Consider the following 144,179-nt stretch of genomic DNA (forward strand, 5'->3'; position numbering starts at 1 on the left):
AGGCCTCTTGGGAGTTCATAGTATCTGTGGCCCCAAATTACCCACAGGGGTTGGTCAGATACAGGCCAGCCCTATGAATCAGGCTCACGGCTGAGGTCAAGCCCCAAAGAGCCTTAGCTGCCTAAGGAGAAGGCAGACATATGCTGCAAGGCTGAAACTAGGCCTGTACATGAACGATGGACATAGCTCTTTACATTATGTTGCTTTATTAATTTCTATATGGCATGGATGCTTATTGTGGTAAACCCTTGCCAGAGTGGCAAGGCCATGCCAGCTCACGTTGGTCTCAAATTGTTCTGTTCTTCTTCCCATGTCAAACCTTTTTTCTTCCACCTAGGCAGCCACCTAGGGGACTAGGCACCTACCCCAATAGCATCACAAGAACACCCAAAGGGAAAGGGGTGGGGCATATGGGAAGCAGAGCCCCACAAAATATACCCAAGCACTGAGACCTACGCCCATCTCAATGTATCCCACCGCAGTCAGATACCACCTCCTGATAGCCTTCTCATTAACAAGTTGTGGCAGGAAGGATATACATAAGGAAATGAAACACCCACTGAGAGTGTGGCACCCAGGCCCCACCCAGTGTGATGCTTTGGCCTGGGTTCCACTACACAGTACATTTCCATTTTAATCATGCATAAATAATTAAAAATGAATATTTGTACATACAGCTATACAAAAAGGATCACTCCTTGATTGAAGCCATGCAAGACAACATTTTAAAAAATGTCTTGTGTTGAGAAATTAGCTTTAATGCAACATAGTCTCCAAATGTCCTGTATTTGAAAAATCCTACCTGTATTCGCTAGTGCAAGACTCGAAGAAAGTTATGGCTAAGCTAGAGGCTTAAAAAAATAGAAATATTTTTTTGGAAAGAAATTGAATCATTTGTTATCTACAGAAAATGACTATCACATATTGGAAGTTACCAGAAAAAAAAATATGTATTAACAATAAAATTAACTGTATCAATTTATTTTTTTTTAATTTCAAGAGGAAAGTATATCCATTGGGTAGCACAAATAATTTGCAATGCATAAGTTGAAAGTGTGGTATGCAGTTGTCTCAAGTATATTACCCCCAAAAAATATCCCTGCCTCTCACATATTTCCTGGACCACCATGACAACATCACTTCAACACTACTATTACAATACAGAGACACAATTCATTAATGAAAATTAACTTATGTTACTATTATCTTGCTTACACCTTAATTTTACAATGAACTGAGCAATCTTGGGAGGGCCAGAATGCTTTCAATGCCCACAGACTTCAATAGGAATGGAAGGTGTTCAGCACCTTAGGGTTAAGAACAGACATTCAAAAAAACCTAAGCCTGAATTGATTTAATCTTTGCAGGTTAGTCTAGCCTGGGTAGGCTGAACTGGTTTGAAACCAGACAGACATTGTCTCTGGACTGAGGAAATTCAGACATGTGCCTGCAGTGGCTCAGGCTAAAATCCGGGGGGCACTAGAGCAGCCCTCCCTTCTCCTGCAGGGAGCTGAGCTGAGGGGGGCATAGCCAGGCCCCAGCAGGACACTCATTAGGGAGGTCAGCCTGTACGGTCCCAGGCTTTTCCCTGCTGGATGCTCAAAGGGTGGGACTGTTGCCAGCCCCCAGCCACAGGCTAGCACTCTGAGGCAAAGGGGTGTGGTACAGTGCAAGCATCTGTTGATGATACGGAGCTTTTCAATCTCCCTCCCTGCTTCGTCATATTGTCTGCAGCAAACTGACAGGCAAGCAAGCTAGCTGGGGTCAGATAGTGGTAACAGTCTTCATTGCTCAATTAGCAAAACAATGACCTCTCTCCATTATTTCAAACTTCTTAAACAGCTTAGGGGCTGACCTGCTGATTAGCTCCAAACAGCCCCAAGCAGTCACACACACACACACACACACACACACACACACACACACACACACACACACACACACCCCTCACAGCATTAGCTAGCATATCACATGCCTAGGGTCCATGAGGCTGTTATCTGTGCTGTGGGAGACGGGAGGGAGGGGGGATTTCCTGCTTGAGCAGTAAGCGGGAGGATAGGGCAGGGGGAAGCCAGGCAGAGCCTGCTGTGTCTGCATTCTCTATTGGAGCCTTCTACAGCATTAACTAACATACCACATGCTGACTATGGTCCATGCTGTGGTAGAGAGGAGGAGGGAATACCTGTTTAAGCAGTGAGTGGGGAGGGAGTGGGAGGAGGGGGGGCACAGGGAAGCCAGCAGACCCTGCTGTGCCTGCAAGTCTCTGCCAGAGCTCTGGTCAGGGAGCAAAGAGGAGGGGTCAGCTTTGCTGTGGAGCAGAGAGCTCTTCTCAGCCCAGAGAGGATGCTGGGGGACTCCAATTTAACTTAAACCAGCAAGGGGTCTGGGACAGACATTGCATAAACTGGTTTGACCCAAATTAGTTAAGTCTGATACTACATTAAACATTTATCTCAAACCAGTTTCAGCCATTTTCAAACTGGTATATCTGCACTGAATATCTGCTCTGTTACAGGTTTAAACAAGTTTCTGATCACTTAAACCAGTTTATGTATAATGACTGTCCCTAGCCTAGAAGGGCTCTATACATAATGCATTACTGGTTCCATGCAGCACAGTAGTGGAATTTCATTCTGTGTTTACAGATACATCCAGGCAGGATAGAGAACCATATAGCATTGTATTTTGGAATAAAGGAATATTTGTCAAAATAAACTGACATAAATTAGTTCTTCTCTTTCCACTTGTGTCATAAGTGGAAAGGTTTACTTTCTCAATAGACTTTCATATCCATGTCCTTGCTATTTCTTAGAAGTGACTGATATTATGTACGTTCTATCCCATTTAAGAAGCAGAAATAAAAGTTTGTACTTAGAAAAGAAATAGGGGCAGTTGCATGGCCCACCTAATTAATCTTTGTCATTTGACAGTTCATGAAAAGACACTGCACAAAAACCTTCCCCCCTTGCTTCCCCACCAGAAAGAACTGACCTTAAATATCTATTACAAAGGAAGTTCAGGGCTAGAGTGTTAGAAGACAGACACAGTCTCTCTTAGGACCAAAGCCCTAGAACAGGTTTTGTATCAGACCCAATAAAAGTAGTGGGAAGGAATAAATAGAAGAAAGAGGTGGCTGATTACTAAAGGGGTGATATTGCTTTGAACTGGCTCTACTCAGGGTTATACCAGTCTGGCTCAATCCTAATATAATTTATAATACAGTATGTCACCATCAGCAGGTGAAACTCTCCCTCCAACCCTGACATATATTAGTAATATTGTTCCTCCTCAACTGGTGAGATCCGAGTTGAAATTTGACCTCTGCAATGCAGCTCACAAAAATCTTAGAAAAGGTGTCTCTCATTCCAATGTGAAATGAAAAAAAATTCTGAAACAGTGAAAGCTGTTACAAAATACAACAGTCACTCTCTGGCCATCTCTATTTAAAACTCTTTTTAGTGCTTCTAGTCTGAGATAACTCTGCTCATCTTGGCTTCCTTTCTAATAGGAAAACAGAATTATTTCACTGATTTAACAAAACATTTCTATCCAATTTCCTTTTGAACAGCAATTTTTCCTGGACTGATCTGCTGTGAAATCATGTAGGGTTCTGCTGCAGCCATATCACCTCAAGCTAAGATTTGTATGTGCATCTAAGAAGAGTTAAATCTGGGTCAGTACTTAGATGGCAGACTGCTTGTGGAAACACCTGACACAATAATAAGTGGAAATAGTAATTCAGTGGACAATAGCCTTGCCTCCGAGTCGGTATTGATCCAACACCCTAGTTTACTATAACAGAATGCTGAACTGCAGGAGATGTTGTCTTTGATAAAACAGCAAACATAAGTATTGAATACTTATGGGATTAAAAATCCAGGGGCATTAAATGCAAGAATAGAGACACTTCATAATGTGTGGTTATCATAATCTTTTATCTCAGTTTTCACATATCATTTGAAAAGATGGTTCCACCACCATCACTATTACCATCCCAGGGCACTGATTCAATACTGACCAAGAGGGACTATTGTCTTGATGACCTTGTTGTAAATCACCAATGTTAGGTTTTCTTTGGAAGTCTTTGCCTCAGGTACTAATGTTTTGGTTTAAACAACAAGCCACTTCTGCAGGATAATATTTAAAGACTGTATACATTCTTCAAGAAGTCTTTGAAACTAGACTTCTTTTTTGCCAGAACATTGTAGTAAACACCAGATTTCCATAGAGCTGTAAATATATACTTGTGTTTTTGTATTACAGTAACACTTCCAATTTAAACACTGTTGTAAAAATAAAATGTGAACAACATCAAGAATACAGCCAAAATTTCAAGCATATGACTAGTATAATTTTTCCAATGGAGCAAGGTTTTTGTTATACTGCCAACTACTCCGTTATTCTGTATACTGCAATTCACTCTGTTGCAAAGGTCCAGATTTCATTGCACAATCCAAGTGTCATTTAACTGTCTACCCAGGAGCAAATTTCACCAAGAAGATCTATAGGGCTCCTGCTACATGTTACATATATTGCACAATTGACTGATTAATCACACAATAAATTTAGCGTGGCCACATGTGCAAAGTAATTATCACATGATAAAAATGACTATCCAGCTATGGAGAAAGCCAACCAGCTATAAAGTTAGTGCTAGAAAATGTGTAACAACTTTATAGCTCTAATTTGCACATCCAGCAGGGCCCTAACAAAACTTCCCTTGGAAAATGAAGGAGTTAAATTTGCACAGCCTTATATCTACATGCACTGGGGACTAATATTCAGTTTCAAGGATAGGATTTTCTAAATAGCCTGAGTTAGGAGCAGGAGTCAATGGACTATGATAACTATAATACTATAATAACACAGTAGTTGGTTGATGTTAGATATCTTATGCCTTGACCCATAGGGTAATAAAAGGTACTGTACCTCTTAACCAGTGCAACATCATTTAATCCATTGCCAATAAATAGCCATACTGAGAGAAATATTAATATTTTTGCTAGTATGAAAGAATGTCTATACTGCATGCCTTGGTTCCATCTACATTTGCACTACCAAATACTACATGTTTATAATAAGCAAAGCCTTATGTTTTTCCATATAATGAATTGAAAGGTAAATTTATTCAGTAGAATGCCTAGTTTACATTTCCAAAAAAAAAAAAATCAAAATAAACCCTTCATGAAGATTTGGCTTACGTACTTCTCATTTGTCCATCTATAATGAGCTGATCCAGAAGGCCCTGGCCCCCTTCAGGAAGAGGGCTTTCACCTGAACGTATAACACTGTCCACATGTTCATCATCTTAGCTCATTTACCCCCCGCAAAAATTAAATTTGGTGCCTATGAACCACAAAATGGCGCCTATCTATGGCAGCAGGGTTGTTCTGGTCCAGTCATCACACAAAACATGACAAGTAACACTATAAAGCTAAACATATTTCCCCTAAAAGTTCTGGAGCAGAGCACTGCAATATGTAGTGAAGTGGTGTCCAAATTGCTATAAATATTCTCATGTGGAGGAATACATGGATGAATAGGATTCATATAGAAGTGATATACATGTCAAAGTGTGTGCCTGATACTGTCACAGTTTGTGTTAACTCACACAACTTTATCCAATTTCCATACTCATTTTCAGCCCCCGTATTCTGTTCCCAGTCATTTGAGTGACAGAGTGGGTGTCTGCTTCTCACTTTTAGAATATTAGCATATAACATGGAAATCATACTTTTGAAGGAAACTTATGCCCAGGCATATACCTCTTCCACCCAATGAATCAGTGCAGGGAAGTTGCAGTGAAATCAGCCTTCATAACCTCTGAATACTAGGTCTAGCCTATAGGTAGAAAAGAACACACACACACACACACACACACACACACACACACACACACACAGAGTTCGTCTGCAAATTCAGGTTTTCAGAGGTGATGAATGCCTAAAATTCCAGCTCCAATAAATGAGTTGCAGGTGCTCAGCAGCTCTGAAAATCAAATTAACAGCATGCCCATTCAGATAGAGATCAGAAGCATTTTATTGCTACTTCTTATTTATTAAAATTGAATTAACTACTCAGGCCAGAATATTGAGACCATAAAATGAAAACTATCCATTCACAGTAACTCTTTGGGATGATTTTTCTTTCTCCCTGCATCACATTGCATCACCTAAGCAGCTTAGGACAGCAGTGTTTTATACAGGGCTGGGAGCAATGTGAAAAGAAGCAGTCCGGCTGCAAGTTCAAACAAAGTATGATTCTGGCAGAGCCATAACTCCAACATTAGCTACATCATGCAGTTGTCATCCCTTGACAAAGGGTGCTCTTGAACTCAACAGATATATGGGACCTGTGCTGAATTTGTGCATATTCCTAATTACCCTCATCATCGCCCCTTCTCTCATCAAGCTGGGGTAACAACCTCCAACAGTCTTGAAAGAACAAGGATCACAGATGGTGTGTCTGATTGTGATGTCCACCTCCGCCATTAGACTTCTGACCTATGGAACCAAGTGAGAGATTATGACTTGATTAAATGCAGCATTCTTTATCCAGTTCCAGTCATCTCTGTCCTAACAAGACTGCTCCAGAAACTAACATTCTCTTTACCACACAAAAGCAAGTACATATTTTTGGAAAATATATTTCCAGCTTTTACCTATCTCCGGTAGTAAGTAATACATTTCATTACCAGTGAGATGTGAGGCTCCACTATCCATTGATTAGCCTTAAATATAGAACCTGAAGAGAAGCTATTAAATAAAACCTACTGCTCTTGGTAATATTTTGCCATAACTGAGCTCAGTGATAAACAGGATTCAAGAATTGAAGATTAAAATATAGCTCCAAGGAAATGATTAATCAATTTCTTAATCCTCTGAATGAAAGATAATATATTTCCTATTGTGTGAGGGATCCTATGCATTTTAGGTATTGTTAGTTTTCAGAGCAATTAATTTATTATTCTATTTATCACTCATTGATTGCTAAGCAAAGTCATTATAAAATGTAGAGAAGCATCAGCAGCTAAATCGTATTCCTCTCAGTCTACCTGAAGATAAAGTTTTCCTCTATAGTGTAATATTTTAACAAAAGTAATGTGCAACTCAGACATATCTATTTTTCTAAAATCTATTTGATTTTAGTAGATTGTAATGCCTGCATTTTACATGTCTGTATGCTTTCTGTTGATTTTGTACAATATCCCTAGTATCTTCAGTACACTGAACTAACAAAAAGCATATTTTCCTTCATTTAAAATTGGACTCAATTATTTTCTACACTAATCTTAACAGTGAAGCATTTAAATGTCACCTAATTCAGATAAGTGCTGGAGAAAGCATTTGAAAACAGCAACACTGTGTAACAGACTGTGGGCACATCTACATGTGTGCTTTAATGCATAGTAACCTATTTTACTGCACATTAAAGCATCATGTAAAAAACAGTGCTGTTACACTAATGCTCAGTAAAATAGGCTACAGTGCATTAAACATCACTTAAAAACCATGTGCATTCATTACTGCACATTAAGGCAGCCTAAGTCGCATTTGTTTAGTGCCTTATATTGGAGGTACTAAATTTAATGTAAGTCACCCTAAAGCATGTGTAGACATGCCCACTGGGCATATATACACATGCATTTACTCCAGCCTAGATTTACTTCCAGCCTAGGGTTTTTGCGTAGGAAGCAGATTTGCTCCCAGTCCCCTGCAGCCTGGCAATGCATGCCTGTGGCCACTGGAGGGAGCTCCAGGCTCTTCCTGGGTGCTAGCTCAGACACTGGCAGGGAACACTGGGCCAGGGCCTGTCTCCTGGCCCAGTAGGCTGCCCACTGCTGGGCCAAGGCAGAGCTCCTGGCCCTGGCTCTCCAATCAGGGGCACAGGGCTTGGAAAGAGCTGCAGGGGAGGGGCAGGTCTCAGCCCCCTGCCCCTATCTGCTGGTGGGGCAGCTAGCAGCTACCTCACTGCTAGATGCCCCCCCAATGGATCAGGCCAGGGGACTGGGACCTTTTCCACCCCTGCAGCTTTATAAGCCCTGTGCCTCAGTCACCCAAGTGGGGCACAGGGCTGGGATCTGTCCCTGACCATGACAGTTCCTGGCCAGCCCCAGGCTGTGTGGGGAAGTCTGCATCTGCAGCCTGGAGCTGGATGGGGGCTACCTAAACAGGACAGTCCCAGCCACCTCCAGGCTGCACGTGCTTCTCTGCACAGCTTGGAACTGGCTGAGAACTGTCCAGGTCAGGGACAGGTCCCATTCAGCTCCAGGTTGGACGAGGAACTGTGCCCATAAAGGGAGCGCCTAGCCCCTGCTCCACAACTGCAATTGTGATCATGGAGTGGGGGATGGGGAGCTTGGTCCCTGCCCAGCTCTGTGAGCAGGGAGCTGGGGGGGAAGTCAGGGGGACAAGCTCCCAAGCCTGTCCCCAACCCCGCCCAGCTCCTCACTCACAGACCTGGGCAGGGAACAAGCTCCCCAGCCTGCTCCCTGGCTGTAGCTCCATGCTGGTGGAACTGGGCAGAGAACAAACTCCCAACCTGTCCCCCCCCACAGCTCCATGCTGATGGAGCTGGGTAGGGAACAAGCTCCCTAGCCTGTTCCCCCCCCCCCACCCCGTTCTGCAAGTCCACGCTTGCAGAACTGGGTCAGAAACAAGCTCCCCAGCCCCCACCTTCAGGGAGCTCCCAGCCTGAGTCCCGTGACTCTGAGGCTCAGTCTGAGAGATCTCCCAGCCTCCATTCCACAATCTGGGAGCGGGGGGGCTTGGAGCTCCCTGCTGCCATAGTCCCTACCTGGGCTCTTGTGGCAGAGCCTGCCCCAGCAGCAGGCAGCTCCCAGGGGCAGGAAGCTATCTGTTGACCCCACATGGATGGCTGACCGGGAGCAGATTTGGATCCCAGCCAGACAACTACATGAGTGCTACAGCGACATTACTAATACCAAGTAAATTAGCGACTTAATTACTAATGCCAAGTAAATACAGCGACATTACTAATTCCAAGTAAATTCTCAGCCAAACAGGCTGACCTGCTCCACCAGGCTTTAAACTAAGCCTGCCTGGGGATGGGGGGACTACCGCCACTGCTGGCCTGCTGAGCAACCCTTGGAAAGCCAGCAGGTCAAGGCACTTAAGGGAGGCCACCCGTGCCCCAGCCCTGGAACAAACTGTGAGCAAGGCAAGGACCCCTAAAGGGACACTTGTCTGCCTGCACACAAATGCCAGCAGCTTAGGGAATAAACAAGAGGAACTTGTCCTCCTGCTAAACACACATAAGTACAACATCATAGGAACAATGGAGACCTGGTGGGACTCCAACCATGACTGGGCCACAGATATAGACAGCTATACCCTGTACAGGAGAGATCGAGTGGACAAAAGGTGCAGGGGTGTAGCTTTCTATGTCAAGGAAAGCTACGCATCCTTGAACGCCGACACTGGTACCCAGGGTGGACGACTGGAGACCCTCCAAGTTGAAATCCGTGGGGAACATGGCGCAGGGGACATAATGCTGGGAGTCTACTACAGACCTCTGACCCAGGATCAAGAGCTTGACCAGGAGTTCGACAAGGAATTGACTGAATCTGCATGCTCCTGGTACATGGTTGTCATGGAACTCTTCAACTACCCAGACAACTCGTGGGGAGAGCGCTCAGCCAAATCCAAATGATCGCAAAACTTTCTCTCGTGCGTGACAACCAATGCCCAGGAAAAAGCCAACTTGCTAAATAAGTACTTTGCATCGATTTTTCACCAGTCCCAAGGGGCGCCCCTGCCCATCATAGGACAGAAACTCCTCAGTGAGGGTGATTCCTTACCCTCCATCAATGCTGACCTTGTGAAGGAACACCTTGAGAGGCTGGACACCTTCAAGTCAGCTGGCCCTGACAGCTTACACCCCGGGTACCCAAGGAGCTGGCAAGCATCATAGCTCAGCCCCGGCATAGATCTTCGAGAACTCCTGGTGCTCTGGTGAAGTGCCCGAAGACTGGAAGAAGGCCAATGTGGTGCTTATCTTCAAGAAAGGGAGGAAAGTGGATCCGGCAAACTACAGGCCCATCAGCCTGACCTCTATCCTGGGGAAGGTTTTAGAAAAGATTATCAGAGGCCATTCTTAACAGACTAGCCGATGGCAGCATCCTGCAGGATAGCCAGCATGGGTTTGTTGCAGGTAGGTCTTGCTTGACCAATCTTATTTCCTTTTATGACCAGGTGACCTATCACCTGGACAAGGGAGAAGAGATTGATGTCATATATTTTGATTTTAAAAAAGACTTCGGTCTGGTATCCCATGATCACCTCTTAGCAAAACTGGCCAACTGTGGCCTCGGCTTCACCACGATCTGCTGGCTGGGGAATTGGCTCCGTGGTCAGACCCAGAGTGTGGTTGATGGAAGTCAATCATCATGGTGCCCTGTGACCAGTGGGATCCCTCAAGGCTCTGTCCTTGGGCCAACACTATTCAACATCTTCATTAATGATGTGGACATTGGTATCAGAAGTGGATTGGCCAAGTTCGCCGACAACACCATACTTTGGGGTAAAGCGTCCACACCTGAGGACAGGAGGGAGATCCAAGCTGACCTTGACAGGCTCAGGAAATGGGCGGACGAGAACCTGATGGTGTTTAACACCGAAAAATGCAAGGTTCTCCACCTCAGGAAGAAAAACCCACAACATGCTTATAGGTTCGGCAGTGCTACACTGGCTAGCACTCCAGACAAAAAGGACTTAAGGGTCATGATCGACCATAAGATGAACATGAGCCATCAATGTGATGCTGTGGCTAGTAAAGTGAGCAAAATGCTGGCTTGCATTCATAGATGCTTCTCAAGCAAATCCCAGGACATCATTCTCCCATTGTACTCGGCCTTGGTGAGGCCACAGCTGGAGTACTGTGTCCAGTTTTGGGCTCCATAATTCAAAAAGGATGTGAAGAAGGTTGAGAGAGTCCAGAGGACAGCCACATACATGATCAGAGGTCAGGAAAACAGACCTTACGATGAGAGACTGAGAGCTATGGGACTCTTCAGCCTGGAAAAGCGCAGGCTCAGGGTGATCTGATGGCTGCCTGTAAGTTTATCGGGGTGCTCACCAGGATCTGGGGAAAAGTCTATTCACCAGAGCGCCCCAGGGGATGACAAGGTGCTGCTAGTCACAAACTCCTTCAGGACCGTTTCAGGCTGGACATAAGGAAGAACTTCTTTACTGTCCGAGCCCCCAAGGTCTGGAATAGACTTCTGCTGGAGGTGGTTCAAGCACCTACTTTGAACACCTTCAAGAGAAATATGGATGTTTATCTTGCTGGAATCCTATGACCCCTGCTGACCTCCTGCTCCTGGGGCAGGGGGCTGGACTCGACGATCTTCCGAGTTCCCCTCCAGCCCTAACGTCTATGAAATCTATGACTTGCAAAATTTACTCAGGATTAGGAGATTTACTGTGAAGTAAGCATGTGCATGTGTAGACCCACGTGCTTACTTCACAGTAAACTATGCTAATTCACCATTAAGTGTCTCATGTAGACGCACCCAGTGTAAGCTAAATATAATGCACTGTAATATAGATGTGCAACAGCAGGGGAAGCAGCCCTGCTAACTAAATGTGAACTGCAAAACTGTGCTAACTGCATATAAGGACGACTCCCAGAGACCCTGGGGGCTGGGAGACAAAAGACAAAGGAAGCAGGAAGCAGCAGCAGAACACAGATGCAGTGCCAGAGGGAAACACATGGCCAGAGACTGGAGTGACAGAGCCATGACTGTTGGACTGTAGCAGCAGGATATGGACGTGAGGACAGCAATTGAACACTCTCAGGACTAGAGGCTTTGGGACACCTGTGGAGGTGTCGGAGTATACAAGGTTCTTTGAGTGTCTGTACTTTGATACTAACGCGTGTTATTAGTTATCTGTTCTTGAGTGAATATACCACCGTGTTGCTGCTTTTTACATGTTATTCAGCTTCTAAGTGTATGCACTTTAATGTTAATATTTATCTACTTGCACTTGCTTATTTTTCCCTAACCCATTGGGCTTGTGACCCTAATCCCCAGCATTTTCTCTAAATTGGGAACCTTCCATTTGGCTTCCTATGCCCGTTCCCTTAGGTTGCAGGGTTTATTACAGCTGATACATTTTGCCTCATGTTTAAATTTTCTCAGATCTGTGTAGCTGAAAGAACTAGGGTTATTCATTTTGGAAAAGAGCAGACTAAGGAAGGAAATTTGGTAATGGTCTTCAAATACCTCAAGAGCAATCATAGAGAGGAATGGAGACAGACTTTTCTCTGTGGCTCTAAGGGACAGAATTAAGTATGAAGGCCTCAAGCTTCAACAGGGCATATTTAGTCTGGAGATTAAAAGGAACTTTATAACTACAAGAGTGGTTAAGCACTGGGAAAAGGCTACCTAGAGAAGTAGTAGAATTGCCATCCTTGGAAAGAAACACTTGGCTGGGATGGTTTCATCAGGGATGATCCTGCCCTGAGTAGGGAGCTACACTAGGTGACCTCATGAGGTTCATTCATGACTTCCTTTCCTATAACTCTATGTTAACTCATTATTAAAAATTATCCAGCACAGGTCCAATTCTGCCATCCTAACCTCATGCTGAATGGTAACATATCCCAATACCCATCCCTAAAGGAATTTACAGATTAAATTATGCAATACAACTCACGGTGTAGGAACATTTCTGAATAGTTTCAGCAAATAACTCTTGTTCTGAACAAAAAGTGCACATGCAGTTGCACTGAATGCTCGATATTTAAAAATCAAATTATGATTATTATCATTGGCAGCCATTAGTACAAGAAGAGAACCTAAAAATCCCAGCAATGTCAGGACCCATGGTGTCCTGTACCATAACTTGGCAGTCTTTGGCCAACCAGTTTACTGCATGATTTTTATGCAAAATATAGGTACCTCTGATGTTTCTCTTCCATCTTTAGGTACCTGAACCTCTTAGAAAAATAAATATTTGACTTTCCTTAAATTGAAGTTCTCTTTCTTTGTTTGTTCCTCCTTGTTTACTGGATTAAACAGAGGAGAGAGGGAATAAAACCACTGGTTCTCAACCTTTTTAGACTTGAAGCACCCCCAGATAGACTCAAGACACCCCGTGGAAAATACCAGTTCTTAGATGTCACTCGTTTTTTGCCTACAGAAAAATGTTAGAGCATTTTTTTTTCTGTTGCAGAGAACTCAGAATGACCACAATTAAGGATTTCTGTTTGAAATCTCCGAGTTTAATTTTGTGAATCATGTTTGTAAACTTAACAGTGCTAACAGTGTGGCAACCCCTGAAAGGATCTCAAGGCACCCTGGTTGAGAATCACTGGTCTAAAACTTTAATAGCTAGATGATGTGCTGACAATTAGATCCATGTATTACACTGTTACACTCTCCCAAGCACATGTACTAGAAAAGGAAACCTGGGCTTCTCGGCTATCACCCTGCACAAGTAGCAGATCACTACCCAACCCCTTTCCCTACTTAACAACTCAGATATTATGTTAAATTAATGCCAACTGTACTGGTTGGCATATCAGTGCACAACTCACCTTTTTATCAATTCCCAGCTCTCTTTGCAGCAAGGGAGAGAGATTACTAGACACAGAATCTCCCTCCTACTTAACCCCTGGAAGGGATATGGAGAATACCAAGAAGGGTTACAGCAGGGATGGGCAATTATTTCGGGTAGAGGGCCGCTTATGAAGTTTTGGCAAGTCATCAAGGGCCACATGACAGGCAGCTAGGGGCAGATAAATATAAATTTTCTAAAATTTAGGGACCCTGCAGGCTGGATAGAATGGCCTGGCGGGCTACATCCAGCCTGTGGGCCGTATTTTGCCCACCTCTGCTTTAGAGGGATCTGCCCATGTGGGTATAGAGGCAAGCACTGAACAGCAAAGAGTTCTCTCTCTGGTCAAAATGAATGATTTCAGCTAATCACTGAACTCAAAGGAAACTGAATAAAGTAACTGTTAAGGATGACATCTCAAAATGCTCCTGCATTTAGAACATTCCCTAGATATTTCCTGCTCTGGCTTATGCAGTTATACTATTAGAATTGAAAGTCTGCACCTTGAGTCAGGCACAGAGCTCCCATTAGAAGTCATCAAAACCTGTGCGCTCACATCTGAAACCAGAATCTGGTCCTCGGTTCTTAAATTTATGTGTGTACTTAAAACAATCCACAGCTCATTGAGCAGAGTTTAAAACCCTTTTAGCTGGCAAGGAACAAAAAGGTGCAATATTAGTAGGTTCTTCCTGGAAAGGAAAATTAGCTCATACCCAAATACCCAATGATGAATTTTTATCTGCAGAAAAAAAGGAGTGCCAAAAACTTTTGTTTGGAAGGAAAACAGATGCCTGAAGAGAATAATATAAGGTATAAGCTTCTGCAGCTGCGTATGATGCATTAAAGATAGTTTGTAACCAGTTAACCCTCACTATCATTTATAGGTTTCACTGCAGGTATATTTGCACCCTGACAAAAGACGATAAATGACTCCTTGTGAAATTCTAGAGAATTCTCAAGACTAACGACATACACAGAAATTAAGTAAACACATTTTATCCTGTCTTTTGCACTAATAAGCTGTAGAAAGTGTTACCTTGGAAATCACAGTAAATGGCAGTGCATTTACTGATGCCTAAATATCAGGACCCAGTATTCCACTGCAAACGCATATAGATGTACAACAAGGGCAATTTGTCATTATGCAATAAAACTATTGAGTAAGCTGCCTACAAGCAGTATTGAAAATCAGCATAAAAAAACCTTGTTTATTTGATTGTATGCATCGACTTAACTGGTTATAAAAGACAAATGTGTGTTCCTTCAAATAAGAGGACAAAATGGCTGTCATGAATCTTTTAAATATTTCCTATATTAGTTAATAACAATGAAGTTAACAGCCATAACTTCTGTGTTGTATATGTGACATAAAGTAATATCCTGAATTCATTAACACATTGAGACCAACAAATGGATTTTTACAGCTCTTTAAGTACTAAAGCACAGGACATAGCCAAAGCAAAGATCTCCAGTTGACTCAGACTCATGGCTCAACTACACACTCACCTTGCCAGATATCCAAAAAACTCTACCTGGAGTGTGTGGGTTAGAGATAGACTACTGTAATCTAATAGACTGGAAGTGAAATAGAAGAATAGAAGTCTCATTTGCTGCCATTGTATAATTGACACTTCTAAGTGAATCAGTCCTCAAGCTCTGCTCTGCACAATACTAATGACTTGACCTATTGGCTTTGCAGACGGGGCGGGGTAGGAAGAAATCACACCTGACTTATTTGGAGTTCAGAAGTGGAGCCTTAACTACGTAGCCAGGTACCCAGGGCAGCTGTGAGATGTGAGGGTAGTAGTGACTTCTGGCTGTCACCGCGCCACCATTGTAATCATACAGCTGTGGCAGCATTTTTTTCTCTGCCCTCCTCCCTCCTCCTCAAGTCAGTACCCAGGACAACGTCTCCATTCTTACTTCCCTCATTATGCTATTGTACAGAAGAATTTACAAGCCCAAGTTAAGACTCAAGAACCACTGAAGTATATATAATCAGCAATCCCTCGCAGTTGAGGATGATTATCTTCCATGATTGCTTTGTCTATGGGTCTGAAGTTGCTCAATGAGGCCAAACCTGGATTGACAGACTCTGCTGCAACTTGGGCACATGTTTCCATGTGAGGTGGGTAGCTTTGGATTCTTGCTTCGAACTAAGCATTGCAAAAAGACACGAAAAGAGTGAAAGGGTTCCTGTCTGAAACAGCACACAATTTAAATGGCCAAATGAGAAAGGACTATTAAACCCACTTTTCAGAGCACAAAATAAAATTAAAGAGAGATTAAGGGATGTGCTCAAGGCATCAAATAGTCCAGTGCCTTAATCAATTATGGGCCTTTCTCTCTTCTTACTTACAACATAATTGAACAAAATCTTCATTGACGGCTCGAATTAATATTTTGTTTTAAGACAAGAACTGCAATCAAAACTAGATCTGGTTGAAACATTTCAGTTAAATGGATTTTCATCAAAATATGCTGTCTAATCAAAACCAAAATTCTGTGTATAGAAACAGCTGAAGTTCAGAACTCATTTGTTGCTTCTGATACAGAGAGGCCAGAATTAAAAATCTGACCCCCATTTCAATGGAAAATAGATTGTTTTGACATAATTTAGTTTTAACAATATTTAAAAAAAAGTTTTGTTTTATTCCAATATGAACCAAAAATATTTTTTTGGAAGCTGAGATGCTTTTGTGCAAAGCTGTCCTAGAGTTATCTCTACTAAGAATCCCAATATAGAGGTTTAGATGTAAGCACTGAAATCAGTGGTCTGATTTCCCAAAGTACTGAGCTCCCAACAGTTTCTCATCAGTTTTTTCAAGAGCTACTTGTTTCTCATCACTTTGGAGAACGAAGCCACTTATCTAGGTGTCAAAACATGAATTTAGGAGTCTAACTTTAGGCCTTGTTTTTTTAGATTCTGATTTCAGGGTTGTTGTTGTTTTTTTAAATGACAACAACAACAACAACAACTTAAAACCTAGCTTTAGGTATGTTCATTCAGAATGATTCTTGGCTATTTTTATTGCACCATAAATAATGGTGCTTTTAAAATGAAAGCAACTTTCCATTGAACTCAGATTCTTTAAGTGTTTATAACACTTTTTTAAATGACTTCTAGGTCACCTAAGTTATCAGTGCGCTATTGAATATATTGTCCCAGGCCTGGTGTCAAGATTTTCCAATCTAAGGCAACCACATAATATTACAATATCTTTTATTTTTGTATATAAGTAGAGGCAGCTGGGAAATAGTAATGTAACAAAGAAGGACACGAACACAGTGACTTGGGAAAGCACTTTTTCACAATTCATTGTTAATGAGGTGTCTTGTTTTTTTTAATTTGTGCATAACAACATTTATTATATGGGCCCAATGTAAAAACCAAAAACAAATGTGAAACTGGTGTGGCCTAGACTTTACATTATTTCCCAAGGGCAAGAATTTTTTCTGGTGATATTTTTACAGGACCCACTGCATAGTTGGGATAAAGTTAGACAAGCTTTCAAATGCAAAGGCCTAAAGAAGAATGCTTTGCATTTGGAAAGCTTGTCTAACTTTCTTCCACCTATACAGTTGGTTCAATAAAAAGTTATCACCCACAAAAATACTCATCTTTCACATAATTCTTGGACCATCATCGCTGCAACATCACTTCCACCCAAAATTTCAGGAATTTTGTTTTTTTGAGCTTTTGAACTTATCTCAATGTAAGATAGCTTATGTTGTTTTAGCCACCAATTTAAATAGATGTATGCAGAGTATTAGTTAATTACCAGTTCTGAGCAATGAAATCATCATAAGAGAGTATACTAGTCTAAATTCAAACAAAACATCAGTAATAATTCCCAATTGAGTTGGCTGAAAAATAAAGAATGATTACTGCCTTAAAAATTGCCGTGCTAATTTATAAAATCCTCCAAATATATTTCTCTGCCCTTGTCCATCTCTGCTCTCCTCTCTTTTATACTTCTTAAGGTAAAGCCAGATGGTAAAAGCCTCCTTTGCAGCTCACTGTACTAACACTAGAGCGTTCTTGTGCCTAAAGTACCATTCTGAGTCAGTCCTCTGTTGGAGGTCCACACTGGAACACTGAATTATATTTCTAAGTTGATATATCAAAATAAACACATATGGTAACCTCTTTGCCACATGCTTTGATTTTATTATGTTGTGTGATGAAAACTGAGGTAATCTTGCATGCACTGCAGGTATTCATGACACAAAGCACAAGCAAATAGTCTGATACAATGGTGCTTGCCAGGAAACAGGACCTTTTCAAATTGATGCCGTTGATGGAATTTAATTATAAGCCATATAATGCCAGTACTACAGTAAAAATAGGGTTCAAAGAGTTGTTGATATTGCTCTTTTCAGGATTTTCAGTGCCCTTTATACCCCTCTGGCTCTTACCTCTCATAAAAATGTTGGAACAGACCTGAGAATCCCATCCCCCAGTGTGGACACATATAACACTCAGACCACTTCAAGTGTAATTTAAACCAGAAATGTCCAGACATACAAGCCAGTTTAGAATGGTTTCAACTTCTTGGAAAATAATTCCTGGATAATCAGGTGTGATTTTGAACCAGTTATCCATTAAATGATTTATTGTTATGTGCAGACATCAAGCTTTCCATGATTAGCGTCTGGTCAATCCTAGGGGTGTAGGTTGTAGCCATGTTGGTCTAAGGACATAGGCAGACAAGGTTCCTTGGGTGAATCTGATATCTTTTATTAGACCAACCCTAATAGTTGGAGAATAGTTATTAATTTCATAGACATTAGGGCTGGAAGGGACCTTGGAAGATCATCAAGTCCAGCCCCCTGCCCAAAGGGCAGGAAGTCAGCTGGGGTCATAGGATCCCAGCAAGATAAGCATCCAGTTTCATCTTGAAGGTGTTCAATGAAGGCACTTGAACCACCTCCGGTGGCAGGCTGTTCCAGACCTTGGGGACTCGGACAGTAAAGAAATTCTTCCTTATGTCCAGCCTGAAACGATCTTGTAGTAGTTTGTGACCATTCGACCTCGTCATCCCTTGGGGCACTCTGGTGAACAAACGTTCCCCCAGATACTGGTGGTCACCCCTGATAAACTTGTAGGTGGCCATCAGATCACCCCTGAGCTTGCGCTTTTCCAGGCTAAAGAGCCCCATGGCTCTCAGCCTGTCATCGTAGGGTCTGCTTCCCTGACCTCTGATCATGCGCGTGGCTCTTCTCTGGACTCTCTCAAGCTTTTCCACATCCTTTTTGAATTGTGGAGCCCAAAACTGAACGCAGTACTCCAGCTGCGGCCTCACTAAGGCCGAGTACAGGGGGAGAATGACGTCCCGGGATTTGCTTGAGAAGCATCTATGGATGCAAGCCAGCGTTTTGGTCGCTTTACTAGCCGCAGCATGGCATTGCAGGCTCATGTTCATCTTGTGGTCAATGATGACCCCCAAGTCTCTTTCTTCCTTAGTGCTAGCCAACATAGCACTGCCGAGCCTATAAGGATGCTGCAGGTTTTTTTTCCCAAGGTGGAGAACCTTGCATTTATCGGCGTTGAACACCATCAGATTCTCATCCGCCCACTTGCTGAGCCTGTCCAGGTCAGCCTGGATCATCCGCCTGTCTTCTGGTGTGGATGCTATGCCCCAAAGTTTGGTGTCATCTGCGAACTTGGCCAGTCCGCTTCTGACTCCAGTGTCCACATCATTAATGAAGATGTTGAACAGTATGGGTCCAAGGACAGAGCCCTGGGGGACCCCACTGGTCACCAGACACCACGATAAGTGACTTCCATCAATTACTACCCTCTGGGTCCGACCCCGGAGCCAATTTTCCAGCCAGTGGATCGTGGAGGACCCAAGGCGACAATTGGCCAGTTTCTCCAAGAGATGATCATGGGACACCAGATCGAAGGCTTTTTTGAAGTCAAGATATATGACATCAATCTCATCTCCCTTGTCCAGGTGATAGGTCACCTGGTCGTAGAAGGAAATGAGATTGGTCAAGCAAGACCTACCCACAACAAACCCGTGCTGGCTATCCCTTAAGATGTTGGCGTCGGCCAGTCCATTAAGGATGGCCTCTTTAATAAACTTTTCTAAGACCTTCCCCGGGATAGAAGTCAGGCTGATGGGCCTATAGTTAGCCGGATCCACTTTCCTCCCTTTCTTGAAGATAGGCACCACATTGGCCTTCTTCCAGTCTTCGGGCACTACACCAGAGCGCCTAGAGTTTTCAAAGATCCGCGCTAGAGGCTGGGTTATAATGCTCGCCAGCTCCTTGAGTACCCTGGGGTGAAGATTGTCAGGGCCAGCTGACTTGAAGGTATCCAGCTTCTCAAGATGTTCCTTCACGAAATCAGCATTAATGGAGGGCAGGGGATCACCCTCACCCAGACTTCCCGGCCCTGTAGTGGGCATGGGCGTCCCATGGGGCTGATGAAAGACTGACGCAAAGTACCTATTTAATAGGTTGGCTTTTTCCTGGGCGTCAGTTGTCAGTTGCCCCATCTGGTTCAACAGGGGTCCAACGTTGCCCCTGCTTTTCCTCTGGCTCCCCACGTATCTGAAAAAGGACTTTTTATTGTCCTTGATGCTCAAAGCTAGCTGGAGTTCAGTTGCAGCCTTGGCTTTCCCGGTCAGCTCCCTACAGGACCAGACCAGTGCAGAATAATCCTCCTTGGAGGTGACTCCCATCCTCCATCCTTTGTAGGCCTTTCTTTTTAGCCTCAGGAGGTCTGCTAGGTCCCTGGAGAGCCAGGGGGGCTGCTGTGCCCTCTTGCTGCCTTTCCTCCGAGATGGAATAGACTTAGTTTGTGCATTGAGGATCACTCCCTTGAGGAGCAACCACTCTTCTTGAACTCCCCTCTCCCTGTGGTCACAGTCCATTAAGCAAGCTTTCAGGTTCAAAAACCCTTTGTCAGTTAGTCCTAGGCACCCCAGACTGCACTGCTCCTCAGCTCCCCCTTTCCACTCCTCCACACCCAATCTCCATAAAACAACTGGCATCTGTTCAGGAAGGCCTCCTCTGCTTCTAGACATGGAACAATTAACAATTAGGCCCCAAGCCCAGCCCTGTAGTACTATGTGAGTTGCACACTTATGCTATGGGCTGGGCTGGGCCCATGCTCCATGCCCCAGCCCACCGTGCACAGAACCTGGTGGTGTGGAGCAAAGGTAAGGCAGGGAAGAAGGGGGGGCAGGCAAAGGAGCAGATGCTGGGTGCAGGGGAAGAGCCTTCGGGGAGGGGGGGGAACGGGGGAGATGACAGGCTGTAGAGGTGGTAGGGGGTAGGAGGCAGGCAACACCTGCAGCTATGGCCCTGACCACAGGTAGGAGCTGGAACCTGAGCTGCCAGCAGCTGCCTGTCCTCCAGTGTCCTTGTAGTCAAGTCTAAGATGAGAGGCTTTCCCCCCCCGCCCCAGTGTTAAACGGAGAGCAGACCTCATTTTAGACTCAAGTAAATACAGTACTCACTTGTATCCACAATGGCAGTTCAATGTAATTGCAATGCCTAAAAGGTGACCATCATACACAGAGAACTCTTACATACCAACAGCTCTTAACCTGGTCCCAGCCAGTGATACTTGTGGAGTGGTTTGATTGTTATATGCATCTGCACACCCCCTCCCCACACTTGTCCTTCTCTGCTCTTTTCCTTGTTATTTCTGACCTTCACAGAATATCATTCCTATGGGCAAGACTCTTCTGCCTTACATAGTTCGCAGTTTGGAAATGGCTGCTTGCATCCATTTTACTATATCTGTATATTTTCAAATAATTTCTCTCCCTGTGTGCACTACTTCATTTCTCACTCCTGTTATTATTTATCTCTTTGGAGTGGTCTGATTTAATCATGTGAAGTGTTTTGAATACAACTGTATGAAAGGCACAATTTTAATATTGTACAAAGTTCATTGCATTGGTTTAAAATTCTATACAGCTGATGTATAGCCGAGTTCTGATTGCCTTTTCCTCTAGATCAATACGGCTTCAACCTGGATACTTGACACATGGAAGATATCGAATTTTAGCCAATTTTTAAAATAAAATATTCATATTTTCCCAAGGAGGAAGCAACTGTGACTCCCTGAAACCTGAAATCCTGCTCCTGCCTGTGTTTCAAGGTAATTTGCATCATCACAGATCCTCATAGGAGGCGAAAGGCTTCATATCAGCTATGAACTGACTGTCCACAGGAGTTTTCCATCTATTGACTCTTCTGTGAAATCCTATGAAATATGAACTTTCATTTCTACCCAGGAGAACTTTTACAATCTTTTCTCTACTGCCTGATGAAGGGTGCTTGTGCCTGAAAGCTTGCAATTAAATAATTTTTTTTTGCAAAAATCTTGTTAGTCTAATAAAAGATATCATACCTACTATGAGCTGCGACTGCATTTTCCTCTACCAATACAGCTACAACCTGGATACCTATACAGCTGATGATTACTTTTCTCCAAAATACAAAATGTATGAGAACTTCACCCAAAAAACAAAAAACGAAAATAAAGTAAATCTCACTAAAATTTAAGGAATCCAACAAGTTAACACGCACAGTTTCTTTTAAGGGGGCGAAACTTCCTTCCTCCTATTATAGTTATGAAATTTGACCTTTTCATCTAAATAGGTTTAGATTTTTCCTCACCCCTTTGTCAACCACTTTACAATAGTGGAGTTATTAGAATGAGGATGACTCGCACACAAGTGCTGAATCATGATCAAACTGAAGGCATACTTACCTACTCAAATGACATCACAATCTTGCTTAGTCATCTAAGCTTTTTCTAAGCCTTGTGATTCATTCAGTTCACATAGCACACATCCCTTTCTCCACTATGAAACATACTTCCTTCAGTTCCTCTTATTTTCCTCCACAGTTTTTAGGCTAAAACATAACAGTTCTAAATACATAATAAGCTATATAAAATCTAGGCACTTAAAGCAAAATGTTCAGAAGTATCCACTGGAGATGGAGACCCACAGTTTGAGTGACCAGTTTGTACCACTGCATTTGTCCAATTTTCAAAGGTGCTGAATCTCTGCAGTGTTGGCACTGAATTTATGACCCAGATACCTTGTTCTGGGCAGACTCAAAACCCTCAGACTGACCATTCGATAATAGGAAAATGTTATTGCTACACAGTGATAGCAGATTAGAATAATGCAAACAATGCTATATCTACCAGTCCTAGAGCTATCATCAGAGGGGAGGTACATCTGGCCAGTATGTGAGCTTCACTCCGAGGTTCTCTCTTGAATGTCAGATGTCAGCAGCCTGGAAGTTGGAATCTAAGCCCCCTCCCCACTCCATTGGGTGGATGAGATGGCCTGGTGGTGTGCCATCTGTCAATGGTGGCCTTGGGCTCCCCTCTCGGTGACCCTTTGCTGCTCTGAAATCCTTTTATATCCTTTTTTCTCCTTCTTATGACTTTTCACCTTTGGGTATCACTGATTGGTCTCTCTGTAATCATCATACTGTCCACATTCTGTCCTGTCAGCATACCCCTTTGTTTCATAAACCCAACACATCCTAATTTGGTTCTTTCTGGCCCTTCTCCTAAGTTGGTCTGTACGCCAAAACTGGAAATCTCAGGGCTTGCTGCCTGCCTTTGTCAGAAACAGTGGGCCTTGAAGGCACAAACAGGCTTTTTAGAAATCAATTAACTCTTGCCATTGCCCCAGTTCATTTTTCTAATACATATCTATTTTACCTACAAGTGAATTCCCAAAAGCAAACCTCTAAAAACCATTTTCTAGCCATCATGCAGCTCCCATCAACTTCTGGAATTTCAAGTGTTAACACCTCCAAAAGCCAGGCCCCAATATGTGTCATACTTAAAACGATAAGCAGTCAGCACCCAAGTTAAGTGGCTGCTTTTGAAAAATGTAGAATACTAGGGCTCAGTGCAATGATTTAATCTGCCATTAGAGAAAGATCAGGTGCTTAAATCAAAGTCAGACAAAGGGTGCTTAGCACATTTGAGAGAGGATCAGGTACTTCTGCAGGGTAAAAGAAGCAAAACCATAGAATAATATATTTCTGATTTCTCATTTATATGAAGTTTGTTACATTGTCCTACAGAGCAGCAGTAGATAAACCCTTTGCTAAACTAATTTTGCTTTATCAAATTATTTATATAAGGAAAAAGCTAAGCTTGGCCAGAAAACAACTTAGGTAATTAAGAATAGATGCATTTCTTTCCATGGGAATTTGCAACTCCATTTTGTCTAATTAGTCTTGTCTTTTTACCTATCATTCTGAGAACTTACTTAAAGTGAATGGAATAAAGAGATTATCTTATTGACAGAGGAAAAAAGAGAGAGAGAGAGAGATCCAGTAAGTAAACTACCACCAGACAATACTGACAGAAGGTAATTTTCACTATACTATTACTTACTCCTTTGCTTTCAGGCATATTTTACTGTGTTTCTTCACTGTCCATTTCTTAAGTGCCTGCTCTTAATAGGTTTTACACAGTAGCATAGTGATTAAAAAGTCTGGCAGGCTGCAGGCAATAGATGGATGTTAAATGTATGTGAAATTCACCACCTATTCAAAGATAGTTGGGGCCAGAACTTCAAGCCCTCTGAAGTTAGGTACAGACATTGAAAAAGCTCAAGGCAGAATTAATCTAAGTGAGGTGGTTTTCTGTGAGTGGTGTAGTTTAGTTCAGTAGTGAACAAAACAGATTTGCCCTTTGGTACAGGATGCAAATCTGAGATCAAATTCTGCCATTTTTAAATCAGTCTGTGTGCACCAAACTTCTGTTCTGTTATGGGTATAGACTGGTTTTGCGTGCAAAACTTCTGTTCTTTTATGGGTCTAGACCAGTTTCCAATCACTTCCACTAGTAAAAGTATAATGTCTGTACCTGCCTCTGGTGTCAAGGTATGATACCATATGAAAGACTAAGTATCTCTCTCACACACAAAGAATTTTCTTCTTCATGCATTTGTGAGGTTGAGGCAAATTCTGGTTACTGAAAACATTCAGAACAATTTTGCACTGGAGGATTGCCTGCTCTGACTGCTGACAAGTAACAAAGTCAAGGTGTTAACCAGACATGGTCATGTCTTTGGGCACACACAGAAGTGACAATTTTCACCTGATCTGGCCCCAGAAAGCAGTCTACACCTGTGACCAAACAGAAGTGCATGGATGTGGACTGCTTTAAAAAGGCCCAATCCCACAAAAATCTGAATTGTCATTGTGTGAGGGTTCAGATGAACATGCTCCAAAACAGAGTGCCTTCTGCAACTCATGTCTGCAGAGCTCCCGGCCCATTGCTGTTTTCAGAATGAGAGTGGAGAAAGGGAGTGGAGGGAGTTTGGTCTGGGTTTTTTTCATCTGGCACCGGAGGGTGCGGCAGGTGGGAAGGCTGCAATCCACCCACATGGCAAGCAGCTGGAATCCCCAATTCCCAGACATAGCAGCGAACTTCTGTTGGGTCCAGAGTATTGTTGCAACTCATAGTGCTTCCTGCAAAGCGCGATGAGTTGCAATGGGGAGCTGATCTTCTGTCTGTGTCCTTTGTCCAGCTAAAAGAGGCAGAAAGCAAGCAAAAATCAGTCATATTTTCCAGGAAATTAATCCAAAAGAAATCTGAAGTCTTTCTAGTGGTTTCAGTGGACTACAGATTAACCCTCAGTATTAAAACAATACGTTTATCAAACCTTTTTAGTAAAATAAGAGTTTTAATAAAGTTATAGGACTCAGTTTTGAGAATTGTGCAATTTTATTTCTATAACCAAGGATTTGCAGGATTGAGCTTTTAGTTACATCTTTGTTAGCATGGGAGCCAAGTTTATGAAAGAGGTGAAAACAAAGCAACCTTACAGTCAAAAATCCGTTAGACAGACTAATGCTTGGAGTCCACTCTTTTGCACCAATATATTCAAACATGATGGTGAAGAAAGGCAAATTGAGCTTGTCTGATATTTTTTCAGTTAAAAGTATAAGATTTTAACAAATTGGCACTTTCAGATTTAAAAAAAAAATGTATTACCTAGATATAACCAACAAGTTTCATTTACAGTTCTAACTCATTTTATACGGGTTTCGTAGGAAAATAATTTAAGAGACATAATACATTTCCAAATACCATTGCAGCAAACACTGCCTTATGCTGGGATTTTCAAGGTTCTTCTCCTTTACACAGATGTCTCTAATGTTTCAAAGCCTACAAATTTCTCCCTATTTTAAAACTGAACAATGGGAACTTGAGAAAAAGGGTAAAAATTGGGAACAGGCCCAAAGTAAGTGTCTGTAACATAGTTTATAAGGTTCTTCTTTAATGACATTAAAGAATTCACACTAAGGGAGCACTAGACATTAAAACAAAGACCTAATTATAAGACTTAGAAGAGGACTTGCTTTGTTTGTGCAGTTCACTGACCTTGGCACAACATAAACTAAACACTTACTGAATACCAGGTGTGTCCCTTGAATTCATTTTCTAATTCCTGGAAAGAGCCCAAACTTGCCATTCCATCTAAAGTCCCTGAACCAAGATCAACACTTTAATGCAAGGAGAAAACTAAATTAGAAATGACCCGCACAACTTATATAGCATACAGTTTTCTCCTAATGAGAAAGACTTAATGGGTGCGTTCCCATGAGCAGGAATGTGCATTTCCCTGGGGACAAAGTGTGCCACTGCTACTTGTCCCTAGGGAAAGCCTGTACCATGCACACTATGGCACATTGTCCCAGGTGGGGTAGGGGAGGCTGGGGCCAGCAACTGTGCTAGCCCCCTCAGCTTTACCTGCAGTCCTGGGGGCTTTTGGGAACTGCAGCCACAGCCCTTCTGCAGCAGGAAGCCTGGCCGGTAGCCAGAGCATGGCTTCAGCTGTCCAGGCTCCAGATTTTGGCTGCACGCACTGCTGCCATGTGCACCACAGTGCTTTTTTTAGGCATGAGATCCCAAGGTTCTGAAGAATCCAGAGATCCCAGGGTCAAAAAAACCCCGCACACTGCAAAGTAGCAGCATGGGGAACACCTACATGCAGAGCATGTGCAGCATGTGGCAACAAACAGGTCTGCAGCACCATATAACGCATGTTCATGTTTGTCTGGACGCACCCAATTACAGTCCCTTCTGCTTATATCAAAAAGAAAACATATTCTTGTCAGACTCCAGTCTCATACCTCTGCATCAGACACAATTTTAGTCTGTTTTCATGTCAATCATTAACCAAGTCTTGCAGACTCCCATTAAGGTCAATTAGTCTTGAAAAAGGATTGCAGGAGTTGGCCCATTATTAGCAGTAATGAATATTTGGCTGCATTTTGTTTTACTAATGCTGCTAAATACTATTGCGAGTATATCATCTACTACTACTACTACTTGATAATATGGGGATGCCTAGGCAGGCAGGTAGTGGGACACCATCAGGTTACTATTATATGTGCAAGAGAGAGATAGAGTTCACAGAACAAAGAAGTCTAATATTTTAACATTATATTAAATCTAAGCCTATTATATTTCAAATCTAGATTGCCATTTTTAAATTCAGAGCCCATATCCTAAAAATTCTGATGTGTTCTCTTAAGGGTCTATCTCTAAGCACAAGACAAACCAATTTTTGCAGCCCTCCAAAGAAAATCGTCAGAGGTGCAATTACAATTTTTCCCCCAAATCAGAGCATGCATAAGAAAGCAAAGATGTAGAGCTGAGTGTGTAATTGGCAATGACTAATTAGAGCCATCAAGCCTCTCTTTGCACTGGCAGAGCAGACTTTGATTTCCATTCATTTATGTCTCATCAGAATATATTTAATGAGTATTTTAATGGTTTTTGCCATGGAATTTTATATTTTACTTTGTGGCTTATTTGTGATTGGTCAAGTCAGTCTCTTTTTTCAGCTTCTCTGAATGGATGAATATGATTGTATTGCTGTGAGCACCAAGTAATGCATCATATTGAAACTATAGAAAATAAGCCTGGAAAGTTCAATACCCAACAGTGTAGGGAGTGCAGCAGCATAAAAAAAAAATATTTGCTAATGGATAAACAGCTTTCAGACCCTGATTCTTGAAAGCATAACTTTTCATTAAAGCACTTAACAGCAGGCTTATATCCCATTGGCCTCAGCAGGACTTAAACATGTTTACATACTTTAACACATTAGGGCCTTAGTATGATGGCTGAAGATAGGACCTTAAATCCATATTAAGACTCCTAAATAAAAAAAATCTGATTTGCAAGAACGTTGAGTATTCACAGTTCCCATTAAATTTAGTAAGTACTATATGGGTGCTCTGCATTTTGAAAGCCCAGCCACTTAGTTATATACTCGGTAGTGGACTTAAAAGTTCTACCTAGAGATACCAGTTTGATGCCTGAACTGCCATCCATATCAATAAATATCCTCATGTATATTGCCTTTTTTAAAAAACCCTCCACCATAAAAAAAATTAAGCTACCCAGCTAGGAATAAATTATCTAAATACTTGTTAGATGATACAAGACCAAAAACATAAAATGATTGCCCTTAATAATTATGTAAGCAAACAGATCAACGAGAAGAGCAATAAAGCAGTCCTAATTCTGACAATAGTTTATTTATCTCTATAGCAAATAAGTTGTCTGTACTCTTCCAACACCATGCTCACCTTCAATTCCATGTCAAGACGGATTTCACAGCATATCTTGCAGGTCAGCAAACTAGGCCTATAACACAGGGAGCAAATGACTGGCTACAAAATATGGCACAATCATCCAAACGAAAACCCAATGTGTCAAAGCACATAAACATGTTTCAGGTCTCACTGAGATCCATTGGATTTAAGCATGCTCTAAAGTGCTTTGATGAAAAGGCATGCTTTCAAGAAAGAACTTAGAAAACTCTTTCTCACTTACTCATGCATTCCAGAAGCTCCAGTCCAAGTATCTCCTTTCTCTTTAGCCGTCTAGGATGTTCCTCTCCATGCCAACCTCTGAAGGCAGCAGCACCCAGGCTACATTAGCCATTTTAAAACAGTTTCCAGAATTTGACTTGTAACTTCTTGATAAACAGCCTGCAATTTCCTGGTTCATACTTTATTCATCATTTCAAAAAGGGATTTAATGTGAGGCATTCCTAATTCAACATTAAGTAGGCATGATGGTAGGGGCAGACTGATCAATGTAATGACCTTCTATAGATGTGAACTGCTAAGGCCAGTGATTTACTCAGATATATATTTTGCATAATGCTAATAGTTATTATCCCAGCTTTGTGTCTCAGCTCCATTGAAGATTAACAGCAAATTTATTTGCACATTTTCATCTTCACTTTTACAAACATTTTTTTAGATCAATGTTCAGCTCTGCAACTATTATTGCATCCTCCATCAAGGACTCCACTGTGTAATTTCTCCAGGATGCTAGAAAAATATTTCTCCTGCTATATACTGTTATAGATTTTTAAGAAAGCCTTGCATTTCTTGTTTTCAGCTCAGATCTGCAATTTTTACCTCTGTGATTATTCCCTTGTATGCCCTTTATAATTATAACATTTTTAGGGCATTTTTGGATAATACATTTCCAACTATCCTTGCACTAAAGCTACTATGACCCTTCTCCTCCTCCTCTTAGAGAACAAGCTGTTATAAATGAAAAGTAAAACTTTCCTAAATTTACTTCCATAGATTTTATATTCTGGTCTTTAAAATAAGCTCCACACTATTCCCTGAACATCCATAACAAAGATAGGTTTGCTGCATTGGTGCCAGGTCACAGTTCCCAGCTGCAAAGCCCCTGAAATTTCCAGTTTTGGTGGATGGACCAAATTAGGAGGCCAAGCATGCCCAAATTGAGATATATTTGGTAAATGACCAAATTAAGATATATGCATGTGATGGTTTGTTGTAACAAAGGAATATGCTCACAGAACAGAATGTGGACAGTATCTACCACAGGGAAACCAATCAATGGTACCCAGAAATGAAGAGTCATGAGGAGGAGAACCAAAGCAGGGGAGTGGAGGGAACCTGAGGCCATCATGGACAAAGGGCACACTACTGGCCTGTCTCGCACACCCTGTGGAGGGGGGGCGGGGAGGGGCTAGGGGAGGGCTTGACCCTCAACCTCCAAGGCTGCTGACATCTGACATTCAAGCAAGGTATCTGGGTCATAAATCCAATGCCAACAACTGGTGACTCCACTGGGACTGGGACTAGGTCCGGTGCCGACAACTAGATCTCACAATGCTTCCCGCCCTCAGTAGCTCTGAGGCAGTTTTCAAAATTAAAATATTTTTCAGCAGTAAAGGACCATATTTTCCAAGAAATGTCCTCTCTTTTTAGGTTCACAGAACTCGATTGACATTTACACTTATTGATAATAGCAGCAGAATAGGGAGATGATAAAGTGCTAGTGCTAGTATATAGATCTAATCTGTATGCAGAGACCAATCTCTGTTTAGCTATATGTGCCCCTTCTAATGCTCAAAAATTGACCAAAGGTTTTTCGTAAAACAGTGCAAATACAAGTATGATTTAAAGTTTCTTTGGGGGAAAAAGTCCTAAATATTTCTAATATTAGGAATTTTATGCGGATAATTCATTTTCTAACAAAATTCAATGGGAACCTACTAAGATTTCATCTGAAAGCTTCCAACATGGGAGTAAAACATTCAATTTGTCCATGTGCAAAGCAACACTGCATTGTTCTGTCTCTAGAAAGGAAGCCTAAATCCTGACTGAACCTGTGCCTAGTAATTAAATTCAACTTTCATTTGAATAGCTGCTTTAATATTTTGCATGTTTATAGACATCTGAGAATTTCCAAACAGTAGAGACAGAAGTTCCAAAGTAGGCTATTTATATGTGATGTTTCCAGTTTGGCTCGAAAGAAGGAGCACAAGATATCACAGGAGACAGCCTGTTCTGATGAAAATTGCAGTTCAGTTGTGCAGGTCCAAGAGGTTTGAGTACTTCAGATAAAAAGCCAAATTCTGGATGCTTAAAAGGATCTTTTATTTTTTTGTTGGTGGCAGTGCTATTACTGTTCCCAGTACAAAACAGTCAGTAAAGTGCATTCAGGGTTCCTCATGTTTCCTATACAGATCTATGAAGTGAGCAAGACAAAGCACTTCATGTAGCTGAGAAGTACAAATGTGTCACAGGAGATATTTGTACAACCTTACTCTCAAAGAGATCAAACTACATAAAGTCTTAGGCATCAAAGGACATCCATGAAGCAACAGCTCTTTGACCATGACAATGGGCCAACCAGCAAAGCTCACAACTGCCTTGCTATCTGAGAGATATGGCATAACAATGACAATTCTGCTGACAGTGAGATAATATCAGGAAGGGATATGTCACAACGGTAGCTTTCCAGCTGGGTTTTTTGTAGACTGCAATACCCTCTACACTGTCATTTTACAAGGTTGTTTTGACCTTTCTGCTGTGATTGGTCAACAAAGATAAAAAATCTGAAGGGGGCTGGGTTTGTTCTTGAAACATATGGGGCTTTCTTTTTTGTGTGTGCTTTTTGGGGTGATTTGGGGGTTATGCATGTGATTACTGTTCTGTAAGACATCAAATGAAAATAAAGGAATTCCAGAACAAGAAAGCCAATTTTAAAAGTTCCTACTTTCCTTTTCAGATGGTAAAGAAATATAGTTTGCCAGTAAACACATTGGAAACAAGTGTTACCAGTGCAAACTCATGCCAAGCTTTGTATTATAATGACCTCCCCTTCCTTCTAGGTTTATACTCCACCTTGGCATCAGTCAAGTGGCATTTAAAAAGAAATTATGGCAAAAAATGAATTGAAATTAGTACCCAAAAAAGGGACAATTCAATTTCTTTCCCCACCTCCATCTTATTGGAAAAAAGTATTTGTTTTCAGTTAAACATGTTTTCAGAGAAACAAACAAAAAAAAAACCCTAAAAAAAGATTGTTTCTGGTCAGTCCACTTTTTGATGGCTCCTGTTCGGCTCCTGACATTAAATATTCATCATTTGCTTAACTCCAGCTATTTTGACAGCACCCAGAAGGGGAGATAGATCAGGAAGGAAGGAGAAAAATAGAATCCAAAATTTAAAAACAAGTTCTCTCTCTCTCTCTCTCACACACACACACACACACCCCCACCAGGGGGCATGCCATGTTTCTCCAAGAAGCTAGGAATTGCTCTCTCTCTCTCTCACACACACACACACACACACACACACACACACGTGCACGCCAGGGGGCATGCCATGTTTCTCCAAGAAGCTAGGAATTGACTTGAAAGGCAAATGCTTACTGGTCCTTTTTCTTTTAAAATTTAGAACAGTTTTGAAACTACTATTTTTCATATGTAAATTCATGTGTAGTTTTATCTCCTTGAAAATCATTCATCAGTTAATTCACTAACCAAGCTGTTTTACCCCGCTCTGCTTGCAACACTTCAGTGGAACAGAATCTATCTTCTCAGGCAGCCATAACCTCTTCAATGCTATTTTATATCTGGTCAGAATGAAGTTACTATGGAAGTTACTGGTTCTCTCTGAAAGCACAAACTCAGAATCACAATTGTTTAAAGCATTTATATTCCATAAAGAGGAACAGGAAAGCACTTCTGTTAGTACTGAGATTATATAAACTTCTGTCTGATGCTTTGCAAAGATTTATCAAGGGATAATCTCTGCAGTTTTTCAACATAGAAAGCAATAAAACAGCAGCTGTGATCATTTAATTTTCCAGTCAATTTTCCCCACAGGTCTAAACACACTCAAATATGCTTGCTTTACTTACAAAAAAGCAACTTTAACTCTGAATTTGCTTGGTTTCTGAGATTTGATCAGTTGGCTAATTAACATTTTTTTATATTAGCGTATGGTATGCCAATTTTCAAAAGTGCATGGCACCAAGATTTGGGGGCAGACTTTACAGAGAAAGGCAAAGGGGCCAGATGTTTAGAAGCTTTCAGCACACAGCTTTCCTGCTATTGTAAGAGGGAGCTAAGAGAGAGCCCTTTTAAAAGCTCTGGCTCTTGAACATCAATACATGTTCTCCCTAAATTTGAAGGAGAATATTTGTGTGTGAAGTTTCCTTGGTTTTTCAATAGTCCTAAATTGCTGGAGAAAAGTAATCTTCTTGCAAACTTGGAAAGGTGTAATGTGGTAGGTATAAGACTAATCTTGCAGAATTTGGTAAATCTCAGGTTCATACAGGTCAATCCCTGCAAAGTCTGCTAGTCTTGGAGCTCCCTGATAACCCAGTCCTCACCCACTATCCTGCAAAGGGGATTCCTGATGGTATGGAAAGAAGTAATTCCCCACACTATGAAATTCAGCATCAGCTATTTCAGCTCTACCCAGAAGTGTCTGGGTTGAATTGATCAGAGAACAAAATACAGCACTAAACACAAAAAAAGTGAGAACAGGCAGAATTGGATGAGTCTGCATTGTAACTTGTTTCCCTTTTCAATTTAGTGCCATCAAACGTGCAGAATCAGTGAGTAGTATACCCCTTCAATCACTGTTTATATCTCCTGGTGCTAAAGCAGTCTTGTCTTGTCATAAAATTCTGGACATTTCCCTCTCCTAATGTAGTGCACATGTGGCAAGGGTACTAGCCACACCTTTACCACCTGATAAATTCTAAGGTACTGGCTTGCATGCGATTCAGGACATCTGTATCCGCACTCTTTTTATGGACCTGAAAATATAGTAATGTATGTATGTAGACTATATAGCAGGGGTTTGCAACCTTTTTTAGTCTAAGTACCCCCAGCGGCCAAACACTAAGCGGGGGGGGGGGGGGGGTAGTGTGCGGCCAGACATGGAGCAGGGAGGTAGGGACAGCATGTGGACAGGAAGGGATGGAGCACCACCACCTTCCAGGAGCAGGGGCAGGGCAGGGAAGCACACTGGGCTGGGGTGAGGGCAGCAGTGCCCGTCTGCAGGATGGGGAAGCTCACTGGGCTGGTGTGTGGCAGTGGCAGCCACTGCGTGCGAGCTCTCACCCCACAGAGGGGTGCTGCTGCCATCGCCCCACCCTGGCCCAGCTCCTGGGAAGTGGTGGCACTCCACCCTCTCCCCCCCACCCACACATATCCCCTAGGAACAGTCCAAGTACTCCCAGGGGTATGCATACACCCGGTTGACAACCCTTGCTATATAGGGACTCCGATGCATCTGTATGTACAAAAACCTTTTGTAAGATTAGATAGGAATTCATTAGTGTGACACAGTAGTAAGATGCTCTACTTACAAACTCTTAAAAAAATTGTGTAAGTTTTGTATGCAATCTTTCAACGTGTGCAATAGCCTGAATCTTCCTAAGCAAACCTTCTTACTAGTACTACATTACATAGTCATTGACTAGAGTATAAACAGCAGTAGTTTCCTCCTAATACAATCATTTTCAACCTTGTTAAACTCAAGGCACCCCACAGAAAAGGCCAGCTCTTAGCTTTCACTTGTTTTTTGACTACAGAAAAATATTACAGCAATTCTTATGTTGCAAAGTTTTCAGGAAGGCAACAGGACAGAATGTTTTGATGTTATGGATTCCTATTTGAACTTCTAAGTTTATCTTGGAACTCATATGCTGGTGTTTGCACACTTAACAGTACTAACGTGGCACCCCATGGTATCTTAAAAGGACTGCATGGCACCCTGGTTGAGAATAACTGTCTCAACAGGGCTGTTACACATTACATATAGCACTTGTTAACTGCATTTAAAACACTAGCATTGGAACGTTCAAGTAGGATAATACATGCTAAGTGCTCTTGTATCACAGTAAAGTGATGTCTTGTTAAGGGAGAAGTATCTCCCAGCTGTATTAACTAATGTGTTCCCTTAACATGGGAACTTTCCAAAATATGATCAACTGAAGCCTCAGGCCTCTGGTCTACAATCCACTGAGTGTGGGTCTCAATCCTGGGACCGCACAGGAGTCTTGAACTGGTTTCCCATTGTCCCAGGGATGAGACCTGAAAAGTCAGCTGCTTTTTGGATCTCGGCCATGGGACCACATGGGAGCTGGTTCAAGACTCCAGTGCAATATTATAATCTATATTTAGATTGTATTAGGTGTTAACGTGCAACTGCTCAGAAAACCTCCTAAAACACAGTTATGCTTCCTATAATCTAAATATAACATACCAAGTGTAATGTGTAATGTGGGTGGACGCCTCTACCTGGTGTCTTCCTCTTCCAGCACTATCCTGCTCTTCCTCCTCACATACAAAACCTACACTTTGTTAGGAAAGAAATAACAAAAGAAAATAGGGAGGTCAACAATCAGATGATGCAGTACTGGAAAGTAGGTGTTCTAGCCTCCACCTCCCCTAACCCTGACCCCACCTGGGACAGATTGAAGTTAGTTCACTTTGTGCTTCCCATTACTCAGAGCCTCTTGAGACTCTTGCCTTCATTCATGCCTACACACGAACACACAGCAGCTTTCTCCTACTCTTTCAAACTCCCCTTCCTGGGGACATAGCATCCAACTGCCTTTTAACTGAAACTTCTGGCTCCTCAGCCGATCAATATCGGCTCCTGCGGCGAGCCTCATGCAGGCCGGGGAATCCCTTTGCCTTCCCAATGGGGTCTCCACTGCTGCCTAAACAAGAATGCAGCGAGACGGCTCTGCACCCAGGTAAGTAAATTCCTAGCTCTTCTTTCTTTTTGGAACAGGGGCTGTGGGTGGTCCTCTGTTACATGCATCAATGCCTTTGGTAGAACTAAGAAAATATGTGTAGCAGGTTCACCTTTCACAGCTTGGGTTGAGTCCCATGCTTGAGATCCTGCTGTTTTGATTGGTGGAGCCCATCCACCAATCAGGAGGCAGCAGGAGAAATAAAGGCATGCCTCTTTCCTGAGGGGAGGGGGAGAAGAGCTCCCCCGGACCTGACTGAAGACTGTAAACTGTCAGGTACAGAAGACTTCAGGGGCAGAGCCCTGGAGTGTATAAAAGGAGCTGCATGCCCAGCATGATGGTCAAATGCAGTGAGGGACTCAAGAAGAGCAGAGCCAAGAAAAGCTGGGGAGCTCTCCCTCAGTGGGCAATAGGCCCAAGGCTCCTGCAGCTGCCACTGGAGAAGCAGCCTTGGGAGTGGTGCGAGACCACTCAGACTGTTGACGGCACACAGGGACAGTGCGCAGAGACCCAGCCCTAGGAGCAGTGTAAGGCTGCTTGGGCCCTTCACAGTGCATGGTTTCATGCACGGGGCCCAGGCTTTGAGAGCCACAAGCAGCGGCTTGAACCTGCAACCCTGGCAGAGCATTGGGGGCCGCAGCGAGGTGGCTCAGGCCCCATCTTCTGGCAGGCGGCCAGGTCCCATGGTGCACAGGGCGGTGTACAGACCCAAGACTTGGGAGCCAGGGAGCAGTGGAGGCTGCTTGGGTTAACCACCCAGCATGAGGACAGCTGGCCGGAGCCTGAAAGGCCTGGCCTGTGCTAAGAGAGCCCTCAGTGCCGAGCCAGGGCATGGGGAAATGGTACTGCTGCAGCGTGAGGCCCAGGACCCAGCGGCTGAGAGGAGATGAGCCCTCGGTGCCCAGACCAGGGCACAGGATGGGGAGGAACCCAGCAGCATGGGAGAGGCCTGAAGAGGCGCTCCAGCAGAGGAGACAGTACTGAACTGCGCCCTGACCACCACCACCTGAGAGGATGCGAGTCATTGGGCCCTTGGGTCCCACAAGGGAAAGACATTTGGGGCGGGCTAACCCAGAGAAGGGGCTGGGTGAGCAGTCCCCCACCTAGTGAAGGCCCTAAGTGGAGGGGCCGTGGTGCTGCCTGGACACCCCCCAAGAAACCCCACTGGAAGGAGGACTCTCTCTTGCCCTGGGTCAGGGACTATATTAAGGGATAAATGTTATTAAGATTGTTCATGTTTGCACCTTATGTTTTGTAATCGAAATGTTGTATTGTGATATTGTAAATAGTGTTATTTAGGGTTTGACCTTGGTTATTGGCTAGTGTTCACTGTGTAAATATATGTATATGACATTTAGTTTTATGTTTATGTATATTATAACTTAATAAATTGTATATAGTTAAGAACTTTGGGCTTGGGCTAACTCTATAGAGGAAAGAGGGATCCGCTTGCAATTCTGGCATCCCTCTAACAGCACCCCCTCCTGCCTACCCATCCCATTCAGCTGAGAATACGGCATACCCTTGAGTGTACCCAGGTTACATATGTAACCACTAAATCTTGCTTTGAAGGCTAGGGCAAAGGAAAAGCCTTGTGGGGAGGAGGGTGTAACACTTATACCCTTTTTGGGTTCAAGGATTAAACCTAATATTAGAGTTATTTTAAGGGCAGAGAGAAGAGAGACTGTTCTTCACCTCTGTTTCAAATTATCCTTCCTGCACAGATTTCCAGCCTTCAAATGCTTCGGTTGCATTAACCTACTCATTTACTGAAATTGTTTTATCAGAATATGAAGAGCAATGAAAGCCAGTTTCAGAAGCTGTAGTTCAATCAGGGAGCACACCTGAATTAAAATCTGAATGAGGTAGGGTAGCAGAATTTCCAAGAACACTTTTAGGGTTTTTTTTAACTGAAAACTCAAGTTTATTTGTTCTTGTCAATGTTTCTGCCAGGAATAAAATATATCTCATTATCTAATCAACTAACAATTAATCAGTGATTTTTTTTTCTTTTTTTGCTAAGCCTTTCCATTAAAAGGAATTGCCAGTGGGAAAAACATGAATAGTGGGGTGGGTGTGTGGGGGCAGGTGCATGGCGGGGGGGCGCATGGGTATGCAGGGGCTGCCCATGTGGTAGGTCCCCGGAGCTGGCTGGAGGTAGAGGGAGGGGGGCTGGGACAGGGAATGCATGCAGCAGAGCTTGCCTGGGCAGTCCAATGCAGGTGCGGTCCACACATTCCCGTCCTTCCCACAGGTGCCCCCACCGTGCTCTACATGGAGCCAAGCTGTTCTTGCCTGGGGCAGCCTGGGTCATGCTCCCACCCACACCTGCCCCACACCCACTGATGGCACCACCGCAGCCCCCAGTCAGTGTGCACAGCTTCATGGTGGGGCTGTATCTGCCCAGGTACTGCTTGGTTCCCCCCACCCCCACACACACACACACACCCACACACCTCCAACAGATCCGCCTCCTCTTGCCCCTGCTGCATCACTCTGGGCAGCAGGTAGCACAGGGAAACTATCTAATGCTCAGCCAGATGGCAAGGATGCTGCAGGTGGGCAGCTCCTGCCCCAGCATTCAGGGCTCCAGCTCTCAGATGCCTTCCACCCAACTCTCCCCACCCAACACAATGAGTAGCCACCTGCAGGCAGCCAAGTGGGTAGGAGGTGCCTGGAGCAGCACAGCAGGGGCAGGAGGAGGAGCTGCCACTAAAGGTAGAGGGAGCCAAGAAGTTCCCAGACAGCCGCAGAAAGCTGTACAAGCTGGCTGGGGCCAGAGCCATCACAGGATGCAGGGTGGATGCAGGCAGGAGCCTGCCCCCCTAAAGAGTGCCCTGTGCAGGAAGCCACTGGTTAGATGCAATCAATTGGCAGGCTGTATTTTGCCCACCCTTGTCCTAGCCACTCAAGAAACCCTAGGAATCTGTTGGAGTTGTGGACGGGCATCACAAACCTTATCCCACAACAAGACAAAGTGAAACAGGCTCCCTGAAGATTTTTACTTGGAGACTCCTCTCCTATAGCCTTTCCTGCAATGAGGGTTATTTGATGTCAAGGTTCTACCAAATGGCTCCCCTAGCTTCAATTAAAGTAGGTTGACATTTAGGTCAATGTAAGAGGATACAAATCAGGTTATCTCCTCACGCATCCTGAAGTAACACCTTCCACTGGCAGACAGCACTGTCTAATAACTGCTCAATATTAAATATAATTAGCTTATCTTTGCTTAATAGCTCTTTGATCCTGCAAAGCAGCCAAGTTGCTTTACAAATATTTGTTGTAAAACCCATTAGTCACTATAAAATTCCTAACAATCCATAAAAAAGTGCTGTTCTAAGTTCATTTAAAATTCATCTTGGGTCTTTCCAGCACTTTGCCTTCATGAGTATGGGCCTTCTTTTTTCCAGTACATCTCCCCTCTTGCAAAATTCTTCCTTTAAAAAAAAAAAAAAAAATCTTTGTAGGTCTAAGCCATATAAACCATTTTATAAACTAGACCCAATGTATTTAACTTCCTTTCCCAATACATTTAGCTTTCATCAGATAAAGGAGGCTCTCTGAAAAAAGTCCTCTCTCTAAGCTTGAGCAATTAATCATTTTATTAATACAGCAGGCTGTGCGAAAGCGATAGAATGTGCTACACCAAAGCAAATATTGTGGTTTGCCCTTCTCTTTCTCATCTTAAAGTGATGAGTTCTGAAGTAGCACATCTTTAGAGCTTTTCCAAACATGTGGCAATATGTAATGGAAGATTGATAAATGAAGGATGCCATCAGTGGCAGGCCACAATTTGTATGTTTTGAGTACCGATTTATCAAATCATTCTATTGCAAGGACTTGATTTTGACCCACATACTCTGCAGGGAGACAGTGAATTGCCTATGCTGATACTAAATAGCATCAAGAGGTAATTTTTATTATTTTCTATTCTTTTTGGAAAAAACCCAGAATGATAGTTGAGCAATGTGAGCCAAATGAAATAGCTGTCTCCAAAAGGCTGCTCAGAGAAGGCCATCACCAGCACCTAATAGCTGACATGGACGATTGAGTACTCATAGTGGCAACGTTCTGCAGTGTGAAAACTACTTACCTGGGACAGATCTGTTAGCCTGAATTGATAGGGACAGAATTATAGTACTGATGATAAAGAAATGAGATCACATAGGAGGGAATTTAAAGGATTATTGCAGTAAGTGATGGATCAGATTAGACTAGTGAATGGGTTATTTTTTTCACTCCTTATTTCCTAGCACTTGCTGTCATTTCATTGCTAATTACCCAATTAAAAGAACTGTGTGAGCTTAATAATGCAGCTACTTCTTGTGGAGAGCTGAAAGGGCTTTTCATATTCAAAAATAAGTATTTTGCAGTAAGAGCAGAAACAACAACAAAAAAAACCCTTGTGTCATAAAAGGGTGTCACATACATCTCTTTTCTAATAAATTTAACACTGGAAAATGACCTTCAATCCCCACTTACCCAAATAACCAAGTAATGGATAGCAAAGACATGAAATGTAAGTTTTACAATCTAATCTATGAGCCCACTAATTAAGTGGGAGGAGTTAGCACTTCAGAGGAATAAAAAAAGAATTCATCATTTTAGCTCTTCTGTGCAAGGAGTATACCACTGCCTAAAGATTTTAACAAATAGCACCCCTTCTAGAAGACACAGAAAAACCTCATCAGGTTTGGCCTGTTTAATCAATAACATGGCAGCAACTGGCATCCCCGAGAAGTCATCTTGAAAGGATGCACTTGCTGAATGAGTGGCAAATAGGGAGAGACTGTCAAACTGACTTCCAGAGGACCAGGCTTGGGTTCTAAGAGTTCCAAGATCAACTTACACACACGTAAATGACAGCAGAATTTGGTCCATTACTCCATCTGAAATAAAGCAATGTTTTAATTGGATATGGTCAAAATGATGCCTCAGGGAAAAGGCAGGGAAAGGAAGATAGGGATGATAGAAAGCTCAGAAAAATAAAATAGTTCCATCCAAAGACTCCAAAAACCAGGATTAAACTTATCTACACAAAGCCAACTTCCTTCAAATCTGGAGTGGAAGACTCTAGATCATTAAATCAGTTTCTTTCAAGCTTGACCTAACTGTTCATGAATTACTAATTATATTGAGTGGCTTAGTTTTGGGGTGCCCAAACTAGGGCACTTTAAAGAACAGATCTGCTTTTTTAAAAGGTTGGTTGGTCTGTATTTTTGAAAAATTAGGTTTCTTTAGAAGAAATCTCAGAACCTGGGAAATCAATAATTGAAGAACCTCCCTCTGCCCGCCCCAAGGTTTTTTTTAAAAACATAGGCCCAGGTATTTGGACTGAAGCAAGCAAACTCTCAAGAAAGTGAAAACCTGGGCCCCCGTTCAATTTTTTTACTCAAAAATACACCAGAGTTAGTAATTTGCTCCCAATTCTTTGGTAACATGAGAGGCAATTAAAATAAGTCCACACTGTCCAGGAAAAAGTTCTTGTTAGTTTCTCTTTTATTTTAACTTTGTATGGGTTCCTCCATTAGCCCTTCACCATCCTTCTGTCATCTACTTTAGAAAAGACTGGTACAGGTAGTCAAAGGCAAGAAATCCTTCCCTCTCTTACTTATATAAAAATAATTAACAGTTCTATTATTTGAGTATGTATCCAGTGACATTCATACCTCATAGCCATGGTCTCAGGTTCTATGCAAAACTCAGACATATAAGTATTACTTATGCTTGCTATATTCTAAGCATTTTCTTTGGAACAGCAGCAGCTTTCATTATTTCAAAACAGCTGAGAGGTCTTATCAGTGCTTCACAGAGTTCCTTATATTCTAGAAAACACTGATGGAATGGGACCATTTAATAGAAACATTACAATGTTTTCTCAATCCTGAAATGCAAATGCTCTGAGGACATCTTGATGCGCTCCCTCAAGCTTGGAGGGCAGGTGCCATAGAAGGTACAGGACCCAGACCAGGATTCAAATTCATCATAAAAGGAAGTAGAGCACTGTAAACCAACAGCAAATGTCAGCAATTCTTGAAAACTACAAGGCTGGGACAATATTTGGGGGTTGTTTTGTTTGAGCGCTGCAGAAGGACAATTTGTAAGTTGCTATTTTTCCAACGCTCTGACAGTAGAGATTACTAGGTTAGCAAAATTACAACAGTACAGGGTGGTTTTGTAACCTGGGACCGGCAAATTAATGTTCCTTTCAAAACCAATTGAACTGATACATTTGTCTCAAAAGCAAAAGGTCAGTTCTTTAAACCATGCAAAAGCACTCAATCCAAAATTCATTTGCTGTTCATTTTGAAGCCTTCCAAGTAGGTGAATATTTTTACTAACTACACCATCTAGTGGCAGAAGATTACAACCATTCATTGCAGATACTATTTAGATTTCTAATTCAACAAATGAAACTCTCCTCCCTCTAAACTCCGACTAAAATAAGCCTTACAATTTTCATGGTCCTCTGCACTTCATAATCCTGTCACACAAAGCACAGGAAAAAAACAACATTTAGAAACAGGCATTGAGCTAGCATGGTAACTCAAGTTCCAAGCAGAACAAAGAATGGCATCAGAAAACAAATAGATAGTTGGCATGGTAACTGAGATAGTCAAACAAAATTTTATTTTCCCTACTTCCACTCTTTTATTCCCTTAGAACTTATGAATCATCACCACCCCACAACAAGCAATAACAACAAGTATGAAATCAACACCATACAAGTAGTGCCATTAACAAGTACACTGGTTTTATAAATAACAGCACTTGAATAATTACTGGAGTATGCTGGTGTATTACAGATCATAGATGGTCCATCACCAAACCAGCATTTTGAAGCATTCTTGTTTCATCGAGTATATTGTCTAGTATAGGTTGCACAGGAATCTGAAATGGAGAATTCAGATTTGCTCCAGCTGCACGGCAACAGAAGCAACAGATCCATTCAATTTTTCAAAACATGGACTCCTTTTTCACTGACCTGAGGTAATTTAAACTGTTTCATGTACTTGCTTAGGGCATCTATACATATGCTTCAGTATTTATTTATGCATCACATTTATTCAGGGTCCCATGCTTCAAAATGGTGGCAGGGTCACTTGAACTAAAGCTTGTGCGATGAGCTTTAGTTCAAGAACCCCAACCACCATTCTGAAGTGCAGGGACACTGAATAGATGCAACACAGAGGCTGCTGGAGCACATTAATTAACATGCTCCAGCAGACTCGATTAATACATTTTAGGGAATGTAATTGCATTACATTCCCTAAAATTTATATGTGCCCTCACATTCTATTAGTTTAGAGGACTGCTGTCCATCCTTAGCTAAGTCCTCTGCTAACTGTCGTTGGACAAGATGCTAGGTACCATTTCTTTCCCTGTTCTTCTTAACACCCAAGAAAAAGTTCAATGGTTAAAAAATGAATAGCTTCAACTGTCCATTAACCTACTATTTGATAGAGTTTGGGCCCCTCTAGCTGTACCAATGTTCTCCATTCAGCTGAGGAGAATAAATAAGTGAAAATGGCTTCATACTATCATTCCGTCTGCTCTAGGCTACAGGACTACTAAGGACAATGCTATGCCCAAAAAATAATTTAAAGCAACTTCAAGAATTCTTTAAAGGCTGAATACCGATATACCACTACCAAACAGCATGGGATACTCCAGCAGTAGAGCTGATCACTTTGATCTATGACTAACATACCCTACTGCTAACAAAATGTTTATATACTAATGGGAGAAGTATAAGGAACAAACAGGAAGAATTAAAGATCCTAGTACAAGTACAGAATTATTGATATACGGTAATTCAGATTACAGAGACATGGTGAGATAGGTCACATGATCTGAGTGCTGTCATGAATGGGTACACCTTGTTCAGGAAGAATAGGTGAGTGGGGCAGGCGGAGAAGGCGCTGTCCTGTATATAGAAGGCCATGTACATATGTTTTGAATTGCAGTACAAAGTGGAAGGTAAGCCTGTGTAAAGCTTCTGGGCAGAAATCAGAGGGGAGAAGATAGGGAAAAAATCATAGTGGGCATCTGCTACTGGCCTCCAAAAAAGGAGGAGGAGGAGGTGGACAAGGCCTTCTTTAAGCAGCTAACAGAAGCTTCCAAATCGCAGGACTTGATTGTTCCTGGGGAGTTTAATTACTGGGAGGGAAACAAAGCAGTACACAGGCAGTCCAGAAAATTCTTGGAGTATATTGGGGAAAACTTTTGACACAGAAGGTAGCGAGGCCAAGTTGGGGGGAAAACTTCTTGACTTGCTGCTCACAAACAGGGAGGGATTGGTTGAGAATGTGAAGGTGAAAAGGTAACTTGGTGACAATGACCATGACATGTTAAGGGGAGGGAGGAAGGAAGAAAGCAAGAAGCAAGATAAGGACACTGGACTTTAACAGACTCGAGGGACTGGTGGGCAGGGTCCCCTAAGAGAAAAAGTTGAAAGGGAAAGGTGTCCAGAAGAGTTAGCATTATTTTAAGAAGGCCATCTTAAAGGTAAAGGAGCAAGCTATCCAGATGTGATGGAAGAGACAACAATCTCTTTGATGATTTGAGACTCAAAAAGGAATCCTATAAAAAGTGGAAACTTGATCATAATACTATGGAAAAGTATAAGAGAGCATGCAGGGATAAAATTAGGAAGGCCATGGCACAATGTGAAATGCAGCCGGCAGGGAACATAAAAGGTGTCACAACCAAATTAAGTAGTGCCCATGTCACAAACAAGTAAAACCATTCAAAACAGTTTTTTTCTGCACTAGGTTAACTAAGGGTTAACAATAAAGATAGTAACTGCTTTTTTTTTTGCTGCGCATGTCAAAAAGAGATTTATAACTGCGACACTAACATGAAATGAAACTTAGCCTTCTGTGCTGTACATAAATCATTATAACTGGTCAGAGAAAACAGGGAATAACCCTGTGAGATAACACCCTAGCGAAGACCGCTAGATAATTGGCGATTCTAATTAAATTTATGACGTGGCGAAAAGCAATTGGCTATTACACAAATAAAACCCATCTTCACTTCCGTGAAGAACGGGAGACCTCCGCACACACACCTGAAAAACCTCTGAACGTATGCGTGAGAATAACTGACAAATTGATCGCTTGTCAGTCTCCCCCGTCTCGACCTTATCAGACGTAAATCAACGACCTGCCGGCCCGATTTTTTTCTCTGTTTATCTGCCCAACCAAAGACTTTCATGCAGACCGACTTTCGAACCTTAAGCTGTAACTAACCAAGTATCTCTGACCTCCGCTATTCACCACCTTGACGGCGTGAGTAAATAATCTTGCTTTGCAACCGATAAGCGTCTGCCTAATTAATTCCACTCCAAGCGTCACAAGTACCTGCCTAACGGCCTTCTAAGGCCCCGGACCCTTATCTGCCCGGGTGGGAGTCAGGGAGAGCTGCTGGCCGGCTGCCCTGGGTTCCGACAAAAGTTTTTTTAAAAAGCAGTTACTTAGCACCATGAATGTTATGAAATCAATTCTTAATATTCTTTTTCCTGAAGCAACCCTTTAAAAAGTATTACAAATATAGGTAGAGTAAACAGTCAGGAAAAAGCAGAGAGACAGAGAAACAAAAAATTGAATGAAGGAATCATGGAAACAAGCAGAAATAATATCATTTTAGAGGGTGTTGAATAATCATACTATTACAATAAAATAACATTTTTAGGAGAGATTCAATTATGTAGTAAGAATATGAATGGTTTTGCAGAGAGTAAAATTGTGGTTCCTCTAAATATTTGGCCCTGGCTATTTTCCCCTCTAAGTCTGGCATTGACTTCTTTTGCGACTAGAGATTAAATCTACACCCGTATGACTAGTATCTAAATTCAGTGTGCCTAATGAAGACTGAAACAACTTTTAGCTTAACCACCCTTGAGATGAAAGTAGTGTTATACTAAATGAGCTAACCCTCCTTTAACCTTTTTAATGAACTCTTTTTCTTGGTATACGTACACAACTTGGAAAAGGCATGTTCCCCTATTTTCTAAGTCTAGCAGAGAACACCTTTCTGCACTGTAAATCTCCAGGAGCAAGTGATATTACCATCTGCACGATCTCATCTGCAATCTCCACTGGTCTCAGGGAACAGGTACTTAGACTTTCATCTGCTTGAATGGCTAAATTAAAATATGTAAAATTCAGTGGAGAAACAAAAATCCATGCATCACTCTAAAAATCAGGGGTCAACAAAATGTCCAATTTAGTAACCACCTGTCACTCCACACATCTGTATAAATTACTACAACACAATGAGACTTTTGCTAGCACCTCTCTCTGCCTTCATTGGGACAAACCATGCAAAATGATGGAATTCTGACTCTGATAGAAAACCAAAAAGAACCTAGCTTATCCTTCCAACCAACAAGACTTGACATCCTAGCAGTTTATTGAATTAGTAAGAAAAATTAGCTTACACAAGACCATTAACTAGAGAGATGGTTATATATAAATTATGCAGCCTTCCTCTCTTTCCAGTCAAAATGAGCTTCTTTCCCTTTTGCCTTGTGGTTGACAGCAAAACACCCAGCACAACAGCTCTCATTGGGAAGGGAACCAACATGTGCTCACACAGGATTGACATTTCTATTTCAAAGGTACTGATGGCAACAGAGCATGAAGAACTGGAAACACAAAAAGCCAATGCACCTTAATTTACTCCTGGATCCTAGGCTCTTGGCTTCTCCTCAGACTTTTCCTGATAAGGAAGTACTTTTTCACAAACACAAATTAGGTTATAGAACTCACTACCTGGACACTGTTGAGGCCAAGGACTTGGTGCCCTGCAAAAAGGGACTAGACTTTTATATGGATGAAAGGAACATCCAGAGTTTTAGCAAGCAACATATTTTGGAAAGGATTTTAAAAAACCTACTACAAGGCATAAATCAGTTTCTGTGTGTTAGAGAAGATTTGATGTGAGTGAAGAATACTGCCTACGCATGGAATCCTATGTCTTGTTCAGTGTCTGAACCTTATTTTGGTCAAACTATAATTGCCAGAGGGTAAAACTGGAATAAATCCAGTAAAGTTAATTAACTTGATCCTAGCTTTTACTAGTCTGAGGCACATTGATCTCGTCAGTACACAGGGTTAATGATGGGCAATGAACACAGTGTGTAGAGAGAGAGACAGAAATTCCTTTGATGAAGAGCAAGGATAAAAACACACACAAGCAGCTACCTTATTAAGCCACACAGTCCAATCGGTGGGGTAGGGTTTGGATGAGAGACAGGATGTGATTGCATAAACGAGTACTACATTATAGTGCTTATGCAAACAGTGATGGTTGCACCTTAAATTTTGACTGTACCACTTTGAGGGTCCACTTTGCAAACTTAGGCCCCAGAACTATGTAAACTCCAACCCATACCTGCATGGAACCACTGCGTGGGCAGAGGGGGCTGCCCAATGCATTCTGTTTATAGGACTGAGACCACAATGCTTTTTCAAGGTATTTTTGTGGCTGGGTATTCATAAGTTTTGAAGTTTTTTCTCTTGGTCCCTCCCCCTCTTTCCCCCCAACTTAAACCCACAAAGGCACTAAGTAATAGATGGCAAGTATGGTTCTTGCAAGTGCAATTTTATCAAAACAGCCTGTTCCATTAAGATTCTTAGGAAAAACAAAAATTCAGGGATACAAGCCAGTAAGTAGCACACTTTGTGAAATTCTGCCACAGTATTTTGCCACATTCTGATGAAATGTTGCCACATTCTCAGCCCTCCACTATTTCACATATACAGTGAGCAGTACAGTACAGTACAGCAAGTAAAGTAAACCTAAAGGGGTATATTTTATAAATAAAGGGGTCCAAGGGTGTGTCTACCTGTGTACTTATACACACCAAAACTTAATGTGCTTTTGCTTAAGGTGCATTAAGGCAATTTAGGTGCTTGTCTACACATGGACGCACTAATGCACATTAAATTTAGGCACAAATAGCTAAGTTGCTTTAGTGCATGTGCAACTGTGCTAATGCACATTAACGCAATGTGTATCTGCTGATGCATACCGCGTTAATACGCATTAGCGTATCTAAATGTGTGCTAATGCAACTTAGCTATTTACGCTTAAATTTGATACCTGCTTTATGCAGGTATTAAATTTAGGCTCACAGCCTTAAATCATCATTTTTAAGCTGCAGTAAGGGTGTGCACATGTAGACATGTGCTGTTAATGTACCTTAAAAATGGCGATTTTACACTAGGCCTGCTTAAACATGGCATGTGTAGATGCACCCCATTTGTTTCTCCAGTTCAGCTCCATGACTACTGTTCCTAAGAGTTCAAGTAATACAATAATATGCATCTATGAGTTGTTGCCAAGGTGAACAATCAAATCTAACAGTGCTTCTCCCCATATTCCGAGCTACCCACAGCCTGTTTTAACCATCCTCTTCAGTTAAGCAAACAATCTAGCACACAGACACTTTCCAGGGGGACTATCATAGTAACAACTGTCTGGGTTTTCTCTGTACAGGAATTTCATCAAGCCACATATGAGATATGTTTTTAGTGATAACCATCCAAATGCTGCCAGCTTTACAGCTCCTAAAAAGAAAAATTCTGCTGTGTCATGACTGCTAAGTGATTTTATAGTAGAAAGAATTACAAGTCAGAAGTAGGAGAGCTCTATCATTTTTACAGCATTTTCAATGTTCATCTCTTCCCCTCCTGTCTACAATGTGTGCTTGCTTGCTTTGCCTTTCTAGGCCAGGGACAGAAGTTACGCATAAACTGGTATAAGTGATAGGAAACCGGTCTAAACCTGTAAGCAAACAGAAGTTGAGAGAATATAGACTATTTTCAAAATGGCTAAACCGAGTTTAAGATAGACTTGGATGGATATAGTATCAGATTGAATCATTTTAGGTTAGGCCAGTCTAACAATGTTCTGTTCCAGATCCCCTCCTGACAAGTGACCATACAGTCCTCCAGCATCCAAGGATGCTGTGCATCCCCCATGAGCCCCACCTCACAGGACAGCCCACTGGAACACAGCTCGTACTCTGCTGCTCCAGCCCAGCACCGAGCTGGTCTCACCCCTGCTGTCACAGAGTTGAGGCAGCAAAGTCTCTGCTCCCCAGATTATGTGCTGCCTGCACCTGTCAGCCCTGCAGAGGAACAGACCCCCTGAGCCCTAGCCCACCCTACAGCCAGAGTAAAGAGGGATTCCCCCTCACCCCCACTGCGCAGTTAAACATACCAAAGCCCAAGGGACCCAGGTCATGGCGAGGGAAGCCCCAGAGGTGTGAGTCTCCCCCCAGATGGGCAGCTCCAGGGACTGGCTTGCAGCCTGGAGGACTGCTCCCTGTTTCCTACCTGTAGGGGTGGGCTGCGTCAAGGCCCAAGCATGTAGGGGAGGGATTATGGGGGAAATCCCTCTCTGCTTCCATGGCATAGGAAACCAAGGCTCAGTGGACCCCAGGCTGGGGTAAGGGAAACCTTTGAAGCATGGGGCTCCCCTCACATAGGTAGATGTCTGGCTGCAGGTGCTGGCACCTTGGTGGGGGGCTCCTTCCCCACCCCATGTGGGGACAGCATTGAATTGTGGAGCATGTGCTAATTAGAGATGGCCCCCACTTGGTTGGCCAGCAGGCTGGGAGGTGTGCTCTAGTGCCCCCCACCTTCTGGCCTGAGACAAACCTCAGGAGCTCATCTAGTCCAAACCCTTGCTCAAAGTAGGACCATCCCCAACTAGATCATCCCAGGCAAAGAATTGTCTAGCTGGGTTTTGAAAACCTCCAAGGGTGGAGTTTCCACCACCTCTCTGGGTAACCTGATCCAGTGTTTTACTACCCTCCTAGTGAGAAAATTCTTCCTAATATGTAACCTAAACTTCCCTTGCTGCAACCTGAGACTGTTGCTCCTTGTTCTGTCATCTGCCACCACTGAGAACAGCCTAGCTCCATCACCTTTTGAACCACTCTTCAGGTAGTTGAAAGCTGCTATTAAATGTCCCCACAGTGTTCTCTTCTCCAGACTAAATAAGTCCAGTTCCCTCAGTCTTTCCTCATAAGTCACGTTCGTCAGTCCCGTCACCATTTTGTTGCCCTCTGCTGGACTCTTCTAATTTATCCACATTCTTTCAGGGGGGCAAAATTGGACACAGTGCTCCAGATGTGGTGTCACCAGTGCTGCATAGAGGGGAATAATCGCTTCCCTTGACCTACTGGCAGCACACCTACCAATGCAGCCCAGTTTGCCATTAGCCTTCTTGGCAACAAGGGCACACTGCAAGCATCTGGCTACCTTTCCCAACCGAAAAGTGAACATGAGTTCAGCTTATCAGTCCAATCTATGCAGCTTGGAGAAACCTATGAAGATTGAATTGATTCTGCCTCAGGCTTTTTGACTGTTTGTTCTTAGTCCTAGTCTATATTCCTTATCTGTGTTTAAAAGTGGTCACTGACTACAGTTATAACCAACATGCACTGAAACACAGAGGAAATATTTTCTACCCTCTTCTACCCCTACTGCAATGGCAAGTACAGTAACTTTAAAAGTGCCTAGCATTTAGTGTACATGTTGAAAGGCTATACTTAACCCAAAATGTTTTAAGAAAACAGGGGATGCTGTTCTGTGGGAAGTAAGTGCACATTAGTTTTGTTGGAGGCTGTATGAACAGCTCAGCAGGGGAAGACACTTTGGGCAGAGTTACAACCTGCCCTTCTATGGCACACAAGAAAGGGAAAGGCCCAAAGAACTTCTCTTCTTGCATGCCTCTCCATGAGCTGAGTATGGTGCTAGCTCTGAGCATCCTAAGAGAATGCCAATGCAAAATAAACTACTCTTCACGGCAGGAAAACAAGTTTGAATTCCTAACATCAGTAAACCTGGACTAATGTTAATTAAAAGCAAACACTTGCTGCTCACAGTATGACATCTATCCTGAGAAGGCCAGTCTTGTTCCTTGGTCCCCTGTTCCATTACAGGGGGAACACCTTGGTTTAAAAACACACACAGAGGTCTAGTGAGGTCAGAAGTGCTCTCTCAGAGCATTGGAAGTGGACAAGTAATTCACACCAATTTGTTTACTTGACAGAATGTCATCTGCTCTCTCCTCTTGGGTCATTCATATTCTACAAAGGCCCAACATAAGCTGTATGTAATGACAATACCAAAAACACAAAGGAGGATTGAAGGGCAGCAAAAGCAACAGAACACAAAAGAGCCTAAATGTAAACCTGTTAAAGGTGTAAACTTTTGTTTGACATTTTAAAGCATCTATGCCCTTGGGGAAAGGTATTTACTGAGTATTAGTGACTACATTATTTTATATAGCTGCAAGCTTTCAGAGGGGCCTGATCCAGTTTCAGTGCCCTTTGGATCAGGCCCCAAGTCATTAACACCTAGGAAATTCACCAGTGTCCCAGATCACTCTTTTTCAATTATTCAACTTCCTGTCAGCACAGAAGAAAATTTTTCCCAGAGAACAAAGTTCAATGCCAAGTAGTCACTCTCTTGTACTCCGCAGCTTCCACTATGTTAATTCAATCTTTTTATTTAACCCATAAGCAGAGTGTTGTGACATACAGCAGTACAAGCGTGCTCTACCGGAGTAACACAAGCCCTATTTGTCTGTAGTCTGCAAAAAAAGAGCTGCTCTCTTGTATTATTAGCATGCATCCAAAAAAGCCCTACATTTCTTAGCAGCTGGAGGCAAAAAATGACTGAACGAGGAAAGATTCTTCTTGTATATGTCTTAAATGTCCTCTGCAGGTATTGTAGATTTGAAATGTCTGTGCCTCCTATTTGAAGAAAGGGCTTGACAAGGCATGAGAACACTAAGACAAGACAAATGAACCACAAGCCAAGCACAGTCATCTCTTGGCAAAATGGATAATAGCTGCTCCATTGGATAATAATAACTTACCAGTACATTAGCAGATCATCTTTCATCCCAAGGATCCACAAGCATATTACCAGCCATATATCTATATCAAACTGTCCAGACAGATACACAGATTGTACACATACACATTTTCCTTCTGATTAAAATGCAGCAGGTGTTTAGCTGTACACTTCCTAAATGTGTTTTAGGATTGCTGTGATTTCTAAACAGATTTCATATTCCCTCAATAGCTAGCTTCATTCATTTTTAGGTGAACCCACAATTCTTGAATTTGAACTAAGCAGAACACATTTCCCATATATAGTGTGATACAAGCACAAGACTCCTTGGCTCACAAAAGTTGTCACGGTTTTTAGGCAATACACAAACCTGAACCTTGATTTAAAATCTTGTTAAGCCAGGAAATCACCTATCCCTTACCCATTAAAGGATATGAAGCAATCAAATGAGCACACTCATCATTCCAGTTGCTGGCTATAGGAGAAACCACCACACACATGCCAAAATGTTACTTGAGTAGCATTTTCTTGGAAGCAAAAATAATTCCTCCAACATTTATGGCCCATGAGGCCAATGGAGCTCATCTGCATCAGGTAACACAGAGGTAGATTGCCCTTCTGCTGTGTAAGAGCTGAAATACTCAAATGCAAGAGGATAGAGTTAAGATTAAGGATTGCACATTATTTTCTGTGCAGTAAATGAGCAAGAAATACTTTATTTCCAACGAGCAATAAATGTACTTGATATAGTGGTTCAACTAACAACAAACAAAAGAAATCCCACATGGTTTTAAGCAGGCCAGATCCTGTCGACTAGATCCAGGACACAGTAAAACTTCATAGCAGGACAGAACAAACAAAGGCAAGAACTTTCAAGTATATTTAGTGACCTGTCTAACTGCAGTAACTCATGTCTTTTGTGGACAAGATGTGTTGACAGCAAGGAAGTATTAAAAGTATACAAGAATGCATACAGCAGAACGATCTTTTCTGTACTCTGTAAATCCAGCCTTTTCAATACAACTGTGGTACTAGCTTGCCAAAAAGCTGCAGAGGATAGCAACATTTGGCAAAATTTTTCCTCAAAGCTTTTCTCAGTATAAAAATGTACAAGAAAAGGCACTGGAAGTGTGTAAAGAAAGAACGAATAATGATTAAAGAGGGAGCAGACAGTATGTTCAGGATTTTTAGGGAGAAAAAAAATTGAGAGTGATTTTTTTTTTTTTTTTTTTTTTAAGGGCAGCCTATTACAAGTCAACAGCAATGAACAGAATTATCCACAAGCATTCATAAAAAGATTTTCTCATTAAATATATCCACATCTACTTAAAGGAAAAACTGCAAGTGAATATCAAAAGGCCCAATCTGACTTGTAACGAACTGGGTTATAGTTCTCCGATAGAAAATCTTCATCTTTGAAAACACAAACAGACTGATTAGCAGATTCGTGTCTCTTCACTGTTTCCAATCAAAGGTTCTGTTGTCCAAGTCGGACCTGCTGTTCTGCAAAAAGCCGATGGTATACTCGTACTACAGCAATTCTATCGTTCTCAAACTCAGTTGAATCTTATTTTATTTTTTCCTTTTCAAGAAACAGAATGAGATAGTTTAAACTATTTCAGCCTTTGGGTGAAATCTTTTCACAGGCTTAAAAAGGAACTAAATGACAGAACAACACAGGTTTACACATTTGAATAAACTTACATATTGTACACTTCTATATGTCCATGTTCTGGCTGAAAAATGCCCAGACCACAGAGTTTGCTGTGACAAACATGGAAACATATGTACATGAGCACACATATAGGTATTTTTTACCTTTAAATAAGCAAAAACAACATACAAACTTATCTTATTTAATGCTTTTAGTTAATCTCAAGACAAATGACAAAACAGAAGATTAACTTTACCAAGGTGGGGGGGGGGGAGAGGAGGAAGAGAGTAAGGAAGGGAGGAAGAGAAACAAAATCACCAACTTTTAAAAAAAATCATGTTCTTGTGACTTTAGGAATCAAAAATGTAATTAGGTTTTTTCTGGAAAATGAGGAAATTAAAAATTAAAAGTTATGCTTCATTTTATAAAATTTTATATATATCTCACGCAGTTAAACCAAGTCAGCCAAACAATCCAAATCCTGCTCTGTTGCCCACTACCTTTTGAAAAGGAAATAAAAATATACCTGATGTGGACTTTAGGAGGTCTGCAATGCATTCCTGACAAAATTTAGAGCAGTGGTCACCAACCAGTTGATTTTCGGGGCAGGGGGAGATCCTGGGGTTCCCTTTACTTACGAAAAGTGATCTTCACCACATAACGTTGAAGATCACTGGGTTAGAGCCTAATATTTTACTAAGTTTCTTTAATTAGGTTGATTTATATCGTGTTTATGCCACTGAAAAGCACACTTGGAATTGAAAATTGGAGCCCTGACCCATCTCCCATCTACATCCAACAAAAAGTCTGTTTAAGATATTAATGCAACATCAATTTAAAAATGTTTTAAAGTTTGTCAATGAAGAATCTGTCTCACTGAGTAACTTTCCCCAAGACCACAGCCTATGGCAGACATGCTATTAAAACTCAGGAATCCAGAGACCCAAAGAACACTGCTGTTCCTAGTGATTCTGTCATGTAACCTGTAACAGTAGGTATTCATTGCCATTTCCAACAAAGTTAGCACATAGCATGTCCTTCTTGTTTGCCAAGAAATAAAACACCCAGAGTACAGGTATTCAATGAATGCATCAGAATCATTGGTATTCTAGCCAACAAAGAGTATCAACATGCCAGCTCCATTAGAAATGCAATTTCATGAAGGAGGCATATCAATCTTACCAAAAAGATAGAGATTGTGCACATACACAAATTAGCATTGAAAACTACCAACCTGTACATCTTCTAAATGGCATGTTTGCTCTCCGCAAACCACCTCATTTTTGCTTCAATGTTTTGAACTAAAGCTTGAGGGAAGGCTGTGCAGTATATCTTGGTCAGATGCAGGAACAAACACAATGTGACATTTACAGCCTTGTCAGAATTTAATACTTCTCAGGAGGAGAATTTCATTTTTCAGGTGTAACGTTGATTCTAGAAGACTGAAGAGAGAGGATGATCTGGTGTATTGCCCAAGGTCATATGCCTTGGAATTACCTGATCTGTCAGATGTGACATGACCTCCTTTTTTTTTTTTTAGCCTGACTTCAGGTTATGTATGCAGCTACACAACCTGACAGTAAAGGCATTTCAATGCATATGCTCTCAGAAGCCACAGAAAACTGTATCATTCCCCTCTACAAAAGTAAAGAGAATAGAACCGCATGCACAGTGCACGAGTTACACCGTTAAGTCTCAGGCCATCTAGTTCTGCCCATGTGACCATGTGCTGCACTGCAGCTACTCTGAACGTCCATTGAAACAAGGAGAATACAACGTAAGTTTTATGTTAGGTACTTATATGGTCCCTGTATGGTACTATTACCATAGTATCTGAGTCTTAATCATTAGCTGCATCATTAGCCTTAATGCTTTTGGGTGTGGGGTGTTTAACCTCACATCACCCCTATGAGATGGGAAAACACCATCATCTCCCATTGTAAAAATGGGGAACTGAGGTACAGAGGAAATAAGTGTCTTTCCCAAGATTACATAGGAAGACAAGGAATTAAGGACAGGTCTTAAGGCCCAAACCACTAGGTATCCTTTTTCTTGCATATGCTCTTGCTTTGAATGTAACCACCCCTACCATCTGACAATCTGGCATTCAATTAGTAGTTAGAAAATTTGTGATGTGCAATGAAGCACCCAAGACTTCTGACTAGCAGTCAGCACTTGGGAACATGATAAAGGGGAAATATCTGTATTCTAAAGAAAACTGAGGTAAATGCCACAAAGCATGTTGTATGTCACAACTCTCTAAAGCACAAGCAGCAAATTCCATACCAGCTTTTCAGCATGGCTCTGGTGAAGGAATCCCTTCCACTTCAAACCAGGAGACCTTCCATGCTGCTGCAGTCAAGGGCTGGCTGCCGTTGCAGGCTTTGCCTTGGGCACCAAATTTCCTTGCCATGGCACTGATGAAACAGACTACAGTTTCCAGCCCAGCAAAGACTACTTGCTAATTAAATTTCAGCCACTAGAGATTCAAAGCTTCCTGTTAGGGGGTGAGAGTATTAGCATAAAAACATGAGTCAATTCATACTGGTGTAAGTACATACAATCCAATGGTGACAGCTGCATCCATGTATATTATATACATTCATGCACTTCTTGTAGTTCCACTTCAGCAACTGTGCCACTCATCTACAGAGTACAGCCTGGACAGGAGGGATCTTGCCTCTGTAGGAGGGATCCTGGAGCCTGGCTGAAGGAATGAGTGCCTTATCTGTGCCTTCTGCTGGTTGCCAGATGGCAACAGAAGCCATATTCTGATCAAAACTAATAATTTAAGCCTGCTAGCAGAAAGGAGCACTCTGCCAAAAAAAAGCTAAGAGTGAATGCACTCAAAAGTTTTGCCAACAGGACTCTATAGACTATACACCTTACATAACGTACTGGGCCCAAAACTGTGCTGATGTAAATCAGCACAACTTAATTTTTGTAGGCAGAAATACCACTAACTGCACTTGAGGTACACCAGCTTACTCTAGCTCAGGATTTGCCCCAGTGCATCCCCTGTATGACACAATTATATGCATCTGAAGTGCCTTATCTTTTCTTTATCTCCTTTTATTAGCAATTTCTAAACATGTGAAATACCAAAATAAGAGCCTTCATCACATTTGGAGTGAGGCAAAACATCTCTGACTCCTGAAGAGAAGATTACACAAGCAGCAGATATAGTCCTTTCATAGAACATTTCCGGAAAAATTATTCCTACGTTACAATACTTTATTTAATTCTGGATGCACATATACAATTCCTATGTAACACCTCCTCTCATATTCAATCACAGCACACCATTTTCTCTGTTTACACTGCAAAGATGCAACGCACTTTGTTTTGGTTTGGTTTGGGATTTCTCTGGGTGTTCTCAGCTGATTTTCAAGCAAGCATGTGCAAAGTACTACGGTGAACTTCAGTGATTCATGCCCACATCTTGGACACCTAAAGTGGTAATTGATTGGGATTTAAAAGGGCTTACTTCAAGAGTAAAACCCTCAAAACCTTTGTCAAAACTCATTGGTGCCTAAGCTTTCACCAGCTGAAGTTACCTATTTCTGCTTCTGCACATACCCAGAACTGCCCACATCTTGATCAATTTGAGTGATTTCTTGCTAGTTCTTCCTTCTCCTCCTCCTCTTCCAATGACTGAGTTTTTAAAAGAGAGAACCCCTGTATCTTTCTGAAGAGGTAGCACAGGCAGCCAACACTCGAAAAAGGTTCCAGGCTGTCGATTCTAGCCTGACATAATTTCTGACTGCAGAAGGGAGGGTAAATCCCCAAGAAGGGATTACATTTATTTTACACTCCTCTCTTCATTGTTCCCCATTGGTTACCTTAACTGGTTTCCCATTCAGTACATGGGCTATTGGGAATCCTTTTCTGGGGCATTAATTCCTCTTGATGGCTGTTATATATACCTTATAGGTACTTAAAACATGGCTGTGGATTACATTTTGGGGGTCAGATGCCTGAAAAGTTAGGCATTGTGTGACCCTGAGCATTGCAACACCCAAATCCCTTTGCAGATTGACCCCTCAATGTATGGGCAGAAGTAGAATACTTACAATTATTTAGCAAATATCTTGCGCATAGGCAGAAATACCCAAAACTTGCAATGCCTTCATAAAGCTCACCAGTACAGCTGCTTGAATAATAGCTACTGAATAATTTATTCAATGAATTTTATGATATTTTTCTTATTAAATTATTCCATGAATAACTTTTCCCATTACTCACCCAGCTCTGTTCATCCAACATTGACTGTTAAGAAAAAGTCTTATTCTCTTATTCCTAAGACTGTGAGCCCAGCCATCAAATAGAAAAATGGTTTTCATAGCTTCATTACCACAAATTTCTTTGTTTCACCACTCATCATATTAAAGTTTCTGATCAAAAATATACCATGTAAGACTAAGTGGAATTACAAATGTAATAAGTGCCCTAGGTTTTTGGTTGTAGCCATGTTGATCTAAGGACATAGGCAGGCAAGGTTCTTAAGTAGATGCGATATCTTTTATTAGGCCAACTGCGTACAGTACTTGGCAAAAACGTTCTTAGCAAGCTTCCAGGTGCAATTACCCTTCTTCAGGCTGAAAGAAGGGTGATTGTGCCTGAAAGCTTGCTAAGAACTTTTTTCCAACTACTCAGTTGGTCTAATAAAAGATAAGTACCCTAATGAGTCAGACCAATGGTCCATCTAGCCCAGGACCCTGTCTCTGACAGTGGCAGACTTTGGTCACCAAAAGCCATATGGCCACTTTTAAAACTGTTGGGTTTGTTTTCAAATCCCATTTGAACACAAGGCTAAATCTTAATGAATAGCTACATACCCATCAATATATGCACATATTATATGTAAATAACAATTTAATCCCACCCTTAACTTTGTTCTTCCCTATTCAGAGTTAACCAAAGGAAGACAATGCTTCTTCAAGACTCCTTTTGAAGTTTCAAAACCAGAGCAGAACAAAACCCTTTTGAACATTTCCAAGGATGCTGCTGGTCTGGAATTTGAGCAACTCAGGTTCTCCTCTGACAAAAGAAGCAAATTCTGGAATGATTTAGGGGGAGAAGGAATTTGAACTTGCATCTCTCACATCCAAGTGTTCCACCCATGAGGCTGTAGAATGGGAAAGAACCTTTCTTTTTCTACCCCTGCCTAGTTTGATTTGTACTCCTCATCCCTTAATACCACCGTCTGTTATTCTCATCGATTGCATCAAATGTAAAATTAAATTAATAGTAAGATCTTAGATGTAGGTGTTACAGTATTCCTCTACACTGGTTCTGTCAGGACTGTACAAGCATTAACAAATATTGATGATCCAGAGCCTTTCAGGATGCACATTTTCAGGATGCATTATACTGAGAATTTTAACATCCAACCAGAGGCTGATCCAGAGTGGTTCAGCTGTGTGGATGCACCCCATCTCTGCCACTACTGACACTGTCCCCAGCTGACCCAGGTGCAGGGGCAGCCCAAGAGCTGCTCCTAGCCTGCAGCTATGTGGGGTGCCATCCTTGGCTGGGAACAGCAGCAGTGGTAGTGTGCAGGTTCCTCCTCCCAGCACCAGCTGCTATCCAGTAGGGGACTGGAGCAGAAACTTGCACGTTGCCACCAATGCCCCCTGCCAAGCCTGGCTCCCTGCACAGCTAGCTCTTCCAGCTTGCCCCCACCCCAAGTCAGAAGGGAACAACAGGAGTGGAGGGCAGTTCCCCCCCACTCCCCTACTATTCCTCTATCATGTACTTACTGCCTGTCTGGCTCCCTGGTGTCCTCTATCAGAGTGGGGGGCTCCAGCCACATCTCACTCCCACTCCTTATAGTTCAAGGTGTCTTATGCTGCACACCCCTTTAAGAAATCATGGATCTACCCATGCATCTAACTGTTAATATTTCAAAAATATAACCTCTCTCTCTTTTTTCTTTAAAAAAAAAAAAAAAGAGAGAGAGAGAGAACTAGGACGGCTGTTTCTGCATGTGTAATGATTAGCTACTGCCTGATCAACAACTATTAACAGCAGCCAAACACCCTGTCCTCTAATTAGGTCCTAACCATGTTGTCTATCCACAGAACACAGAAACATTTTTACAGGTAATTACTCCAGATGCCATCTTCCTGAGGAGCAAAAACTTGACTTTGTGGTACAGCAATTAAGGTTTAATTAAAACCACTACAATGTTTTTACACTGCTAACATATCAGTCTTTAGGGGACAGAGCAGCATCTGAAATTTGAAATGTAGTGAAAGGTCTTTCCTGAAGACAAAGACACAGTAGGTGCAGTGCACAGCATATATGCTCAATTGTATCAATGGTGTCCATCCCACTGATTTTTAAAAAGAAGTGCTCTTTGGAAGCAGAGCTTGAAAAATATGAGCAAACTGATTTGAGGAAAAGATGAAATCCAAACTTTTATTTAACCTCCAGAACCCAGCAGTGGGTTTCTATTACCAACTCTTACAGCTGGGAAAATACAAAAAAAAAAACAAGAAAAAATGCTGAAGACCCACTGCAAACATCATATATAGTGTTTCATTTTGTGAAAAAAAGACTACTCATACATGATTCTGAGATTCATTTTAGGCTCATTCTTCAGATTCTCAATTTTAGACAGGCAAGGGAAAAGATTTGCCTGGGTAGTTGCTCTGGTTTCTGAAACAGTAAAAAAAGTTGCAAGGCATTTGCTTCCATCGACAGAGTACTAGGTTCCAGCGTAGCTACCCACACATGTAAGAGGCTCTCTGCACACAAATTCACTGCCTATCTGCTTCCAATGCCCATATGGAAATGCTTTCCCTTTTTCCCTGACTCAGCCCCTCCATTAGGATTCCTCTGGATTTGAGGCTGAAGAACATGCAGGCTCTGTCCATTTCCACCATTCAAAACACACTGAATAAGCAAGCTTTCCATCATTTCTTCCTTCACCATCTGAAATCCTCCTTCCCTTTAAGGAGAGTTAACAGAGCAGGAGATAGTAGAAGGACTCTTTAGAACTCTGTCTCTGGCACAGTCCTTGCTACCCATGTTTCTGCAGGCTTGGGCTGGTCCATGGGTGGATCCAGGATTTGGTAAAGCAGGGTGTAGCGTACTGCCCCTCAGATATAGTGGGGATGGGAGGTGTGGTGTGGCTGGATCTCCCAAGTTAGCAGGGAAGCCAGACAGAGAGCAGGTACATGAGAGAGTCGGAGGGATACATGCCCCCAGTGACACCACTGCCCTTGTCCCTTGTTGACATGGGAGCCTGGCCAAGATGGAGTAAAGACACTTTTGCCCCACTCTAGCCAGGGGCTGTGAAAAATGACTACATGGGATGTCAGGACTGGCTGGAGACAGCAAAAGTGATGCACAATTTCTTCCTTCCAGCACTTGTTCCACACCCACCCCATCCCCCGAAACAGGCCAGGAGCAGGCCCTGTCAAGGAAATCGGCACACTGCTGCTGCTGTCCCTGGTCAAACTCAGCTTCCTGCACAGCTGTTCCTGAAGCATGTGGCAGGAGCTGATCAGGCAGCAGGGGAGTTATAAAGCTGCTCTTGTGTCATCAGGGGACAGCAATAGCAGTGATCAGGCTGGTCCTTCCAGTACCTCCTGCTGACCAGTGTGGGAGGGAAGAAGGGGCAGGAGAAAGAGGATAAGGCACTAGAAGGAAAAATCTGGACACTGTTGCCATTGTCCCCTGACAAGCCTAGCACCCCACACAGCCACAGCTTGTGGCATGTCAAAAGTGGCTCTGGGGCTCCTCCTGCACCCAGATCAGTTGGACACAGCAATGGCTGTGGTGAAGCAGGGTGCATCTGCGCTGCTGCATCCCCTGAGATCCACCCCTGGGCTGAGCGGACATCCAGAGGAAAGTATTTCAGATGGTATGGATCCAGTGGAAGCACACAGATGGGTCTATTTATGGAATACGATACCAACTTTTCTCCTGGAAAACAAAACACCATCAATGCTTTCATCAGGAGAGTGTTGCAGAGAATTTAAGCAAAAATGAATTGAGTAAAAAAGCTGGCCCCACTAACATGAATGGCAAAATTCCCCTCACTTTCGGCGAAACCAGCGTTTTCTTCATTGTGTTTCTTCTTCATGCAGAAGATGAGGTCGTTATCTCATCAAAAATGTTAGCCAAAGAGTGGTAGCCCCAGCACTGGGCAATTTTGTTAGTTTTACTGCAGGTGTCCAAGGCACATGCTCCCACTGGTGGTAGTATTCTGCGGAAAAGTTTAACCGGGAAATGCCATATTCAGTGCGAATGTGAGCAAACAAGATGCTACATCCTCTTTTAGAAGCTGGCAAAACAGTCTGAAGTCCAGACTGAGAAGAGACTTTTGTTCTTATATTTCACATGTACACCCCAAGGCTAAATCTTTTGGCCCGTACTCAGCCAATTTAAATTAAATTTCCAAGAATTTTATCTGGCAAAGGATTCAGAGTTCAGCCTACAGAATTATAGAGGTTCCAAATCCTCATACCTTGTGACCCACTCCCCTGCTGGTTATCAGTCTGGCTGCCTGAAACAAGACCTGGAGAAGCAAGCTGTATTTCCAAGAATTTAGAACAGTTCTGGTAGGAGGCTGCATGGGATGAAAAATAATTTAGCTTGCTCTGTTATTTAAGTAGGTAGTACATCAGCCATCTCAGCACTTATGTTGCTGTCTTTTGTGTACATAACCTCTCTCATTCTGATCATCTTTACTTTAGAAGAGAGATGGGTAGATTGCATTTTTGGCAAGACCATGACAGGTATGAGCGACACTGTAACATTTTGAAGGAACACTAGAAATGGAGTCTTGCACACATTCCTTTACAGCACAGCTGAAGGCAAATGAAGGTTGGTTTTTTTCTCCTTCAGGAGATCACTATTTTCTGTCAAGGAAATTTCCCTTGAAGGCACTGATGCTTAGGTGACAGTGCTTTGTCATTCTTTATTTTTTCAAACATCAGCAAAAACATCAATACCTTACTCTAATGAAAAATAAATTCAGTAACTGATCAAAAAGTTGACAACAGAACTCATCCTATCTAGTGTCATCTCCCTGACTTCAAAAGGCAAGATTGAACTCAAAACAGACTGACAGAGAGGAAGAAAGACTGGGGGAAAATAGAAAAAGATGGTATACACTTTGCACCTCTATAATTTTCAGTCAAAACATGACTTTGTATCCAAGGTAAACAATTTAAAATTTTTCCTTTAAATTTTTTAAACCAATAACGATATAATTACCTTCATTGTTGACCAGATACTGAGTATTTAGAAAGCTTTAGAAGAAACAGTACAAGTAATCACAGCAAGTTATGAAATGAGAGAGGTAAGTATCATTAATCAGATCATCATAATTGGGGAACCCAATGGACTGAAGCCCCTTCCTGTTCTGTGTTCCTATAATCCCCTCAGTTAATATAGGGCAATGATAACTGCACCTAGCAAATAACATTTAACTGAAATCATCTGGAAATTTAGCTTCTCCCATGTCCCTAGACCTCTGTTGTACATCCATGTAAGAACTGCTGCATCTTAGGGTACATACAAGCATTACATTTAGATCAATCTAACCAGGGCTTAATTAATCTAAATGCCTGATTGTACAGAAGTGCAGAGGATGTAAATCACCCAAAAGTGGCATGCCCAATCTAAATTAGTTCACCTGAGAAGGTGCACTGGCTTAAATTGAGATTGGGTTAACCCAATCCTGAGAGCACCTGTATGCAGTCACAGAGCAGGACCAGGGCTGGGAAAGTCCAGCCACTCACCCCAGTCCTGGGGCTGCGCTATTCCTACCACCCCACCTAATCCTGACCCCTCCACCCTGACTAGGAAATCCTCCCAAGTTACTTAAACCAGGCTCCCCACATTGCTTCTGGGAGCAGCTAATACTGAAGAACTGCTGCACACGCTGCTTCCAGATAAGCTGCATGAACATAAACAAAGTGTGGCGAACAACTATACGCACCTGTCGTGGTAAACACATGCAGCAAACTTTAGGTCAGGTCAGCAGAAGCTTGTTTTATTAGAAAATGCATTCTAGACAGACTCATACACAATTGGAGAATTGTGAAGAGGTCTGACCCTGTACAACAGGTGAGGCGAGTTTATATAGAAAATATGACATCATAAGCATAGCAACGACATATACTAATCAGCATTTGCCATGACTTTGTTAGTAATGCACATGTCTTCAATTTATCTTTGTTAGCAGATTTAAGGGTCTCCTGACTTGTAGCCTCAGGGGTTACTTCCCTTTTTGGGCTGATTCAGCAGTCTGGTTTGTGGTTATTTTGTGCTAAGTTTTTATTTTTTACTAGATGTGGACAGGATGGTCTTAGCCTGTGTTAGTCTGGCAGTTTTGGGTCATGTCCTTTTGACTTTCCCATAGCTGAAGCTGAATACATGTTTTGCACCTTTACACATAATGGAGATTCAACTCCATTTTTCCCTTCTTCCACACACCCATAGTAAATTATACTGTATGGCAGTCTTGCTTTCAGGCGGACTAAAGAAGAAAGTATTCTGAGACCAAGGGGAAGTGAAGGGATGGAGACACAGAGTCAATGAAAGTGTGTGTCAAGTGTCTTACTGTGGTTGCCTGGCATAATTTTACCAATATACATCCTGTAAGAAGCTGGACTACATTCATTTTGTTCCTAAAAATTCCTTGTTTTCTAAAACAAGCAAGCCAAATTTTATCTTCTATGCACTGCTTGCTGTCAGATCTTTTATTTTAATTAAAAATCAACAGTCAGAGGATACTATCAGTTTTACTACAGTAACACTCAGGCAACAGAAATGATGGCCAGAAGAAATAATAGAAGTCAGACAAATATATTCATTTAGCAAAATGAAAGCTATGTATAGGAGGTTTTAAACACCACAAGTGTAAATACAAACTCAAATTTAGTCTAAATACCCCCTTACCTATTTAACATCTTAGAAAGGCAGATTGAAGATGGAAACTTTCTGAGAAGAGAGGTGTACAAGGAGAGTGAAACTCCATTATTGCCTGAACTGGAGTATCATAGACTGTTAAAAATATTATGGTGAATGAATTTTATCTGCTCCCCACTGCCTGTAAAGAATCTATGTTTATTTACATTAGCAGAGAAGATGCCTCTTCTCTTTACTACGAGTCCTGCTTTATCAATCAGGGACAGCAAAACTCACTCAAGAAGCAAGGGGACCCAAGGAAAGGCATTATCTGCCTAAAAACTTGTCTAACATCTCTCTCTCTCAACTATACAGTTGTTCCAATTAAAGATATCACCAAAAAACCCTTACCTCTAGAAGTAGGATAAGCTAGCCTGAAAAACCTCCTTGCTGCTGCATGTATATTGCTATCTGTACCCATACTAGATAGTTTACATTTAACTCGGGTATTCACTGCCATACAGACCAATCCTAAAGGACCTATGCATGTAAACCTAATTAATTTGATCTGACAAATGAATAGCTTAAGAGTACAAAGCATAGCAAGAGCTAGCTTCAATAATGGATTTGGGTATCTACAAGTTAGCCATTGCAATGCCCCCCCAGAGTAGAATCCAAAAACCAGTTAGATGCCGAGGCTCCATATACAATGCATGGTAGAAGCTGAACACCTTTAAAAAAAAAAGTAATCTGAACTAGGTCTGTGTGAAGCAGCTAGTATTTGCTTTGGATTCAGTCAATTCAGGGGACAGTGATTCGATTTGGTGATTTGAATCACTGTCCCAAACTGATTCAGCCTAATCCAATTCAAAGATTTGGCCACAGCTGAAGTCAGCCAAATCTCTGAATCGACCACATCCCCTGCCTGCACTCTCAGCCTCATCAATAGCTGCCCCGCCTGGCCCCAGCTCCCAGCTCTATGAAAAAAAAGCCCTGTACTCACCAGCTGCTGCCAGGTTGGGGGGGGGGGGTGATCCGCACTGCCCCATGCCGCATCGAGGGCTCTGCCATGAGCCTCCCTGCTCTCCCAGCCCCCTCCCCCTAGCTCTTTAAAAAAAAAAAAGCCCCAACTCACCAGCTGCTGCCAGGCAGGGGGCAATCCCTGCTGCCCTCCAGTACCCCATGCTTGGGGGGAGCTCTGTCACTAACTCCTCAGAAGCCCCGAGGCTGCTGCAGCAGCCAATGAGTGGGGGCTTCCCCCCCCAAAGAGCTGGGAGCTGGGGCTGGGTGGAACAGCCATGGGGGGGGGGCCTGGGAGGGGGATGGGGACTGGCAAGGGGCCCCCATGGTCTCCTTCCCCCTCCTCCAGCCTCCCCTCCCCCACCCCCTACTTACCAGCATGGAGTCCGGGCCCAGCTCCCTGCAGCAGGAAGCAGGGACTGCCCAAATCTCTGAAGCTCTCCAAATCTTTTCTGAATTGATTTGGAGAGCTTTGAAACAATTCAGACCTTTTAATTGGTCTCCTGATTCGATTCAGATTCAGAGATTTGGCCACCAAATCAGGCCGAATCTCTACCAAATCAAATCAGCACCTGAAGCTTTGCACAGCCCTAGTCTGAACAACCCATGTGCCATTCAGGAAGCTGTCTAGAATTAGCAGCTAGGAAACTATAAGTACAGGGAGTGCATCTGGATACCCACCATCCTCTGGGAATGCAGGGAGACATCATCAAATCAGAGCCCAGAACTCTTTTCAGCCTTAAACACAGTAATGATTCCTGTACGTATGGGCCTCTTATCTCAGGAAGGCTCACTTGACAGCATATTTTGTCATACTCTTGATTTGACTCATGAATTTAAGCTTTAGTGTTGCTACAACCAGCTTGCGTACAGAGTCATAGGAAAAAGAGGAAGCACAGTATGGTCCTCTGGGGCAGAAGGAAAAAAAAATCAATTTTGATTTCTGTGAAACTATCATTATTTTCACAGAGAATCAAGTGCTGCCAGCCATCAGGTGTTTGTAACACCACTGTTCAGCAGACAGCTCATTACTCTGTAATAAGGCAGCAAGCAAGCATGCAGCAGGCCTTGGTGCTAAATGATGTTCAATCCACAATCTACATACAGACAGTGCCACACTTTTGGGCTTTGATGCAACTCATTAACATGACTTCTCCTAATCAGCTGAGGCTTTCTACAACCAGACAGCAAATCCTTCAGCATAGGACTCACCTAGGTTCCCTAGTAAACATTTACTCTTACGCTCAGAGCACCAATCATGAACAACATCATCTTTTTGATGTCTAAAAAGTAATTAGTTGTTATTCCCAATATTTTCCCCTTAACAGCAAGACAGGTGATGATCATTTTCACACACTTGCTATATCATTATTACTTTCAGAGTTACCCTTTGATTCATTATAGCATCTCATTTACTATTCTCATTTTTCAGGCTTTCTGGCAGTGGTTAAAAAAAACCCAACAAAACCTCACTTGATTGAAGCCTTTTTTCTGGGTTGTATGATAAATAGACTAATGGAGAACATAAAATGTCGCATAAAGACAAAACCTGCCATTGTCATGATTCAAGCACTTGCAATAAACAACAAATATTCAGCTGCAGTATTCAGCAACTAAATAAAATATTGTGCCAATCCTACATCCCCAGAAACTGGCACAAGCAACAAGGGGGGGGTTCCACTTTTATATAGAAAACCAGAGGAATTAAGGCAGTGTTTCCCCACCTTTTCCAGCCCAAGGCACATTTACATTAATTACAAATTTTCCGCAGCACACCCATTAAGGCATTCCCCCCCATCCTCATACTGATTGTAGCTCATTGCGATGGCAAAATTCCACGACACACCTGTTAATTTCTGATGGCATATTTATGCCATGGCACACTGGTTCGGAAACACTGGGTTAAGGACACAAGTCAATGGGTCAAAGGGAGGGACCAGCTAAAAGGCAAAGAAACATCAATACTGTGGTAACATATACTCAGCACCTTAATTTCCCTCCCCCACACACACCTGCAGAGGTGTCCCCAGACAAGTCTTTAGTCCCTAGAGTGCTTAAACAGCAGTCTGCATTGGCCTCCAAGTCTGAGTCCAGCTCCTTTTGTCCAGAGTCCAGCTGTACTGTGCACTAGGGCTATGCAAAGTTTCAGTCGCTGATTTGATTCGGCAGAGATTCAGCAGCCACATCTCTGAATGCAGAGACCCTTTAATCTCTCTGAATCAATTCAGAGAGATTAGGAAAGAGTTGATGATTCAGACATAGACACAGCTTTCAATGTTTTTTCTACATACCTCAAGGTACTAGGTGGTTCATAAATGCTCAGATACTGGGGTGAATGGAGCATCCCATGGAAGCGCAGGAGGGTCCCCAACACTCTCAGCAGCAGACCCAAAAGTGGACCAGAAGCACTTCCAATCCACTTTCGGGTCCGCTGGAGACCCTGCATCACACACACTGTACCTGTGTGTACATACACACACACACACACACACATAGATAAATAGATAGATAGATACACTGTTTATGTTTATAAATGTTTGTTTTATATATATATATATATATATATATATACACACACACACACACACACACACACACATATATACACACACACACACACACACCAGCAAATCACTCTAAGTAGATGCGACTGAATTGTCAAAGTTTCATCATTGCTGTTACAGTTTTGCTTACCACCACTGAACACAAGAAACTTTGCTAGTGAAAGTAGCAGTTTTGTCAGAATATCTGGATGTAGATTAGGGTCTTCTGTCAGCCCAGCTATATTTGTCAGGGATTACACCCCAGACCAGGAAAGCCCTATCACATTCAGAGAAATTCAATCTACTAACAGGTATTCCATAAGCAAAAGAGGAAGATTAAAATGAGGGATACTAGGCAAGTTAATCTTTGCAAAGCAGCCACTCAGCTGTGGTTGCAACCTGACTCTGATGGAATGCCAGCAGTGCTGTCAACACAGGAACCATAGTGTGGTAAATTGTTTTTAATTACTGTGTTAATTCACCTACTAAGGGCTTACAACCAATTTATTTTACTCCAGAAAGCTGGAATTCACAAGAAAAGATTTTTTAAATATTAAAAAAATAGGAAAGAAATGTGTATAGTTCTTCAGTTATAATAAAAAGTTGAATAAAAAAAATTAAATACATTGAGAGCTACCAATTGTGCAAGTTTCCTTCACAATAAATAAAAACAATAGGTTTGATTTTCTATGACTGCAAGTGTGTTCATGTTTCTTGTACATCCCTGAAAAAGCTACCACTTAGGTACTTATGTTTATATGTAAGCATTATCAGTACTTGTATGAAAAAGCCACAAAACACAACCCAGAGCTTAGAAAACAGTCAAATATTATCATTCTCCTTTGAAACAGTAGAAAGTTTCAGGGATTTGTTTCTCAGCCTCCTACTGAAGAAGTCATCACTGGTTTGAATCATAGATATTTTCATAGCAATTTGAACATGGATAATATGGACGCTGGGCACAACATGTTCCAATCTTCCTAGTTTTCCTGTCTTCCTGACTGTTTCTTTTTCCCATTAGGTATTTTAAAATTAAAAGTAGACTTTATATATGAAGTTGTCAAAATATTTCAAACTGCATTAAAATGAGTACTTTGTGCCAAAATGCCAATTCAGTGAGGTATGGTACTTGAAGGGTATAAATAGAAGAGGATGGGAACCACTGAAAAGAACAGCACTATTCGTTATATTTGTGGCCAATAGCTAAGCAAAAAAGGATAAAAAGGACTTAATAAACCTACAGGACTGAAGGCCTTGCTGCATGGAGGAATTTAGACCAGAGGCGAGCAATTATTTCGGGTGGAGGTCCACTAACTGAGTTTTGGCAAGCCATTGAGGGCCGCATGACAGGCAGCCAGGAGCAGATAAATACTTTCTAAATTTTTTAGGGGCCCCATGGGCCGGAAAGAATGGTCTGGAGTGCCACATCTGGCCCACAGGCCACATTTCGCCCACCCCTGGTTTAGACCATAGTAAGTATTACTAAAAGTTGGAATGTCCTGAGCTTACTACAATCTGGAAGCCAGCAGAGGGAAGCATGAGGACCCAAGCCCAGGAACGGGTGCTCCCCCTGCCGCTGGATCTCTGTGGTGCTCCTGGATCAGAACTGGTTGGCAACTTCAGTTTAGTCCCAGGGTTGGGACAGACAAATCAGCTGATTGTCTCTCTCAGCCCCAAGCATTGGAGCTGGTTCAGACTCAATCAGTTAATTGTCAGTCCCAGATCCCATACTGGACAGAAGTCTTGAATCAGTTCTCCTGAAGTGCTGGGACTGACAAATCAAATGATTGTCAATCCCAGCCCTGGGACTGTCCAGGAGTCAGCTTCTGTGCAGTCTCAGCCCAGCAATTACACACCAGCTGATTTTTGGTCTCTGTCCCAGCCTCAGCACCGCACGGGAGTCACTTGGAGATTCCAGTGCAGAACAAGGCTGGGACCAACAATCAACTAATTTTCAGCCTCATCCCCAGGACCCACTGGAACCAGGTCCAGATTCTTGTGATCATATTAATCACCATGAAGCAGTCAGACATTAGCTCAACAAGTTACTCAATTCCAATTGGAGATGCTCCTCACTGGAAAACGCATAACTTTGCTACAATACATTATGAGTACACTTAGCACATGTTATCCTGCTTGAGCACACAAATGTTCAAGTTTTAAGTGCATTCCACATGTGCTTAGTGCCTCATGTGACATGGCTCTAAGTTACTTATCAACAGGATCTCTTAAATTATAGATGTGGCATACTGGAAGGAGCACAATAGGAAGCTTGTGCTGTTGTTGCCTGTGCTGGACTTCTTCAGTAAACAGAGGAATTTATTCTCCCATTTGTCATGCAGGCATCATTCAGAAAAAATAAATTCACATAAAACAGCAGGTCATGATGATAATACATTGCTCTCCACATTTCCTTGGGCCTTTTTTAGGAGCTAGTCAAGTCAGACATGCTCTCAGGCTGTAAAACAGCAGCTTTATAATGAAACAGCACTAAATATGTGTTTGTTCTACTGCTCCATTCAAATATGTCCTGGCCAAAAAATGTTTCTGTGACCTCTTAAAAATAAAGTTTTAAAAAGCTGGGCTTCTAGTAAGCTGTGTTGGATAAGAAGTTTATAAAACCATTTCAATAACAAATGGCAAAGCATAGCAGATCATGCAAAAAGGAAAATAACCAAATGACTAATATTTATACTCCACTATGAAAGATGAAAATGGAGTCTTTAATGCTCTAACCTTTGATAATCTAATCCTGTTCCAGATGCAGTAGATGCAATTGTAAGTATTTTTCCTTCTGTGCTTTTTCCTTATAGCCTTCAATATTTTCAGTTTTTTGGGGTTTTTTCTTTTGGGAATGAGAAACGAACAGCTTTAGACCTCTGCAACAGCACTACAAAGTATGAAGTCTAGCACAAGAGATATTGTTTATTGGGTTCAGCTTAGCTGAAAAAAACAAAAACCCAGAAGATTAATTTCCTAGTTCCTCAGTCACAAACATCCTTTATTTTGCCTCTTGTTTTTCATTTATTATTTATCTCTTCTCTGTACTCACATAAATTCTATTAACTGTTCTATTTAGAAAATGTCATGTCTAGCCTAACCTTTTCCCCACCCCCTGGATGCCAAGCAAAAACCAAAAGAAACATAGTCTATTAATGTCTGCTAACCCCCTCTAGGAAACATCAGGTAGAACAAATTTTTAAAAAAATCCATATGATTATGATTTTTTTCTCTCTCCAAGCATCTCTTAAAGAATAGAACATGAATTAAAAGGATTGCTTTGTGGAAGGAACAGCAGCCATAAAGCTATAAGCTACAAAAGCAATAAATCCGCAGCCACTGTAACTTTGGCTGGCTCGAAATAAACATTTCATGTTATACCTTACCCCAGACAACAATAACCGTTAATCAGTCATATTTTCATACCTCAAAAGCAACTTGTTAGCCAAATGGGTAAAAGGGGTAGGGGGCAGTGCAGCTGCACTCTCACCAGAGAGCAACACTTACCTCCAATTTTATTGTCAGACCAGGGATATATACTCATGAATGTAAAGTTACATGTTATACTTAGACCATACTACAGGCACTTATAATGTGGGTATTCACTTGTTAAAGCTCATTAGCTTACGCTAAGTACCCTCTAAGGGTGCCTATACACTATACACTGACTGAGGAGGCCTATGCACTGTATCTGGAACAGTATTGCTGGGGGGGTGAGGGGAGATGTTAATTAGAGGGGCTCTCAGGAGCTACTCTACTTAAAATGCTGCAGTATTTCATGTATTCAGTGTCCCGTATTTCAAAACGGTCCCGAAGGCACTGTAACTAAAACTCATTCAACGACTTTTAGTTAAAGCGCCCTCACCATTTTGAAACATGAGATGCTGAATACACAAGATGCTGAAACATGCTGGAGCATTTGAATTGGAACGCTCCAGCAGATGCGGTTAATCTAATCAGAATGCATCAGAGCACCTGTATAGGCATCCAGAGTGTCTCACAGGGCTATTTTGCTTGAGTTAGGGTGACTTCAGTCTGCTCCACAGAGATTAAACAAGCAATTTACAGCAGCCTAGGAAGCACCCACCCTACGCCACCTCACCCCACCTAGATAGGTATAGAGCCTAAGTGTCCTGGCTCCTAGCCACATCCCTGTTTGCCAGCTATCTAGTGGCAAGTCAGAGTTGTGCAGGCAAGAAATGGTATTAATCCTTAATGTGCAACTGCTCATAGCGCATCCTAACTTTAAAACTGCTTAACTTTCAACCAATTCAGTATGGTCTTCCACAAATTCAACATGGTCTAAGTGGAACATGTAATTTCACCGGCACTCACAGTCACTCTGCTCTCCTGCAACAAGGCAAGGGTTTTTTGTGATAACTGTCATTGAACATATATTTTTGTGATATCTTTTATTGAACCAACTAGTCCTCTTTTACAAGGCACTACTGGAAGGCACTCTGACCCACCTCAAGAGAGACAGATAGAGCAGATAGCATTTATTTTGCAGCTAATCCAACCTTGTATAAAAAACAAAAAAGATGCTTGCATATTGTATGCACCTTACATGATGTTATTCCTGCCCGTTCAAGTTATCTGTACAAAAATTATTTTACATTATTTTACATCTGTACATTACTTTACAGTAAGGGCTGCCAGGCTCTGGAATGGGCTCCCAAGTGAGGTAGCGCTCTCTCCTACCTTGGGGGTCTTCAAGAGGAGGCTAGAGAGATACTTGGCTGGGGTAATACAACCCTGGTACCCATTCCTGCCTGGGGCAGGGGGTCAAACCTGATGATCTGTTTAGGTCTCTTCTGACCCTAAGTACTATGATACTATGAAAAATGAGCAGTTACCTTCCAGAGATATTTCCCAGCATGCTTCCCACCCTCCCTCCTAAAAAGCTAAAGTGGATGAGCAGTAAAAAACTGTATTCCCTTTATTTAAACAAACAAAAAAAAAGAAAAAAAAAGATGCAGGGACTTGCTTTCCTTCTGAATATTAATTAATGGACATATTAATTAATGGTCAAGTTTGTGGTCTTCCATACTTATGGTCCCTCAGGGTGCCTGTACACAAGCCCCGAGGTTGCTCCAACACGCTGCAATTACAGCACATCAGATGAGACTCAATAAATTGAGTCTGTGGGACCATGGTAATTACCATGCTCCAGCCAGCCTCCGCATTTTGTGCATCAGTGTCCCCACACTTCAAAAAGGCAGTGGGAGCACTTTAGATAAAGCTCATTCAACAAGCTTTAGATAAAGTGCCTCCACTACCATTTTGAAACACAGGGGCACTGATACATGAGGAGTTCAAGGAGCTTTAATTAGAGCAGCTCTCAGGGCCGCTCTAATTAAAGCATTCCAACCCCTCCCTCCCCACTCCTGGAGCATGTGTAAAAATGTCCTCAAAGGCTGACTGAGAAAGGACTCAATTTACAAATAGACCAAAACAAAATCTTTATCTGCTATTAAAGTCAGCCTGAAATCTGAAAGCCAAGCTGGGTTCGTTATAACTCATTAATCGTTCATCAGTAATACCAACTCTTCAATTCATCAATCAGTTAACGGTTCTGTTGATGTTGAGCCAGCTCAATGTTCCTTTGCCAGGTAGACTCTGCTGTACTGACAGCAGCAGTAATTAAGGATCATAATTTATAAATTGCACATATGGAAGAACAAGTCTCTATAGGACAAAGTGCAGTCTGCAAATAAGTCACTTTTTTGACTTCTGACATACTTTAACTACAGGAGATATGCAGTAGCCATTTTCTGAATTTGCCTTATGTGTTCTGTCTCAATTTCAATTCACTGAACAAATGAACAAACAAACCAAAACCAAAACAAAAACAAAAAAAAACAAACAAAAAAAATATATAGTGGGAAATGTTGCTTGATTTTTTTTTTTAATTCTGTAATTTTAGAAAGAAAAAAAACCCAACCTCTAACCTAATTTTTTAGGCATGTAAAAGGGTTTAATCCATGGATAATTATTTGTTTAAAAACCAAAGAATGATTTTTTTTTTTTTAATAATTCATTAGGAGGCAATTAAGCTGACAATTTCTCCAACTTCTTTGCTGCAGAATTGGTATGTGGCGGTTTGAAAAACTTTGGGCAAAGCCATTTAAAAACTAGCATATTATGGAATCTGCGGGACTTGAGTGAAGACAAGGTAACCATTGTGCTTCTAATAAAGCGTACAATATGGGTGGTTGCTTTCAAATGTCCAAAAGAATGACAAAATGTCATGGTACAGTAATGTGTCCTTGTATCATACGAGTCAGATTAGCAAGGTAATGAAAAGCCCAACACATTGATTATGAGCAAGCCTTTCAGGTTGCTCCAGAGGTTGAAGGGGGCTTTTACAGAAAAAAACTGTCTGTATCAAAAATTCAAAGGATATGTTAAACCCCAAAGCCCACTCCTTCAATTCCTGTCCTTCCAAGACAGAAACAGGATTTTAACAGGAAGTAAACTGTAACACACATGCAATAGCAGTAAAAAAAAAAATTCTTTGCTATCCAATCCCAATCATGTGGCATGGATCAGTTACAAACAAGTAACCTGCCATACAGTGGAGGTCACTATCAATCTCCTGGTCTCAGTAGCTATCAACCAGCATTCATTTCTAGCGGTAGAAATTCAACCAGCATTCATTTCTAGTGGTAGATATGTTTCCATGACAGGGAGCTGTACAGGTGTTCAGCCTGCAGCTGTCCCCTCTTCCATGCTCTTTGCACCTTCCTGAGACTGGGGTAATCCCTGTCTAAGAAAGGCATAGGGAGTAGTGGCTGCTCCACTCCACCAGTTCCAGAGTGGGGTAGAGCAATTAGGAAAGGCTCCCCACATTTCCCCAGACCAGGGAGTCCCAGGTCTCAGGCACAGGTGGGGAGCCTTCCCCAACTTCTCCACTCCCCTCCCATAGATCAATCCAGCAGGGGAGTGGAGCAATAGGGCACAGCCCCCAGGCTATTCCCCAAACCAGGCAATCCCTGATCTGGGGAAGCACAGGAACCATTGCCCTGCTGTCTCAATTTTCCCTCCAGGGGTTTATCAATTGCCACATGTGTGGCCCAGCTAACTGCACATTTAAAGACCAGGGTGAAAGCTTCCCAGGCCAGTTCCCAACCCTGTCACCATTGAAATTGCAGCCCCTGCTGTCCAGCTGTCTAATCCCTGCTTGGGAAAAAGGCAGAGAGCACTGCCTGGCTATTCCTCTCCCCTCCGGGACCAGACCAGGTCATTAATTCTCATGATAGACTCTCACAAGGGAGATCTTCCAGAGCAACACCTGGAAGATTCGTCTCCCAGCAGAGGGCATGTTTCCCCCAGGAAAAAAAGTCAATGAAAATGTATAGTTTTAACTGAGAGAAGGGCAATTCTCCTGGAAGAAATGTAACACCTGTACATAGCCAATGGCTAACAGCTCTTCTGGAAGACTGGAAAAATTGTCACTTCTTTATGCCAATTTTCTCTCTGTGTTTTTGTCACACACACACTGGCCACATCCCCTCCTTCACCATTTCACTGTCTCTGGGTCTGCTGGTGTTTCTTCCTCTAAAAAAACATTGCAAAACCAACAAACTCTAGAGCTCCATGATACCTTTATCTGCCATTCATCTAACTAGAACTTGTTAGGAGGTTGAGTTAATTTGATTTTTTTTAAATTGTATTAAATTAACTAAATATTTTCTTCAGACTGCCACAGGCTTCTATCCCAGCTGGCACAAAATCCTGTGTCAGTAGATTCCAACTCCACAACAACCAGAAATCCATAATGCATAATTTACAGCACAGAAGTGCAAATGTCCTATCCTAGTCATACATTTAGAAAAGGGTGAACCCTAAGCTAACAGGAACATTCTTAGGTAGTGTGTCTTCAAAACAGTACCCTCTAATCAATGCCTTATGGCATGCACAAGGCCAAGCATCAAATAGATTAACATTTTACATAAATATTGATTATACAAAACATAAATTATTGAAAAGCTTGCTATACAAGTAATAAAACTCCTAGATATTATAAAATAAAACATTAACAATAAAACTGACTAAACATTTATGAACTAGCTAATGAAGTTGTTACCCTAGAATAGATATGACTTATATGACATATCTTTGATTTATTTTTGTTTTCAGTCAGTTACCACTCGCACAGAAGCACAGTATTTAACATGCTTTTTATTAAACACTTCCTTGAATAAATACTTGAATAAATACACTAGCTATTCTCCGAGAAAGTAAACTATGCCGAGTAGAGTCAGGTTATGTCAGAAGAAAAAGACTACAACAAACAGGAGCAGCAGGTACAAGGGATCAAAGGTAACAAAATAGCTCACTGTACTTGTGATGTAGTCTAGATTCAGCAAGTCTGAAGGTTATGGCATCTGAAGCTGTGGGATTCAGAGTGAACAAATACATCGTTTACACCCTCAGACCCCTGAACCCTTTACACATTCACTTCCCCAGGTACCGTCTCCAGCTAGAGAATATTGATTGAATTTAGAAGCATGCCAGTGTAGAAACCACTTTTATTGCAAGATACTATTTAAGTATTTTAAACTTAATTGCTTAGAGAAATACAAGATAAGATTGCAGAGGTTCTCATCTCCAGCTTGTCCTTTAAGATGAAAAAAAAAAAGTCATGGTGCAGTCCAATTCATCTTATAAAGATACAAGGTTTATTAAGTGAATAGGCAACTATTATTCCCCAAGTCCCAGAACCCTAGGACTACTGGAGACCCACTGGAATTGGCAAGAGTACTTTTTTTTAATGCGGTTTGTAGTTAACTTGTGGAATCATTGTCACAGCAGGTTAGACAGGCAGAATGCCCCGTTGATGAACACGTGGAAAGTGTACTGGGATTCACCAAAGGATACTGGAAAACCCCTCTGTATGAGGATCCCATGAGGAAGTTGGTTTTCAGTATGGACTTGGGACTGTACAAGTGCAAAGTGTTAGTTTTGGGACTTTAAACATTTCTTAACACTTATCACTCAAGAGTCAACTGGACTGTGTAATTTTACCTATGCCTACAACAAAGACAGTACCAGAAAGACTTGGGGAGATGGATCTACTTGCCCAAGTGTGCGTGTTGAAGTCTTGCTTAAACGTCAAAACGTCTCAATGTGACTGGAGGGTAGCCAAGGTACAATATGTAATCAAACAGGCCCTCCAGGTGATTGCTGCTACAGCGAGGAGGTTGGTAAAGGAGACTTAGGCACAGAGGGAGGTATCACTTTGCCTTGTGTATTTTCTGAAGCATTTGGTAGCCCTGGATCTCCAGATGTCACAAGATGGTCAAGACCCAGGAGCAGCAAAAGCTTTCAGGGTATTCCAGGTCACCCTGGATTGAATGGGTCAAAAGGATTACCAGACTCTCCAGGGTTAATAGGATTGCCAGGCATTCTTGTCTTTCCCATCACTGAGCTGTAGAAAAAGGGTGGCCCAAACAAAGCAATGTGAACTACAGAATGCCAGGGAGCTTTCTGTTCCCTAAAGGAGGCCTTAAGCAAAGACCTGGTTTCAACAAATCTGGACTTTGACAAACCCTTTATGGCTTACATGGATGCCTCAGAAACCAGGCTGGCGGCAACATTAATTTAGATAGACAGACGCCCAAGGGCAGAGACACCCCATTGTGTACATGAACCAAAAACTGCTCCCCAGAGAGAAAAGAAACAAACAAACAAGCAAAACTTTGCAGCAATTGAAAAGGAATGTCTTGCCATTGTGTAGACTCAAGACATTACAACTCTCCGTTTGGAAGATGGATCCAAGTGTACACTGATTATTCACCATTGGCCTCATACAAATCAGCTGAAAGATACAATGGCAAGTGAGGCTCTGAGAAAGAATGGAAAAAGGACAGTCGGAGGAAGGACAGTGTAGAATCCAGGGAAGAGAACCAGAGTGGCACAATAACAACTTTCTTTTTAAGAAGAGTCTGCTGTGTTATTTGGGACATTAGCATGCCGGGACATTAGCACACCGACCCATCTTTTTTGAAAAACACCCCCACCTTCCAGGGAACTGACCAAAAAGAAAAATCTCTTGGAGGCTGTGGGGGGCTTTGGATTGTTGGGGAAGCCAAGGACTAAGACTAGCCAGGGTCTCAAAGCCAAAAGTTTGACCCTTGAGAAGCCATGACAGGGCTGCTTCATGCAGTCCTCTCTAAAGAGGGAGACTGAAAAAGGCTGCTTCCTAGGGAGTCCCAAGATGGAGCTTCCCTCTGAAAGTCATGTGGAACTGTGACAATAGACCGTTGGTTTGATCCAGTATAACACTTGCATTCTGTGAATGAGGAAAAAAACAATTTGCCTACCTTCTAGTAACTCACACCCTGTCCTATACTCACTGGGTATATTTTTTTTTACTCATGCAAAGAATAAGACCCAAACGCCAATAAAATTTCCCTGACTTTATTCTTCGATTATGGAATACTGTTTCATTTTTTCTATTATCATCATGTTATGTTTGTTTTACATTTTGTTTAAATTGGTAGAATGCATAATCTTACCATATACTTTTATCAAAAACCCTACAAGTATATAATTTGATTAATTTACATATAGTTTTATTGTCATTTTTATTGTATTGCCTTAGCAAAAGTTGTAATTCAACTACTACTACTTCTGGGTGCTTCTACATGTGACAGAGGTTTAGTCCTTAGGGCGTCATTCTGTGTCCCCTAAATTGAAATGGTGGGTTTTTAATTTCATAGACTTGATAGACATTAGGGCTGGAAGGGACTTCATAAGATCATCAGGTCCAGCCCCCTGCCCAAGGGGCAGGAAGTCAGCTAGGGTCAAAGGGTCCCAGCAAGATAGGCATCCAAATGTTTCTTGAAACTGTCGAGAGTAGAGAGTAGGGGGGAGTCTATTCCAGGCCTTGGGGGCTCGGAGAGTAAAGAAGTTTTTCCTTATGTCCAGCCTGAAACAATCTTCTAGGAGTTTGTGATCATTGGACCTCATCTTCCCTTGGAGTGCTTTGGTAAACAGGCATTCTCCTAGATCCTGATGCACACCCGTTATATACTTATAGGCTGCCACCAAGTCACTCCTGAGCCTGCCTTTCTCCAAGCTAAAGAGTCCCATGGCTCGCAGCCTCTCTTCATAAGGCCTGCTCTCTTGCCCTCTGATCATGCGCGTGGCTCTCCTCTAGACACCTGCAAGCTGCTCCACATCCTTTCTGAATTGTGGAACCCAGAATTGGATGCAGTACTCCAGCTGCAGCCTCACCAAGGTTGAGTACAGTGGGAGGATGACTGCCTGGGTCTTGCTTGAGATGAATCACTGGATGCAAACCAAAATTTTGTTTGCTTTGCTGGCTACAGTATCACACTGGTGACTCATGTTCATTTTGTGGTTAATCATGATGGCTGATCTACTGGACAGGGCTTTAAACTAAATTTTGCTGGGAGAATCTGGGCAACTATAGGCCAATCAGTCTAACCTCCAGCCCAGGGATAATCCTGGAAAAGCTCATTAAAGAATCTATGTGCGATATGCTCACAGAACGTAAGATTCTGAACGACAGCCAGTGTGGCTTCATTGTGGATAGGTTTTGTCTTACCAGTCTCATCTCCTTCTATGACCAGGTCTCTCGCCACCTGGACATGGGAGGCATTGTAGACATTATATACCTAGATTTTCAAAAAACTTTTAGATTCATAGATTCATAGACATTAGGGTCAGAAGGGACCTCAATAGATCATCGAGTCTGACCCCCTGCATAGGCAGGAAAGAGTGCTGGGTCTAGATGACCCCAGCCAGATGCCTATCTAACCTCCTCTTGAAGACCCCCAGGGTAGGGGAGAGCACCACCTCCCTTGGGAGCCCATTCCAGACCTTGGCCACTCGAACTGTGAAGAAGTTCTTCCTAATGTCCAGTCTAAATCTGCTCTCTGCTAGCTTGTGGCCATTATTTCTTGTAACTCCCGGGGGCACCTTGGTGAATAAAACCTCACCAATTCCCTTCTGTGCCCCCGTGATGAACTTATAGGCAGCCACAAGGTCGCCTCTCAACCTTCTCTTGCAGAGGCTGAAAAGGTCCAGGTTCTCTAGTCTCTCCTCGTAGGGCTTGGCCTGCAAGCCCTTAACCATATGAGTTGCCCTTCTCTGGACCCTCTCCAGGTTATCCGCATCCCTATTGAAGTCTGGTGCCCAGAATTGCACGCAGTACTCCAACTGCGGTCTGACCAGTGCCCAATAGAGGGGAAGTATCACCTCTTTGGATCTATTCGTCATGTATCTGCTGATGCATGATAAAGTGCCATTAGCTTTTCTGATGGCTTCGTCACACTGCCGACTCATGTTCATCTTGGAGTCCACTAGGACTCCAAGATCCCTTTCCACTTCCATGCCACCCAGCAGGTCATTTCCTAGGCAGCAGGCATGCTGGACATTTTTCCTCCCTAGGTGCAGCACTTTGCATTTCTCCTTGTTGAATTGCATTCTGTTGTTTTCCGCCCATATGTCCAACCTGTCCAGATCTGCTTGCAGCTGTTCCCTGCCCTCTGGCGTGTCCACTTCTCCCCATAGCTTTGTGTCATCTGCAAACTTGGACAGAGTACACTTCACTCCCTTGTCCAAATCGCTGATGAAGACATTAAAGAGTATCGGTCCAAGGACCAAGCCCTGCGGGACCCCACTGCCCACACCCTTCCAGGTCGAAACCAACCCATCCACCACGACTCTCTGGGTGCGACCCTCTAGCCAATTCACCACCCACTGGACTGCGTAGTCGTCCAAGTCACAGCCTCTTAACTTGTTCACCAGTATGGGGTGGGATACCGTATTGAAGGCCTTCCTGAAGTCTAAGTATACGACATCCACCCCTCCTCCTGTGTCCAGGCGTTTCGTAACCTGGTCATAAAAAGAGACTAGATTAGTCAGGCATGATCTATCTGCTATGAACCTGTGCTGGTTTCCCCTCAGCATAATTTGTCCTGCCGGGCTCTTGCAAATGTGAGCCTTGATAATTTTTTCAAAGACTTTGCCTAGGATGGAGGTGAGACTGACTGGCCTATAGTTGCCCGGCTCCTCCTTCCTCCCCTTCTTGAAAGTGGGGACCACATTGGCCCTTTTCCAGTCCTCCAGGACTTGGCCCATGCACCACGAGCGTTCAAATATTCCTGCCAGTGGCTGTGCAATGACGTCGGCAAGTGCCTTCAGTACCCTCGGATGGAGCTCATCCAGGCCTGCCGACTTAAAGGCATCCAGTTCTTCCAATTGACTCTGCACCATCTCAGGGTCATTTTGATCTAGTATCCCATGATATCCTTGTGGGGAAACTGGAAGATTGTGGACTCAGCTGCTCAATGGTTCAGTGGGTGGAAAACTGGCTACAGGTTACAACCCAGAGAGTTCTCATGAATGGATCTGTGCCGTCCTGGCGTGAAGTGGCCAGTGGTGTCCCTCAGGGGTCTGTGCTTGGACCAGTGCTTTTCAACATCTTTATCAATGATTTGAATCACAGTGAAAAGCTGGCTGGCCAAGTTCGCGGACGACAATAAGTTATGGAGCAGTGTGGTCATGTCAGAAGATAGGTTGCAGATACAGGCAGACCTGGACAGGCTCGAGAGTTGGGCAGACTGGAACCAGATGAAGTTTAACACTTCCAAGCATAAGGTGCTTCATCTGTGGGCAAACAACCCTCAACACACACACAGGCTCAGTGGTGACAGCTTGACTTGCACCACGGCTGAAAGGCACCTAGGGGCAATGATAGATCATTGCATGAATACGAGCTGTCAGTGCAGAGCCATGGTCAGCAGGGCAAACACCACACTGGTATGCATCAACCAATGCATCTCATGTAAAACTAAGGAAGTGATAACTCCTGCTGTACTCAGCACTGGTGTGACCATAGTTCAAGTACTGCGTCTGGTTCTGGGTGCTGCATTTCAATAAGGACGTGGAAAAATTTTAGAGGGTCCAAAAAAAAAAAAACAAAAAAAAACCACCCGTATGATCAGGGACTTGCAAAGCAAGCCATACGAGGAAAGGAAGGGACCTGAGCCTCTTTAGCCTAAAGAATAGACGGTTGAGAGGGGACTTGATAGCAGCTTACCACTATATCAAAGGAGGACATCAGGAGCTCAGTGAACAACCGTTCACTAGGGCACCCCCGGGGAAGACCAGGACCAACGAATACAAACTCCTGGAAGACTGCTTCAGGCTTAATACCAGGAAAAACTCCTTCACAGTCAGGGTGTCCAGACTGTGGAATAAACTCCCATCAGAGGAGGCGCAGTCACCTACCCTGGAGGTTTTCAAGAGGAGACTAGACAGTCACTTTGCTGGGGTCACCTAACCCCAGTTGTCTTCCTGCCTAGAGCAGGGGGGGCGCTTAACCCAATGATCTTCAAGGTCCCTTCCAACCCCTAACAATCTATGAATCTATGACCTCCAGGTCTCTTTTGGTCATGGTGCTAGCAAGTGTAGCACTGCCAAGCCTATGGGGGGGGGGGACCCACATGAGTTGAAACACCTTGCATTTCTCCGTATTGAATGCCATCAGGTTTTCATCTGCCCACCTTGCGAGCCTATTGAGCTCAGCCTGGATCACCAGCCTATTCTCAAATGTGGACATTCTTCCCCTTAGTTTGGTGTCATCAGTGAATTTAGCTTCTGATACCAGAGTCCAGATTATTGATAAAGACATTAAAGAGTACAGGTCTAAAAACAGAGCCTCTTGGGACACCACTGGTCACTGTGTGCCATAAGGATTCAGTTCTGTCAACTACCACTCTCTGGGTCTGACCTCAGAGCCAGTTCCCCAGCCATCAGACTGTAGAGTAGTTGAGGGCACAGTTGTCCAATATCACTATGAGAAATCATGGGACACAAGGGCAAAGGCTTTTTTTAAAGTCCAAATATATGATATCAACCTCTTTCCTTTTGTCCAGGTAATACAGACCTGCCCGCAACAAACCCGTGCTGGCTATCCCTCAGAATGCTGCCTTCTGTTATCCTGTTGATAATGGTTCCTTTGATAATTTTTTCCCAGATCTTTCCAGGGATTGAAGTCAAACCATAGGCAATGCGTAAGAGGGTATGGAGGGAGGAAATGTTCCCTCCCAAGATTGGCCCTCACCAGCTGGGGAGTGCAAATACCAAGTGAAGAGCCAGCCAATGCCCCCACTGAGATTGGCGCTGGTGGCACTTCCAGTTTTGTCACTGGCACTTCTGGTTTTGCTGCCAGCACTGCAATCAGCCACTGAGGGACCCACCCTCCCCCAGTCAGTGATCAGCCACTGGTGCCCCCCCAGACTCTGGAGGCACTAGTCACCCGTGGGTCAAACTGACTGGCCTGTAGTTTCCCGGATCTTCCTTCCTCCATTTCTTAAAGATAGGCACCACATTGGCCCTCTTCCGATTTTCAGGTACTTTGCCTGAGCACCACAAGTTCTCGAATATCCTTGTCAGTGGCCACACTATGATGTCTGCCAGTTCCTTTAGCACTCTAGCACAATATATCTGGACCAGCTGGTTTGTGGGTGCCCAGCTTCTCAAGGTGTTACTTCACAAGATCTACACCAATGGTGGGTGTATAACTCACTCTCACCCTGGTCATTCTGCATCTTGTCAGGCAGGGTGATCCCTTTGGGCTGGTGAAAGACCAACCCAAAGTAATCATTAAGCAGATTGGCTTTTTCCTGGGTGTCGATTGTCAGCTGCCCCATTTAGTTTAGCAGGGATCCAATGTTGCCCTTGTTTTTTTTCCCCCTAACTTTCAGTGCATCTGAAGAAGGACTTCTTATTGTCCTTGATTCATGTAGCCACTTGGAGTTCAGTTACAGCCTTGGTTTTCCTAGTTCGCTCCCTACCGGTGCTGGCCAGTGCAGAATATTCCTCCTTAGTGGTGTTTCCTGTCTTCCATCCTTTATAAGCTTCTCTGTTTAGATGTAGGAGGTCCATGAGTTCCCTGTTGAGCCAAAGGGGTTGCTAAGCCCTTTTATGGTTCATTCCTATAGTCTGGAATGGACTTCCTTTGTGCTTCTAGGATCGAGTCCTTAAGGGGCAACCACTATCATGAACTCCCCTCTCTGTCAAATCATGGCCTTTCAGGGCCTCAACAACAAACCTCCTGAGCTTATGAAAGTTGGCTTTCCTAAAATCAAGGACTTCTGCATTGCTGACTGACTTGCCACCTTTGTGAATGATAGTGAAAGTGATCAGCTTATTGTCATTGTCTCCCCAGCTTCCCTTTGTTATGTCACTGACTAGATCATCCTCTTTGATCAGTATCAGATCCAGCAGCACCTTTCCTCTTGTTGGCTCAAACTTCTTGTCACAGATAGAACTCACATCCATGCATGTGAGGAAGCTTTGTGACCACTAGGATTTGGCTGAGTGCTCTTCCCAAGAGATGTCCAAGTAGCCAAAGTCTCCCATGACAACCATACACTGAGAGCACGCACCCTCATCCAGTTCCCTAGCAAGTTCATGGTCAAGCTCTTGTTCCTGATTTGGAAGTCTGTAGTAGACTCCTACCATTGTATCCCCTTCACTACATTCCCCTCGTATTCTAACCCAGAAAGTCTCCAGTCATCCTCCTTGGGTGCTAATCTCCACTTGTAGGGAAGCGTACTGTTCCTTCACAGAGAGTTATGGGGGCTGCCCAGGCAAGCTGCCAGTGGTCTGGATGCTGCCCCAGCTCAGAGGCAGCATGTAGCCCAATCCAACTCTTTCCCAACCCCAAGCTGAGGCAGTGCCCAGCCTGCTAGCAGCCCACCTGGGCAGCCCTGGAGGATGCTGCCACTGTTGAGGGAAGGACCAGGGCCCACCATAGCTCAGGGGCTGCTCAGGAAAGTCAGGCAAGCTCCTCCAAAAGAAAAAGAAAAAGAAAAAGAAGGATTGGGCCCCTCACCACTTCTGCAGAAGTGGCAAGGGGCCCAATACCTTTTTCTGCAGAGCCTGACCACCTCTCCTATGGCCAGGGGGCAAGCTGACTAATAGCTACAATGCATCATTGCAAACTAAACTACATTGGGATGTAGTTTAGTTTGCAATGATGAAAACTCATTTATAACCCCCAAAACTCCTGCATATGTACAGCACGATGCCATTCAGCCACATAAAGGGACATTTTTGTCACGTGTACATGGTAATGGCATCACATGTACAAGTGCCCTCTTATGTTATGCCAGTTCTGCAAAGCTCACACTTGCAAAACTAGTAAAACCTGCTGTTTCTTACTAATATTTATATCTGTCTTCAGGAGCAGGCTACTATATGGCCATGTATTGGGCTTTTTAATTGAAAATGTAGTTGTGCTATGTTTCTCATTTACGGTTGCTCTAATTATTTATTAGTCAATACAGGTTCTCTTTTACTATTGAAATGCAAGTATTTTTAATGAACAATGGATTACTAAGACTCCAAACTGTGCATTTGGTTTGTCCTTGTGCTACACAAGTATAGTGTTTTTTTTAATCCTCAGCCCATTTTCTGAATTTCTATTGCACAGAAATTAGAAGCGACACATACTTCATAAACCCAATGGATTTTTTTATTGTGTGCAAGGGACAGTTACTCCTAAACATAGCCCTCAAAGTCATAAAGCCTCTCTGGGATTAGGTGCATTGTGCAGGTTAATAAACTGAGTAAATCAAACACCACCTGATAGAGTGCTAAACTCATAAATTCCCTCCCTTTTCTAGTGGAAATGTACCGTGCTGCCAATAATATGAGATCGCCACAGAGGGAACAAACAATTATAAACTTTTCTCCCTTTGATTATCAACCTCTGCTACAGAGGGCATAAGTGACCTAGTTAATGTACACAATCTGCAGTCAGGTAAGGGCCTATTTTAGAAATAAACCATTAAAATGAAATGAAGATGACTGAAAATTACATGCAACTCAATGTGACTTTACAACAAACACTGACCTTATTAATGAAAAAAACGAAAGATGTTTGCATAATCAGAAAAGCTAGTACTTTTTATGAAAAAGAAGTTCTATTTTTCTGCAAATGAGTTCTTTCAGAAAGTAGGCAAGCGCCATACTCTGTCTTGACAATACTCAACATGGTATCTAGATTCTAAACTAATTCTAATTCTAGAATTAGAGAGAAAGATCTAATAGGCTCCCTGCACTTGAATGAGCTCCAGGAAAACTGGGACTACATACACTCCAAATAGACAGGATGCCAAATGTAGATGTCCAGTAACCAACCCCATCCTCCATATCTATAGAGTCAAGTGCATATAGAGTGAACACAAAACAGTTCAGCTTAATGGAACATTTCCTGGTACACATTACAGTCATAAAAAGGGAAGGTGGATAAATAATTCTGAGTGTTACTTGGTTCATTTTGTCTGTCTTTACCCAGCAGTTTGGTTTGTATATTAAAAGAAAGATGGATACAATACATTCTTGATTGATCATTTAGCACGCAGAACATGTGCACTGTCCAAAACCTACTGAAATCAAACAATTTGAAACTAAGCCAAACATCAGTTTTGCAAATTAAACTAGCTATGGCTTCATCAAGGTGCAACAGGACTAATAAAACTCAGTTTCCCTTTCTAAAACCTTCTTGCTTTCTCTGTGCATGTGTGAACATAAGCATTTCCATCTACATATTTTCATTAAAAAGATTCTCTGCCTTGAATCTGCTCTCTCTTACATACCTATAAATTAGAAGCAACCTCAATTAAATTACTGTTTTCAAGCCATCTCTAGGCCTGATGTCTGATCCCCTTCAAGTCAACAGGAGTTTTGTAAAGGATTTTAAATGCGACCAGGATTCAGTTGCCCTCTCCTTTGTAATTATAGCAAATTCGAAATTCAAAGTTGACCACAAAAAAAAAAAAAAAAAAAAAGGAAAGAAAGAAAGAAAAACCCCACAAGTGGCAGATTTTACAAGTTTCTTACCCTGTAACAACAGAGTGACCAATAGTTTGCAGCACACATGTTAGTGCAAACATAAAATAATATTTCAAAATCTAAGGGTGTCTATACATGTGTTCTGGGATGGAGGGAAGGCTGTTTTAATTAGAGCGCCTCTGAGAGCTGCTGTAATTAAAATGCCCGCAGTGTCACATGTATTCAGCATCCCACACTTCAAAATGGCAGTGGGGACACTAACTAAAGCTCATTCAATGAGCTTTAGTTAAAAGTTCCCCTGCTGCCATTTTAAAGTTGATTAATTAGCTCCACAGTAAAGCATCACCATCTACACATATGTTGACATTAGGGTGCAGTAAGTTAATTACTTCCACTGTAAGATAATACCATCCCCAACAACACTATCTTACAGTAGAGTCATTACATGTGCTGAAACACACATGTAGATGGTGACAGGGGCTGGCTGGGGCATTATGGTGCTGAAGTGTCAGGGCTGCCTGCCACCTAGCCACATGGCTCTGCATTGTCAATAACCTCATGCTGCCACCACCCCCATGCAGAGCCCATGCTGCACCAAGGAACAGTTTTCTCCAGAGAGAATTGCTCTGGAGTTTATCATGTTGCATTGATTGCATATATAGATGTACACAGTTGACTGGTGAGCATACAAATTCTTGTACATGAAGTAATTTACCAGGTGTCAGGGACCTGGCTAGAGCCTTCCCCTTGTACTCAGATTCAAACCAACTGCCAGAGTTGAGATCAGGAAGCACTTTTTCTTCCAGGTCAGCCTGGCAAGAAATGAAAGGGGTTTTGCCTTCCTCTGTAGTATAGGGTATGATAAATGACGTGTAAGTATTAACAGTGGTAAGGGGCACAACTCCACACCACCTCCGTTGTCCCTGCTGCTGCTAGACCCTGGCTCCAGCTGAGCTACAGCTCTTGCCCCACTGTTGTCACAGCAATCAGGGGGGAGGGGGGGGAGGGGGAACATTCCCGCTATGTCCCGTCCCCCCCAAGCATCACCTATGTAGGGCATGGTCCTCTTCCTGGGGTGATCAGAGCGTATATTTACCAGTAATTTCTCTGCCATTGAAGTGGCAGCGCATTAGCAGTAAACCCACCTCTTCTGCCTTTTAGTTGTGGCACACTGTGGGATGCTGTTGGTTGTGTTTACATGAGGTGCTTTTGGGCCATGTCGCTTGCAAAGGGCTGGAGCAGACAAGTTTTTGGACTCTTTGGATAAAATGATTCTCTACAAATGAACAAGACAGGACTTCTTAGCCCACATTAAGCAATAGCTCATGACAAATCAATTGACAGGTAATTAGCTATGTTACGCTGTAGTCGAGCAAAAACCAGAGTAGATACGCACTAGGGCTGTGCGAAATTTCACCACCAGTTTTGTTTCGAGGCTGTTTTGACCTGTGTTGAGGCCAAAACAGCAAAATTGAAATGAAACAGATACAGCTGCCTCGAAACAAAATGAGGCAAGTCAAAACGTTTCACCATTTTGATGCTGTTTTGACATTTTGCCCATAGGCTATAATGGGGAAGGTCAAAACAGCCTATAACTTTGTCATTTCTGGCCAGATTTGGATAAAACTTACACAAGTGGTAGCCCCTTCAGAGAGCATAAAGTGTGCCAGGTTTCAAGGAGATAGGTGCAGTGGGGTTGGAGAAACTGCACCCCAAAATCTTGAGAGCCAAACTTTTGTCATGTGTATGTGTTGAGCCACAGCAGGATCAAAACTACAGGAATGCTAGCCCCTGCTGAGGCCACAAAGCCTGCTATGTTTCAAGGAGATAGGCACAGGGGGTTCAGAGAAACTGCACCCCAAAATCCTGAAAGCAAAACTCATGTCACATGTATGTGTTAAGCCACAGTGGGGTCAAGACTGCAGAGTTGCTAGCCCCTGTGGTGGCCACAAAGTCTGCCAAGTTTCAAGGAGATAAGTGCAGGGCTTTGGGGGAAACTGCACCTCAAACTGCGGACAAGCAAAACTCATGACATGGGTGACACTGTGTGCATGTGTTAAGGCACAGCAGGGTGAAAGCCGCAGGCCTGCTAGCCCCTGCTGAGGCCATGAAGCCTGCCAGCTGTCAACAAGATAGGTGCAGGGGGAGTCTGGGGCCCTGCACCCCTAGCTGCTGACGGACAAAACTCGTGACATGGGTGCTTGTGCAACTGTGTCGGCCTTGGGGCAGTTGATTGTCTGTATTGATTATTTCCTCTCCTTAGTCCTGGTTTTGTAGGTGTTAATCCATGCTCATTAAGTCGTTATGTAGTAGCTAGGTACTGTGTCTTGAGCTGGTCCCTGAGTGAATCATGATTAGTTGGTAACTGGTAACACAGTAGCTTAGCAGCCAGGCCTGCAGTAATCCCCCCACCCCGTGTCCCAAGACACACACAGTTGCACAAGCACCCATGTCATGAGTTTTGCTTGTCTGCAGCTTGAGGTGCAATTCCCTGCAAACCCCTGCACTTATCTCCTTGAAATTTGGCAGGCTTTGCAGCCTCACCAGGGGCTATCACCCTTGCAGTTTTGACCCCACTGTGGCTTAACACATACACGACATGAGCTTTGCTTTCAAGAATTTGGGTTGCAGTTCCCCCCAAACTCCCTAAATCAATGTTCTTTAAACGTGGCAGGACTCGTGGCCTCAGCAGGGGCTACCACCCCTGCAGTTTTGACCCTGCTGTGGCTTAACACATACACATGACATGAGCTTTGCTTTCAAGATTTTGGGGTACAGTTTTCCCAAACTCCCTGCACCTATCTCCTTGAAACTTAGCATACTTTGTGGCCTCAGCAGGGGCTAGCAAGCCTGCAGTTTTGACTGTGTCTTAACACATACACGTGACACAAGTTTTGCTTTCAGGATTTTGTGGTGCAGTTTCTCTGAACCCCTTACACCTATCTCCTTGAAATATGGCAGGCTTTGTTGCCTCAGCAGGGGCTACCATCTCTGCAGCTTTGACCCCACTGTGGATTAACATACACATGTGACATGAGTTTTGCTCTCAAGATTTTGGGGTAAAGTTTCTCCTGCATATATATTCTTGAAACTTGGCAGGTATCATACCCTCAGAAAGCGCTACCATTCCTGCAAGTTTCATCCAAATCTGGCTAGAAATGACAAAGTTATAGCCTGTTTTGACCTTCCCCATTATATCCTATGGGCAAAATGTCAAAACAGGGTCAAAACAGCAAAACTTTTGACAGAACGAAACAGAACAGCCATTTCGATTCGAAACAAAAGTGAAAACAAAACAATGTTCTGTCAAAACATCAAAATCCTTCCGTTTCGCAGAGCCCTATTACACACCTTATAAACCAAGATAGATAGATATACACATATATACATGTACACACACACACCCTCCACACAAGCTTTTGTGAACTCAAGTTCACTTCATCAGATTCTGTGAAAGGACAGCACTGAGCAATAAAGAAGAGCAAGTAATTTGAATTCAAAAGGTGGAGAAAAGGAAAGCCAAGAAAAGGCAGGGGGTGACAGTACTGGGAAAAGCAAATAAACAAAGAACCCACAGAATTGAAGGGGTCACAAAAGCTAATCCAAGAAATGGGATAAGAATCCATGGTCCCCATTTAAGCCACACTTAACACCATCCAGATTGTGGGTGATTTCTTGTTCCTCAATTTCCCATTCAAACTGATTTTTAAAAATTTGGTGCAATCTGGAGGTCAGTGAAGTTTTTCCAAGGAAGTTAAAGTGTTCTGCCACAGACCTTTGTGTCTTTGTGCAGCTCATATCAGATCAGTATTAATTCATTTTTACACATAATAATTGCCTTCTCTGTCTGATATAGACAGCAAACAGACTTTGTAAGCAGGTGATACGACATTGGTAGAGTTACAAATGAATGAATCTCTGATGTTGTACTCCAGTTGGGTGATAATGTGGTCTGTATTGATGCAGGGACAGAGCAGATATTTGGGTCTATTGCAAAGCCTGGTACCTCAGTGCAGATGTAAGTTAGTCTGTTGGTTGCTCACAACACATTTGAGGTTGGGGGGTTGTCTGTAAGTGAGGACAGTTTTGTCTCCTATGACTACCTCAAGATGGCAATTCCTTTGCCAGGAGGGGTTGGAGAGCACTAATGATGCATCTAAGGTGCTCAAGCTGGGAATATAGACATAGGCACTGACTTCTATTTTTACCGGGAGGAAGGGGAAGGGGACCTAAGATGATGGACATCTGGAAAGGTTTATGCATTTCGGGTGACAGTTTTCTTCCCAAGCGGGGCCAGGGCCCTCAAGCATCTCTGGCTATAGATGACAACCAGAGGGATTTTCTTGTCTTTAACCCAAGTCTAGTATTGTAGCAGGTCAGAATAAGATCCAAGTTAGGCTTTGTTGCTTTGAGTGGCTGCAGTTGAGATTGTATTATAACTATAGGATTTATATCTCCAGCTCTGAAAGGTGTTCATCCCTGTCTGTAGGATCAAAGCAGAAACAGTTGCAGTATATTTATATCAATTTAAAACATTGAAATATTTCAAGCTTTTACAGTAGACCTATTTAATCTGATGTTATCCCCAGCAGTGTGTTAATACTTAAGAAGTAGGTGGGCCACAAAAGGAAGCTTCATGTCTGCCCCATATTATTCTAAAGCACAATCAGAATGAAGTGGAAAGCCTTGACACAACTCAGAATCTACTTTGGGAAATTATTTAGATTATCTTCACTGAGCATAAGAGTGAAAGCCAGATCAAGAGCTGCTACATTTATGAAGTCCTTGCAGGATGACTTGGGGTCTTGGCCATTGTAAAGAGAAGGCTAAAAGAAAAGGGCTTTTAGACCAAAACTTAGTTTTGAGTTCTACTAATGATGCTTGTAGCAACTGCTTCATGGAATACAGCAAATACTGCATAAGTACCATAACAGAATGGGTTTTGTCATGTTGTGTATCCATTCCAAATCACTTTATAGAAGTAAAAAGGATTTCCAAAGAAACAGACTAGAGTTTTCCCCTCTATAAAAATGGTGAGGATACAAAATTAAGTATTACTGAAAGTCTGCAATACAATATAGCTGAGGCTATAAATTTAAAAAAAAAAAAAAATGGAGCCTGAAGTCCAGCCAAAACTGTAAACACAATGGGTCAAAGGTTTCAATGTTTAGTTTTTGGCCTCTTTGGGCACTTTTACACATGCTCCAATGCATTCTTAGTAGATTGGTCGAGTCTGCTGGGAGTGTCCTAATCAGAACGCTCCACTGTGCCATAGTGTCTCATATGTCCAGCGTTCCAGCATTTCAAAAGGGTGGTGGGGGCAATTTCACTGAAGCTTTTTGAACAAACCTGAGTTAAAGCACTGCTACCGCCATTTTGAAACACAGGATACCAAATACACGAGACATTGCAGGGGTTTTAATTAAAGCAGCTCCCAACAGCTGCTCTAATTAAAACACCTGTCTGCCCCCTCCCAGGAACATGTGTACAGATGTCAGTTTTCTATACCCCACAGAACTACTTACCCCTTGAAGACTGCTGTCGAAATAAAATAATTTTGTGTAAACTGCAATATCTGAAGCTAAACGTGTCAAGCTTTTACCCAGAAAATGTATTATTAAGCCTTTGGAGAAAAGAGCTGATCTTTTAATAAAAGCTTTAAAAGATTCAATGCAAAGTAAGCCTAAGCTGTGTATTGCCAAGGTGCCTTTTTTCCTCCCCTCAAAAAATCTTGTTTCAACACTTGTGAGCATATTTTGGCTTCAGATATTTAAATACTGTTCTCATTTGAAAGTTCAAACAGCTTAGATTTTCATGTATAATAAAGAGATTTCCTTTTTCTTTTTTTCTTTTTCTTTTTTTTTTTACTAGTTAATGCTTGATGCAAATGTAATGCAAATGATTGATTCAGTTTTAGAATTAATATTTGGAGGGAGTCAGGCATTTAACTCAATTTTTATAAGCTCTTCTGATGTTTGAATTAATGGGTGTAATATATTTTCAGTCAAAATATAAATATTTTCTCCAGCTCAGCAAAGTGTTTAAGCATTTGAATGTTCTCCTTGACTTCACTGGGACTGCTTAAAGTTAGGCATGTCCTCGAATACCTTGTTGAAGTGTGTAGAGCAATTCTGCTCCTTATTCAGTTTTTACTCCACTCTCATTCAGACTCCATCTCCTGGAGTAAAGGGCAGATGAGGAACAGGGCTTGGCCTGCCTTCTAGCAATAGAGAGTTATTTCTCCTTACTTTCTGGCCTCTACTTGCATAAGGATCTCTAACTTCATGCCTATTGTCCCAATTAGGAAGAGAGATCTAGGAGCCAAGAAAAGGGCAGATAATCCTGTATCTGATCATATATTATTCTGCTTCCCAGTTTGAACAAGAACTTTGAAGAAGAAATAGAGATATCCCATTCCAAACTGGCCAGTTTCTAGAAATACAAACTAAGAAGAAATAAAAAAAACTAAAAGAGCAAATACAACAAAGATGTTTAACTGGAGAAAATTCTCAAGTTGGTCTTGAACCAGGAAATCTTTAACTTCTTTTTAGTATTTGGAACATCACAAAATCAGAAAGAATAATGCAGAAAAACCTTATCATTTCCATCAAAATGACTCTGGAGTATTCTACCCAACCGATTCATTTCCTAGACATTACAGTGAAGGTTTGCAGTGGCTACATTGCCACCATATTGTATGGGAAACCAATCAACTGCCACAGCTGCCTACAGGCTACCAGTTTGTGCCCTAAGTTTGTGCCCTCTATCATTTACAACCAAGCGCTACATTACTCAGGCAGGGTGCAGGAATAATCTGTGGCATGCCTGCCGAAAGGTTGGCCCCCACTGAATCAGCTGATTCATAACAGTTTCAGATATTCACTCTATCATTACAGTAAAAGGAAGCTACACAAGGGCAGTTTATGTCCAAACAAAATAACTGATAAATTACTGAGGTTTAGCTTCCACTTACTATAAGATAGGATAGACAAGACCATTATAGCAGATCAGCTAATCTCTATCAAGTTTCCCCACCATCACCTGCTAAACCAGTCTGATTTGTTGGTCTGTCCATAGCTTTCGCTGTAGCCACTGAAGCAGTGGCAGTTCCAATTGTGACAGAACGAGAACAAATGTTTTCTGGATGAAGCACAGAAAGGTCTTTTGTATATCAAGGCTATGACCTGATATTTCATTGCAATTTGTTACTTATATACATGTGCAGGGATGCCAGGCCTTATAGGTAATGTTCACGTTGTCACAAGCTCAGAATGAAAGACTATAGTATTTACTCAGAAACAGGGTAGTCCTACCTGCAAGGCTTAGGGGAGACCATGAAGGTTGCCCTGCCCCCAGCAGCTTCCTCCCATACTTGTTCCAGCACTCTCCAGGAGCCGGCATGACTTGTCCTCGTCCAGGCTGAGCTGGGGCCAGGCCAGATTCCGAACTGCTGCTGACTGCCCAAACCTGAAGCAGAGCTGCAGCAGAAATTAAGCAGTGGGCTGGAGTGGGATAAAGCACGGGCACAGGAGAGCAAGGGGCAGATGCAAGTATGAGTTGGCAGGGGCCCCTCATCCCCCCCAATGCTGTCTTCCCCGTCACAATAGTGGGGGGTACAAATTTAAGATAACCTTTCACTACTTAGATACAGACATGGAAAATTATAACACATTTATAATTTTGTATGTTTGGAAACTAATTATTGGAGGGATGTTTGAAGTGATCTTGGATTTGAATAAAATGGTACCCACTTGAAGTGGATCTCAAGTAGTTATTATTTATCAATTTTCTTGTAATATCTGTATCTACTTCTTTAAAGGCAACACTTCACTCACGAAATACTAGAAAAAACTCAAGAACATCTGTCAGATAAAATACATGATTTAAAAGCAGCCTGGAGGAGAGAAACAGGACACGAGTGAGACTGAGTGCAGATTATGCTTAGCTTCATATTTTCAGTACAAAGGAACAGGGCTCCAGGGGTCTCTAAGATAATTGGCTACCTTGTATTGGCCCAATATACCATACTGCATACTACCCTCAAACACATTGTTAACAAGAGAACCCTTGCAGGAATTAAAGTTATCTGACAAGAAGAGCTGAAAATATAGTGTCCAAAGGAAAAATAAACTGGTGAGGAGCACATGACTGAGGTTTCCAAGGATCAGCATTACACTGGAGACACACACTGATGTGCAACATATGAAGTGTTAGGCAGGAAAAATGAAAAGCCACGTACTGAAGGCACTTAACTTGAATCAGTCAAAAATAAATAAATAAAAGCACATGTAGGATTTGACTAGAAATGGAAGCTTCTAGTGAAATAAATTAATCTAATTTCTGAAAACAGCATTGTGACCACAAACCAAAAGCCATATTGACAAAATGTTGATTTAATTTGTCTTAATCCAGTTTGACCTTTGCAGCTAAAAGCTCATCCTACAGCAATAATGATGTGTGGACAATTGATTGTGTTTCTAGTTCGTAGCATGCACCAGAGACTTAATGAACACCACACTGACATTTCCATGTAACATCAGGTCTCACTGGAGAATCAGTATGAAGTTTTGCACTTCGAAGTGATCACAGTCCAATGACTACACAAATCTGGAGCCAGGATTCTGACCTTAGGTCACCACAGTGGTTAATACCTGTTGGGCAGGACTTAATGTAACTTTTAGCAAGCTGTGTTGGCTAAAGGTTTCTACATACTGCCGAATTACTTACTGAGCTCTGTGACAGGGGGCCGTCCGAAGGCTGATCTAATCCTTGGCCGTCCCTCGCAATGGGTGCTCTGGCCCTTCAACCAGTCTGGTCCTGGCCCCAGCATGGACCAGAAAGGTTATTCTGAGTAGGCTACCAAGCCGCTCACCCTCACACTCCCATATGAGTCCTCCTCGGGCCCCTCAAAACACAGTTCACTCGATCACTAAGGCTGGACTACGTGCAGTCCTGCAGGCCCAGCCACACAGACCCTGCTCCACACAGCCTTCTCATTTGATCACTGTGCTTAGGCCAGCTTATGCACACAGTTCTTCAGGCCCACCACCCCAGACAACTCCACGTGGCCCAAGGACAGTCCTTCAGGCCCCTCATGCAGACCTTACTCTACCTAGTCTACTGCTCACACAGCCCCTCACTGGGGCCACTACTCCATCCCCTCACCGGATCTACTAGGCCTTATGCCCCTTGGGCCTCAGACCTCTGATAACATGCCTGGACAACTCACCTGTCCCCTCTATGGGGTAACCCACCAGGTCATGGGGGCTGAAGCTATATGGCACCCCATACTCACCTTTCACTAGGGAGGCTGTGGTTGGCATTTCCTGGAGATCACCCCACTACAGGCAGCCCCACCACACCATTCAACCCCAGCAGCATGAATGGCATGTGCCCCTGGAGGCTGGGAGGGCACGGCGATCGCCTGTAGGTGGCGGTAGCGGTGGCATGGTAGCAAGGTTCAGCGATGTTCATGGCAGGGTGGTGGCAACCACCCACAGACACAGTCAGCAGCAGTGGCGCTGGCCAGCAGTGACCACTCACAGATACCACTGGCAGTGTCGGTGGTGAGGGGTGGGGTGGTGAGCGGTGACCAGCCGCAGGCACTGCCAGCAACACTAGTGGCACTCCTTTCAGGGGGTGCACCGCCAATCTCAGGAGATGCACATGCACCCGTGTGAACCCCCTACACGTCGCCAGTGCCCAGCAGGTTGTAGTTTTAGGTCATTCCCCAGGACCAGGAACCTCCTCCATCCCCACAGTTCCTACCCCTAACCTCCAGGGTTCTGGGTTCAGCAGATCTCCAGCTGGGCAATGTTACTCCAGCGGCATCCCTACAGTAACTGCCCACTCAGCTCTGAGGGCCTGGGTTTCTACTGAGGTTGCCCAACCCCATCCTCCAATCCAAAAGCCCTCTTGCACTCGTGATTGCCTCGTTAGGCTACACTGCACCTGCTGGCTGTTCCACAACCTACTCAAGCCTCTTACAGTGGCAGGCACTGAAGGTGCCCTGCCACAAGCTCCAAGAATAGGATTTATTTATGTCTGACAGAAATATGGAAAGTGTTCTTCTCCATCCCCAGAACAGACTTTGAGGATGTGTTTCCACAACAAGGAAGTACTGTATCTCCCAACACCATTACACCATTATCCCCAGAATACAGAAGGATGCATCCATCCCCTGTAATAAAAAACATTTTCACTTGAAGTGTACTTTGTCTCTTTAAAAGCAAAGAGGGAAATAATTAGCATGCTTGCAACTCCAAGTCTCAGTCAGAAGCCAGCAAATACCAAAGACAGAAGAAAGATCTTGCCTCTGGATTCTGTGGACCAAAACACCTTATCTTTTTTGCATACCTTAAATGCTATTCCAGGTAATATCAAAACATTGCAGACTATTGAGTCCTAGATATGAAATAAATAAGCCAAATGACTATGCTTTTTATTTATCAGGTGTGCCACATACAGCACCTTCCCCTTTAATCTGTGGGAATTGTGTGCTTCTGTTCACACATCCTCACTCAGACAAGGTCAGCATGTGAAGGAGGAACAGAGAGGAAACAGCATCCCTCAGCTGACCCATATGAGAGAGCGCATCGGCAAGTACATATGGCTTACCATAGTGTATTAACACCGTAAGAAAGTTTACAGAACTACAATAGATGCACACAGGCATCAATTAAAAGGTTCCTGCCTCTCTGTTTTCTATATAAAAGAACAACTATAGGATAGGAATATCCTCCAGCACAGCAAAAGAACAAACCATCATGAAGACAAAAAACAGTGCTTCTGCACTCATATTTCCAATTCAAGAGTTATTTGCCTTTTTTATTTTCATCATTAGAGACCTACCTAATTCATGGTGGATGCCCCCCAATTTTGCAGGCCTGAGCAACCATTTTGTGGGCAAAGCATGGCAGGCCACACATGCCTTTGATTGGCTGAGGCCTCACTGCTGACTGGCTGTAGAGGCTGCCTGCATGCAGCCCTGCCCCTCACCACTGATTGGCTAAGAGCTGTTCATCATTGAGCCCCAATCCCTTGGCACTGATTGAAGAGGGGTGGGGCCACAGGACAGACAGTTCTTGCAACCAATCAGCAGTGAGAGGCAGGAGTGGCAGCCATATTACCAGCAGCCCATAAAGCAGGCAGCCCTCTCTTCCCCATCCAGTGATCAGCTGCAGTGCTCAGTAAGTTTGTTTCATGGATTTCAGGGCAATGCTGCATTTTGTGGAATCCACAAAACTGCAAGTTCTGTAGGTCGCGACTCATAATTCTTTGGGGACAAAATTAGGTTTAAGCAAGGCCTCTTAGCAGAACTGCATTTTATAGAGATATTTGAAGGCTCGGACACTAGAGGTATGCCGAGTGCAGGAGTTTGAATTTGATACCCAAAATAAGGAAAAAGTCCTGGAGAAAGGCTGAAATGAAATGAAAGCTCAGCATCTGGAACCTTTGATGTGAACGAAATATTTACCCTCATACAGTTTATGCAGAAGTTGCAAAAGCTTTTAAAATATAAAAAGCTTTAGGCACAAATTTTCAACTTCACATTTGCTGCTTTTATCCTAGCCATAGTACTATATTAGGTGCATTTTGCAGAAGGATGCGTTGAACGTTTAACCAGTAGCAGCTCGAAGGCATTTATACATTCACATTTAAATCTGTGAACTGAAGAAACACAGTTCAATATATTTTAAATAGAACTACATAGATCAACAAGAGAAAAGTAAAAAAAAGTCTTGTTTTGTTTCCTGTTGCAGATTTTATAGGATTTTTATTTTTTTTTTTGAGACAGACAGACAGAGTTATCACCAAGGCCAGTTTAGGTTAAAGAAACATAATCATCTAAAAATTCAAAGTGCACTCAGGGGCCAGTAGGGATACTAAACACACAAAAGGCAAGGTTTACTTCTGGAAAACCATATGAAGCCTTTTACTGGGCCAACAAATGCAGTCTAACTGCCATTAGTTTAAATTAAAATTTGAACTAAACATAATCCTTCCTAAGCCCTAAACTTCAAGTTGAAATCAATTGGTGTACTGAGTTTATTCATGCAAGTATCTGGTCTCAAAATGACTGACCGTGCAATTCTTAGCAATTCCATTCACGAGTAAAAAGCAACAGAAACCATAAAGAATTTGACACATTGTACCTCCAACCTTGTGATAACACTAAAGCTGTCTGACTGTTTCATTCAAATCATATAACCTGGGTACATTTCAGACACTTATTCAGTGCCACATTTCGGTGATTGGTTCCAATTCATTTTTTGCTGTGAGGTAGTTAGCCATGTTATCCTGATGCTACCCTGCCCTACCTTCCATTTGATTTTTTTGTGGTATAAGGCCCTTTTTTCATTTTGAAGCTAAAGAGAAACTCAGGAGAAATGTGTGAAAGTATACATCCCACACTAGTCTGTGACAACCCACACCATAAAACCCCCTCAATGCAGTGTCCACACAAAAACAGCAGCCCTCTGCCATATAGTACCTCATCTTTTCCTGGGATTTCAAAGTAGGAAATCTATTATTCAGCTTCTGGGAAGAACAAAAAATGCTTGCTACAACACCGATATGAGTAAAGTACTTAAGTGTTAGAGTAATCGGATTCTTTGCCTGGCTGGCTAGCTACATCATTATGCTTATAAGAAATTCATCTCTTCAAATGATCAAAAAATCATAAAATACTTCTCACTGAGATGTGATCTATGCCTGCCTCTGAGAAAGTGAGGACAGTTACGGCAGGAAGGGTGTTGGGTCGGGACAACAAGCTGCCACCACATCTAGAATGGACAGCAGTGACCTGAAGAAGATATGTCTAACCCAACAGATACCGCAAAGTCTGGGGTATTTTTTTTCCTTATACTTTAGCAATATTTATCTATATAAATTTTCACTGAGCTACTTGCTAGGGATGGGTTTAAAAAAAGAAAAACAACCTTTACCCACCTACATCAGGCATTTAACATGCACACAAACATAAAAAAATTCAATACGTAGAAAGATAATGGAAGACACACATTTCTTCTTATGTTACCTACATTTTTCTCTTAGCATTTCTTACTCTACAGCAAAATACAATATCACATGGGAAAAAACAAATAAATATGAAAAACAGGCCTGCTTTAGACAGTGGCTGCTTTCTTTTTGCAGACTTAACTGCCTTGAAGAACCGACTCAAAGCCTGTAGAAATCAACAGGCTCCACATTGAACAACAGGATATGGAGGAGGCTTGGCATGCTCAGGTAGAAACAATAGTATGGCAGTTACTTATTATGGGTTCTTGCCTCTACTCACTCCTCTTCTTATTTCTGCATTTTTGCTCTAGAGGTTTTTTTCACTGTTTTCTGCAGATTTCTTTACTACAGGGAAACCTAATAAGAAAATCTTCCTCTCACATTAAGGCACGCCCACATTGTAACTGCATAACTTGATAACACAGTAGTTAACCACATATTTCAAGGTTTGTGTCAATCTCTAATTATCAAAGATTAAGCTATGATTTAACAGGGGAGAAATGATTCCACATCTCTCACTACTGGACTCTTACATCTTTCTCTGAAGGCCACCACTGAAGACCACATATGATACAAGAGGAAATGTATCCAGAGTCTGAGCGAATGTGGTATTCCCTAGAAGCACAGCTTTGAAGAGAGGAAGCTTGGCAGCTAAGTAAATGATAATGAAAGAGCTTTCCATGCACAGGCACGGAGCATCCCATAGCTAGATAAAAAGCAAACAGGAGATGGAAAAAGAAGTAGGTGGAATTGAGCAGAGGGGCACTGAAATTCATGTTCTTGACAGAGTGGAGTTGATAAAGTGGCAACAAGAGACAAGATCATGATAGACTGGATAGAGTAGAACTGTGTATATTCTTAGAAGCCCAATTCTCAACTGTTGACTTGCAAAGGAAAGTTCAGTAATAGAAAGAGGAAACCAACAGAGAGAGAGAGAGAGAGAGAGAGAGAGAGAGAGACTTGTTGTAACAAATACTGTGGTTATCTGTAATGCACAGTTAATTCTGTACATTAGTCTGGTTTCAGCATTACGTTTTCTTACAAATATTTTTTAGTCTTTTTGACCAGGGAAAATATAGGCAAGAAAAAGGGAATGGCTTAGAATGGCCAGCTATTCTCTCTCAATTATCTTCATCCATTGCCAAGGCCAGAACTCTAGCTTAGGCAGCCTACAAACTGACTTGACAAGTGAGGGCTCAAAGAGTTGAAGAAGCCTTCTGGTGAATAAAACCTTTCAGGGTTTAATAGGATACTCTCCTGTGAATGTATGCAGGCAGCAGGTTGTGAGAAGACACAGAACTTGCTCATCTGAAGCAGCAGTCTTCCTCAAACCATAAGATAATTGAAAATAGGTTGTTTGTTATTTTAAAAGCCTTGCTTCTTTATCTTAGCCCTTTAGTTCAGCTGCTGAATCAATACTCATGAATCAATACAATCAATACTTATGAAGACTCCAGGGACTCCTACTGATAATAGTGCATAAGTTCTTCAATGGGGAACAAATAAGCACCAGGTACAATCAACCCTTCCCCCAGCAGACCCTCAGAAAAGAAACCCTCCAGGCCTAGAGGACACATTTTGAGCAAACCAGGACCCAAGTAGAAGATCTCCTGCCTGCCAATGTACCATTTGGCTTTAGGAAAATATTGACTAGTTCCCAGCTGCAAAGACTTCAGCCACCTGGAACTGCTAAGGCAGCAGTCAACACCAAGACTACTTGACATTTGGAGAATTTCTAATTGTTTTGCCTGGATAACTTCTGGCCTGGCCCCCAATGGCTATTTGTTGTACCTTTTTTCCTAACTTCCCCAATCTTTACCTTAGCTTCCCTTTATATCCTGCTCCTCCTACCTTCCTTTTTTCTGTCCAGTCTCCATCACTTCCTCTCCCTTCACTTTGTTTCATTTAAGCTTATGTATCCTAAATACTACCCTCCCTTTAAAAAAAAAAGTGAAACTAATATGAAACGTCATGCCTTTACAAAGCTTACTCTGTGTTAAATCCCCTTCTCCAACCTGTGAGTGCATCTGTTTGGACTTCATGCTTTCTGGAGTAGAACCACCTACTCCTCTCTCTCTACCCAGCACCCCATTCTCAGTTGGCTGTTAGACACCAACATGAATAAGAAAAATGTGGCAATTATTGGTCACTATTTATGTTCACACATTTCCAAAGGCAAAAACAAGTATGTTAGAGCAGCTGGGTGATAAGCAATAAGAACACACAAGACATTTGATCTGCACACCCATCCAAAAGTGAGAACAGAGGTGTTCTTTTACAAGCTCTTTCTGAACTAGAGGCTCAAGAACTAAATTGGGTGAATCTGGAGCGCCAGAAATGAAATAGCAGTGCCCACAGTCCTGCAATTAGTGAATGGCTGGATGGGAAAAACAAAAATAGAGCTGTTCAGAAATTATCAAAACTCTGCTGTCAGAAAATGCCTATGTATTTATAAACATTTCCATCTAAAATGTGTCATATTCACTTAACTTTTGATAGGCAGAAGGTTTGGCATCAGATAAAGTAGCTGATCAAGAAGGCTGTTACATACTAAGCCTCTGAGCCAGCTCATTTCCAAAAGGTATCAGGCTGCCCTACCTTTTGCCTGACTTCAGACTAACATGACTAACTACCTCTTAACTTTTAAACAATCCAAGGTAACGTCCAACATATTGCTATGTTTTAGCAATGTCCAACTACTGCCTGGATTGCTAGTAGTCTGCCCCAGGGCTGAGGACCTAGTGTTTGCAGCTCTAGTATAAACCAATCTGGTGGGCTGTCACAGAGTGAGAAGTCCAGAGTTTCTGGAGACAGCTCCAGGGTAGCCAGGAATGTCAGAGGCTCCACGCCCTCTGCCAAAAAGCCACAAATAACCCTCCCTCCCCTCTCAGCCAAGCTGTAACTGAAATCACATACCCTTGGATCCCAAGCAGCTGCAACATGACAATAATTTCACTGTGTCACTACTGTAAAGTTCTGGGGAGTCCTATTTAGTTTTAGAAATATCAAGACTCCTAAAAACAAAGTTCTCAGAATACCCAGTTTCTTGCAAGTTAAGAAAAAAAAAATAGTTTGGACCCAATTCAGATCAAAATCAGATTTCAAATAAAAGAATCCAGATTTCTTACTTTTTAATCAGCTCCATCGTCAAGGCTTACATAAAGACATGGAACAAACACAATAAGGCTTAATTAACAAGAAGCAAGGGCTTTTTTTTTTTTTTTTTTTCCAGAAAAGCCACATATTTGATTGAGATTCTTGAAATGATGAAGCATTGTTCGTGTAATGGACTGGATCACTGGTGGTCTGGTAAAGTGATTCTAGTCCTCCTCTGGGAGCCTAAATTAGGGCAGAGTCCAAAACACAAACCAAATCTGGGAGCAGAAAACAGGTACCTAGGTATCATATCCTGGGGAAGTCAAGGGGCAAGGTCTGAATCATGAGCCACGTTGAAGTTCAGGAGTCAGAGGCTGAATTACCAAATCTGAGGGAAAATCTAGAAGCTACAGTCCACCAAAAGGGTGAACAGGGTCATGGAAGCTGGAGCACTTTATCTCAGAAGCTTGCAAAAGCAAACATTCAGCAAGAACTGTTGGCTAACTTAAAAGCTGATGCCTTACCTGGAGCAAAATGGTGAAGCTGATTTCCCAGCAGCCAATCGGGAGGCCCAGAGAGTGGCCAGCTGGAGTCCTGAGCTGGGTCAGGGCTGTCAGTCAAAGCCCCAGGCAGGTGTGGCCCACTAAGCAATTAACCCAGGCTGAACTGCCTTTTAGAGCACCTGACAGTATATAGCTGAAGACATGGTTGCAGGTAGTATCCATCCATCTGCACTTTGTTAAAGCACTGGCAATATAATTGTCCCTGTGATTTATGTCTAGAACGTGTTTTGTTAAAGGGAGTCAGAAGAACATGACAATAAAGAAAAAAAACAAAATTTGAGGTTTTTACAACTTAGTTTGAAAAAAAGAAAAAGAAGAAAGAGTAAACTGCTATGAATCTATTCTCATTTATGATGGCACCTTACAAAAAGCTTGGTTCTCAAGAGAACTGGTCTGTGTACAGAGACAAACACAAATAAAAGAAATCCATTAAATGGAATAACAACTAAGGCCTTCAAAATGATTCTGTTGAAAAGTGCCATATATACCATTTCTGTATTTTATCTCTTTGCTTATCTAAAGTCTAAGCTTGATTATTTTTGTTAGCACAGTGATTTCTTTAGATTGCTTTGTGCAATCAAACATTGTACATTATCTTCCCTCAACTCATTAGTCCTGTCTCCAAAAATACATAATAAAATGATAACCCAAAACATACAAATCTATTGATACTATAGCTTTCATTGTTTCCATTCTATTTAGAAACAAGTTTGTGGCATGGCAATATCTTTTATTGGACTAACTTAGAATCATAGGAAGTTAGGGACCTCAGGAGAACATCTAGTCCAACCCCCTGCTCAAAGCAAGACCATCCCCAATTAGATCATTCCAGCCAAGCCTTTGTCTAAGCAGGTCTTCAAAACCTCCAAGGATGGAGTTTCCACCACCTTTCTAGGTAACCTGTTCCAGGGCTTTACTACCTGCCTAGTGATAAAGTATTTCATAATATCTAACATAAACTTCTCCTGCTGTAACTTGAAACCATTGCTCCTTGTTCTGTCATCTGCCACCACTGAGAACAGTGTAGCTCCATCCTCTTTGGAACCATCCTTCAGAGCTGAAGGCTGCTATTAAACTCCCTCTCAATCTTCTCTTCTCCAGACTAATTAAGCACAGTTCCCTTAGCCTCTCCTCATAAACCATGTACCCCAAACCCCTAACCATTTTCATTGCCCTCTCCAAGTTTTCCACATCCTTTCTGTAGTGGGAGGCCCAAAACTGGATACAGTACTCCAGATGTGGACTCACCAGTGCTGACTAGAGGGGAAGTATCACTTTCCTCGATCTGCTGGCAACAGTTCTACTAATGCAGCCCAATGTGCTGTTAAGCCTTCTTTACTACAAGGGCACACTGTTGGTTCATATTCAGTATATTGTTCACTGTAACCCCCCAGGTCCTTTTCTGCAGAGATGCTGCTTAGCCAGGTGGTCCCCATCCTGTACAAGCATGGGATTGCTCTGTCTTAGGTACAGGACTTGGCACTTCTCCTTATTGCACCTCATGAGATTTCTTTTCATACAATCCTCCAATTTGTTGTGGTCTTTCTGAATCCTAGCCCTACCCTCCAGTGTATCCATTACTCCCCTCCCCCCCCCCCAGTTTGTCATCTGCAAACTTGCTAAGAGTGCACTCTGTGCCATCTTCCAGTCTGCTGATAAAGATATTGAACAAAACTGGCTCCAGGACCAAACCCTGGGGCACTCCACTTGATATCAGCACCAACTAGACAAAGAGCCATTGACTACTACCCTCTGAGCTTGATGATCCAGCCAATTTTCTATCCACCTTACAAACCATTCATCCAACCTGCACTTCCTTACCTTCCTTATGAAAATGTTGTGGGAGACCATATCAAAAGATTTGCTGAAGTCAAGGTCTATCACATCCACTGAGCCCCTTGCATCCACAAATCCAGTAATCTCATCATAGAAGACAATCAGATTGGTCAGACACAACTTGCCCTTGGTGAATCCATGCCGACTGTTCCTAATCACATCCTTCTCCTCCAAGTGCTTAGAAAGGGATTCCTTGAGGACCTGCTCCATGATTTTTCCAGGGGCTGACTGAACTGCAGTTCCTTGGATCATCCTTCTTCCCTTTCTAAAAAGATGGGCACTACATTTGCCTTTTTCCAGTCATCCTGGACTTCTCCCAAGTGCCACAAGTTTTCAAAGATAATGGCTAGTGGCTCTGCAATCACATTGGCCAATTCCCTTATCACCCTCGGATATATCACTTCTGACCCCATGGACATGTATATGTTCAGTTTTTTGAAATAGTCCCATACCTGTTCTTTTGCCACTGTTGGCTGCTCACCTCCTCCCCAAACTGTGCTGCCAGGTACAGTGGACTGGGAGCTGATCTTGCCTGTGAAGACAGGTGAAAAAGGCATTGTGTACTTTGACCTTTTCAACATCTGTCACTAGGTTGCCTCCCCCATTCAGTAAGGGACCCTCTCCTTGCCCTTCCTTCTCCTCTAGTTGCTGACATACTTGTAGAAACCCTTCTTGTTACCCTTCACATTCCTTGCTAGCTGCAACTCCAGTTGCACTTTGGCCTTCCTAATGTCATCCCTGCATGCCCAAGCAATACTCTTATACTCCTCCCTAGTTGTTTGTTCCAACTTCCTCTTCTTGTAAGTTTCCTTTTTGCACTTTAATTCACTGAAGAGTAGCCTGCAAAGCCAACCTGGTCTTCTGCCATACTTTCTAGTCTTCCTGTGCATTGGGATGGTTTGGTCCTGTGTCCTCCTGGGTTCTTTAAAATACAACCAGCTCTCCTGGACTCCTTTCCCCTTCAGACTGGCCTCCCAAGGGATCCAGTCCAACAGTTCCCTGATGGAGTCCCAGTCTGATTTTCTAAATTCCAAAGCCCTTACTCTGCTTCTCTCCTTCCTTCCTCTCCTCAGGATCATGAACTTAGTCATGTTGTGGTTGCTACCGCCCAAGTTGCCATCCTACATTCCCCATCAACTTTTCCCAGTCTGTAAGAAGCAGGTCAAGCAGGGCCCCTAGTTGGCCTCTCCAACACTTGTACCAGGAAGCTGTCCCTAACACTCTCCAAAAACTTTCTGGATTTCCTGTGCACTGCTCTACTGCCCTCCCAGCAGATATCAGGGTGATTGAAATCCCCCATGCAAACAAGTGACTATGATTGGGAAACTTCCACTAATTGGTTGAAGAAAGCCTCATCCACCTCATCCTCCTAGTCTGGTGGTCTATAACACACACCCACCACAACATCAACCCTGTTGCTCTCCCCTCCAACGCTAAACCCAGAGACTTTCAACAAACCTATCTCCAGTCTCATAGTGGAGCTCTGAACAATCATACAGCTCTTTTACATAAAGTGCTATGCCTTTTCCTCTTCTCCCCTGATTTTCCTTCCTGAATAATTTATACCCATCCATGATAGTAGCCCAATTATGTGAGCTATCCCACCAAGTCTCTATCATATTTCCAGGACTATGTGAGGACTTCCAATTCTTCCTGCTCATTTCCTAGGCTCCATGCTTTCATGTACCAACACCTGAGGTAACAAGTCGATTGCCCTACTTTCTCAGGAAGAATGAGAAGGCCTCCCCTGTTGCCCTCTCCTGCTTGCAGTTCCTCCAGATCACCCACTTCCCCAACTCAAGGCTTTGTTCTCCATCCCTCAGTGAACCTAGTTGAAAGCCCTTCTCACCAAGTTAGCGAGTGTGTCTGCAAAGATATTCTTCCCTTGAACTTATTGTTTAAGACTTCAGCACAAAATGCCCTTCCTCAACTCTGCTTAGTCTTTATTTTGCTAACATTCAAAAACACAGTTTGTAAACTAAAGCACAAGAAGGCTTGTGGGGTGGTCATTTCTATTTTTGATACCTCAGATCATTGTTCCACCTCACAATCATTCGTAACCATTGCTGATTACCATAGCACTTCCAAAAAATTAGGGTTAGGCATTTTTTGTCATCTGTTATCCACAGCAGTTTTGGACATCTGTTTGGTAAGGCTTTTCCAAACCTGACTTTTTACAAATGTAAATTACATTGATAAATAATTTAACCCAGCAGGTGAGATGGATACCAAATTTAATTTTGTGATGAGCATGTTATTTATAGGAGGAGGAATTCCCACTTCTCAAATCCCGCTAATTCAGGTTGTATTCAAACTTATAAAGGTAAATAGATTTTTGTTTGTCCTATCTGATTTGTTTGACTAAGTCCACTCATATCTCCAAAATAGGTCAAGAAGAAAAACAACACACTCACATACAGAAACACCACTCTAAAGTCTGACCTTCTTTGAAACTGCAGCAATGACACCAATATTCAGGTGTCACTAAACCTCAGCTAAAGTGGAGGAGAGACTGAAAATGCATGGAAGATTCATTTACTAGCCCAAGGGTGACCAACCCACAAGTGTCTGGGTTCACAAGCATGTCAGTCCTGGCAGGAGGAGCTGGGAGTGAGAACCAGGAGGTTGCAGGGATGAACCATGGGTTGGAAGCAATCAAGGACAACTCCCAGATCCAGGGGATCTGAAGCCAAGCTGAAACTGAGCTGGAGGAGTAACCAGAATCAAGGGGTCAGATAGCAAGCCAAGGTCAAGCTAAAGTCCAAACACCAAACCAAAAGGTTAATTGGAATCAGAGGTTAGGAAGCCAGAATAGCTACAGGGACAGGAGCCACTCAAGGACTGGAGACTAGAAAGTTGTGCAGCAGGACTCAAATGCCAGAAAAGTTCCAAAAATCAGCTCCATTATAAATCAGAGAGAAGGGGCTAGGATCAACTGGCCCTGGTTAGTGCATTAAGTGCAGCTGGCCTAGTTACATAGGCTGCACAGCAGAAGCCTTACACACAACACACGTGCCACAAGTGGCACAGGCAACTTCTGTGTGTGGCATACAGCAGATAGGGAGAAGGCAGGCAGCAAAGTGTCAGGTAGAGAAGAAAATAGAAAGCAGAGCAGCAAATCAGGTAGGCAGCACATGGCAAGAAGTAGAAAACAGAGCAGAAGATTGGGTAGGGGAAGGGGATCAGAGTAGAATGGAGTATAGAGCTACAGTACTTTGCAGCCTGTGAAAAACATCAGCCCTGACTGTATTAGATAGAGCTTATAGAAAATACATAGCTTCTTACAATCTATACCTATGAAAGGAGAAGAAATATTATGAGCTGCTACCCTATGTGGCTGCACATGTTCTGAAAGGAAATGAGTTATCAACATTGCTCATATAGGCTAAGTACAGACATTCAAAAAGCCCCTGGTGGGGACTGTCAGCACCTGCTGGGGGAGGAGAAGAGGAACAGAGTCCCCCCACCCATACCCACAGTTTGTAGGCTGGGGGTCTCAGGAGGAAGGGCCAGGCCAGTTCCATATGGCAGGAGGACTCCCTTCGCACCCCCACCCAGGCTTTTGACAGCTACTGCCAGGACCTACAGCACAGGGCAGCTTGGCTGGTTTTTTGCTGCGCTGGGAACTGGGCCTGGTGGGAACAGAGGGGAATGGAAACCATCTGCCATGCAGACCTAACCCAGCCCCCACCAAGACTAGAGCCCACAAGCTAGCAAAGAAGGAAGTGGGGGTGGCAAAATCTGTATGGCAAAGAGGCTCCATTCCCCAATCCCGTCACCGGGCTACAGGGGGATAGAGACTTTTCTATCTCCTCTCTCTGACAGCCCAGGGCTGGGGCTGGGCTAGTGCTTGCCTAGAGCAGATGAGCACAAGCCAAGGCTAGCAAGTCATCCAGCAAAGGGCCCCAGAATGGTAGCAGAAAGCAACCTACATTGAAGCACAATGAATATGGTCCAGGCATGCAAAAAAGCACTCTAACCTAAAGCACTTTAATCTAACGGTACATCCGCCAAGGGTTAAATTAGAGCAGGGTCCACCATTTTTTATGCTATTTAAGTGCCATGAACATCTGTTCTGTTATGGCTTTAAAGCACTTTTTGTGGGCTTAACACACATAAGTGTAATGTCTGTACCTAGCCATAGAGATCAAGATTCATTCCATAACCATCTCTACATTAATGGTTATGGTTACACCTTTCCCCTGAGCAGCTGACAGACATTACAGAGAAGCTTTAAATCCAGCAATTAATATTGAATATGCTGGATCTAATGTAGAGGAAAAGAAGACCTAAACCATTACCAGTGAGTCAGAGGAACACCCTTTATTGTATAAATTATTTCTGCCAGGAGTTACAGCAAACAAAAAATGCTTTAATCTTGAAATACTTGACAATCTATACCAACAAGGAGCATATAAAAATGGTGTGGTTGACTAGTGGATAGCAAGGATATATTTAGCTGATAGTGTAACTAGGAACAGGTGACAACACACAAGCCCTGGGGGCTGACTAGTGGAGGAGTGCCAGAATGGAGTTGGGGAGCATCAGAGTGGCAGAAGGGAGCCTGTGCTCAGTATGGGTTCAACCAGTGGCTGGAGATTGAGACTGAGGCTGAAGCTGTACAGACCTAGAGGTGGATGTCCCCTTATCAGCCTCCCCTACTCCTCCTCTAACCCTTCCTCTGCTGTAAGAAACTAGAGCAGCTGTGAGAAGTGGCGAGAGCCTCCAGTCCCATAGTGAACCTGTGCCCTAGCAGGTAAGACTGTACCAACTACCCCCATGTAATATCCAGCAACCCCCCCTCTCCATTGTGCCCAGGATGCAGAAATAACTGGCTACACCTCTGTATTTAGCCTCTTTGAAAATTAGATTTCTTCTGTTTTGAGCACTGAAAAGGATTATGGTCCAATACATAGAAACAACTGCAGTTAAATTATATAGGATACATTACAATTGGTATACAACACAGATAGAAAAAGAACCACATCAGTCTCAATTGGAAAAAAAAATAAGAATAATGCAACCCTGTTGAACTGATTCCAAATCACAGTTGCACTGTACTTAGTTGACTGACACCAGATTTACACCAATGTAACTGAGATCAGACTCTGGTTTTCTCCTTGGAAGAATAGGAGTTGCTTTGTTTTTAACCGAGTAAAATAATTTGAAATCAAGACAGTGTTTTGGATTAAAAATAATATACTTCAATTTAATACTTCTAATTTAAATACGCACCAAACAAATATGAACAGGAATTTTATGGACCTTTTGCATTCTGATAGCTTATTTATATAAGTTGAAAAGTCATTTCACGCATGCATAATATAGTGAACTAGTCACCCTCTTCAAGTTCTTTTACTGCCTTGTTAGAAGCAGAATTTAGAGTGAGAAGAACTAGTTTAATAGAATTATACTGAACACTGTAAATTCAAATGCTTTCTTATGAAAATAGTTATATACATTCAATGCAGCTTGTTGTGCTGTTTATTGTACACCTGGGGACTGACTTTCATTATCTGGCTACCCTGGTTAGAAGCTTACAAAAATGACCATAAATTACTACATAATATTTATGTGAAAAATCCATTTTATTTGTGCCTCAGCTGGTGGAATCCAAGCAGTTTAAATACAAAAACAAATTGAATTAGCATATTCCAAAACAGATCATACTGACTGAAGCAATGCTGAATTGTAATCAGGTATATCCCACAGCAAGAGCTAGAACAAAAGCAAATCTCTTAGAATAAGACTACTGCCTTCCATTTTACTAGAAGCTCAACATACAAAACACAAGATTTAGATATCACCTATCATTAGATCACTTCCATTGGGCTCAGAAACACAAGCACAGGCTGCTATTGTCCATGTTAAAAAAATGGTTACAGGTCCTCATGATCCTATTATCAATACTACTTACTCCATCTGCAATTTTGGACCACTCTCTGACCCCACAAGCAGCAACAGTAGCATACAATGCATCTAAAATCTCCAGAACCAGTTATTAGAGTCTGTATAGTTCTGGCATCGTGTAAGGGAGTTACAAACCCTTGTCCAACACCAAACTACCAAGCAGGTTGCTAGGACAGGTAACATCTTAGTATCCACACTAGGATCAGTTAGAAAGCTGACAATAATGCTTCTTTTTTTTGAATGAATGAATGAACGAGCAAGCCTGGCAGTCATGACCCCAATCATGAGATTAACTAAAAAAACAGGAGATTTAAGCATAACACATGACACAACACAAAATAATACAAACAAAATACAGAGTCTTCATTGCTTTCTGCATTTGAGCTTTTAGAAGTACAACACTTTTTATTTTCTTCACAACCTTGAGGGTTGGACATAATGGTTTTGAAAACTAAGATTCACAGATAATCACAGGACTCCAGGCATTGGAGTCCTAATCTTAAACCCCTCATGGAAGACAAGGCTTTTAACAAAGAAGCAAACATTAGTAAATGCAGATAGTGAGAAACAAAAATTCTGAAATCTGATCCCATCTGTAATCAGGACGGAGAGGGGAAATTTTGGATATTTTGTGCAAAAAAAAATTGTGAAAATATTTTAATTTGGCATTCTTGGATGTCAAAGTGGATGTCACAGGCTCAAGAAGGTTGTATTTTACACACCAAATCCAAATTCTCCATAATTATAGATCAGGTCACAGAGATTTTTGCATTCACCCAATCCACAATGAAGCTGGATTTCAATGTGAATGCAATTAAGAGTCACCATTTTATGTAGAATATAGATTGCCCAACATGGCAATTATCATGGTAAGTTTCTATAAGCACATCTTCCTGCTACTCAGGTCTTTCCACTGATTTCCAGCACATTTCTGTTGCCAACACAAGGCCCTAGTCCTGGTGTTTAAGATCAGGACTGGCTAGGTATCCGTAATTATAGATCCATTCATGAGAAGCAGAAGGAAAGAAAAACACTTTGCCTGTTCTCCACTGGTACAAGGCAGTTCACAAAATCCAGGATGAGATGCCCAGTGGAAGGAAATTGAGATTCTTTTTCTCAAGAATATTAAACTAGCACTGACACTGAATTTCTGAAGGGAAGACTGACACTCACCTCCTTGAGAAATCTTTCCCCAAAATTATTAGAATCCAGGAGGGAAGACAGCTAAGGGTATGAACTAAAGAAAAATAGGGTATGAACAGGTATTCATTTCAAGCGGTGGAAATTTCTCATTGCTAGAAATCTTTCCAGGAGATGGAACAGTACAGAAGTTCATCCTGCAGCCACCCCGCATCCCTGCCTTCGCCAGACTGGGGTCATCCCAGTCTGGGGAAGGCATGGGGAACAGAGGTTGCTCCACTTCTCCAGGTCCCACAGGGCAATGGAATGGCAGGGAAAGGTTACCTGCATCATTCCCAGACCAGGGACTCCCTGTCTAAGGAATGGGAAGGGAGCAACATGCTGCTGCTCCTCTGCGCTGCTCGTTGTCTCAGGCAGCATAATGAAGGGAGCAGTAAAGTAAAGCCCCCAACCCATTCCTTAGGTTGGTCAATCCCTTGTCTGGTGAAGAGGTGGGAAACAGCAGCAGCTGCTCCCCTCACTCCCAGATCAGTCCAGAAGGAGAGTAACAGCCGGACAAAGACCCCCTGCCCAGTCTGGGGAACCCCTGGGAGCATTGCCTTGCTGCTCCACTCCTCTCCTGGACTGGACCAGGATGGGAGTGGAGCAGTGGGAAAAAACTCCCTTGTCTGTTTCCCAAGCCAGGCAATCCCAGGTTTGGATGGGAAGGGGAGCAGAGCAGCATACAGGCATTTTTTCTTGCGAGAAACCCTCTTCCAGTTGTCAACTTGGAAGATCTTTCTCCTAAAAGGGGGCATGTTTCCTCCAGGAAAATAAAATAACACTTGTATGCTCCTAGTTTCTACCAAAAGCAGCAGTTCTCCCAACGAAGACATAATACCTTTCCATGGCCCTACTTCCTCTCCCTTCCCTCCCCCATCCTCACCCCCACAGAAAGATATGAAACCTTGTCCTGCAGATTCAGTTTATGTAGGAAGCACTTAATATTATCATACCATTTTCTATAGAAAATCTACAGGTAGTGCCCCAAATGCAGCCTAGCCTATATATTTTTGTACTGGTGTTTGTACATTGCTTAAATCACATGAGAAATACAATTATATTTAGCAATAATTTCACAAACAGAGACATTTGTTACAGCATATGGGATAAAATGGAAAATATGAGATGTTTAATTAATGTAATGGAGCAAAACATTAATCAGCACTGTTTATATCAGGATTAACAAGGAATCACGTGATGTGCAGAAGTTGCTAATAAAGGCAATTCCACTTCCTAGCACAGCATAATGAGCTAGAAATAGACTCAGTGCCCTAGGTTTGGCTGGTTTTAGGAAAATCACGTGGTCTTGACTAAGATGAAAAAGAAAACAAATCTATTTAGAAAAGCGTAATATTAGTTCTGTAAATAAATCGTCTAAACAATTTTAGCTATTTATGTAATCACAACAACTGTTACTGCTCAATGTGCAAAAGTGCCCTCACACTAGTAGTTCCCACTGAAATCAATTTTTGCATAATTTGAAATTAATTGGGAGCACAGACATGCATTAAGGACTTATGCCCCACCTGACAACTATGTATGCAACTGTTTTAATTCAAAATTATCAAACATAAACATGTGCTAAGGTCCCGTTGACAAGACTCTAATTCATTCTTTTGATAGCCATTAAAGTGCATTTGAAAACTATTTTCCAAATAAAGTTCTTATACCTCCAGATGTCTACTGCATAGTAGGGATAGAATATTATTTTGTGATTCCCCACCCACTTCCCCCGCTACTACAAATGTATTATGTTATTCAATGAAATTCACTCTGCAGAACAGAAAATTCCTGGAAGCTAGGACAACAACAAATTCCAAGGTAATATACTGAAAGTCAATTTGCACTTGTAGTAAAAGGCAGGAATCACCATGAAGCAAGTTAAATTCTAAAACAGACTATATATCACCTCCTTTCTCAAATTTTTTATATTATTTATTTACAGAAGTAATATCATGCTCTTTTAAATAGATTTGTTTTCTTTTTCATCTTAGTCAAGACCACAGGATATTCCTTAAAACCAACCAAACCTAGGGTACTGAGTCTGTTTCTAGCTCATAATATATATAAAGCTTCATCCACCACAAAGAAAAATTGTCAAGTAGTCCCACGGAAATTCTTTTGTCTATCAGGAATGTTTAGACCACTTACTGTGGCAAAGGAGGGTCCTATTCAAAGATGCATGCAAGTCAGCCATTTTATGTAAGCTTTCCCACCATCCCCACCAATTCCAGGTAAAATGGGGGGGGGGGAGGGGGAGGGTTGTCCCCAGATTTCAACTCAAAATTACTCTGTTTTTCGCTTTTCAAAGGAAAAATGAGCTTGGATGACTTTTCTGTGAAATCATGGTTCATGCTCTCCCAAGAAAAAGCCCAAATTCACCAAAACATTTTCTGAATCTCAGCAATTTATGACTAGACAACATATGCCTAATCTCCAGCATTAGGGGAGTTTGAACACTAGTTTGGGGCTTGTGCATTCTGCTATGATTGGGAAAGGTACCTTCAAAGTACCTTTGCATTTAAGAAGCTTAAGTCTTGAAGGCTGTCTACATTAGTAGTTATGGTCAAACTTTAAAGGTTACGTTACTGTCAGTGCCACCCAAACATCTAAATTGTAAACCACTTATTTGACCTCTGGCTGCAGTCCCGCCTGGCCATGGAAGTTCTGCTGAACTTCTGGTATGTATTTGACCATTTCCAAGTCACTTCCTAGCCCACCATTTTCTGCAAGGTGTTTTTAATTTACAAGGCTATGCATGGCCCTAAACTTAGGAAGGCTGACAGCCACAATTCCACAATTCCCTGTTCCTGACTTCCAGTCCTTCTGAAAGTCTCCTGTAACAGAGAGGCAAAAAGCTCCTGTTACTTCAAGGGTGTAGAAGCAGGAGCAGCAGGGAGAGCCTCGGGAGGGGAAAGCTGCCCATTGTGAGCTGCAAGGGAACAGGTACCTGGAAATTTACCTGCTACAAGTACTTACTGCTCAACCAGCTGTGCAGAAGTAGCACACTGGGCTAGTGCCCTGCATGGGAGGCGAGCTGTTATTACAGCAGCGGCCAGGCAGAAGTAAGACTCCCTGGGGTTGAGCTGGCTGTTCAACCTCTGGCCCCCAATGCTATAGCACGTGGTCCATGCAGCTTCCCCCCGGTGCCAAATTTCTGGATCCTTGGGGAGACCTGGGCCCTGCATGCTGGATCAGGAGCCCAAACCCTGTATACAGGGACAGTGCTGATCCCCAGGGCTCGATCCCAGTTGACAGGGCCAGTGCAGGGCCCAATCCTGGCATATGGGGGCCAGCCAAGCCCATGTGGTGCTATATCTGAGCACACAGGGCTGGGCAGAAACAGCGTGGAGCCTGATTCTGGTACATAGGGATCTATCTGGCCCATGGACCAGCCCTGCACCACTTACTTGGTCCATGGGGCCAGAAAGCTCAAGTACCACCATGGGTCTATGCAAAGCTCTTCAGCCCTACCCTGTCAACATCCCCTAGACAAATTCTCCTTCCACAAACATGAGCTTCAACATTAAAAAGACAGCACTTACCTCTTCACGGTATGAGGTGGTTACTGTGTCATAACTATTTAGCTACTAATGGCCACCATAGAGAAAGTCTTTTAAAAAGTCTTCAGCAAAGCCGTGTCTGTGATAACAAAATGACAAGCTGAAAAAGAGGGTTAAATAAAGAATTTTGGGATGCAGAAAAACTTGGTCAAAGTAATATTTAATCTTGTTCTTGAATCCTTAACTCTGGCTGCTCTCCAAGTACAGTAGGCAAGCTAGCAGTCTAAAAAGTGGTAACTAATCTGAATAATGATGAGTGAGTTTATGTCAATAACAGGCCATGCAAACTCATTTATAGCCTCATAAGTGAGACAATAATTGAACCTTCCTGAGAATGAACACTTGGTATTAAAAAATAAGATTAGATTTTCCCCCACTTGAAAAGCAACAACTCATATTTATGACCCATTCAATTTGATAAACAATTACATAGTCAAATGAAAATATCTACCCACTTTATTGGGCATAAAAGGCATTTAATTTTGTCCTGGATATAGGAGAAAATATAAACACTTTAAAAGGTGAACGATCTTTCATTCTGAATAAAGAAAAGTATCAAGTCATTATATGCACTGTAAAGCCAGCAAAAAAATGTTTTTTATTTTTATAAAAGAAATCTAACAACCCTCTATACCACCTTGACAATTTCTTTTTCTATTTCGTATTACCACACATACCAGGCACCACTGTTAATTCACCACATTTTTCACTATCAAACACTTTACTTGTACTTTTCCCCTTGGCAGTCCCAGAGCTTTACCATTTCAATGAACCCACTTTTAAAATGACCTACAGAAAAAGACAACAGAATACACAACATGTTGGTATGCAGGCTACTTGGTTGAAATCCTCCACTAAAGAGATTAATTGAAGAGTAGTATTGAATTTAATGGGTTTTGGCTGCTAGCCTAATTCTTTTATTACCAGTCACATACACCTGGCATAGAAGGAGGCTAACTCTTTAAAGCTGTTTTCAAAACTACAGCAACAGATAATAAATCTAAAAGAACACAGCTGGGGGGGGGGGGGAGGAACAGTGAGAAATACATGGGCCTTGATTTTCAAATGCATGCATGAAAGTTGTATAGACACCCAGAATTGTGTGCTGACACAGATCTTAATTTTTCCAACCACTTTAGTATTGTGGGCATGTACAAATCAAAAATAAATAAAGTGTATATCCAGATTTAAAAACCTGGGTCATAAGTAATATTATTAGCTAAACTGTCTTTTGCAGAAACTAGAATTGGTATCAGCTTTTTCCAACTGACCATAACAAGTGAGTTCCTCAACAGCATTCAATATGAAAATGAAGAGCAAAGCAAAACATATAGGTTTGTTTCAGAAAGTAAGTTTATAGAAGTGTAACACAAGAAAACTGCATTTCATCTTGGTACTTGGGAGGCAAGTCACCAAGCCTAGCTCTTTCAGCCTGAAATATCAGTAGGAACCTCAGCAGAGATGTGTGCCAGGTTCTTCATTCATTTACATCAACTGAGAAACACATTCATATTTTTGCTCAACTTCTGCCTCATGTTACCTGTCTATTACCCTTTTTGTGTATGAAAGCATGGGAAATGCCTATACTAGAATGTGATTTATGAAGATAAATTATAAAAACACATTGTCCTTATTGATTTTAGCAGACCTACAGTAATTTACATTATCTATAGCTCCAATTCATCCCAGGAATTAAGTGAGGCTACTCAGAAAAAAAGTGAAAAACTAAAGGATGGCAGAATTGGGCCCTTGCTTGTCTTGAATGGTATGGGCCTGTTTCTCTAATAGTTTGCATTATTATTCAAGTCATAAAAATGTGAATATGTTGCATTCAGATTAGGTGGGATTTTATATCTATTTTACAAAAGTATAAAAGGATGGTAAGTTGTAAGGCAATGAAGAATCAGATGCCATATCATAACCTCTACTGTGTAGTTCAGTGCAATGACTTCCACAGTTTTACTTGGTGTCGAGACCAGGCCTATTTTTTGAATTTATGTGATTAAAATAGCCAAAAAAAACCTACGTAGTATAAGCAACGTTCCATAACCTTTCAAATAATGGATGTTCTTTTTCCCCCCCTACATCTATAAAGACTCTTCTGTACATGCCTTAAGCCATACCTATAAATGTGTGGTTAGTAATGGAATTAAACAAACTGAACACAGAAAAAACACCATTTAATTTGCACATTCAGAAATATGAGACAAATAATGCAACAGTTAATTCCTACAGCAAGTTAACTTGATCATATTGCTTATTCACAGTACCTTCTATTCCTGTTTTCCTGGTTGTGTATTGCACTTATTCCTATTTATGTTGTAAGATAAAGATATGTTGTAAGTGGCTGTCCAACTGGTGGTCGCTCTTGAAGCACAAATGGAGTCAATTCATGGCCCTCAAGCTCCTAGTCCAAGCACTGCTTTCCCTATAGCTCTTCTGCTGCTGCAGCCGGGTCTCCAGATTCCCTCTCCAACTTCCAGTTTCTGCTTCTTGACTCAAACTCAGGGGCCAGGCAGCATGGCACATGAGGCCCAAAGACCCTACGGCTGGGAAGTCTCAGGAGTCACAAAAGTGACTGTGCAGCATTGCACAATGGGAAGACCCATACTGCACTGTGACATCCACACTAAACAGCAAGCATCTTAGTCACTCAAAAGTTAGACAAGCCCTGATATAAATGATACTACATGTGGTACATTTTAAAGTTAGAGTGATTAGTATTATTTTGGCATTTTCTGGGAGAAAAAGTTGCACAGCCTCAAGAGGCAAGCCTGAACTTCAGCTGACTAGTCTCATGAGGCAAGGTCCTATTCCACCTGTTAGCTGGCAAAGTGATTCTATTTTACCTTCGTCAAATCCTGAAAATCCATTAGTGCGTCTTCTTTTGTAACACATGCTCACCTTATCTTTACAACTGAGTCACAAAAAAGCAGCAAGGAGAAAGAGGAGGACTGACATATCCTTTGTATCAACCATTTTTCAGAAAGGCGAGCAGACTAGAATAGATTTGTGCTTGGGAGCTAGTAACTTCAGTCTGCTCCTCAAAAATAAAATGAGCAATCTGAAGCCCTCCAGTATCTCAGGATGGCCAATTCCCAGTCCCCCACCCCACAACAAGGCTAGAGCCCAGGTGCTCTGGCTCCTACCACGCCCCTACTTACCAGACCTCTAGTGGCAAGTCAGAGCTATGAGGCATTAACCTTAACATGCGACTGCTCACAACAAAATCTAACTTTAACATTACCATTTCACAGATCTAGCATGGTATAAGACTATGTGTAACTTTACCTAAATCCACCTACAGGCATAACAGGTAGAAGAGAATCTAGTCCATGGTGTGAATGCTTCCGCCTCAATTGCCATTGAAAAAAGGTCATTAAAAGATAACTTAAGATGCACCAGTGTCTAATTGCTTAGGCATTTAGGGCATTTTTACTCATGCTCCAGGGGTCAGGGGAGCACTCCAATTAGAGCGATTTCAAGAGCTGCTCTAATTAAAGCACTTGGTGCATCTTGTGTATCAGTGCCTCTGCACTTCATCCAAGGCTCAAATGAGCTTTAAAAAAAGAGCCCCACCACCATGGATGCTGATACACAAGATGCAGAGGCTGGCTGGAATGCAGTAATTACCACACTCTAGCAGACTCGATTACTCGAGTCTGCTCCACCGCACCATAATTACAGCATGTCAGAGCAACATCCTGGCTCACGTACAGGAAGCTTTAAGCACTTTTTTGTGGATTCCACAAGGAGGTAACAGATATGGCAAAAGGGAAGGGGGGAACCACATCGTCCTGACAGCAAAGAAGTACTCTATCTATATTAGGGTCTACATTTCAAACAAGTCTGAGAACAGCTGAAGTAAGCATTTAATATCTCTAGCTAGGCACTGAAGATCACTCTTCACTGACAACAAGGTGGTCAGAATCCGAGAGAATTCTTTTTCTATTCAACTGCCGTTTCAACCCAAAGGTAAGTCTGAATAACTGCTTTCCTCGGTCATTACATTTCATCATTCTTGACCTAGCCTTGGCCATGCTCTTCTACAATAAAACAGTAAAGGTCAAGCAGGTAAGAGCTTTTTAATACTGAGGAAAACTGGCTGAGCTGTGGGGGTTCTTTGACAGCAAGAACAGCAGGTGAACATATTACAGTCAGGCTGTGTATTGCAAGCAACTCATATCACAGCGGGGATAAATTACTCTCCAGAGCCAAACTTCATTGCCTATCATTAATACAATCACCAACTTGAAGCTTTGTTGTGCTTTTGAAGTCACACTACAAAGACAAGGTTTTTACAGTTCAGCCAAGCAGAAAAAAGGGTATATTCTAGAACATTATAGAAGCCAGCTTGCTCCACATTAAAAAAAAATGATGAACATGGAGAAAAAAGTTGGATGCTTGCTGCAAGTAAAGCTATCAATACTCAATGTCAAAAATACCTGATATTTCTCAAGATGCTGTTAGTGTTTTCATATTATTATTGATATTACAGTAGTTGCTGGAAGCCCAAGTCAAACATTGAAGAGACAGTGCCTACCCCAGAGTTTATACAAGTAGCCCTCATCTCTAAGCCCAAGCTCAAGAAGCTGGTTGAACATTTGTTTTATTTTCTCCCCTACAGAGAAATCAGAGGTTCAGGAACATACGATGGCTATTGATCACATATGGAAAGGACATTTTTCAAAAAAGATTTCGACAATTTCTCACATTGAAACAAAAGTAAAAGGAAATAGACCTTGCAGTCAGGCAGAGGGAATAGGGAGAAAAAGATAGACAGACATGCAACACAGTAAAGTGCTTTGGCATTCCAACAGTTTGAACTAGGGGGAAAAAATCACTAACTTGAAGTACCACCACATGTCAGTGCCAAGGTGCCAACAATGCCACATTATGTAAGCAATTTAAAATACCTCCCAGTGTAACAACTTTTTAAGCAGTTCAAAGGCTTGTCAGTCTACTGTATGCACCATGCATTCTTCCCAACAAGATCCTTGATGCTGCTGCTGGCAACAAAAAAAGGGACTCCGGTGATAAGGAAGGTGTTTGAGGTTGTGCTGCTTAGGGAGGGATACTTCTCCACAAGGGTCCAGACAACTGTTTCATGTTTTCCTGCCCCACCTCACTGAAAGTAATAATTGGGACACTGCTGGCAACTCACTTCCATTCACATTTTCCAGCTTATAAATTAAAAGGAATTTTGAAGTGAAAACCCTTAATGAACACTACATTCATTTAGTGAATGGCTCAGACCTTTGGTTATATAAAGCTAGCCTGATAAACAAGCCAAGGAGAAGCTTAGTCCTCTGCCATCCCTTAGGAATAACTTTACTATGCTAAGCTATTACCATCCTCACCCTGCTTCAGGCACAAAGAAATGTATGGAGCAAATTAAAGATAACCAAGGTGTGACAGGGTGGTTGAAACACCCTGCCACAGGAACATGAAAAAGAATACAAGGAGAAGAAACTTACCTGGAGATGCCGAAGAAACCATGCCAAGCTGAAGTGAGAAAGATGCCATGGCCCGACTAATTAAGGAAAACAGCTGGGGCTGCAGCAGTTCAAAGGCTGCCAAGGCAAGCCCAGCTGCCAGAGTTCAAGCCTGGGACAGGGAGAGCAGCACGGAAGGCAAAAACCACGCTGAAAAAGAAAAAGAAGAACAGCAGAGTCAAGAAGGCAGCAAATCACATGCTGCTGTGGGGGACACAGCTGGGAAGAGAGGGAATTTAAAGAGATGCCAAAGGAGTGTCCGAGGTCGGGGGGGGGGGCAAGACAAAGATAGAGAGGGCATCAAGAGATGACGGGAGAAGGAACCGACCCCGGGGTTTAGAGGAAAACCCCGGTCCCCAGACTTACCTGGAGAGAGCCAGTGAAGAGATGGAAATCGCTCTGCCAGTGAGTTCGGTCCTGAGGGGTGGAGATAACCTCTCTAGGATGCTAGAAGAGGAAAGCAACATGGACAAGATTACACCCCAAGGAGGGGTATAGTCCATCCCGACACTGAAGGTAAAGGCAGGGTTAGAATTAAGAGGTGGCTGTCTTGAGACCCATGCAGAGACAAGCAAGGCAAGCAGCCAACCTAGAAGAGGACCCCTCAACAAAGGAGTCCACATGACTAGGACCAGACTAGGACTGGACCCAGCAGGCAAGCAACAAGAAGCCCAGAATTATCTGGTGTAGTTAGGGCAGAGTACGGGGATGGTGCAGCCCTGCTAAGATAAGCTGATCTCCTAAGCCTTTAACAGATCCTTTTGTCTCCCAAAAGTGTTTCCTACCTCTCTCTCTAATATCAAGGCGTGGCAGATGATTTCTGAAGGACAGAAAACTACAATTCTAGTGGAGAGACAGCTCGGCTCCAGGAGGCACATCGCCGGCCACTTACACAAGGCCTTGAGATTCACAATCATGGTGACTATTCACTGCCCAAAAAACACACACACGGTAAAGGCAAGTTTGGCCTTGCCTTAATCTGCACCAGGATGGAAGGCATCAATTCCAAGATGAGGATGGACAAGGATACAAACTTCTACCTCCCAATCCAATTCCTGAACCGGGAAATAATTGAGTGGAAAAAGAACTGTAATGTGAGTATAATGTATGTAACAGCAGGTGGAACCAAGGGACAGTCTTCTGAGCTGGGATGTCTGTTAATTTGGACTACAACTCCCAGAAACACCCAGGGGTCAAGGAAAAAGGAAGAATAAGGGGACAATTCACCAACTGTGAACTGTCTTGAGGTTGGAGTAAGGCAAAGAGACAGTGCCGTGCACACGGAAAGAACCTGGTCTGCCCTACACAGAGGAGCGTGCAGTGGAGCTGAAGATTTCACTGGCCCTGTCAACCAGGACTGTGGACTGAAGGAGCTGGACTCAGACTTGGGGACAGTTGCAAGCTGCTGTTTGAGTGCTGTAGGCACTAAAGCCTTGTTTGGACACTCCTCCGGAGGTGGAGGAGGGGAGAATTAAGGTGTTGAGAATATGCTACTGGGTTTCTTGGTTGTAGCTGTGTTGATCTAAGGACAAAGGTAGGCAAGGTTCTTTGAGTAGATGTGATATCTTTTTATTAGACCAACTGAAGAGTTGGAAAAAAAGTTCTTAGCAGGCTTTTGGGCACAGTCTCCCTTCTTCAGGCATAGGGAGTCTCTAGGACACATTTAATTAAATAGCTAGGACTTCCTATGCCTGAAGAAAGGTGACTGCACCCAAAAGCTTGCTAAGAACTTTTTGCCAACTCCTCAGTTGGTCTAATAAAAAGATATCACATCTACTCAAAGAACCAAGTGTATGTAACCACAATGTTGATGTCTTTACCTTTTATTTGTTCCCCCCACCCTTTGACCCATTGACTTGTGACCCTAAACCCTCGATTTTCTATATAAAATGGGAAATCCCCCTTGCTTCTTGTGCCAGTTTCTGGGGCAGCAAGATTGACACAGTACCTAATAGAAAGAGCACAACTAACAACACTTTGTTTATACAGGTTTAATGAAATAGCTAAAGTACTAAGAAATGTTTTAGAGTTGCCTTAAATTCTCTGGTACAACCCATTTATAATTATCTTAGTGCTCACTGAAGCCTAGAATCCTATTTTGTTCGCCAACTGTGAATTGTCTATGCAGTTCTATAACCTGCATTTCAGCCAACTGAGAGTTCTTTGGAAAGAGCTATTCTGCTGAGTCCAGTAATTTTAGAAGTTGCATTAGAGAGTCGCATACTGTGTACTTGCTTCATGCTTCTGACCTTCAGGGAGAGAGAGGAAGGTTGTTTTGTTTTTGAAGTCTTTTACTTGCATCTCTTTAAGTCCATGTTAACAGCGACAAAAAGGTATTTCCACACAGTGGCCACTTAATGACTTGTGTGAAGGAGGTTGGTGTTCCCAATAAATTGTCTTCTATATCACAAAAAATTGTCACCAACCTGGCAAAATTGGTGTCTTTTTGTTATTCCCAGCACAGAAACTAAGAATGGAAGGGCAAAGAAATAACTACTCTCTCATCCTGGAGATGGTAAAAATAAATACATTAGTAGATCAGAATGAGAGAATGATGCATTGTCGCTACTAGTGACAGTGGGATGGGCAAATAAATAGAAGACTTCACTTTTCAGAGCTGTCACCCTTCCCAGTACAAGCAAAAGCATACCAAATAGACACAAGTTGGCATTATAAATTCCACTTAACAGTATTTGTAGGCACAGAAATAAAATACATATCTTTAAACATCTTTTGCTTGTATAAGAAGTGGAGGTAGGTGAGCAACATACTTTTCAGATCAGGTACTGAACTAGATAAATGTTTCAGGTCAAAAGAAATATTTTGATTTGAAGGGCACAACCAAATTGTGAAAATAGCATGTCATTTCAGGCCAGGCAGTCCAGGATTTCCTTAAAAACAAAAACAAAAAAAAATCCTCCATCCATTTTTAACCAAAACTATTCACAAATTAGGTTTCTTTTGTTTACCTAATACTGTTTTTTTTTAATTAGGTTATTTGTTCAAAAAAATCTCCCAGCTTTGGTAACAAGTTAAATGAAATGGAGGTTGAAGTACATGTTTTAAAGTGGATATTCATTTTTTACATTGTCTTTTTGAGCAGATATTCAGAAAGTATAGATGAAATCCATTATAACTAATAAAGTTTTTCAGCGTAACAAGCACTCATATACTGCAGATAAAAAACCTAGCATCCTATAGATACAGTCTCTATCCCACAGCAGTTAAAAGACAGAGACAGGTAGCATTCTAACAAACCACTAATAATTAGGTGGCAAGAGGAAGTCAATTAAGCCTAATCTAAACCAAGACCAAAGAGATTTATTGTGGCGGCAAGACACCACCACAGGCTCCCGAGGTGGAGAGGGCAAACCCCACGAACAGGCCCCCGGCGGAGCCTCCCGCAGGGCAACCAGAGCAGGAGCCACACCCGCGGCCGCAGCTGTGCAAACTGGCAGTATGCCAGCTGTTTAATCAGATGTTTCCGGCGCAGGAAACAGCTGAGCCTATCCCAGCATCCGTACCAGCCGCTGCGGGGAAGGTTAAAAGCCCAGCCGGATCTGGCGGGGAGAGAGCCAGAGAGAGAGAGAGCAGGCTGGCAGCTCGTTAGGCAGGCTCCGGCACAGGGAGGAAGCAACCCAGCCTGCATGGCTCTCGCAGGCAGCACTGGGGCAAACTTTAAGCCTCCCGTGGGAGGCAAAGCAGGGGCACCTCCACAGCCCCCGGAAGAGGCTGAGACCAAGGAGGCAGGGGAGCTCCCTGTATACAGCAGGAGAGAAGAGGCAGCTGAGATCCCTAGAGGGGGCTGGGATAAGGGAGGCAGCCCTGCAGCCCCCTCCTACTCAGAGGAATATTTTCTTTGAAGTAAAATGATCCCCAAGAGGGGAGAAAGAGCGACGGGAACCCGGTAGACAGGCCCTCGACCATCCTACGGGGCCAGAGAGCATCATCAACATATCACCAACCTGTTGGTGAGTGGCCAGGGTGTAGGGGAGGCGGAGCTGCATGAAACATCGCATTCAACAATAGTAAGTACTGCCGTCCATCAGGAGGGCCCACCTGGGAAAGTTCTCTACTGAAGACACCTCTTATAGTAAGTTTAACATCAAAGTCATGGCAGGTGAGTTGAGGGGAGGGGCCACACCCCGACAGGCAGGGCAGCCAGAAGGGCGCAAGACATCACATTTATGTATTGTTGTCAAAATATATCAGTACCTGAATTTTCAGTTGAAACCAGCTGTAATAAATTTAATGATGGGTCAGAAAAAGTCAGAGCCATATTGTACATGCTATTGTTTGATTTGGCAATGCAATTGTTGCAGATAAAAGGGTTTCCAAAGGAAGCCACCTTTACCAACTGGGAAAATTCTTTTCCTTGCATCTTTATTAGTTTAGGAATAACTGGAATTAGACTTTTAGGCCCAGAAAGTCAGTAAGTGCAGGATCGTTCTGAAAACAAGGAGCACAAGCTACCCACAGTTGTCCTCCAGCCTTTGGGTGAAGATGCACATTACTTCAGAGTAAGATACTCCAGATTTTACTCCAGCGTAAGGAGTAGTAAAATGGCTCTCCTAGGCAAAGCATTTACAGCTGTTGAATGGGTGATGATTTGCATTGAACAGATAGCTACCCTATGGATGAAATGAACTGAGAGAGCAGGCAACACCAAATAACTTTACCCCTTGAAAAATGCATAGCAAGTTTATTCTGAATTTGAGTAATTTACTGTGTAATGGGACTAGGCATCACATTTCTCCTTCATTGTTACTGCAAAAGAAATGTATTTTGTATCTGCAGCCTTTAAGACTTGGCTGGAGTGGTTTAGTCAGGGGTGATCCTGCCTTGAGCAGGGGGCTGGTTGACTATGTGAGGTCTGTTCCAGCCCTATTTTCCTATGATTCCTAAAAATTGGAAAGCCCAAGGCTGCACACTTTAAAGTATGAAGAAATGCAAGCTAACTTGTAACTGGTTTGGTGGGTTGAAGCAGAACTGCCATCAAGGATGTTCTGGCTCCTTTTCAAGTTCTCTTTCTATTAATGAGAGAGAGTGTGAGAGAGTGGCAGTTATACATGGGCTTCACCTCTCTTGCTCTGCAGAGATGCCAGATGACAGAATGCAGATGTCCCTCTGTCCCCATAACACTTAATTGGTTCCACCATGTAGAATAACTTAGGCTATGGGCCAGCAAAGCACTTAAACGCATGCATAACTTTAAGCAATACACAGAGCCACTGAACTTCAGCTTTAAGCTTGCAACTAGTCCTGTTAAGCATATGCACATCTGCAGATCAGAGCACAAGTCACTCGCTGACATGCTAAAAATCATAATAGAAACCAAGAAAATCAAACCTGCATTACTGAACATATTAATGGTACGTTACAAAGCAACAGAGTCGAATTTAAATTCACCACTGTCAAAATAAATGCATTTATATTCCCAAACCCCAAAATAAATTACATTTATAATGAAGGCCTATTTAGTAGAATTATTGAAATATTCAAAAATAATGAGAGACAAGGAAGAGGGACAACCCCCCCCCCCCCCCCCACACACACACACACACTAGATCTGTGATATTTCATTTAATGGAAAACCTCTGCTGAATAATTCAACACAGGATTCATCCTCTCTGTGATAATTTACTATGTGCATGCCATATATATTTCATCCTTACCCCACTTATAAATATGCACACTTTTAGATACTGCACTAGGAATTAAAGAGCATTAACAGGGTACTTGAAAGCACTATATCACACACACAGAATAAGTTACTACTTTGTAGTTAATTGATTGAAAGGAAGTTTGTAGAGCACATTTACTATTGCATTTCCCTCCCCTCCATTTATTATAGTAATCTTGCCCCGTCAGAGGACTCACAAGAGAGCCTTCCAATGCTAGAAGAAAGTATGTCAGTGATTTTTTTCCTCAAAGAGCCCTCAAACTTTATTTTTTTGCTGTTCAGGCAACTATTCCCAAATTTCATTGCCTTGAAAATTGAAATAAACTCACAAAAATAAAATGGGATAGATTCTGACAAGAGACAATCGATTACCTTCTAATACCTGCAATTTCTCTTTTCTCAGATTTTTCATAGCTCACTACTGACAAGGGAGCATAGCCCTCATCTGGTGTAAATTGTAATATCTCCACTGACCTCAGTGGATTTCAGTAGGGTTATGACCATTCATACCAACTCAGGAGCTGCCCCTGAAAATGCTGACTTATTTGGGCTGTATTCATACATCGCAAAGAAATCAGTAAAAATTAATGCACAGTGATTACTTCTTGCAACTAGCAAATGGCATTGCTAGGCTCAGAAATCAATGCTGTGCATCAAGTTAGATTCTGCCTTCAATTGTTCCTTTGCAAACCAGTCATAAACAGCATGGCACACATTTAACTGAGGGGAAAAGTTATTCTCAAAGTGACTTGACCGATAGAGTTTAATGAATATTTCAGGCTAAGATGCATTATCACCTCTCACTGATCAGTCTTATGAAACCCCAAGACAGAAGAGGTACATACTAGATAACAGTATAACGCATATGCCACAGCTGTTTAAGGGTGGAATTTCAGCTAGTTTTAGCTCCAGCTACTCACCATTATGGAGATTTTGATTTACTTGAAGAGGGAAGTAACCTACAAGTAGACAATGAAGCTAACCCAACCCAGAAAATGGCCATCAACAAAAAATATTGCTCTCAGGGTAAGAATCCAGGTCAGAAATTAGCCCAAAGCAACATTCTGCAGCCACGTTCTAAGCCTCAAAAGAAGAGGTGTTATTTGGGGAAGATGCTGACAGTCTTAACTACAGCTTTACAAATGGCATTTTTGTCATTATCTCCCACCTTTCAAGGAAGGCCTACTGCAGTGGTACACAAACTTTTATGGTTCTCTCTCTGGCTCTATCCAAATCCCCATTCCTAAAACAGCTCTACCCAAGTACCTGTAAAAAAAACTGTGACCACTATGGTAGAAAGTGTGTTAAGGGCTTCAGTAGGCAATAGTGAAGAATAATTCTTCAGTCCTTATATTGAATAGTTTATATTTATTCCAGCTGCATGCCAGGTCAAGGAAATAACTTTTTAAATAAATGTTTTGATATTTTGGAAACAATTGAGGATTTTTTTTTTATCCTATATTTAAAGTAACAACACACTTAACACTGAAAGATTTTTTTTCTTCTCAAAAATTTTACTTCCAACTGTGAGATTTGCAGAAAGGGTAATTTCACTGACACACTTTGTACAGTATGCAATGGGCATCCTCTCCATATTCTTTTCATTCCTGTTTTAAAATTTAGATTAGCAAGCACTGACAAGGAACATAATGCCTCCCACTCCACCTCCTCCTTCCCTACTATTCAAGTCATTAAATAAGCTTAGTCAAACAGATCAGTTTTATACTGGCAGTGAAAATTTACCATAGCTCAACTCACAAATGTAACGCTTTATTCACAGTTCAACAAATGCCCAGCAGAGTTAATCGACAAACTTCTGAAGGAAGTTTTCTGCTGGAAAAAGGCAATTTAAATCTTGAGGGAAGCTATCAATCACACCAAAATGTTCACAGGAAATCACACCAAGATTGCACTTAAACAATCCTTCTGACTTGTGTTGCACATTATGCCTTATAACTTGGAGTCAAAGCAAAAACTTTTCATATTGTCAAAAAACATTTTATTTTCAAAATATTTTATTTCACAAAAGATCCCAAATTTCAACTTGTCCCAGATTTGAGATGAAATAAAGCTTTGGAATCTTAGAAGTTACAGATGGATGGAAGCTGCGAGTTTCAACCACCTCTAACATTTCATAGTGGTAGCGAGCACCAAATGGCAGTGAGAATTCTACCATTTACTTTTCTCAAGTTTAATAATACAATCTGATGAATAGTTTATGATCTTTGATCCAAAGCCAACTGAAGTCAACTGATAAAATGCCACAGAGTGAAGCAGTAAGGTGCTCATGAGCAAGCATCATTATTCCTGTATTATATCAGTTTGTCAAAACGTGCATAGAAGGATTTGCCAGCATCTCTGGAACCTTTGTCAGGCATAATGGATTCCGAAGTATGTCTGTGGCTGACCCAAAGGAGAGAGCACTGACGCATATAGTGAAAAAGCAAAGATATACCTAACAGGATTTATGGCCTGTGCCCCAGGAAATAGTGGTGGGAGAAGAGCTCCGTCAGCACAAACAGCGGCTACAGGGTAATACAATAACCACCACAGATTCCTTTGCTGAGCAATGATGTGAAGCACTTAATTCGGTGGCAAAAAGCAGTTCCAGAGGCAGGCAAGAGCCAACACCTCGTCCCACGGCAGTGGCATTTCGACAGGGGTAGGTGAGGCTGACAAGGGAAGTCCTGTCCCCACTCCTTATGGCCAGGGCTCTGAATACCCCCTGCCTCCATTCTAGTACCCCACCTTACTTAGCCCCTAGGGCTCATGTTTGGGTCATCTACCCCAAGTTATGGTTCTGAATGCCTGCACTGCTCTGCAAGTTCATCAAGCCAACGTTATAGGTTTATAAAAATTACAAGACCATTTTATTAAAAGGTCAATACTTAAAATAGGGAAGCCCTCCAAGCATAATACTTGGTTTCAGTACAAACAAAGGATGCCAAGTTCCACGGAATTAGGGAAACATTTGTTGTACCCGATCTTGGATGTATTAACAAGGTTACAGTGAGATCTGTTCTCGTTAGTCAAAGCAATTCCCCCGCCCCCCGCCCTCCAATGACCAAGCTAGCCAAAAACCAAAAATTATAATATGGCTTCATGTAGATTCAGATAAAAACAAAAGTTACTTAAAAGGGTTCAGTAAAACCAGAATTTCTTTTTAAAAAGAAACTAAACTAAAAAAAAAAAACTATAGATATGCCATCTCTGTAAACTTCTAGCATTTGTCCAGTATGAACAGGAAAGAGACATTATTTGATGACCTCCCAGCTTGCAGTCCACTGACAGGATGTGCTACCTGAGGGCAAAATGATTTGAGGCTTTCCACCCAGCAGCGCTTCCTGCTAGTACATTGTCACTTTGCAGGGCATCACTACACTAGTATTTACACTGTTGGTGACCCAGGTGTCAGAAAAAAAAGATCAACAGCTTCGTGACTAGAACCTAACATCACTGGGACACATGTTCCTTTCACTAGGACACTTTGAAGGATGGCAGTGAGAGCTATGTTGCATATGCTTTTAAATGTTATAAACTTTAATAAAAACAAGTGCCCCAGTGCCTGCTTCTGGACCGCTTTCTGTGAAGATATAGAGAATACCAGCTATTCTTCTACCCTGAAGTCTCTTGGCAAAGCTTTAAGTCATTTGCTTGAACTCGGAAGACATCAGGGTATTTCTTAAGACATCCAGCTCTTTCACAGCTGAACACCTCACAGACCAGCACTGGTTTGCTGCATGCTTTTCTCAAGTCAGGAGATAGGAGTTATGAGTATGGAAGAGCTTCAAATTCATATGAGGACCATGTTCCTGCTTCCCAATATTAATAATTAGGGTAGTAAGATTACAGCAGGAGAAATAGGGCAGTTCTGGTAAGTAAGAGTAACTCTAGCTGTGAAAAAAGGTTAAGAACCACTGGCTGTGTTACAAATGTATTCTCTTTATTCAGAACACATTTGCTGTCTTCATGCAACTATTTGTGGATATCTAACGCAGACTACCTAGTTTCCCTTTCTTCTCCCCTCTCTCCCTGCCGCCACTCCTGGCTACCCCAACACTGAAAGCGTTCTTCATTTGTTTATCAATGTGCTGCTGTGATTTGTATAGAAACTCTGCAGGTTTTAGAAGCTGCAAATGTGTGACAGCTCTTTTGATGCATCCACTGACATGAGCTAGTTCCACACTGAGTTTGGACACCTACTGTGAAGAATTTCTGTCTCAACAAAAAAGTATTACTTTTTAATCAGGCTGGGAAGTCATGTCATTTTAGACAACTCTGAAAAGTACCATAGTCACTATTGGAAAGGTCCATAAGAGAGTGATGTAAGTAGATCTAATGCAGTAAAAGAGCACTAGCTTGGAGAAGGAGATAGAGGATATAGAGAGAGCATGCTCTTTCAGTGGGAGGGGAAAGTAGTGCAGTAGAAGAGGCAGAACTCGCTGAAGAGAGTTGGAAGAGAGGCACAGAAAGACAGGACAGAAAAACTAAAGCAAAATGATGGGGGGAAGCTACTGAGATGAACAGAAGACGACCAGCTATAAGAAAGCACACATCCTGATGGCTCCCAGATTTGTATAAGCTGTTCAATTCAACTACTGTGGAGCAACTGGGAAAGGGAAACTTCGGTGGTTCTTGAGAAGAATAAACTCAAGATGGAATTGATGAGTAGAGGACATAGTAGTAAATATCTGTAAAGAAGAAACGGGGGTAAGATTGAGTAACTCTGTAAGGTCAATGCATCCTTTCTCTATGGCCTTTTCCATCACCATGAAGGATCATGACGGGAGGGTGCAGTTACTGCCATTCATTGTTGTAGTGGCCCAAATAAAACACAAGAGCTAACTGAGAAAGAAAAGAAAGATAATGCTACCCAGCTAGCTCAGAGCAAAGCTATACGCGAGGCAAAGTTCCAAGGATAGAGCAACTCATGATGCATCTGTACAGTGTAGCAGGAGGTTTGTGCTTTAGAAATTCCTTTTCCTGAGTAATCTAAATCAAAGACATCTTTTCTGTATTTCTCATTGTAACCTCTAAAACACAACTACAGTATAAGTCATAGCTCAGGGTTATGTTTACATATTTTAAGAGAAAATTATAAGATTTCAGCTAGTAGGGTCACCCAACATCTGGTGAGTGGGAAAAGCCAGCTTGCATAAAAGAAAGAAACAATGCAGACATTATGGTTTCTGGAACCAGAACAGAACTTGTGAGGTTAAAGTTCTGCTTAGCCTTAATTGGAGCCCTAGGCAATGATAACTTTTATTTTAATTTAATTGCCTGATTAACCAGGACAAGAATTACCTTCAAGCAAAAATCTTTATTGCTTAAACAACCTGTCACTCAATAACGACTACTGTTTGTTAATCAACACAAAAATCAAAGCTTCCCTTGATTAAACAAGCAAATGTTTCAGAACTGGAAAACACAGCAGAAAAAAACAACCAGTCCTTACTAAAAACACTGATTCACAATCTGTTGGCATATAATAAGGATAATGTAGGGGGACACATTTTGGTGTTGAGAACAAGCTTTCAAATCTGCAAAAAGATTCTGCTGAGGCAATAGCATCTGACAGAGAAGGTCAGACAGTTCATGCAATAATCAGACTTCTGAGATGGAAATAACCATAAAATATATGGATGGTAACAAAAACTGTATAATAAGGCACTCTGTAAAGTCATAATCAATCCTTCTAACATCAGAGAGTCATAATCCATCAATCTGGCTTCAAAATGATGGATTATGACTTATTTTGAGGACATTCAGATGTGTCAGTTACATAGGTGTTCTGGGAATTGTAGTTTAAAAGACCTCTCAGTTTAAATATTGATTTAGAGTGACTTTCACTCCCACTTTCAGCTAAATACGTGCGAATAACTCCTATTAACGTGACCTTAAATCGGAAAGATTGTAGACTGTTTGCAATGCAGCCTTCTTAGATGCTCTACAATTTATTTTTATTGTTAATGATAGTTACAAAAAAATGTATAAAATCTATTCCCCTCTCCACAACTCCTAGTATAGACACTTTGTATAGTGAGCATCTCAGAGAGAACTTGCAGGACACATCCAGATGAGCATACACGTGCCTCTTGAGGCATCTCAAAGCAGTTTGAAATATTGCAAGAGGCACACCGTGAATGGAAAAAATGTCCCCTATGCTGCTATTTGCAGCATGGACCCTAAATTTGATACCTGGAAATCAAGGTATTAAAAAAAAAAAAAAAAAAAAAAAAAAAAAAAAAAAAACCCCACACAAAACCTGGAGAAAAAGTGGAGCAAGGCATGGTCCTGCAGTGTGCCCCGAGGCAAGAGGATGTTGAGTCCTCCAGAGATGCTCTGGCATCCAGCCAGAACATCTCTATGGTGCCCCCTCCCACAAACCCCACCCTTATCCCCCACAGCCCTTCCCCAAATCTCACACCCTGCATGCCCAGTAGGCCACATTGGATGGGATGGGACCTGCTGGCAGAAGATGCAGCTGCAGGGGCAACTGCCACACTGCAGCCCTGTCCCGTGCCCGCGCCAGTGATGGGACATGTGGCCCCAGCCTGGGGGGAGGCTCCTGGTCCCAGGAGCCACTTGGGGGGTGTGATGGGCTGGGGAGAGGGATGGAGGTGGCAGCAGGGGTGTGTGAAGGAGAGATGGGGGTTGGGGGAATGCTGCAGGTAGGAGAGACCACCAGAACCAGGATTAGAGCCCCCCTAGCCCTCTAGAGTAGCCTGTGTATGGGGAGGCCAGCCTGGGAGGAAAGGGCCCAGCTCAGTCCCCGATCCCCAGTCGAGGGCTTCCCAGGAACAGCATGGGGCAGGGAGCAGAACAGCAAGGGCTGTCACTGCTCAGAGCCACAAAGCAGCAGGTGGGACAGATGCAGCTGGACTCATGTCCTGGTGCTGGGACAGAGCTGCGGCTGGGAGGGAGCTAGTCGGGGCAGGCAGGGGCTGTGGATCAGGAGCGTAGTGCCACCTAATGGCCAACTGTGCAGCCACAGCCCACTGGCAGCTGTCCCAGAGGTGCAGGAGGCTCTGCTACAGTGTCCACACCACAGCCTAGGCGGCCATGCAGTCCCTGTCTAGGTCTAAGGTAACGCAATAGCCACCCCAAGAATAGAGGACAGTTGCATTCGGTGCAACTGTCCCCACAACCATGAACACTGTGTGCCTCCCGAGCCTGGAGGGACATGGTGAGCTTCCGCAGGTGGCGGCGGCAGCAACATCAGCAGCAAGAGCATGACGACCGTGAGTGGGGAGCTCCCACAGGCAGCCGCAGTGGTGTTGGCAGCAGGCCAAGCGGGGAGCTCTAGCAGGCAGCTGCGGTGGTGTTGGTAGCGAGGGGCGGGGGGGAGGGGAGCCAAGCAATGAAAAATAGAGGACATAAAGGCATCCAGTTTCATATCAATAGAGGATAGAGGACCAGAAAACCAGACTGTCCTCTATAAAACCAGGCAAATGGCTACCCTAGCTAGGTCTGGCAGGCACACAGCCATGAGGCCACAGGTTCAAGAGTGGGGATGCTGGCTCAGGTGGCAGCAGGTCACAGCCAGGCAGCAGCCCCCACTGTCAGCCTCCTGCAGTGAGTAGAGGGTGCAGGGGTCACTCCAGGTTAGGGCTGCTGCAGTAGCCCGACTGACACAAGAGACTAGTGTCTCCAAAAACCAAGTGGCTGGGCCTCAGAAGCTCCTGAGGGCAAGAAGCCCTGAGTGGCTCACCAAGGCAGCTTTCTATTCTGCTGGGGCCAGCACAGGTGCTGGCCCCAGGCTCTAGCTCCCCCCTTACTGAAGATCCAGGAGGAGCTGGACAGGTTCAGTTTGCCCCAAGTAGCACAACTTGTCCCACACCAAAGTGCATGTTCAGGCACATGTGCTGAAGCAAAAGTCTCTGGCACAAATTTGTGCCGCTCCTATCTGAGCTGCTGCAAGCGTACGCGCCTCCATGTGTGGACACACCCATTGGGTCTAACAGTTCAAGGGACTTCCCACTCCCAATTAACATGAAAGATATTTAAGATCTCACAGGGTGATGATATCAATGAACAAGAAGGAATACTGTCTCTCTCATCCACATTTTAAAGCCAATCCAGTATGGAAGCTGAAGATCCTGCACCAAATTTCATCCAGTTGTAGATGTTCTGAATGTCACCCTGAAGAGGCCCCATGTTGCCATTCCTTGTGCATGTTTGAATACAATGTGTGTTTTAAGATTTTCACACTAGCATCCTGCTCAAATCTGCATCAGTTCTTGTGTTCTTTTAGGGCCTCTCTACACATGCAGGTACATGCGCAATCAGATATAATGCACAATCCACACTGTCACGGCAGAGTCCTTCAGGAGGGCCGTCTCCTCCTCGAGGTCCCTCGCTCTGTGTCAAGGCCAGCCCAAGGGCACCCTCTAATTCTCGCCCGCCACGTCTTGTTGGAAAATGTAATAGGGAGGCTGCCTTGTGTCTTCCCTGGGCACAGCTACTCGGGACCTCTGTCCCCGCGGTTCTTCCGGATCCCCTGGGGGTCTCCCAATATGATGGGTGCTCCCCAGACACTCTAGCCTTATGGGCTATGCGTGGCTCCAACCTCCCCTGATACCACGCCCCAAGCCTCGCAGATGTTTCTGGACTTTGTCTTGTCACCAATCAACTCGCCCGCTCCCTTGGGCCTGCTCCGTACACTCTATGGAAGCACCACCTCCGGGCTCCTCCTCTCTGTGCCCACTCCGGGCTCTTTCTCTAATATACTGCCCCTCTCATGGGGCTCTCGAGGCCAACTTTAGGCCTTCTCTTAGATATCCCCCACTCTGGGGTCTCAGTGCCCCCTCTGGGCCTTCTCTAAAAGTATTGTCCAGCTCCGGGACCCTTGTCCGCTCTGGGACTCTATAGTGAGCCTCCGGCCTTTCTGGCCCACTGCGCTGCTCTCCCCTTCTCTCAGGGCACACCGTGCTGCTACCCCCTTTTACTGGGGGCAACCGCAGCGCTCTCCCCTGCTCCGGGGTTAGCCTAGGCAGTAGCCATTCTCCCGAGGCTCACCGTGCCCGTACTGGGCCTCCTAACAATGTTGCCCCCTCTCTAGGGCTTACTGCGCCTGTCCTGGGCTTCCCCAATATTGCCCCTCTCAGGCTCCTCAATATTGCCCCTCTCGGGGTTTGCACTGGTCTCCTTCTCTGGGACCTTCTGGGCCACACTGGGCTCCTCAAAGTGCCCCTCTCTGGGGCTGGGGTCTATGCACCCTGCACACAATCCGGGGTCTCAGTTCCCCACCCGCAACCCACTGGTTGCGCTCCTCGCTGCCAATTGCGCCTCCACTGGCACGCAAGCTGCGCCTTCATGAACTATACTTGCAATCTGACTTCTTTCCACATCCTGACTGAGGGAGCTCCTGCCTTTTTGGTTGCTGGCAGGGAACTGCCAGCCTGGCCTTAGCCCTGGGCTTTATAAGGGCCAGGCCCTGCCTCCTACAGGCAGCTGATTCACGTCAGCTGCCCTGGCAACCCACAGCTGTGCTTGTTATGTTCTGCCAGGGCTCTCTCTCCCTGGCAGTTTCTACTCCCTAGGAGCAGGCACCGAGGTGCCCTGCGACACACACAATTGCGCCTCCTTCCATAAGAGATGTGCATGGCAGGAGGCACAAGTCTGTGGATCATGCATTAGATCCCATCATGCCCTAGCACCAGTGCAGGGGGAGACCAGGATCACAGTTCCAGGTTCCCCCTGTAACAGCTTCCGTGGCTTGAAGCCCTGCAACTGATGGGCCTCACAGCAGATGCAGCGTTCCCTGTGCTGCCCATGCTGTGAACCCCACAGCTGACAGCAGCCACAGAGAGAATGCCAGAACCACTAGAGCTCCACCTGTTCTTTCAAATTAAAGAAGCATCTGCTTCCGACTGCTTTTTTTTTAAGCAATTAATTTTAACTATACTTTCTTTTAAAGACTGCAACCCTGTAACAGATATTAAGTATATTTTTAATTCTACTAATAAAAAAAGTATGCTTTGAAATTGAAGGAAATAGTGAGCCATCACATGTTCTTGCATAACATACTCCCCAGATAACTTGAGAGACTTCTTGCTTATTCATGAGATCACCACAATCCTTTAAGGTCAGGAGAATAGAAAGCAAAGCAGGTTTTTAGGTTTTTTGGTTTTTTGTTTTTTTAATCAAAACTGCAGGAAAAAGATCTGACAACTTGTTAGACAGGAAGAAAGGCAGGGTGGTACTTTGAGAGGCTAACTCATTCAAATCTGATAAAGTAGACCATTTCCTATGAAAGTGTATGCCTTTCTGAACAAGTTAGTCTGTAAAAAGCCAGCCTGCCCACCTTGTGCCTGACTTTAGAATCACTTTAGAATAGCTACCTCTCTTTGACCACTTCTGAGAATTAAACCCAAGCATCACTGCTGTCACATTCCTGAACCAGTATCTTTCCACATCTACAGGAGTAAATGTATGGCCAGAAGTACTTTACAAGAAAGTAATCAGTAGGGCTTATTAAGCCTATTGCTTCAGCTAACAAGGAACAAAATGCAGCCTCTTGTCCTGATTTCTTCAGGGTACTAGTTTTGTATTTAAGGTTGCAAACTAGCTCCATCAAGTGACTTACCAATTATATGAGAGCATCTCCTGAGGTTTCAGATAATCAAGCCAGATGCAGAAGGAGAACCTGTGTGCCTAAAGAGCAAATAAGGTACCAAAATCCAAGAATACAACCCAACAAACTAACCACTTTGGCACTTAAGTGTCCTGCTACACATTCAAGTCAAAGCTGGAGAGAAACCAGCTATAAAGTTGTTATACATTTTCAGGCACTAACTTTATAGCTGGATAGGCTTTTTATCATGTGGTAATTATTTTGCAGTTCTAAATTTATTGCATGATTAACCAGTTAATTGTGTGATAGTTAATTTGCCCTTGTGGTTGGTTTTACTGTGCACATGTAGCCAGTCTAAATTTATTGCACAATTAACTGTATACATATTACATATATTAACAGGAACCTACAAGGCAGCAGATGCCCAATAAAAGTTACTTAACTACCTAAAGTTCTGCTTTTTTACATTCCCAGAGCCATCCTGACTAAATGAGATAGCACTCCTTATATATAACCCACACACAAGGCAGTTTGCAATTCACAAGTCTGGGAAGGCAGGACTGCACATTGGCATATCAAAGCTAAGTGGACACAGATTGAAGTACGTTTTTATTCCAATTACATCTTTTTTGTTTAGAGTAACTTACCTGTGATGGTAAAAAGTTTCCTTTTTGTTGAGTCACTCCACTAGCATACAAACACTTACCGTATTTATCTGAATCCAAGATGACCCTGAAGTCAAGACAACTGCTCAATAACTAGATTCTGTGCATGGCAAAATTATAAATTTGTTTTAGGTTTCCATGTATAGGTTTTAATTGTAGGAGGGTCATATTAAATTCATCCCTCCCCCCACTGCAGGGGGGAAGGGAGGCAGAGGCGGGGGGGGGGGTAAGGTGTAGGGAGCAGACAGCGAGTGAGACAAGCACCCTAACCATTGTCTGTTGTCTCCCAACACCTTACCCCCTGCCACCTGTCACCCACCCACTTGTACTTGCATGCCCCAGCACCTGCCCCCTTTCATAGTGTTTGTCCCCACTCTGCTATCCATCTGATACTTGTCTCTCCCATGCCTACATCCCCTGGCACTTGCTCTCCCCAGTGCCTGCCTGCATCCAGGCTACCCCAGCAACCTGCCCTCTGCTGGCACTGCTTACTCCCTCGTCCCAGTTCCAGCAGGGCACTGGCCCCACTCCAGCCTAGGGCACAGAGCATGCGATTGTTCCAGCCTGGTCATGCAGCAGCTATTTCAGTGGCAGCCACTCTGGCCAGGCCCCAGAGCCAGAGATCAAGCTGGAGCTGCTGCCACCATTACTGAGCCAAGCTGGGGCTGAAGCAACCACATCCTTCATGCCCAGGGGTGGACTGGGGCCAGAGCTCTGCCAGAACTGGAACATAAGCAGGTTGGGCGAGGGGAGGGGAGGGGAGGGGAGGGGGAGACAGGCAGACGAGCAAAGGTGGCAGGGGGGTGGGCAGGAGCTGCAGCATACACCTGATGTGCCACAGCCTTGTACTCTAATCCAATATAAGGGGCTTTATCTTCCTGTGAAATGGGGGGAAAAAAACCTCACAAGACTCATCTTAGATTCAAGTAAATGTGGTATTCTCTCCAAACTGTGACCATATACAACTCCGAGCTGGCCAGACACACTCCATTATGTCAAATAATTATATTCCAAAAGGAATTTTTATTCACATAACTAAAAATCTCCCACAACAGGCCAACAAAGCTTAACTTATTTATTTCTTTAAAATAATTAAAAACAAAGGGAGACAGATCAAGTTACATGTTCTTTGCACTATTTAGAGCTATGCATTTCTTCAAGCTCCTCCCACCATAGCTCACATTAAACAGATCTTCATACCTTACTGAGTCTATAATAAAAGAAGTATTCTACATCCTTCCTATAAAGTGAGAGGAGTATTCTCTCCTCTAAAGGAGGTTGGTAGGAGTATTCTCTCCTATTTACATCCTATAAAGTGAGAGGAGTTTTCTACATCCTTCAGAAAGAACCACCACAGCTGGGAACATTTTTAAAGCCTTCAGATGCCATCAGCACACAAAAAAATGCAAAATTACACATAAATGTATACCATGGGTTCAAGTGCAGTATCCAATTGTTGTTATAAATTACTCTTATGTGCATAAGAAGGCACATTTGAAGAAAATGATCTCTTTCTAATGCCTGATTAATACCATCTGCATTCTTCAGAGTTCAGCATACTGTATTTCAATGAGTCCCCTAAAGCTTTTAAATCAAATGCATCATCTGATGGAAAGTGGTCTGGTCACTGAATGACTGTAATTATTGCAATTTCCTTTCTCTTATTCCAAGCAAGAGCTACAGAGCTTACAGTCATTCCATGACAAGAGCATTCTCCCTAAAACAATAAAGCAGATTTGAAGGGCAATTCTTTATTAGAAGTTTGTTGTATCCATGTGAATCATCCTGGTTTTTTTGGAAGCAAGAAACAAATACATATTTCCCCACTTTGCTATAAGAATATTTCATCCTGCAGCATTGCTTACTACAGCTGGTCAAATTAGTCACTGCAAATATTCATTTTCCAGGCTTGTTATCAGGCTTGTGTCTCCTATTAACCAAGTTACTATTAGGTAGTTGGGTTTTGCATGGAAATGGTGACTTTGTCACATATGTGAATCATTTAACCCCAGTCATCACATAATAAAGTGAGTCTTGGCCATAAAGAACTTGGATCTGTGGCAGATTAGTTTTGCATGAAAACTTAAACAGAAATATCTAATAAAAGTAGCAGCACTTTCCCCTGTTCACAATTTGTTTAATAATTGAGCCTGACTTTAAAAATTGTTCCCTGAAAACACTTGCCTCCACAATTTTTAGTCTATGAGCTTCTCCGTTCCACTGTATGCCATTCATAGCATGTTACTGCACACAAGTCGTCATATCCCCTCTGAATAATCACAATTTGAAACTAAAGAATTGTGAATAATAAACAATCTATGTATAGCAAGAGCATAAGACGCAACATAATTTGTATTAAAACTCTATAAGCTTCTGCCATACATAAACATGTCCATATAGATTTATGAATTCTCATAAGCAACGTCACTTTCTAAACATACAGAATAGCCTGTTTTACTAGGTTATTCTGCAACCACCTCCAACATTCAATTGGGATGTAGTTATCACTTGAGCAGATGTTGGCTTCATACATTTTTTTTAACTGAGAATTACGCAAGTGCAATCAAACCCAGACCTCCTTGAATATGCCTCAAAGATTTAAAAGCTTCACTACACTTAAAAAAAAAAAAATTTAAAAAAAAAAGTTGTTACCTCAGAATACATAAGAATATTTGTGTAGCATTTTTATTCATGCTAGCAGCCTTCTGACTATCAGTAGATAGCAGAAATTCCACTTCAGCAGTTGTGTACCAGTCATACAAGATAGTATACCAGTCATCATCCCAAAAGTTAGACAATGAAAGATGAATTCTCAAGAGTATCAATCTTTTTACAGTGTAGTTTTTCACTTAGATATAACTGGGTTTAAAAATGGCCCATATCAAGAAACACCCTTGCTGGCCACTTTTATAAAGGTCCATAAATCTATTATAAAAACAACAATGATAGCGCCAAAGTTTTGTGACTTGGTAGTTGCTGGTATCGGCATAACACATGCAGACTACAAAATACTAAAGGAGTTTAAGCTACTGTTAGGGTGATATTATAGTCATGATAGTTCCCCTATTCATAATTCCACTGCAGGAATGAAAGAGGCAAGGATTTCTGTAAGTCATATCTTTTACTGGACCAACTGCACGTTGGTATAGTTAGACAAGCTTTCAGATACAAGACATTCTTCTTGAGAGCTTAAAAATAATATTCAAGGATAAATTTCTGCATAGTGTAAACATAGCCCAGACTTTTAAACTGGCTGAGTCTACCCTGTTCGAGCAAAAAACACACTTTTGGTCTACATTAAATTCACCCATTTGGAAGGGTCCTTTATTGGGTGGGAGTTCCCTCCTTCTTGCCCTGAGGTGGAGAGGCCTCTTAGTTTTTGAGGAAATAGAGTGATTTGGGGGGGGGCTAAGCCCTTTTTTAAGGCAGACAAACAACCTTTAATGTCCTCTAATGTCAGTGCCTTAGGGAGTCGCAAGCTTGTAGCCAATCTTCACATGGAGCATAATAAAAATGAATAAAATTTAAAAAATTAAATTAAATTAAAAAAAATAAACAGTCGGTACCCAAGAAGCATCCCAATTTCAGACTCACTTGCTGTCTTACTGGAGGGGGAACACAGCACCTACAGCCCCATCTTCCTATTGGAGGAAGATGAATCTGAGGAGGTTGAGGAAGAATTATCCTGAGAATTCTCAAGTCACCCATAGCTGTGGACCAGAGGCCAAGTCCTTTCGCACTGTTGTAATACATAGCCGAGACCCAACACAGACAACAACTCAAGCCTCACCATCTGCTTTTCCTAAGCTCTAGGGACACCTACACACATGCGGCAAGTCTGCTCCAACATGCTGGGAATCCAGTGCATCAGAGCAGACTCGATTAATCGTCTGCTGGAGCATTTAACTCATGGACCCAGTGCAGGTGTATAAGTGGTGCACTGAGAAAATGGTGGGCGGTATGCTTTGAGCTAAAATACGTTTGATGGGCTTTAGTTCAAAGTGCACCACTGCCATTTTCTCAGTGCTGACACACACTGTGCCACTTATATACCTGCACCCAATGCAGAACCGGATGTTTTTAATTAGCCTGGATCACTAATTTTAAAAGTGCCCAGCGCTGCATCAGAAGCACATGTAAAAATGCCCTACGGCTGAAGCCACACCCTTCTCCATTATCTCCAGCTTGGGGTTAACAAGTATCAAGGGATCAGTTATCATTTCTAGAGCCTTATTTCACATTAATTTTATGCAGCTCCTGGAGCTCTTACCCCTGGACTGTCCACACGTTAACACCTAAAACTAGTTTTAAGCATGCTTCAGGCACTTTAAAGTTAAGTCACTCCAGGACAGGTCTATCTCTGATCCATGTTACCCAGCTTGTGTTCACTAATGGCCACTCCCCACGGAGAGCCACCAAAATTGCAGTCCTCCTGCATCCCAAAACACAGTTCCCCCCTCCCTCCCCACCACCGATCCTCCTGTTGTGTGGACATACTTTCCACTCCATGAACTCTACTACCCAGGGAGCACTTCTGGCACCAAGCCAACTTCCTCTTCCACCCCCAGGAGTGCAACCCTGTGCAAGCAGCCTGCAGAGCATATGCCAGCTAGCCAGGTTAAAGAGCAGACAGGTCTGGGAGTGGGGTCGGGGGGGGCAGGTTGGAGGTGAGGGAACAAGGTAGGGGGCTAGATCAGGTCCCTATAAGCTGGGACTTCCTTCCCAAGGCAGGAGCAGTAGCTCCCCAAATGCGCCCAGGCCCCTACTTGGCCCAGCCCCCCAGGGAGAGAGAGAGAGAGAGAGAGAGAGAGAGAAGGGGGGGTACTCACCAGCCCCCCTCCAGTAAGGCAGGGTCCCCCAAATCCCGGGCAGGGCCCCCTTATTTGCCTTAAGAGCAGCTTCCTCGACGGCAGGCCCACTGCGCATGCGCGCAGTTTAAAAGGGCCCGCCGACCAGGAAAAAGCCCAGTTAGACGCGGGAGCGGCGAGAGACGCGCGGGTGAAAGCTCGCTGCGCCCCCGCTCCCCCGAAGCTCCCCAGAAACCCTCCAGCAGCCGCGGAGCCCCCCGCTGACCCCCAGCACAGCCGGGGTAAGCGGGGCCCATGGAGAGAAGGGGCTAACCCTCTTAGTGTGTGTGTGGGAGGCGGCAGCTGAGTGGAGCCGGGCCGGGTCAAGCCCCGCCCAGGCCCCTACTTCGCCCAGCCCCCCAGGGAGCCACGCGACCGGAGCTGCGCGAACAGGCTGCACAAACAGGGGCGCTTCTCTGCCGGCGCGTGAGTTAGCGCGGAGTTCGTGCGGGAGGGCGCCAGACCCTGCCTGCGCACCCCCCAGGGTAGACAGTCCCAGCCGTAGCTAGCCTACCTGAGGCATGACACGGATGGGCACGCGCCGCACCCCGAGGGTCCCCTCGGGCTCCGCGGCCCCCCCCTCTGGCACCTCAGAGACGGCCACCCAGACGGAGCCCCTGGTTCCGGGCTCCACGCAGACGGAGCCCCTGGCTCTCGTCTGCGGGGGCTGCCTGTCCCTTTTTCAGGCTCTGGGGCCTGGGAGCATGGCGACCTCCCCTTGCGGGGTCTGCTCCCTTTTGGGGTCTCTGGCACGCCAGCTGGAGGAGCTCCAGGCCACAGTCCACAGACTGCGTGCCATCAGGGACTGCGAGCAGGAGATAGACTCCTACTGCCAGGCCCTTCTCCCCTGGGAGGCAGAGGATAGATCACAGTCTCCCTCCAGGCCAGAGGAGGACTCTGGGACCTCCTGCTGTGTCCAGCCAGGGGCATGGACCAAGGTGGTCAAGGGCCCTAAGGCCCGCCGCACCAAGGCCCCACCCCCGCCACAACTGAGCAACAGGTATGCACCTCTTGCTGCCCCAGCAGAGCCTGCTGAGTTGCCGGCCCCCACAGGCAACATGGGCCCAACTGCAACTCCCGCCCCTGCTCTCCCCAAGACAAAACGTAAGGTGTTTGTTGTGGGAGACTCCCTCCTGAGGGGGACGGAGGGGCCAATCTGCCACCCTGACCCCTTAGCCCGGCAAGTCTGCTGCTTCCCAGGGGCCCGCATCCGGGACATTGCGGAGAGGATCCCCAAGCTCCTCAAACCCGCAGACTACTATCCCATGCTCCTTATTCATGTGGGCACCAATGACACGGCTCGGAGCACTCCCAGCCAGGTCATGAGGCGCTACAGGGATTTGGGAGCGGGGCTTAAGGGTCTGGGGGCACAGGTGGTGTTCTCGTCGATCCTCCCAGTCTCAGGCTATGGGCTGAGAAGGGACAGGAGGATCTATGTGGTCAACCAAAGACTGCGGCGCTGGTGTCGTCAGGAAGGCTTTGGCTTTCATGACCACAGCCCGCTCTTTGGTGAGAGAGGCAGCGAGCTGCTGGGAAGAGATGGTCTCCACCTCTCTCCCCTAGGGAGGAGGCTCTTCTCAGCCAGACTGGCTGACCTGCTCCACCGGGCTTTAAACTAAGCCCGCTGGGGGACGGGGGGACTACTGCCACTGCTGGCCCGCTGAACAATCCTTGCAAAGCCAGCGGATCACGGCACTCAAGGGAGCCCGCCTCAGCCCCAGCCCTGGTAAAATCTGTGGGCAAGGAAGGAGCCCCCCAGGGGGC

General features: G+C 42.9%; 1 long non-coding RNA gene across 1 annotated transcript; it reads right to left on the reverse strand.

Moving 5' to 3' along the window:
• Nucleotides 1–6,021: 6,021 nt before the first annotated feature.
• Nucleotides 6,022–115,254, reverse strand: LOC109283873 (uncharacterized). The gene is made up of 2 exons (XR_002091182.2): nucleotides 115,132–115,254; nucleotides 6,022–6,503 (listed from the first exon to the last, which is right to left on the reverse strand). It is a non-coding gene; the product is annotated as an uncharacterized LOC109283873 (long non-coding RNA).
• Between the last annotated feature and the right edge of the window lie 28,925 nt (nucleotides 115,255–144,179).

The sequence above is a fragment of the Alligator mississippiensis genome, chromosome 3 (genome assembly GCF_030867095.1).
Source record: "Alligator mississippiensis isolate rAllMis1 chromosome 3, rAllMis1, whole genome shotgun sequence".
NCBI classification, from domain to species: domain Eukaryota; kingdom Metazoa; phylum Chordata; order Crocodylia; family Alligatoridae; genus Alligator; species Alligator mississippiensis.